Source organism: Lissotriton helveticus, chromosome 6 (genome assembly GCF_964261635.1).
Source record: "Lissotriton helveticus chromosome 6, aLisHel1.1, whole genome shotgun sequence".
NCBI lineage: Eukaryota > Metazoa > Chordata > Amphibia > Caudata > Salamandridae > Lissotriton > Lissotriton helveticus.
This window is the reverse complement of record NC_136067.1, coordinates 696,807,767-696,951,945: the sequence shown is the minus strand read 5'-3', so window position 1 is coordinate 696,951,945 and position 144,179 is coordinate 696,807,767.

The following is a 144,179-nucleotide window of genomic DNA, read 5'->3' as shown; positions in this document are numbered from 1 at the left end:
ACCACAAAAATATCGATTGACAGAATATAGACTACAAAAATATCAAATTTTAGGTAAGTAAGTTAATATTTATTTTTTAATAATATCTAAGTGTTTTTTATGTTAGTATATGTGTTAAAAGTGTACTTTTATTTTATAATTTATTTTACGTAATTAATTTTATGGTATTTAATTTTTGCGTAATATAATTCTGTAGCGGGTTGTGGGTTTATAGGGGAATAGGGTGGGAAGTAATTTAATTATAATTATTTAATTATTTAAATGTAAGTATTGGTATTTATGTTAAATGAATAGTTAATTAATGTTTAATTGGTAATTAATTAAAATATAATTGGTAAATAATTTTTATTAATTGATTAATTGATAATATGTTAATTTTATTAATTTATTTTCTGTAGCGGGTTGTGGGTTTATAGGGGAATAGGGTGGAAGTAATTTAATTATAATTAATTAAATATTTTAATTCATTTATTGTTTTTTTTAATTAATTGTTAAATAATTTTTAATTGGTAATTAAATAAAATATAATTGGTAATTAATTTTTATTAATTGATTGATAATAATGTTAATTTTATTTATTTATTTTCTGTAGCGGGCTGTGAGTTTATAGGGGAATTGGGTTGGAAGTAATTTAATTGTAATTATTTAAATTATTTAATTTATTAATTGGTATTTATTTTGAATGAATTGTTAATTATTTTTCAATTGTTAATTAATTAATTGTTAATTGCTAATTCATTTGTATTAATAGGTAATTCTTTTTTAGTAATTAATTTTTTTAAATTATTTTTAATTGATTAATTAGTATAATATATTAAATTGGTAATTAATTTTAATTAATTTCTAATTGGTATTAATATTTAATTTATTTTTAATCATATATGAAGTATTTACTTTCCCTACTGTTGCCCTCCTTGGAGTGAGAATAGTAATTTTTACCCTCCCGCTATCTAATGCTTTCCCTACTGTTGCCCTCCCTGGAGTGGGAATGGTAAGTTTCACCCCTATGCTATCCAACGCTTTCCCTACTGTTGCACTCACTGGAGTGGGAATAGTAATTTTTACCCCTACACTATCCAACGCTTTCCCTACTGTTGCACTCTTTGGAGTGGGAATGGTAATTTGTACCCTCCAGCTATCAAATGCTTTCCCTACTGTTGTCCTCCTTGGAGTGGGAATAGTAATTTTTACCCCTACGCTATCCAACGCTTTCCCTACTGCTGCACTAACTGGAGTGGGAATAGTAATTTTTACCCCTACGCTATCCAACGCTTACCCTACTGTTGCACTCCCTGGAGTGGGAATAGTAATTTTTACTCCAACGCTATCCAACACTTTCCCTACTGTTGCACTCTCTGGAGTGGGAATAGTAATTGTTACCCCTACGCTATCCAACGCTTTCCCTACTGTTGCACTCTTTGGAGTGCGAATAGTAATTTTTACCCTCCCGCTATCCAATGCTTTCCCTACTTTTGTACTCCTTGGAGTGGGAATAGTAATTTTTACCCTTATGCTATCCAACGCTTTCCCTACTGTTGCACTCACTGGAGTGGGAATAGTAATTTTTACCCCTACGCTATCCAACGCTTACCCTATTGTTGCACTCCCTGGAGTGGGAATAGTAATTTTTACCCCTACACTATCCAACGCTTTCCCTACTGTTGCACTCCCTGGAGTGGGAATAGTAATTTTTACCTCTAAGCTATCCAACGCTTTCCCTATCGTTGCACTCTCTGGAGTGGGAATAGTAATTTTTACCCTCCCGCTATCCAACGCTTTCCATACTGTTGCACTCTCTGGAGTGGGAAAAGTAATTTTTACCCCTATGCTATCCAATCCTTTCTGTACTGTTGCACTCTCTGGAGTGGGAATAGTAATTTTTACCTCCTCGCTATCTAACGCTTTCCCTACTGTTGCACTTACTGGAGTGGGAATAGTAATTTTCACCCCTACGCTATCCAACCCTTTCCCTAGCGTTGCAGTGTTTGGAGTGGGAATAGTAATTTTTACACTCCCGCTATCCAACGCTTACTCTACTGTTGCCCTCCCTGGAGTGGGAATATTAATTTTTACCCCTACGCTATGCAATGCTTTCCCTACTGTTGCACTCACTGGAGTGGGAATAGTAATTGTTACCCCTACGCTATCCAACGCTTTCCCTACTGTTGCACTCTCTGGAGTGGGAATAGTAATTTTACCCTCCCCCTATCCAACGCTTTACCTACTGTTGCACTCACTGGAGTGGGAATAGTCATTTTTATCCCTATGCTATCCAACGTTTTCCCTACTGTTGCACTCTTTGGAGTGGTAATAGTAATTTTTACCTTCCCGCTATCCAACGCTTTCCCTACTGTTGCCCTCCCTGGAGTGGGAATAGTGATGTTTACCCCTACTCTATCCAACGTTTTCCCTACTGTAGCACTCTCTGGAGTGGGAATAGTAATTTTTACAGCTACGCTATCCAACGCTTTCTTTACTGTTGCACCCTCTGGAGTGGCAATAGTAATTTTTACCCCTATGCTATCCAACTCTTTCCTTACTGTTGCACTTTCTGGAGTGGGAATAGTAATTGTTACCCTCCCGCTATCCAACGCTTTCCCTACTGTTGCACTCACTGTAGTGGGAATAGTAATTTTTACCCCTACGCTATCCAACGCTTTCTCTACTTTTGCACTCAGTGGAATGGTAATAGTAAATTTTACCCTCACGCTAACCTACGGTAAAAATATTGTATATTTTTTATTAATATTATGTTTATATATATGTATGCATTTAAACATTATGGGCCAGATGTAGCTCGCCAAATTCCGGTCGGTAACGGCCGATTTCGGCCGTTACCGACCGGTATTTGGCTTTTGAGATGTAGGTGGGTCTGAATTTACAGAATCGGTATATTTACCGATTGGGTAAATTTACCACTTCGGTATTTTACCGAATCGGTAAATATACCGATTCTGTAAATCCATATGTAGGTGACACTCCTAAGAGTGCCACAGGCCCTTAAGAGTCGGTATTTTACCACCCAATCCTATTGGGTGGTAAAATACCGAATTCAGGTGTGCATGCACATCTGTGCATGCACACCTGTGCCATGTGACACACAGACATGCCCTGTGCCATGTGACACACAGACATGTCTGTGTGCCACATGGCACACATGCCTGTACTTGGGGTGCTAGAGGGTGTCAAAGTGACACCCCCTGCACCCTTGCAGGATTCGGTATTTACCAAATCTGTAAATACCAAATCGGTATTTCACATTGATTCCTATGGGCTTCAAGGCCCATAGGAATCAATGTGAAATACCGAATCGGTATTTACAGATTTGGTAAATACCGACTCTTACAGAATCGGTAATTTTTTACCTACATCTGCCTCCTTCCTATTTACCGACTCTTAAATACCGATTCGGTATGAGTCGGTATTTAAGAGTCGGTAAATAGGAATTACCTACATCTGGCCCTAAATTGTATGTTTATTTATTTTTAACTTAAATTAATTATTTATTAATTTTAAGGTTATTTAAGTATTTTAAGTATGTTTAAGTTAATTATATTTAATATTTTAATATTATTTAATTACTTTTAAGATATTTTAAAATTTTGATATTTTGACTATCTATATTTTTTACAACAATATTTTTGATTCAATATTTTTGTACTTACCTGTTTGGAGATAGGAGTTCGATATTTTTGTATTCTATATTTTTTACTCGATATGTTGCTACATCGATATTTATGTTATCGATATTATGTCAGTGATCTGGTGCCAGGGTACCTGCATTACAGACAGGATTGTTTTTGTACAGGAAGGGGCACCTGTCTGCCCAAACACAATCCTCAGAGGATTTTTCCTCTTTCTAAGTGTGGTGCAGAATGCAGCACACTTAGAAAGAGAAATAATAGAGGAGATGTAAAGATATTTCTCCTCCTTGAACCTCTGCTGGGAAGGCATAGCATTTTGTTGCATTACCAGGTTTACTAGTGTTAGTGAATATGAGACTGTGCCAAAATACATGGGTGGATGATTAGGACTGCCCACTCTCCACCCATGTCGCGCCTTCCCAGCATAGAGTAACGTAAGGCAGCGACTTGTGCTCCCTTGCATTACTCCAAATTTACCAAGCAGGCAGGGCCCTACAAGGTAGCTTTGCATTGCTTGGCAAATCTCAGTTGAGGGCTTGCATCGCCTTGCGGTTGAAAGGCAATGCAAGAGCTGTAAAATTCCTGCAAAGAAGTCCCCAGCCGGCTATAAGAAAGGTATATTGCTAGAAAGAGTCACAAAATTACCAAAATGTGCAAAAAATTTTTACATTCTCCTATTACTACTGATCGCCAAGCACACAAGCCTTTACTGTCCCAGGAAGCTCATGCAAAAGAGCAACAATCTAACTGACAAGATGCAATGACAAAACATTCCAGGTAAAAGTGGACTTTATTTAACAATGATGTAACACATTTGTCAACTGTATACTATTGGCATCAATTATCAGTATGTAGTTTAAACAGCTTGTCAATTATGTAATGCAGCTAATTGATTTGAGTAATAGTCACTACAAAAAGTAGGTCTAGTCTTTAGTATGAGTGAAGGGTATAAGTTGTCACAGAATATTATCTAATTTAATGGAACCTTTAATAAATAGATCACCAAACACAACTTTTTGCAATTCATAGTATGCATGAGATCAAATCAGGGGGCTTTTTAGAAATGGGGTCACTAGTTGATAGTAGTCTGCACCCTGTCCAAATAGGGACCCTCACTCTAGTCAGTGTAAGGAAGTCACACAGCTAAGATAACCTCTGCTCACCCCCTTGGTAGCTTGGCACGAGCAGTCAGTATTATTTCAGATGCAGTGTGTAAAGTATTTGTATATACACACAAAGTAAAACAGCGAAACCACTACAAAATGAGTCCATGGGAGTTTAGAAACATAGTTAATATTTATCTGAACAAAACAAGACCAAAACAACACAAATTCAACATACACATGTAAATATATTACTTTTCAAAAGTTAAGAAAAATGTAGCCCCTAGAAATCTATGGATGTTACTTTTGGCACAAAGTACCTTGGATGCGTGAAAATTCAAAGATGGTGGGAGGCACTAGAAAAAGCATGCATCGGTTCATTACTCCCAGGGGAGGGGATGCGTTGGTTCCTTACTGGTAGAGGTGGTGATGCGTCGGTTCCTGAGTGCTATGCAGGGAAGGTGATGTATCAGTTCCTTACTGTCAGGGGAAGTGATGCGTTTCATCTGCTTAATGGAAGGGGCGGTGATGCATCAACTTTCGGACACATAGCCTCGGTTCCTCACCGCTGGCCAACTTTGATGATAAAATTGGCACCAAGGGTTGATGCGTAGAAAATCCAAATGCAGTGCTTCGATTCCACAGCGATGGAACAGTGCATCACAGACTTCGGTGATGCGGTACTCAAAACTCATTCTGCGCGGTTCTTCTGACACACTGTGATGGAAAGCTTGGGCCTACCGTGAAAGCCGTTATCGATGCGCCAATCGGTAACCACGCTCCAGTGCTGGCAGCAGCAATGCATTGAAGTTTGTAGTGATGCATCAATAAAAACTGGCACTGAGATTCGAATAATTTTCTCCTTCAGTTCACCAGAATCCACATCCGAGGGCCCAAGGACTGAATTTGGCACCACTTGGAAAGTCAGCAGATGAGCCCAGGCACTGGTAGATAAAGTCTTTGATGGCCCTAAGACATCTTAACAGGAGGCATGCACACACAAGCCCTTGGAGAACCTTGAAAGCAAGATATAGAAAGTCCAGTGCTTTCACTACCAGTACAGAAGCAGCAAGCAGCAGGTCAGCACAACAAAACAACAGTCGGAGTGCTAGATCTTCCTACAACATTCAACTATTCTTCGTGGCAGAATGTCATTTAGCTCAGAAGTGTTCTGATTTGAGTGTCAGAGGTCTAATACAGATTCCCCCATCGGCTTTTGAAGTAGGCAAACCTCAAAGGAAAGTCTTTGTAGTGCATAAGACCCTGCCTCTCCCTAACCTAGCTCCAGACACACTACAGGAAGGTGGCCACAGCTTTGTGTGAGGACAAACACAGCCGTGTTCAGGTGTCAGTGACAACTCCGTCTACCACTTTAGCTCAGGAAGGCTCATTAGACTGGTGATGGCCCATTAGGGTATGCAAGGCACACCTCAGCTCCCTTTGTGTGACAGTCTTGAGTGAATGCACAATTGCCCAAGTATCATCCTCAACTAGACGTGGATTCTACAGACAGGCAGAGGCACAGAAAGGTTAAGCAAGAAAATGCCCACTTTCTAAAAGTGCAATTTTCAAACAAGCAATTTAAAAACCAACTTTTACAAAAGATATACTTTTTTTTTTTTTATATATATATTTTTTATTAATTATAACACAAGAGTGGAAATATACACATCGGGCATCATTTGGTGGAACATATCGTAAAGGTGAACGGGCAAATCAATTAAGAAAATACACAACTATTATAGGCATCTGAAAGACATCAATACCAGCTTGGAGCTGAGGTAAAACAATACTGTACAGATAACCTTAAGCAAACATCATCGGATCCCGCCCATCCAGAATACAGGATATGAAATCGGACACTCGATATGAAGAATAAAAGATCAGGAGAATATGCCACATCTCTTGCGAAGAAGGGAAAAGGGAAAAAGAAAGGTCATAGAACAAAATAAAGGAAAAAAAAAAAACTCAACCCCCCACCCTGTACCCTTGCGGATGGCTACGACCTAACCCCACTAGCAGCGTGCCTGTCGCCCACTAAACTAACCCCAAGGAAGGGAAAAAGATGGAGGAGGGAATGTCGTAAAGGCAAATATACCCCGGTCTCCCGTACCCCCCCGCCAGCAGCGACCACCCCGAGATATAATCAAACCAACATATAGCGGAATATACAAACCAATCGGGGGAGTATAGCAAAGCACCACTCAACTCCCATCACGTTACACGTGACAATTCCGGCATTGAATCAAGCTATTTTATCAAACCCAAGCCCTCAAGTTCAACCCTGGCCGGTACGGTATTTCGTGAGAGTCTTTTTCACTCGAACCACCATCTCAAGGGAAAAGGCAGAACGTTCGTTAAAGTCCGCGTCAGTGTTGCAGGATCGACAACCGGAAAGAAGTTCACGATATCCACGAAACGAGCAAGGGAAAGTGTCCAGAAATAACAAATCTCTCCAACAGTCACTGAGGAACTGGTTACAGCACAGAAGACTGGCCATATCTGTACTAGGCGGCAGCAGGATCGAGCAGGGAACGCTAGCGACAATCACGGGCTCGCTGGCTGTGAATTGGGGGCCGACAAAGCACATTAAATCCGGGTTCTGCTCGGGGACCTCGGTCTCAGGCGTACATTGCACCGCTGGCACCACAGATAGATGAGGACTTAACGGAGAGTCGTGCACCGGTCCCAAGATACCGTCCACTTGCACGATCAGTGTCCGGAATACAGCGGAGGATTGTGAATGGAGCGCCTCAATGGCGGCCATGACGGCCTGTAGCGATGGCGTGCCTTCCGTCCGCCTCATCTCCTCTCACGAAGAGGCAGAGCAGGATACGAACCCCGGAGGCCGGCTTCTCCCGGGTGACAGGCCACGCAAATCTGATGACAACAATGGGCGCTCTCCTCGTGCAAGATCGACACCTTCGCCGGCAGCGAGGGCCCCGGCCCGTCGACCCCGGGAAGGTACCAGGGTCTCCGGGCGTCAGACCCCCGAACACGGCAACCGGTGCAGTACGCTGTTGTCTCCACCGTGTAGACCGTTCACGGTGTCAGCATTCAAAACAAACAGTTTACGGGGGACCGAGCTCAGTCCAGGTTCAGCGGCCGATGTTGATCAACTCCAACCCGGATAAGCTAGAAATCGAGGCCCCGGCTTCCACATGATGTTAGGCCGAGAATGGGAACACGGCGTATCTTCGGCATCCGACAAGATAAAAAGCTCGGGATCACACCTTTAGAAGCAGAAATACTTCATGAACCCGGGAGTCAGGTGTGAGTTCAGGATTGATAGCAGGATATACGAGCTGCTGGCGGAGGTCGGCGGAGCGGGGAGCTTACGCGGCCATCTTGGTTCCTAGCGTAGCTCCTCCAAAAGATATACTTTTTAATTGGGAGTTCAGAGACCCCAATCTCCAAATCTCACTCATCTCTGAATGGGAAATTACACTTAAAAATGAGTTCAAAGCAATCGCTATGTTACCCTATAGGAGAAATAGTCCTTGCAATAATGAAAATCTAAATAAGCAGTATTTCACTATTAGGACATGTAAAAGACACCAGTACATGCCCCACCTTTTAAGAACACTGAACCATGTCGATGGGGCTGCTGTAGACCTACCTTAGGGGTGACGTATTTGCAGTAAAATGGAAGGTTTGATTGCCAAGTCAAAATGGCACTTTACAACTGCACTTACAGACACTGCAGTGGCAGGTTTGAGACATTTCCAGGGCTACTCATACAGGTGGCACAATCAGTGCTATAGGCCCACTAGTAGCATTTGATTTAAAGGTCCTGGACACACCTGGTGCACTTTACTAGGGACTTAATTGTAAATCAAATGTGCCACTCATGGATAAACTAATCACCAATACAATTTAGACAGAGAGTACATGTCCTTTAGCATTGGTTACGCAGTGGTAAAGTGCCCAGAGTCCTGAGAGCCAGCAAACACATGTCAGAAAAAGTAAGAGGAAGAAGGAAAAAAGTTTGGGGATAACCCTGCAAAAGGAGTCAGGTCCAACAGGCCATATATACGAAAATGTGTTTTTGCGATTCAGAAGTAGGTATTTTTAGTGAATCGCTATTTTTAATTTGCAAAATGTGATGTACTGTGTGTTCCAGTTACTAAATAGTAATTCCTTTGTATTCTCAATTTTTTTTTAAATTCCCTATTTGCTGTTCCTAATAATTGCATAAAGGGAATTGCATTTAAAAATATATATATATATAGTGTGAACTACACCCAAAGGTATTGGAGTGCTTTAAATGAGCACTAGTTACTTTACACAAGGGTACATTCACTTTTTATTAGGCGCATGGAGTTTATGTGATTTGCCCAGAATCATAGGATGTTGAGCTGACACCGAGACTCGAACCTGGTTACCCATTCTCAATGTTGGCAGCTCTGGCCGTTACACCACATCCTCTAATTTGCGCATGTTGCCGTATTTGCAAACAATCACATAACAGATTCAGGAATTTTTCCCAAATCATTTATTTAGAGTGTGGGAGGGGAGCAGATCCAATGATTCCAAAATATTTCAAAGAGCTGAAAATGTCCTCACATGAGCCACAAGAGAAAGTCAGCAGAAAAAGTAAGAGAACATTTAATGACAAGGATTTAAAAATCCTTTTTGACAAGTGTGTTAAGGAGAATGAAAGGTTGCTTGGGAAGTCTTCCCTTACAGTCCCCGAGTCTACAAAAAACAGAACAGGAGAAGAATCCATACCAAGATAAATTGCTCTTTGGGGGGACAAAGGAAGTGTGGAAGAGATTTGGAAAAAGTGGTATGACATTGGTTCGAGAACAAAGGAAAAAATATCCATCAGGAGATAGAAGGCAGATGCAACAGGTAGATAACTGATCTCAGAGGAAACACCATAAACTTTGGAGCAATTATTCATGACAACTCTCCTACCTGAAGTAGTATTAGGAGTTTATAATATTGACTTCTCTGCAAAAAGGTATTTACATTTTAAAACCTTATTATTATTAAAAAAATGTATATTTCAATGCTGAAATGACATAACTATTTATAAAAATAGTTTTACAAAAAATTAAAAAAAAAATATATTAGACTATACAAAGGACTTTAACACAGAACAAGGAGTAATATAGTCCAAAAATTGCTGATACCTGAAATAAAACGCGCATAGGAAAAAAAGCATTTTTGAATATGAACTTAAAATTTAATTCAATTCAATATTATGATGTTAAAAAGAACAGATCATGCAGACAAAAATAGTATAAGGAACATATGACATAGAAAATCTAGAAATTCCTAAACATATGAATACAGAAACCTCTCCCACCACCAGAGATGATGAATATATAGAGGAAATTGACACTATTTTGCCAACTAATAATGAGCCTGTAATACGTGTGAATGATACATCTAATGATGACAGTGAATCCTTTATTGAAAGTGCTACATTTACATCTAGACTCCAGTCTGTACTCAAACAAGGTGTGGCTTCTATGCAAGCAGGGTTTTCATTGGGAGAAAACATACTGGTAGAGACACCAAGAGCATATCTATTTCATGCCCTTTTAACATTAATGATAACAGTTCAGAAAAAAAGCATTGTGCAAATTGTGTGCTTATTACTAATAAAATGAACAAGCCATGTCTGAGTGTAATACTATAATCTTATCTGGTATGTCAATTAGCACTCAGGCTGTGAGGGAAGTGTATCATGCAATAACATCTGAGGTACACATAAACAAGTGTAGACAAATACATATTGATATATGCTACAGGCCTTAAGTCCGTCAGTAGAACATTTGCCATCAGCAACAATGACAATATCTAGACTCACCTCTAATACAGAATTGGAAATTGTATGTTAGAGCAGTGATATAGTCAAAAGTGGGGTTTTTTCAGATGTAGTCAGAAGAGTGGCACAAATGACACATACCCCGAAGAAATATTTTTGCATCTAGTGGCATATTTATGAAGGCTTTTAATCGCCATTGCGCCAAGTAAGGGGGCGCAAGGGAAATGCAAAACCTAATTTTGAATTTATCAAGCCATGTAAGGCCACCTTGCATGGCCCTGCATTGCTTGATAAATTCAGAGTTTCACAATGCAGTGCAAACCGCTGTGTTACTCTGCCCCGGGGAGGTGTTCCATAGGTGGAGCATGCATGTTCCCAGGCATCCAGCCAGGGGAGGTGTAACGAGGAAAAATATCTTTATTTGTCTTAATTTTTTCCTCTTTCTATGTGTGCTACATTCAGCAGCACACACAAAAAGAAGAAAATGCCTCAGGGGATTTTTTTTGTGCAGGAAGGTGTCATTGGCGCTAGACAGCAAAAAGTGCACCAGTGGTAGGAGAGAGCTTAATTGTGTCATTTCTTAGTAAATATAGAGCAGTTCAGTACTCTCCTTTTCACGCAACACAGCGCATGAACGTCCATTTGCCACAGCGTTGCGTGAAGGCTTACTAAAGACGCCTCCTCTTTTTAGGGCTACTCATTTAGTGGGAATGTTTGGGAATAGGGATTACCAGCACTTCACTCATAGTACCAGGAAGGCAGTCCCATTCACAAGTTGTGGCATAAAGCCAAAGCAGTTATGGTTGCCATTCACATGGTAAAATGCTGTGGAAATCCCATCTGTATCAAGGATCTTTCCACTGAAAAGTTGCAATAGTTCCTCTTTAATTCACCATCCGTGAAGGGTGTTCCAGGCTTTCAGCAGCCTTTACTGACACTCTTCTCAAATTCAATGTGGCCAAGTAAGCTACTAGCTCCTTACAGATGCCTTAGTTTATGAAATAAAGACCCCCAATAATAATTTTTAAAAGGCAGTAATAATGTCTGATTGATCCTGCACGGTACGCTCTGAAGGGAAACAGACCTGAGTAATGGGTGTAGCTGTGTTAATCAGTCCGATCAATCATGCCTGTAGGCATCCTGTCCTCTCAGCCTCTGCATGTGTTAGGACAATGTAGGCCCTATAATCAAGGAATCTACATTTTTCCAACAATAGAGCATATCTTTTCCTTACGTCTAACAGTTCCTGTTTCTTCTGAGGTGGTAAAATTATTTCTAATTCGACTTTTTAGAGTGCTTTATCCATGTCCAAAAGTGTTTTGTACATCCTCTGATTTTCTCTCAGTGTTGTGGCAATACAGTGAATTTTAACAAACGTCTTAAATGCCACCCATTTTAATAAAATGTCACATGCCATCTACTGGTTCTCTGCAAAGTAATTTGTAATTGGCTCACCTAGAGAGGTCAGAATGAGTCCTCTAGTGTGGCATATTGGAGTCTCCATACTAGTAATGGGACAAGCATTTTGCCCCATCTAAATTTCATTAGCAAAATATTGTGATCAGAGAGAGTCTTACCCAAACATTCTGTGTGGTATACCAATGTAGGCACATCAAAAGACCCAAAAAATCAATCTATCAAGGTGCTCATGGTAGTTGTGCACTGGGTAATACAAGCAGTATTCCCTATGAGCCTCATGCATCTGCCTCTAGAGATCAATTATGCCCCAGTTAGTGAGCCATTTTGCAAAGTTCAGCACTAATCTGGCCATCTGAATATTGGATAGTGGTGGCAGAGATCTAGTTAACTCAACATGCAACACACAGTTAGTATCATAGCATAGTTCAGACTCTAGCGAAGTGACCTATAAGCTTACGCCTCTTCATCTTGTCTGCACCCCAGGGGGCCATATGTATACGCAAAGCAGGAAACCAGACAGATTACCATTATATTTCAGTACACTGAAATCAATTATTAAAAACTCTAACTACAACAAACTCCCATTTCTGTATACCCAGAAATGGTGCTCTGTCCAACCATTTGAATGAACAAAGGTCAAACATAAGTTTCTTTTAGTTGATATACCACAGAAAAGAAACAAGGAGAGCTTGTCCTGCAACCCCATTCTCACAATGACCGAACAACAGTGACAGCACATCATTAACAAGAATACAATGCGTAACCTCCTCGAGCACCTTCCACCCCTAATCACCCAATCAATAATCAATGACTTTGAAGGAGAATCAGCAAGTTCAAAAAACAAAATTTGACGTTGTTGAGACAGATCATTGTTTCTAAATTGTCAGCAGTCCAGGACGGAAGTTCTGGAAAGTCCATCTTCTGAGCTTCTGAGGCTTCCAAGCCAGTGTTGCTTCCAAATGGAAAAGGATTTTGGGCACCTGGTGTGTAAGTTATTTGCATTGTTTTGTTGATAGTTGGTGCTAATTGGTAAATCCTCCTGAGTGAGAGAACGAGTTAAATGCTTAATTTACATAACTCCCTGCATGGGAGGACATCTCCAATTGAACTCTTTTGAATGTTCAATAATTTAATTACTCTTCAAAATTGTATTTCACATGAATTGTTTATTCATCGTTGATCATTTCTGTCATATAACTTTATTCAATAATATAATGTTGTATTCTATTGATTATTTTTTAAGATTTCTCATGACCAATGCATTTCAGGGGCCTATTTTCTGCAAACATAGAGGACATTTTTGGTATAATACTATGTACATACATTTTTGTCAAAAATATATTATATTGTGTCATAGCTCTGTTGTGCTTACACAGTGTATACCCATGACTAAATTGTTAGCTTGTATGTTGGTATGATTGATTCAATGAATGCAAACCAGTTTATGGTGACTTTCAGTGAACAATAAAAAAAATAAGTTTAATAGGGGTGATGTATCAATGGTATATAAAGTGAATGTGCACAAACATGTTGTCATAACGAGTTATGCTGACTGCAAAAAGTAAACATACATCGGTTAGTAGTTTAATCAGTTGTGCTTATGTGGACATCAGCAAACATGGGTACGCTGTGATGACTCACTGTAATGACTGCAAGTGAAAACGTGCGTCGGTCAAGAGAATTTCATAATTATTGACCCAGTGAATTAGTGCGCATGCTTAAAAGAATTTGCGTGTGAGGTTTAGAAAACCCACCTTAATGACGTTTGTTTGCGCAAACCGTCACCTTTCGTACGTTGAATCAAACTCTGTTGGTTTTGCAAAGATAAACACTCTGTCAGTTTGCTTTCAAAATATTCGTACGAAAATATAATCCATTGCAAGGTCAATGTCTCACCTTATTTTTTCAAAAAGTACATGGGAACGGTTATTCCATCTCCCGGTGTGCGATCGGTTTCCCGGAAAGAGGCATGTTTGAATAACATGACTTCATTTTAATACGTTAACCAGGATATACAAACGTGATGGCAGAAATAGAAGACGGGCTTGTAAAACGAATTCGCGTGATGGTTACAAACACAAAAGACAGACGATCATCGAGTGTTTACATCGGTCATCATTAACAATGGTATGTGGAAAATAAAAATGGGTAAAGCAGTGAAACTGTTACCCTGGCGATATTGAGATCGAATTTGCGTGAAGGTTACCAAAACGAAAGACAAACGATCATCGAGTGTTTACATCAGTCGTCATTGGAAAAATGAAAAATGAAAACGGGTAAAGCTGTGGAAGTGTTAACCCGGCGATATTGAGATCCATCAAAATTTATTGTTAACGTGTGAATCTCTGTGAGAAATAAAATGCACAAAGCTTTGTTGTGACTTCATGGGTGCATGGAATGTGTAACCAGGTGTATTCTGTGTATGATAGGTGACTGGTTGTAAGTGACGCATATCATGAATCATGTCCGATAACATCAGTAACAATAAAACAATGTTCTAAATTTTAAAAAGTGCATTTAAATGAAGCAATTTAAGTCCAGTCTCTCGTTCAACCCTTTGGGATTAACAGTATTAAGGTGATTTATCCAAAAGACTTCTCTTTGTGGAAGGTATTGCGTGTTGTCTCTCCCTTGTAGAATTGGTACCTGCTCCAATACAGTGAATCTGAGTTGGCTTACATTGTGATTCATAGAATTAAAATGTGCAGCAACCGAGGATTTAGGATTTTTTGTTTGAATGTTACTTTTATGTTCAGTTATGCGGATTTTGATTTTACGTTCCGTTTTTCCTACTGATGCATAACCGTAAGGACATTTCAGTATATATACCACATTCATACTATCTCATGTAGCTGTTACTCTTAATTTTACTTGCGATCCTTTTGCGGGGTGAAGTATGTGGGTTCCTTTAATGACAGCATTACAATTGCCACAGTTCATACAAGGTAGCGTACCTTTGTGAATGATGTTTAGTTTTTCGGATTTTCTGTTTAATATTTCTTTGAGGTAGCGAGTTCTTAAATATGCAAATCTCAGTGGTAAATTGAAAATGCCTTTGAAATCTTCTTCTAGTCTCAAAATAGACCAATGTTTCATTACAGACTTCTTTATGCTCATGCTTCTTGTAGAAAATGTTGATATGAATACCATTCTTTGTGCTCCAGTTTTGTTCGATTTACCCAAAAGTAAATGGTCTCTTTTTGCTTCATCTACCTTTTTTTATTGCGTCTTCCAAGATGTTCTCTGTATAACCTCTTTTTCTGAATTTTTCAACTGTGTTGATCTTACTTATGATATATCCTTCCACTCATGAGGAAATTCTTTTTATTCGTAGTAGTTGTGAAAATGGCAAATCATTTTTAAGTGCAGGTTGGTGAAATCTTCCGTAATGTAAAAGATTGTTCCTGTTTGTTGTCTTAGTATAAACACTGGTAAATAATTGACCTTGTTTGTTCTGTACCAATATATCCAAAAATGTGATTTGTATTTTTTGAATGTTGAAAGTGAAGCTGATTCTCTCATTCACATCTTCAAGTTCCGTAATTATTTCAATAAGTTCTCTTTCCGAGCGTTTCCATTCAATGAAAATATCATCTATGTATTGTTTATATAAAACTAGATTTGAAATCTATTTTCGGTTATTGAGTATGTGATCGAATTTGCACCGATACATAAAGATGTTAGCATATGTGGGCGCAGCACAATTTCCCATAGAAGTGCCTGAGGATTGAATAAAAAACTCATTTTGCCACTGGAAGTAGCTGTTGTAAAGGGTAAAGTGAAGTAGTTCCATAAGAAATACCTTTAAATCTTCATCTTTGTCTGTTGTTATCAAGAATGATTCTACTTGCCTCCCATGTAATTTTTCAAAAAATAAGGTGAGATATTAACCTTGCAACTGATTATATTTTCTTACAAATATTTCGAAAGCAAACTGATGGAGTTTTTATCTTTGCAAAACCAACAGAGTTTCATTCAACATATGAAAGGCAACGCTTTGCGCAAACGAGCGCCATTAAGGTCGGTTTTCTATAACACACGCAAAATCTTTTAAGCATGCGCACTAATTCACCGGGTCAATAATTATGCATGTCTCTTGACCGATGCACGTTTTTACTTCATGCAGTCTTTACAATGTGTTATCGCAGCATACCTGTGTGTGCTGATACCCACATAAGCACAAATAATTAAACTACTAACCGATGTACGTTTACTTTTTGCAGTCAGCATAACTCGTTATCACAACATGTTTGTGCTCATTCACTTTACATAACATTAATACATCACCCCTATTAAACATCTTTTTTTGTTGTTCACTGAAAGTCACCATAAACAGTTTGCATTCAATGAAGCAATCATACTAACATACAAGCTAACAATTTAGTCATGGGTATACACTGTATAAGTAAGCACAACAGAGATATGACCCAATATAATATATTTCTGACGAAAATGTACGTACATAGTATTATACCAAAAATGTCCTCTATGTTTGCAGAAAATAAGCCCTTGATAAAGGGCAGGGCCCGAAATGCATTGGGCATGAGAAATCTAAAAAAATAATCAATAGAATACAATGGTATATTGAAAGTTATATGACAGAAATGATCAACGATGAATAAAAAATTCATCTGAATTACAAATTAGGAAGAGTGATTAAATTACTAAAAATTCAAAAGAGTGCAATTGGAGACATCCTCCCATCCAGAGAGTTTCGCAAATCAAGCTTCCAAGCCAGTGCCATCCCTACGGCATGGCTTGTGGATGAGATCACATTTGGTGGGGTCTCCACCTTCTGGATCAGCTGTACCAGAGACTGGCTCTCAACATCATCCTGCTGTTTTGTGGGGTATTTGGGTGTTGTAGCTTCTAGTTGCTGTCATCATCTCGTTCTTCTTGTCTCCATAGGATGTTGCCATATTTCACCATTCTTACCATCATTATGTTTTTCCAGCTAGTCCCAAGTCTCTAATGGTTACTATAGGAAATTAGCCTTTTGTGCATGGTCACCACAGATTTTATTTTTTTCGCCTTTTGCTGGACCCTATTTTATTGCTGGATTTTAGACTCTGCACAATTGGGCACTGCTTGCCAGTTCCTAGTGTATACGCTCTGGCCGCTAAAACATACAAAAATTGGCTAATCCCTGATTGTTGTGTTTAACTTTTCTATAAATTTCAAAACAACAAGGGGACCCAATAAAGTCAACCAGGGACCTTGGGGGCAATTACTTTTGAACAACAGTGGTCCATTGGAAGAAAGGGAGTAGAGAACAATAAATACAGATTCAATCGTAACTATATTTGTTTTGACATTTCCAGCCGGACAGAGGTCTGATATTTACTTGTAAAACAATTACGTAGGTATTGTACAGTCATACACAAGGTGGGGGACAAGCCTGTGTCCTCCTAATCACATAGATACATACAGACAAAGGAGAACAGGGGGCTTTTAGGCAAAAGCTTAAGGTTCATTGCACTGGGAAATTGAACGATGTCACAGCACAACAAGAGTTAACCACAACACGTTTACACTTTTAGTACACATAAAGTTAGCTTGTATAAGGTGTTTCAAGAGTGTCGACGGCGTTTCGATCCGCTTCAACAGATATGCGGATCATCATCAGGACATAAATACTATGCCTAAAGGTAGCAAACCTCAATTGCCTAGGGGAAGGAAGGGAGGGAAAATACAGACATTTCGGGGATTAGGAATTTCCACAGTAAGTACAATAAGCATAGAAGGTGAGAAAACGCTGCATGCATAGGAGAGCCTAGTGCATAAGGTGTTGAGACTCATTAATCAGCAATTTGTTGCCCGAAGAAAGACCCCTGTTCCAGTTCTTCTGTATGTATCTATGTGATTAGTAGGACACAGGCTTGTGTCCCACCTTGTGTATTACTGTATAATTCCTCCGTAATTGTTTTACAAGTAAATATCAGACCTCTGTCCGGCTGGATATGTCAAAACAAACATAGTTACAGTTGAGTCTATATTTGTTGTTCTCTACTCCCTTTCTTCCAAGGGACCACTGTTGATCAAAAGTAACTTTTCTATAAGGCCACAATATATGGTGCAGAAATACAGCCATGGCTTGAAAAGTTCACCGTCACATGTGGATTGCCACACTCATTGTACAATCCACTAGTGTGACAAAAGAAAACATGGCTTCAGGCCTAAGATTGGAGCCTGGCTTTTGCAGAGTAAAAGTCACAGGGTGACATGGTAAAATAACCCTTTTCAAAGGCAAACATTCTACTTTTTAAATATGAATAAGTCACCCATATGAAGGCCTTGGAGCCCACAAGGCAGGGTGTATGGTATTTAAAAGTGGGGCATGTGGAAAATCAATGGTATCATGCCCCTACTGCAAGAAGGCCCAAAAAGCTTTTTTCACTGTTGCACGTCTATCAATCCTATGTAGAAAACCAGAGTAAAGATTAAAATACTATTACTGTATCATTGGGTGGGATCAGTTAGAAAAAGAACTAAACCACTATTTGTAATAGTTATTAAAAATTCTATTCAAAGGAGAAGTCAGATTTTTAATATATATTAAGAAAAAGTAACTTTTAGAAAGTTACCTTTTACCTACTTGAATTGTCAGAAGGCTAATTAGCATAAGTCTCTCCTGGCTCTCAGCCTGCGCTCAGCCTTGAATAAGTGTTAACAAGGTTAACAAGGTATGAAAGGTCTTCCAGTGGAACATAATAGACTGATCTGAATCGGCAGAGATGACTTCTCGAACTTCCACAAAATATTCAGGTTGGGAGCTGTGGGCAACCGTTGACACAATGGTAAATCCTGCTTGACAAGTCTGTTGTGCCTGATGTAACATTTTACAGCACATGTGAAAGTAAGAAAACAGGATGCCAAATCAATTCTTGTGGCTCCCTTGCCTGCTTACTTAAGGACCCTGATTTTGCCCAACTAGACTTCTGTTCTTGGGTTTGCTATGGGGATAGTACCTGCTTCAAACTGGATTTTATTGTTAAATTGGTGACACTGCTGATTTCCTTATGAGACTCCTACACACACATGCCAAACGTACAGTCCAAGTTTAGTCTGGTCTTTCGCTATCTTAGTAGTGAGAAGTTCAATTTTACCAGTGATGCACCCTTGGCAGACTGACTGGCAGGTCGGTCCTGGTCCTACGCCAGTTGTCTTGAAGAAAGGTTGCAAGAAAGTTTCTAAGTCTCAGTACTTGGGGGTCTGGACCCACTCCACAGAAGCCATCAGCAGGGTCCAGGGTAGGTCCAGTTAGAAATGATCAGCCACGCACTTCCTGGAAGGTGGGCTTCCTGAAGCTGTTGTGTCCCTGTAGCTTAAAATGGAGGTCATCCAACTAATCCTTGGAGTTTACCTTTTTGTCATGGGTTCAATTGGGGGCAGGTCCAGACCTTGCAGTTCTCCTCACAGGTCTCAACAGCAGGTGTAGTCCTTCTTCTTTCTTCCACGGGTCCAGTAGTGTTCTGAAGAGGGTGTCCAGGGATGCCACATTTGTGCCTGGCTCTAGCCTAAGGATGGGGTTGATTTCTGTCTCCTCCCTAAACAATAGAGAAAAGCTCTGATGAGTAACCCTACCCACTTTCGCAGCAGTTCCTGCATGTTGGGCAGCAACCAATCGCACACAGCACTTCTCTACCAAAAAAAACCACATGGCAAAATCTTTTTTCCTTTGTGTAGAGCTCCTAGTGCCCACGCAAATGTGTTTTTATGGTAATGGGCAAACACTCTCTCATGCCACTCTAAACCTGTTCTGGGAGAGCTCCTCTTCCCACGGGGTTCGGAGTGAGCCTGACTAGGAAGACAAAAATTAACCAGGCCTAGGTGCAAGCTACATTTGCCAGTGAAACGGTAGGCATACTTTGAAGCCCAGGAAGGGGTCAGGCACAGCCCCCAGGCCATCCTGTTCAAGGAAGAAAGATATCTCCCGCACCCAAAGCCCTTTGTCCACTGTCTGAGAGCAATCCACATCTCACTCTAGCAGAGCCATCAGGGGTCAGGTGACAATTGGACACCACAAGGAAAGTGTTTTGGTGTTGGGCAAAAGTGATAATTTGATAATAATATTATAAATTCTGACTTTACCATTGAATTGGAAGTTAAGTTACTATTAAAATTAATTCTTTAACAATTTTTTCTAGCTGTTTCCAGAAATGAATTTAGCACTTGTTACATATAATAGTGTAAACCAGTGTTAGACTATGAGAGAGCCAGCCTTGCTGCAGTGAAGAATGATGTTGGAGGTTGTTTACTGTCAGGGCACTAAAACATTTAATATATGTCAGAAATTGGGTTTCTGGTTGGCAGAGATATCCACCCTGTCTAAGCAGGTACCACCACTCTGTTTAGGCTAAGATAGATACATGCTAAAAGATTACCTGTGCTCACCCTCTGGTAGGTTGGCAGAGCTGTCAAGCTTATCAAGCTTATCTAAAGAGGCAATGTGTAAAGTATTTATGCAACACACAGACAGTAACACAATAAAAGGTCCACAAAATTACTCCACACTGGGTTGAAGGAAGTCATTGGTGTCCCTGAGACTTCAGAACAGGGGGAAATGCAGCAAGCCTTTGGACTCACTCTGGGTTCAAGTGAGATGGGTCCAGTATTTGTCCTCATATGATATTGTACAACTTATGTTTTTGGGTTCCTATGTTGGTGGGACAGTTTAATAGATCTGCCACTTCTATACAGTTTTCTCATTGGCCATTACCCTAAGTAGATGATCGATGACACCAATGGGGGCAATCCCACATGGTCCATACAGTCAACCAAGTGCCAAGGTAGGGTGGGCAGTGTACTGTCACATATTATATATCTTCAGGCCAACATCCATAACATGGTGTGCCTCATTATTACCACAAATGCATTTATCAGCATGCTTCCCAATTCACGGTGTGCAAAGTGCAAATAAAAGTGCAAGTGTCAAATGTCTCTCGTTTTCAACCCACCTGTCAGAACCTATGGGAGAATGTTGTTCACGGTCACCACAAGAGCACTGTCCAAGTTGCAAAGTCTCAAGTTGAGACTCCTAGCTGTGGCTTCTTTTAAAGATTCATAACTGGCAGTCCTCCACTTAGGCTGCAGTACAGTTTTTATAAGGAGTGGCCAGCTGACCACCTTAAGTGTTTGCTGAACTGCAACTCCTTATCTGCACCGGCTTACAGGAGCAGCCACCAGTTTGACTTGAGGCAGCGGCACCAATACTCCGCTTCAGCAATCAGCAGTATAGTGCAGTGTTGCTTCTATAATGCAGGGAGAGTATTTTCTGCCACTGTAGGTCAGTGGTCATCCGTACTGACCCAGTTTAGGGCCTCCCAGGTGCCAATCTGTTTGCCTTTGTCCTGGTTCGGCAGTAGCGCTCCTCTGTGCAGCTACCTATGCCATAGCAGTTAGGTTCCAGCCCAGGGTTGTTTGACCAAGATACCTCACTCCCTTGGCACCAATGCAGGCTGAGGAGCTCAAGTCAAATATAAACCAGTATTATTAGAAGACTCACTTGCCTCCAAGTTGACCAAAAGACAGGACCATCACTATTCAATTCAAGAATACTTTATTTCGGCTTGTAAAACCATAAACGCAAATCATACAACCTTTTGAAGAGAACAATACATAATACTACATTTTCACCTGAAATAACATGTAAATGATCAAATACCGGCAAAAAAGGTAAAGTGCAATTGTGGTGTAAAACCTAAGGCAATCACAGACCGTTCGCAAGTACAGCCCCTGAGGTTATTCTTCACATTCCTTGATCACTGTATATAAGCTATTGTTAATACGTCTCATTAGTCGATGCAAGGGTAGTGCATGTTATCAGATAGCAGCAAAACAGGAGAAGATTATACAGTTATAGAATGCAACCTAGTGCACGCATGTTAAACCTAGATTGCATACCTGAGCTAATTCTTTAAATTCTTTAGGTATTTTATTCATTCTAATTCTCCATGCCCAACAAAAATACCCAGAGACTGCAAACGCGGTCTGCTCCCTTTTATCACATCTAAATGTATCGGCTTCCCAAATGTGAGTCATGCCCATAAGTTTGCAGACTGCCACCAACCACCTTCTTCATGGAAGAACATAAGCAGGACAAAAGAACAAAATACATGCTCCTGCATCTCTCGATAAAGGGGGCAAAAGAGATTCTGAGTTGATGGTCTTGTTTTATCCCTTAGCACCAGGCAGCCAGCCTTGAATTGAATACATATGTTTTTGGCTTACGTGGTCTTATCATATCCATATTTGGCTTAAAATAGGGAATGCATTTAAGCAAAAAAAAATTTGAGTCAGGCTTCCTAATTTCTGATCCTCCCAAATCTCATAGAATGTGATAGTCCAAAATGTTTTATTTAAGTTGGTTAACAAATGCTTTTTTTCATTTTGTTTGGGTAGAGCCACACTTCCTCCATTTTCATAAATGCACACAGATATTTAATCTTCTTGAAGCAAGGAGTATGCACGCTTTTATCAATGGTAACTAGCCCCATAAGGCCCTCTCTATATGGCATCAATTCAGGCAACGTCCAGAGACGCACCCAATTGAGTAAAAGCTTTCAGAGAACCACAAGGTGTATTTTATTAAAACCTAATTCAAAGCATAAAGGGATAAGTGGAAAGCTGGGGGTGAGGGGGGGTAAGCTAAACAAGGACTTAATACATTTGTTCTCAGCTTGTGTAAGTTGAGACATGTTTTCACATCCCCTTAATTCCTCCCCGTACATAAACGCCGCCCATGCCATGATCTTATATACTTCGTTATACAAGGAAAATGGACCAGCAAGGGACTTTATTCAAGTATTATTTATCAGCGTGCTAGGACTCTGTTGTAATAAATCTGAGTACCTAATTGTGATTAATCAATCGCTGTACTAAGTTAATAACTTCAGATCATAATCAATACATACAATGTTACCACACTAACAAGGTAAATAATGCAAAAACCAGGGTTTTATATTGTCTGAATATTATTATTTTTTCTTTTTCAAGACAAAAGGTATAATTTTTATACAAAAGAAGCAAACAAATTCTTACAAAATAGGGTACATACACAAAATGTTATCATCAAATATACACAGTACAAGTTATTTAGTCCTTTAGTATATCTGAGAAAGTCTGGACTTTCTCAGATATACTAAAGGACTAAATAACTTGTACTGTGTATATTTGATGATATACACAGTATATGCTGGTCCATTTTCCTTGTATAACAAGTATTGCCCGAACCCGCAAGGGTAGATTGGGTTGCTCACCTCAATATTGTATCTTATATACTTCGAGCGCTGGTGATACTGCCTCTCTCCAGGTTTACTTATGTGTTCTAGCTGTTATAGCTGGTCTATATGACAAAATGACTCTACTTTTCTCAATCTTGGGAGCCCACGAAAGATTATCAGCCAGCCTTATGCCAAGATAATAAAAACGTTTCATCTGCTCCAAGGATACCCCTGCATATGCAGTTCCTAATTGGGGGGAGGAGGAGGAGAGGAGTTCAGGTGTCAAGGGTAGGAGGAACGATAGGGGAGATGCTTCTTTATAAGAAAGTGCCCTCAAACACTCCAAGGGGTGTCATGCTTCATCATCGTGCAGCTGCTCATTGGGCAGACGCTGCAATGCCCAAAAGGCCCTACAAGTGGGGCTCTTTGCCAGAAGTATTTTCCTTTTGCCAATGTGAAATGGAAGGGGTGGAGGGGCATGTGGTTAGAAGAGGATTGAGTAGAGGTGAGGAAAAAAGGTGTGTGCAAGAGAAACATAGCTACAGGGATCCCACAGGGTTCTTTATTAGCTGGGTTCCTATGCTATGGTTAAAATAGGAGACTAAAGAGTCATAGCAATGGGAGGTTATTCTGGGTCTCTCAAGCTCAAATTAGTGTGTGTGAAGTGAGAGGGGTCAACATGTTTCATGCCTATCATAGTGCGAGGGATCTTGGCATTTCATCAGGATCGGTAGATCCTTATCTACTCATGTAGGGACGGTGAAAGTGCGTGTCTATGTGGTACCGTGCCCTAAGAAATTGGATTTGCAGTATTATATAATCTATATAGATTATACAGTATACCTTCTGGATGCACCTAGGACCCTACACCACGTCCTACCATACGGAGGTTCACCTACTGCTCTGAGGTACGCCAGTGCTTGAGTGTCCCAGCCATAATGACAGGGGCCATTCACCCACCCCATTAGTTGCATCCAGACGGTATACTGCATGTCTATATAAATTATACAACACTACAAATTCAATATCTCAGCTCCCACAGACATGCACTTTCACCATCCCTACATGAATGGACAAGAATCTCCCAGTCCTGATGAAATGCCAAGATTCCTCTGACTATGATTAGCATGAAATATGTTGACCACTCTCATTTCAGTATGACACCCCTTGAGGTGTGTGAGGGCCCTTGCTTCTAAAGGAGCAATCCCCCTATTTCTACTCTTGACTGATGTATCACAAAAATAACATAAGGAGCTATACCTACCAATAGCTCCTATATAGTTTACCAAAATAATCAGTAAGTTGCCAGTGAAGAAAAAACAATCGTTTATTAAACAAAATACTCTATAGAGGAGCCTCTCCGTCGTCACCCAGCCGGTGCACAGAGAAGACTGCCAGTTCATAGTCAATACATGGCATATATACCTTTATCGTGAAACATGTGATTACCGTACATGGAAAGAAACTGATTGGCACTGAAGCTAGAAGGAAAGACCATATATGGCACACAAGGCTTGTTTGAAAGTCTGCTTCTACTATTATTGGGGAGTGTCAGGAGGGGTGACTCCCTTTCGTCTCGGTGCCTGGGAGAGCAGGCATGGTGCCTTCATGAATGCTCTTATCGCCTCTGAAGCCAGATGAGACCTTGGGTCTCAGGACAAAGAAAGAATAGTGTGCATTCAGTTGCTCCTTATAACTCAACTAGCAAGGGCCTACTGACTACTGAAGGGGAGCACGTGACCGCAGCTGAATCTAATGTGTATACAAACAAAATGGCGTTTGTCTGGCTTTCAGTTCGTATTTAAGACATAAAGAAAGACAACAGGTAGAGGCTACTTTACTAATAAAATTAAACGATAACTAATAATGGAGGTTACACATACAAATAGATACATCATGCTAATAAATGTTTACTGGGGTTACGGGAACATTGATTCTATCCCTCATGACGCCTGGACTTCAGTCCTCCCCCCCCATTAGGAACTACATACACTTGTTTTTTCCAATTGACACATAGGGGCACGTGTGCTGCACCTGTGTCAAGTCCCAGTCCCCCTCTTCATTGTTTGTACCAAGGATATCCCCTCCATCCACAGCTTCTAAAGGACCAATGGGAATTTAGAGGCATAAGCATGGACTTAGAGGGTAGTGATCTATAGGCTCCTAGCAGTGCAGAACATACCAAACCCATCCAGGAGGAATTTATAGTCTTGTGGGGTTCTACAGAGCAAGAGTGTGTCATCTGCGAACATGGCAAGAAATATGATGTATCCTGCCAATTTCGGGACATCATGCTTGCCAGCTACTCCACTGCTCCATTGGTATACAAGTTGAAGAGTGTGGGGGCAAGGACACACCCTTACCTCACTCCCCGATTAATGGGTATACTCTCTGTCAAATCCCCTCCCAAGTTCCATCTGACCTGCAAAAAAGTATTCCTGTGTAGTAATTTCAAATTTTGTAGAAGATCCTTGGGGATACCATATTTTTTGATTACCCTCCAAAGATTGTCCCTGGGCACCAGATCAAAAGTGGCCCTCAAATCTATGAAGTCCACATATAAATGGCCCCGCATCAGGGATATATATTTCTAGCATATCTTCCTGAAATGGAACATCTGGTCCAGGCTACGGACCTTAGATTTAAAGCCTGCTTGATTGTCAGAAAGAATACTGTGTTCCATCACTATTCACTTGGCCAGACCACCACCGTCACACACTTCATTGAGTGAATCTGCATTTTTGCAGTTCTAATTAAAAATATGTATAATCTCAAAATATTCGTTATTCTGCTGAAACACCTGATGCTGAGGCTGTGAGGCTGACTGCAAGGAGATGGGTTATGCCTGGAGTCAACTTCAAAGAAAAGCCCAGGACAGAGGTGGCTGAAGATTCCTGGTTGACGTCCTATACTCCAGGAGGGGTAGTAGGCATAAATAATTGAGTTAGTACCCAGATAACCCACTCAATCTACTGTTACTCACACACTCACTTGCCCTGTTACCTGCCAGAACAATACTCATGGGTGGCAATATGCTCACTGGGATTTGCATTATGTGTGCCCGGTGTGTGGAGGGAGATTTTTCCTTGCTCTGCTTGCTCAGTATTGGTCTCTGCAAGTTCTCACCTGCTAAGCGACATGTTCCATAGGCATTGCAGAGTGCTGGATGCATGAGGTGGTTGGAAAAGTATAAAGGAATGAGGGATGTCTAATATACGGTTCTTCCTTTCCTGTCTCATCAGGGAAACACAGTTCTCCAGAAAGAGTAATAATAACTAGCCTTATACACCTATTCAAGATGGTCATCTCTTCAGTGTTTGCTACCTGAAGTTCCCAATCCAATATGCTGTCAGCCTTTTTCCTGTGATTTAATTTCCAAACCAAATGATGTTTAAGGAGGTTTGGGTTGGAGAAGGATGGATCACAACTCATTCTTTCCCCTGATTTTTTGTCATGTTCATCTCTCATTCACTTACTGGTTTCTGATTTTTGACTCTTTTTTCTGAGGTAAGGTTCTTTCAGATTCTCTGTTCTGTAAGACTTAATGCTGTGCTCTTAATTGGCTTTGACTTTCAAATTCTACATCATCTACCTACTGTAATCATGAATAATCAACATTTCCAAGGTTGATTTTCTGATCTTTCTGGCTCTTTCATCCTAAATGGGACAGTCCTCAGGAGATGCTTGAAGACCTTTCACTTGCGTATTACTGTGCAGGTTGGCACTGTAGCTACTGGTAGAAGCCACCCTTTCTGTGGCAATCAAGAAGAAAACAAGAGAGACATTCAATGCTTCCAGTCCTTGACAAATTGTGATGCCAAAATTTCCATTGGCCGTTCATGAATGTATCCTGTTTAGGATTTGGTCCATGAATAGAAACTACTTTGTCTTGAGAATTTGGCCTTAAAACACTTACAGTCCACTGATATCATCGAAGTCCCTGCAGACAGCCCACTTTTTATGAGTATCATGTTAAATTAACGTTATTTTTAGATTCCTCATTGGTGCATTTTACTTTGTGCCCTTCACATTTTATGTAAGATCAAGCAAATGTGGGAACCGTTAGTTGCCTTACTGAGTTAGTTTGAGCTTGGACTATGCCCCTTGTCATGACTTCAGATTCTTAATTGCATATATTACAGTTTCCAATTTGCTTTGAAGAAGATCTTCAAATGTCCTGATGTCGAGCTGAGGAAACTCTATGTAACATTCAGCAAGCTAGAATGGATATATTGACTTATGTGATTAATTTGTGTCAAATGGCAGGTGAAACTACTTGGGATAAAAGGACTGAAAGGACATTATATCATCAATAAGTGAAGAAGGAAATCAAGAGTGAGTTAGTGAGAAATCTTCAGAGGCTTAAGAAAAGAAAAAGTCTCCAATGGGGTTGCCTAGTTTTATTAAAATCATTTTCTTTGCAGATCAGTAAATCATGTGATTCTTCTTCCCACAAAGAACCTTTGGAAATAGGAAGAGGCATACTGTTGTAATCTTGTTATGCTTCCCGTTGGTACCTTCCTCCCACCTTTCCTCTTCCCTCACTAGTAGTATGCCCGGGAGATCATGTTAGAATGTTGGCATTCTTCGCAGTTGCTGAGAGTGGATGACCAAGAATAAATCTTTCTTACCTTGGCTCGTTCCTGCCTGGTCTTACTTTTATCTTTTGAAGATATTACACTGGTGATGGAACTGCGCAGGGGGCAGTTGGCCATCTCCCCTTTGTATGCTCTCTCAGGAAATTAATGAAGATCTGGTTGGTGCCCCAAGAAATTTATTTGAGTGGTCCTCTTGCGTGGGATATCTGCTTCCAGACGTTGGACTGTGCCGTTAATGACATACTCCTGGTCCTGCGGAAGTGCCTCATCTTCAGCGTTGGTCGTTAGAGCAGGAGGCCTGGAGCGGGGGCAATCGAGGATATTTCCTGTCAGCCCTGTATGTGGAACATTGGTTCTTGGCTCAGAGGAGGTACTGTTGTGCCACGTTCAGCTTCCGTGGTGCCTGCTCCAGCCTGTAATCACAGAGCTGCCGCCAAACACCGGGTGAGCTGAGGGGACTCTGGGTACCTTCTCCGAGCTGATTTCCTCAGTGCGCGTCAGTATCCAGCTGCTGGCTCCCCTGCCCCCCTTCCCCTCAGAGCTGCCATTCTCCTGGTGTGTGCTCTGGTCCTGCTCCGTGGCAGTGTTGTCTGGTGTTGGGAGTTTTGAGCCAGGAGTCTCCGATCCTGTACTGCTCCGCTCTCTGGCTCCTCATGGACGCGGCGTGCTTTGGGCCCACTCTGGAGTTTTCGTATGCGGGGGCGTTCCTCTGATGTCTGGAGGCCTCTACAGCTTCTGTGTCGACTGCTTCCTCTGGCGCCCGGCCTCCTTCTCCTGACGTGGATCCTGGGCGACCCCTACACGCCCCCACAGCAAGGACCTCCCACAACGGTGCTTCAGCTCCTCAAGTACGGTGAGGTGATCAAGACTTGTGCAGTCCTCCCAGGCTACGGTAGAACTCAATCTTCAGGAATTATTCTTTCACGCTGGGAGGCACCTGTTGTGACATTATCCACCCATTAAACTTCTCCACACCAGCCTGTTTAGATCTTCCCAGATCTCTCAAGTACTCCCGCACATTCTTTTGCCTCAGTACATGTTTTTACCTGCACTCCCTTGCAAATGTGACCTTTATGTTTTTGCTACTGTGCTATCAGGTGTATATCTATATCTTATTTAATTATTTATTTAGTCTTCTTGGTAGCAACATTCATCAAGCCATTATCACCTGAATTTTGTCTGCTGTTTATTATTGGGCAGTCTAGTGTATGGTATTGTATGGTCTTCCAAGAGAGGCCCCATGTCATCCTCCTCCACCCCTTTTGGTACATTTAATATTAGGGGAGGGAACGGGTAAATGGGGGGGGGGAATAAGCATATTTCTGGTTCTGTTATCTTGTTATCTATTCCCAGCCCTCCTCACCCTCAGGTCCTCCACGTGGTTCACTTTCAGCCTTGTGTACCCTACCAGTGTTGTTCTCTTTCAGGATCTTTCCTTTGTATTGCTAGGTCAAATATGGGTACACCGGGTATTTGCCAGCCACCTAATTTTTAAATGAATGTGGGGAACCTGGGATCCACTGGAAAGAATGGACCAAACTATTTGGATCTTACTTAATTGCTATGGGGGTTGAGAGGTTTTCTGCAGTGCGTTAACAGCACATTCTTTTACACAATCTGTGAGTGTATGGCCATAAAGTATATAAAACCCTACCTGAACCAGAGTTAGAAGAGGATGAGGAACTTGACGTTTATGAAATTACCTTACTTAAACGAGGCAGCCATTTCGGAGATAAAATAAATGTGGTACTTGACCGTCACAAGTTCTTCAACCGTGCTCAAGGAAAGAATGAATCTGTTAAGAGTTATATAGCAGTGTTAAGAGGTCTCACCCAGCGTTGTGACTTTGGTGAACTCAATGACTCTCTAATTCGTGATCAATTAGTTCAATGTACCAGTAACAGCAGAATACAAGAAAAGCTATTGACTAAGAATCCAACATTGGAAGAAGCTATTTCCATTGCCCAATCAATCGAATACACTGCTAAGTGCATGAAAGAAATAAAAGTAACGGAGGAAGTAGTGGCCACAGTACAGGTTGATGAAACTAACAACAATGTATCGAAAGTTAAAAATAAAGGAGAACCACCCATCAAACCCATGAAGGAACATGCTGGCCTCAGATGCTTCAGATGCGGGAGCAGCAATCATTTAGCTCACAGTCTGTTCTGCACCGCACGCAATGCTCTGTGCAAGAAGTGCAATAGAAGAGGTCATTTAGCCAGAGCTTGCAGGGACAAAGACAGCAGCCAAGTGAAGGCAGTTGTAGCCGAGAATGATGATCAGCTAAAATTAATCTTCCAAGTGAAAGGCACAAGTGATTCTTCAGTTCCTGATTACCCGAAATGTAAAATATTAATCAATGACATGTATATTGAGATGTTTGCGGACTCATGTTCCCCCTTCTCTCTATTGAATATAGAAGACTTTAAGGAAGTTCGAGCAGAGAGGAACATAACAATTGATAAACCAGATATCTCACCCCAAACTGATCTAAAGACCCTATCCCCCTGGTGGGCATGTTTGAAGCTCAAATATTCTTCGGCGGTGGAAACATCAGAAAGAACTGGGCATCATACTCAACCCCAACAAAAAGGAACAAGTCACCCTAGTGGAAATGTCTGACCCATATAAGATGCTCTGTGATGATTTCCCTCACCTTTTTTGGACAAGTTAGGTCTTTTGAGAAGATTTCAGCATAAAATAAGGTGAGGCAGGGAGCCAAACCTATTGTCCATAAGACCCGCCAGGTTCCACTACTTTTAAGACAACCTCTAAAAGATAAACTTGATAAACTGTGCCAACTAGGTGTCATACAACCCATCGATTCCTCAGAATGGCTAGCCCCTATCGTCATCACGTCAAAAGCTAATGGGGATGGCATTCGCCTTTGCATAGACCTGCGCAGCCTCAATGAAAATATTTGGGTTGAGAGATTTCCACTCCCCAACATTAACGAAATGTTAAGTACTATGGGAAAAGCAAAATTCTTCTCAGTTATTGACCTTTCGATGGCATATTATCAAGTAGAACTCCACCTGGAATCCTGTCCATTAACTGCATTTTCAACTCCATTTGGCACATACATGTTCAGAAGAATGCCTTGCATCCTCGTCTCGGCTGCCGCAGTCTTCCAAAAGATGATGCAGAGAGTACTCGAAGGTATTCCCAACAGTATGTGTTTCCAGGATGACGTCTTAGTTTATGGAGCCACTGAAGAAGAGCATGACATGGTGTTCAGGAGAGTATGCGCCAGATTATCTGAGGCTGGGTTGACAGTAAAGCGGGATAAGTGTAAAATAAAAGTGATGGAGGTGGATTACTTAGGACATAAAATCACGCAGGAAGGGATTCAGCCTGAACACAGCTTAATCCAGGCAGTGAAAGACGCACCATTTCCCACCTGCAAGGAAGAACTCAAGTAATTTTTAAGCCTAATTGAATACATGTCAAAGTTCATCCCATCATTTTCAGAGAAATGTGAGTGCTTACGAGAACTCCTTAAGGCCAAGCAAGAATTTAAATGGGAAGAAAGACACAGCGAAACCGTAAACAGACTTAAACATGAAATCATACAGTCACCTGCACTCGGCCCATTTGACTGCAAAAAGAAGACCATCTTAAGCATTGATCCATCTAACAAAGGGTTGGTAGCAACGTTGTCACAAAAAGGAGTTGACGGAGAAACAATCATAGCATTTGCTTCCCGCACCCTCAGTCAATCTGAACGGAATTATTCCGAAATCGAAAGAGAAGCCCTGGCATGCTACTGGGCCCCCAATCATTTTATTTTTTTTCTTTGGGGAATAAAATTCACGGTCCGAACGGACCACAAACCCCTCACTTCCATTTTTTCAGCTAAACAATCTCACCGCGAGTCTCCCAGATTTGCTAAATGGGTCCTCGGTTTAGAGAAATTTCGTTTCAAGATCGAATACTTGCCAGGACATGAAAACGTGGTGGCAGATTACTTATCTAGATCTCCCCATATAAATGACCACCAAGAAGATATGTTGGATACTCCTATCTTATCTATCCAACTCCCTTCGATCACAAAGGAATGAAGAATGATACTAAAATCAACTCACTAAAAAATCTAGGGCCAGATGTAGGTCGGTCGGTAACGGCCGAAAATCGGTATTTTCGGCCGTTACCGACCGGTATTTCAGAAATGGTATGTAGGGCCCTTAATTTTACAGAATCGGTAAATTTACCGATCGGTAAATTTACCGATTCTGTAAAATACCGAATCGGTATTTTTACCGATTCGGTAAATTTGAGATGTAGGTGGGACTCTTCTGAGTCCCACAAGCCTTACAAAATCGGTATTTTACCATCAAATCCAATTTGATGGTAAAATACCGATTCCGGTGTGCATGCACATGTGTGCATGCACACCTCTGCCATATGACAGGCAGACCTGCCCTTGGGGCATGTATGCCTGCCACATGGCACCCGACCCTGTTTTGGGGAGGCCAGAGGGTGTCAAAGTGACACCCCCTGCACCCTTGCTAAAATCGGTATTTACCGATTCTGTAATTACAGAATCGGTATTGCCCATTCATTCCTATGGGCTTCACAGCCCATAGGAATCAATAGGAAATACCGATTCAGTATTTCCAGATTCGGTAAATACCGAATCTTAAAGATTCGGTATTTACACATCTGGAAATACCTACATCTCCCCCCTTCATATTTACCACTTCTTAAATACCGAATCGGTAAAATTCGGTATTTAACCACTTGGATGCTAAGGATCCTGCGCCGCTTCAATGTAATTTCCATTGAAATCAATGGAAACTCCATGACGAGTTACCCTTGTCATTAGCACTGAAGGGGTTAAGAAGTGGTAAATAAGAATTACCTACATCGGGCCCCTAATTATCAATGGTTGGCCAGAGAGATGCAGTGAGATGCTGGACGAGCTAAAGGAATTTTGGGAAGTAAGACATGAACTTACTATCATTGATGACATAATATACCGCAACAAGAAAGCAGTCCCACCTACCTCAATCAGGAGGAAAATAATAGACTTGGCCCATGAGGGACACTTAGGCAGGAGTATCATAAAAGCCAAAGTCAGGAATAGTTTCTGGTTCCCCAAACTTGATTCGATGGTAGAAGCTATAGTCAAAGATTGTGTCAGTTGTGCCAGAAGCGACAAATTTAAAGTCTTGCGTAAAGTTCCTTTGTCTCCAATTGAAGTACCTGAAGTGCCATGGATGAAACTCCCCATGGACATAATTGGCCCCATGGAAATGTTAGGACCCCAAATACCTCGCATTGGGTGAATGTAAGATTCACATCTTCTACTACCACCAACAACCTCATTATGTTCTTGAAATGTTTTTCTCCTTCAAGGCATACCAGCGGTCCTCGTAACTGACAACGTGGTGCAGTTTACCTCTGAAGAAATGAAGACATTCCTCAAAGACTTAAACATCAAGCATGAAAAAACCGCACTTTACTGCCCCAAAGCCAATGGCTTAGCGGAAAGAACAAACCGCATGATAAAGGATCATATCCAACTGGCGCTCACCAATCTCATCAGTGGTATCTCACCTTTTGTGGCCCTTAGAGGAAGAGAGCCGGGCACAAAGTTGAACCCCCACTGGTTAGGTGGAGGAAAGGCTGTGGCGATCGACAGCAAAGGGAGTCACCGGAAAATTCTTGAACATCAAGCCTGTTACAAAAAATGGTACGATGGGAAACATGGAGTGAAAGATCTTAACATCAAAGTAAATGACTCAGCCGCAGTGAAGAAACCCACTCACGTACAAGTTGGAAAGAGTAAATTTTCCGCTCTCCAAATTGTAAAAAGAACTGGGAAAAATGTAGTGCAGCTAGAGTCCACTTGGAGTGGGGACAGAATAGTTACAACAATTTAACTGCACTGTATCTTGATCATGTTGTTTTCTTATTCCTCTCCGTTTACCTTGCTTGTAACCACACTAGTTATCTGCAACCGTTTCTTAAAATTATTTGTTCTCTTTCCTCCTCATCCCCTTGTTCTCTCCCAGGGTAAGGAGATGTGTTGTTATCTTGTTATGCTTCCCGTTGGTACCTTCCTCCCACCCCTCCTCTTCCCTCACTAGCAGAATGCCCGGGAGCTCATGTTAGAATGTTGGCATTCTTCGCAGTTGCTGAGAGTGGATGACCAAGAATAAATCTTTCTTACCTTGACTCGTGCCTGCCTGGTCTTACTTTTATCTTTTGAAGATATTACATATACATTCGCTAAAAAGGGACAAGAAGGAATATGAGCAAATGGCTGACGTTGTGATTCTAGACACATGACCAATGCCAGTACTAATGGTTCTGAGAAAGAGAAAAGAGTAGGTGTCAGATGGCTTTTTCACATTTTACGTTCTATGAGTGGCACCAGCAGTCGTTTGTTTCTCCTATAAATTGATTGAAGATGTTGCATTAATAATAGTCCATCTCTGTTGTAGAAATTAGTATGTTGAATGTTTTTGACCGTGATTAGTCCCTAACAAAGAATATTAATAGGAAAGCGAAGGGGATGCCTGACATAGTCCAAACAGTTGAGGGTTCACCTTTGTGTTCTGGACCATTAAAGGAGTCTTCTTTACTGTTGCATATCTTTTGGAGATCATACAGAAGTGCTTTCTTGTGATTTACTAGTTTCTCCTAATTACATATGTTTTATTATTGGAATATCTTGATTAAAGATGCAAAAACTAAATGTCAATTTGGGCTACAATAATTTTATCATGTCATTTGTGATGCCTCTGCAGGTTATTGATCATCTATTGAAATGAAAAGTTCCACTAAAATTTTCATTACAATTGTTCTATTTTTCTGTGACCGTTCAGTACAATGAATATGTTACAGATTTTGGTAAACATAAGGTATGCTTGCTTCCCCCTCATAGGGAATATGATTGTGCCGTACCAATTTAACCCGGTGTTGTGGTACCACATGATATATGTATTACCTGTCACAAAATGAGAATGAGATACTTAAGGCCAACTTACAGGGTTGCCTACAAAATGGATTAATTACGTGATCATCTTCTCAAGTTGTGATACTTTTTTTGTTGTCTGGAAGAAAGATCAAGCTCTTAGACACTGGATTGATTACAGAGGGTTACATGGAATTAGAAGGATCAGCATCTTTTGCTTGTTATTAAAGATATTGTAGAATTAGTAGTAGTAGTAATGTATTCACTAAACTTAATTTGTAAGGTGCTCACCATGCTTGAGTAGATGGGAAGGAGACAAATTGAAGCTGGCCTTCTGTACTCCTTTTGGGTTTTTCTGTGTAAATCCATTCTGGTTGTGTAATTCTCCTGCTATTTTCTAACATTGTTTAGCCATCAAAGCTTGAAACGTGAATAGCGGTATTAAAGGAACCCAAAGTTTACTTGATTTTGCAAAGTTTTTGTCATCTGTTCATTAAAGATATTGAATATTTATCCAGTGACATTACTTGTTTTTTAAATAAAGACAAAAAGCCTAAAAGTAGGTTTTCATTGAGGTACTCAAACTAAATGGAAATTCAATGTGCTCGAAAAGATTTTAACACACCTTTCAATTCTGTGTCATCCAAGTAACTCTAAAAATGCATTATAAAGGCAAATGCTATGTTATTGCAATTAAAGGAAAGTGATGGTCAAAAACATGCAGCCATTTTTGGATAAAGTAAAAGTGATTGGCGGGGGAGCAGTGATCAAAGAAGATGGATAACTGTGTGCTCCTAGGTTCACAGATACTATCCCTTAGTCACAACAGTTAAAGAAGAAGGTGAGGATAAAGGTTACTAACATCCTACATATCTCCCTACTATACTGTGATCTACATGTTTCAGACATTTCCTAGATTTCTTCTGGACCTAGAAGATCCCTGAAAAATCTTTCAATTTGCCTGACCTAATCCTATCTCTTTATGATATTGTGTGTGTATAAGCAGATGAAAGATGGAGACCTGTGACCGAGGAGACTGAAAAAAACAATGAAATAACTCCAAAGGCTATACTCCAAAAGTGCCTTTTGGTCCATTAAATTCCACAGCAAAATTAGCTTCAGAGCCAATCTTGAACTTTGGAAAAATCGGCTAAAAGATTTACTTTATTTCCTTAAATTTATGAACCTAAAGATACATCCTCTTTAGTAGACTCTACACCTTTCCTTACTGTGTAGCACAGCACTGTGGCTACTCAAAGGAGTCACTATTTCTTTGTGCAGTTTAGAACCAAAGTAGAGAGATCATCACAGCGACCAGCCCTTGATGCACTCACTCACTCCACTCACTCTCTTACAAACACATACACTCACACTCAATCTCACAGACACACATTCACCCCAGAAAGCCATGTTTAATGCTAATCAAAAACTGATGTACCCATGTTTTAACAACAGACGTCTATCATTGATGTTCTAACTATGTTTCTGACCACTAATTCGTCTAGACTGGATGTGAGAGTGAATTGGTGTGAGTGAATACGTTAATATGAGTACATGTGTGAATACTAGTGGGAATGCCAGGGTAAGTGTGTTTGTGATTGTATGTGTGGCTGTGTGTATGCATACGCATCTCTGTGTCTCTGTATCCTTAGACAGGTGATAAGGATGAAAAGATTGAGGACAGGGTGGCAACAGGCTCCTTATGGAAGGAGATAATCATAGGTAAAAACTGTTGGTAAAATACTGGCAGAGTAAATAAGGTGAAAGCAGTGAGCTTCTGACGGTTAAGTAGATGATGGGCAGAAGTGCAGATATTTTTATTCTCTCAAGTATATATTTGCAGTAGACATTTGCACACCATTGATCCCTATCTATAATAATGTAACATAGGTTTACTTTTTTGATATATTCACATTAGTTCTTTATTTCTTTGATGTCTTTGAATCATATTTGATGACAGCAAATGACACTATTACAAATCAAGTTCAACCAATCAGAAGCTAAGCTTTATACATTGGAAAATTAAAACAATGTTTACAATATTCACAAAGTGTATAAAAAGTCTCATGCATCTCAGTTTCTTTCTGGAAAAATCTGTCCAGCGGGGTTCAAGAAAAAGGGGGAGCCCAAAAAGCATTTTCCCCATTCTGTAGGAAAATTGAACAGTGATACCGCAAAAACAGCTACACAGATTTGCACCAAATTTGGTGGAAAGCTACATTTTGATCTAGAAATCTGCTTTAAGTGATTTCATGTAAGTTTGTTTGGTAATTTTTTTTAAATGATCTAATTATTCATTTTTTGCAGAAAAAAAATAAACAAAATAACATATCGTTACAACTTTCGAAGGCAGGTGAGTAAGGTTCAGTAGCTTTTGAGTAATCCAGGCTCTTAATTTATGTATATTTCTTGCCACGGTTCCACTGTGGACCACTGTGGTTGATCAACAAATCTGAGAAACCAAGCACCTATTATGATTGGCTAACCGCAACATGAAGGAAAAGTTGTGTCCACTATCTTGGTGCTCGGTCCCGAATCCTAAAAAAATTAAATAAAATATGAGATAAAGGGGCAGGGTAGGGGTACCCAGACCCCCGGGCAATGTGGGGAGCTCCCAGAGGAAACCCACGTGGACCAAATGGAAAATATTTTTTAGGGATGTTCCATGGATCCAGCGTGAACCCCAATGCACCCCCCCGCCCCCCTTAAGTACTGAGATGGGTCTGTGACACATCAAAATAAAAAAAAAAAGGGGGTTGAGTGCAGGGCCTGACCATAGGCCAGGCCATGCACCCAACTCCACACTATGCTCTCCTGCTCCTGCTCCTGCTCTCCTGAAGGCACCCAACCTCCTGCTGAAGGCTGTGCACGGCGAAGTTTGGGTATCTATGGGGGATTGGGTGCAGTGCCTGGATGAAGGCAATGCACAACAGGGGATGGTGCTGGGCAGGACCTGTGCCCAACCCCACACCATGCGCAGTGGTGGTTTGGGTGCCCCCTGGGATTGGGTGCAGGGCCTGGCTGAAGGGCATGCACTGTAGGGGAGTTGGCACCGGCCAGGCCCTGCGACTAACACCACACTGTGCACAGGGATGGACATCTTTACGAGAAAAAAACCCAGAGAAATTCACTGAAAAACCAAGGATAAGGTGAAATTGTAATAACATGTTACTTTACTTTAAAAAAACAGGAGCAATTCACTGAATAAAACAAAGGTTAAAGAGATATTATTGCATGCATGTTATATTTTAAATTACTGAACACAATATTAACAAACCTGCAAAAAGCAAAAAGTCAAGCCGAGTGTGATCTGCCTTTGAAATTTGATGAACTTTAGTACAGCCATTACATGCTGCAGTGAGTAAGCAGAATATTTACCCATGGAAGTTTGAATTAGAAAGCCCAGTTTTGGCAAACTTTACCAAACATTGCATAGAGATGCCTAATATTTAAAACTATGCATGTTTTCCCCAGGAGGCTTCAAAAGCCCTGCATTAAATCTCTGACGTGGGAAAAACACAAGGGGTTTGTTTACTAATCGTTCATGCAAAGCAGGGCCGCAAGAGGAGTTGCTGCACTGCGCTGCATGAAAGGGGTGAAGCAGAAATGTTCCATAATTACAAAGATATGGCACACTTTTCCCCTCTCCTTGTGATGGCACACTGTGTGCTACCTAGTGCCAATGCAGGCCCCCTTGCACTATAGTGTAAAGGTGCCCATGTTACAGGAAGGATTTTTTTTGTGCCGGAAGGGACAGCATCCTGTACTAAAACAATTCTTAGAGGCACTTTCCTCTTTCTATGTGTGCAGCAAAATGCAGCACACATGGAAAGAGGAAATAATGAGGAGAAATAAAAATATTTCTCCTTGTCACAGCACAGTGGGGAAGGTATAGAATTTTGACACATTCCCAGGTTTAGTAGCCTAGGTATCTCTGGGAATGTGCCAAAATGGATGCATGGGAGCAGCCATGCTCCATCCATGGATCACTTCCTAGCTTGAAATGTAACGTAGCACAGAGCAAGCAGCTACATTGAAGTACATTTCTTTACAAAGTCACGCATGGCAGAGCAGATCGCCCCTTGTGTGGCTTTGTAATGATGACAGAAAACCCTTTTAGTTGTCTTTGCATCATCTTTTGTGTCGAAAGGATAATGCAAAGGCCTAAATTGCTAACTTTTGTTGGGTATATTCTCCAAACTATAGGTGTAAACTTTCGGCACATGGGTAATCCGCTATGATAAAATGAATGGAATAACCAGATTTTGTTTATCTATACTATTTATTCATGTTGTAATTTATTTAATGCTGCCTGCCGGAGCATTGGCCATGATGTTTACTAAACGCTTATTCACATTTCATAGTCATCATCACTTTACAAGCCTAATCCCTTTGGTGTCTGGCGAGGCCAGTTGCCTGGCCGGAAAAGCTCAGCCAGACAAAGGATTTAGGAATGGGTGGCCTTATTCCAACACCTCCAGGTCATAAGTGCCTGTGAAAAGAAACACATAGGAAAAGCATGGAAGGAAGAGTAGATGGGTCCAGGGAGATTTACTCTGACGTTTAATGAAATTACATGCTATGTCCTGGGAGCAACTTACTGAGAGGGAGTGAAAAATCAGCTATTGCCTTGATTTGGTGCCCTGAAAGGGGCTATGGGATGGCTCTTATCATTCATCTTCCCTGTTAGACCTGGCACCATTGGCGTGGGTCTCCCTTCCATTTCTTTTGCTGTTGCCTTCTGTGTTTTGCCATGTTTTTACTGGTTAGATGCTTTGGGCACTTTGCCACTGCTATTCAGTGCCAACGTGCAAGTGCTCCCTATTGTGAATTGTTGTAATGGATTAGTGACTCCTTGATTGGCTTATTTGATTTACTTGTCAGACCCTAGTACAGTGCAATATGTGTGCCCAGGGCCTGTAAATCAAATGCTGCTTGTGGGCTTGCAGCACTGGTTGTGCCACCCACAGAAGCAGCTTGTAAAATATGGCTTAGGCCTGCCATTGCAAAGCCTATGTGCAGTCTGGGACTGCCATGTAGACTTGGCAAGTGCCCCCACTTGCCAGTCCCTAAACCTTCCTTTTTCTACCTGTTAGTCATCCCTAAGGTAGGCCCAAGGATAGGGTACATTATATGTAAAAGGTAGGACGTGCCCTGATGTGTGTGGCATGTCCTGATAGTGAATTACAGCCAATTTCTTTTATCACTATTGCAAGGCTACCTGTTCCCATAGGCCAGAATGGGCAGTTTGTTTATAACATCTTATAATCCTAACTGACCCAGGGAACAAGGTAGAAATTCAAGTTTAGTACGCCTGAACTCTGAATGTTAAAATACATCTTTTAGTGAGGGTGATTTTTACATTCTGTGTTTGAAAATACCACTTTTAGAAAGTATTTTTTTGCCTAACCATCCAGTTGTGTTAAAGATTGCAGGGATTTGTTAGCATGAGCTGAAAGCCATTTTGTATCTGGCAGCCATTTTAGGTAGCCATGTGCTCGCCATGTGCTGTTTCCCTCTTCAGAGCCTTGCACATGCTCAGAAGGGCCTAGCTAGTAGAATGCACCTGCTCCTCTTGTATAACTGTCAGGCTATTTTTGATGGTGTATGGAGAAGTAACTCTCCTCCCACTTTTGTTGAGCAAGCAGATCTTGCATGCCCATATTAGGCATTTTGCATGCTTACATGTGCCACTACCTCCTCTTGGTCTTATGCTGAGTATGTAACCCTAAGCATATATAAGGCCCGTGTTTTCTGTACTCCTTAGACTGCCTCATACAGTTGCTAAGGGTTCTGTGTCTCCCTCATCTGAGGTTAATAAATGCATTCTTTTTATATTTCAGCTTCTGTGCCAATTTCTTCTTTGTTGGTTTAAAAGGACCAGGTATCAGTGAGACCCCTGAGAAGGTTTCTATGTTCTTCAGTTGTCTCTGCTAGGTTTGTGTATTCCATGTCTGGTTTGTGAGCGACAGGGGGCTGGAGAGACCCTTGGGTCCAGCAGTCTGATGGGTCAGGGCTGGGCTGAATAGGACCTGCATTGAGTAGAGAGTAGGGGGAGGAGATTTCCTTTCACTACACTGAGCCCTTATAGAATAGAGAGTAGGGGGCAGAGATTTCCTTTTACTGATCTGAGCCCTCATAGAATAGAGAGTAGGGGGAGGAGGTTTCCTTTCAGCCACCTGGGCCAGGTCGGCTCTCAAACAATGCTGTCTCCACCTCCTGCCAGGAAGCTGCACCCAGGAGGACAGAACTGGGTTTGACTAGGTACAGACACTCTCTCTGTCTTCAGAGAACAAAGGATTTTGCAGTATAAATATTGGGGCCCAAACCCCAGAACTTTAGATCACTTCTGGGAATCAAGACGAGCCTTTACCAAGGAGAAGAACTGGAGAAGCTAAAGGAAGATTAATGCCCCTGTGTGGTTTGCTGTTCTGGTTGGCCTGCAGTGGTTACTTTATTACCAAGGAAAGGAGAAAAGGACTCTGTTGTGTTTACTTTATCATCTTGAGGAAGATCTCCAAGGGCTTGTGCGTCCTGTTCTGAAGTCTCAGGAACACAAAAACTTCACCACTAGCTCCCCCTGAATTCCCTTGCTGGGAATTCTACCTGCAGTGAGGTACCTGCTGTTGCTTGGGCCCTCTGAGAGACTGTGCAACGAGGGAAGCGCGTCGCCGCCGCAGCAGTTGCTGTTGCATCGCCAAAGAAGCGTGTCGATGCTGCAGCAGTTGCTGTCGCATCGGCGAGGAAGCGTGTCGCATCACCGGAGAAGCGTGCCGCCGCCGCAGAGGTCGCCATCGCATCACTGGAGAAGTGTGTTGCAGGGCCTGTTGTGGCTCCAAAGTTCATCGATTTTGACGCACGGCCGTTGGGGTGCACGCATCGCATCCACGTTGTTGCATCGCATCAAAGACGCCATTTTGTCGCATCGCACCGGATCACCGCATCGCGGCGCCATCTTGTCACATCGCACCGGATCACAGTAAGAACCTGACGCATAATCTCCTCTCTGGTAAGGAATCGAAGTAACACATCTCCTCCCCCGAAGCAAGAATTCGACGCATCACCTTTCGTTTGTTTTGCCTGACGCATCCAAGGTACTTTGAGAGTAAAGTGTTGCATTTACCATCTACATTGAACTAAGCTAATTCTACCATTTTAAAGTCCTGTTTTTTATTACTGTATAGTGGATTTTTGTTGTTTGGTCTTGTGTTAAGTCTAGTAAAGATTACATATTTTTCTAAACTGGTGTGGTGTCCATTTGTAGTGTTTTTACTGTATTACTGTATGTGTTCACAAATGCTTTACACACTGCCTCTGAGATAAGCCTGTCTGCTCGTGCCAAGCTACCAAGAGGGTGAGCAGGGGTTATTTTAGAAGTGTAGCCCCTTACCGTGACTAGAAGGAAGGGTCCCTATTTGGACAACGGTGTATACCATTGCCAACTAGAGACCCCCATTTCAAACATTCCCCTATTTTTTTTGTGGCTGGTAGAAGTACAGTGTATACATCGTGTAGCAAAACGAAATATAAGCAACAACATTCAACTTCCACCACTTAACTTGCCACAGTCTCATTTGCAGATATATACCCACATTGCTCTACTGGGGAATGTGAGGACAGGAGCAGTGGATTCCAGTAATCTATCTGGAATTGGCCTGCATAGGAGAAAATATCATGTGTCATAGATCCTTCTGTTATACATTGTCACAGGTCAGACTTGGGTCTTATAGGGGTATCACTGTTCGGGAAAGGGTTGCGGCATTATGCCAGGAAATGTAGTACGGAACAAAATGAGTTGTTTGGTCTGTCCCTAGACAGAAGAGTCATCAAGTGTTTCCTGAGCTGTGAAAGCTTCAAGTAGTGTTTCCCATTCCATAGCGATGGGCAGCTTTTGTAACCCTCTGTATTCTTCCCTGTGCAAGGCACCACTTCCAGCCATGCCCCATTGTTTGACCTCCTCACGCCATTGTGGCACCATGGGTGTGACTTTGGACTTCCAGTGTCTCGTAAGGAGGTGCTTTGTTAGTAATGATGCTAAATTTGCGACGCCTGTGAGTTCCTTGGAGGCCTTGGACCTGGGATACAATCCAAGTATACAATGTTACGCTGTGTACCAGTATTTTAAGTCAGTCAGTTCTAATAAGGCAGCCCTGATATTCACCCAGTAAGAGGATAGTGAGGGCAGGCCCATTGCATATGCAGGAAACACATGTCCAGAAAAATTGTGTGAAGTCTATGTGGTGTAAGGTAGTCCTGGTACAAAATAGAAAACTGAATACGATTAAAGTGGGAATTACAGGAGACCTTGCCTGGGTACTCTAAAAAAAGGTCCATTCCTTATCCTGAGGAACTCTTGTGAGGTGATATCCTCATTTGGCCCAAAGGGAGCTTAGGGGTGTCAGTAAATGAGTATGCAAGCCTCTATAGAGCCAGCGAATAGGGTGTCTGCCGTCTCCCATAATATGCATTGTTTGTATAAAGTCATGAGTAAGTGGTTCAATACTGTCTAGTGCCCAATGACACTGAATATAACTGATGATACTGGTGTCAAAAATAGCAATTACGGTAGACCATGGGCGTGAGAGAAATCCGTATGGGACATTTGGGTGCCACCCTTAAAGAGCACTCCAACTGTTGTCAGTCCCCCCTGCTACCAGGGGCAAGGGCTGTTTTACATCAAGATACCTGAGAATATAGGGAGATCTCTCAAATTAATATTCAGGGCATACAGTACACACGGGGCAGTATAGCAGAGGGCAATCTTCCAGTAAGCGAGGGCTATGCTCAGGAGAACGGGACAAGACAGGGGCGTTGTGTAACCAGAGCAGCACAAGCTATGTAGTCTATTGTGGTAAAGCATGGCATTTGTGTATTCTATCTCTGCCAGGTTGTGGCCTGCTAACGAGTAGGCCAACCACTGCAATTGACGTGCCAAGCAGTAGGCTTTAAAATCTGGAGAACCCATTCCTCCTCTGTCGGTGGGTAGAAGCAACTTTTCCAAGATGATCATGCGTCGTCCACTGCCCTACGTCAAATCAATTAATAATGTGTTCAGTGTTTTAAATATTTGGGCAGGCACAAGTACTGGTAAATTCACAAATTGATAACCTGGTCGGGCCGTATAAACATTTTAGTGAGAGTCAGTCGTTGATGTTGGAGGCGTGACACAAATCCCCCATTTTCGTGCCTCTGGCTGAATCTGTTGTGCCAGCAGTTCCAGTGCTAGGACACATAATTGCAGGGAAAGGGGACAACCCTGCCTCATGCAACAGATCACTGGATAAGGGTAGGAAATATGGGAGCCTGCTGTAGCTCATGCAATAGGACAAGTGTACAATAATTTAAACCAGCCCAGCTAATTGGGGTAGATACCAAAATGTGTTAAACTAGTAAATATGAAGTCCCAACCCAAGGTATTGAAGGCCTGCCTAAGATCCAGTGAGAGATAATCGCCCATCGCATATTGATCACAGGATGCATCCATTACCTGCAAAAAGTGGCATATTTTGAGTAAGGTGTTAGGATGTGAAACAAATACACACTGACTAGAGTGTATTAGTTCAGGGAGCAGGGGAAGCTGTAGAATAAAAGGCTTTTTTAGGGGCTCACTGATGCACCGGTCCTAAAACCAACAAAGAAGAGATTGGCACGGAAGCTGTAATATCAAGAGAATAAATTTATTAACCTCACATGAGGGAGACTGCGTCAATACGGTACCCTCAGGCCACTGTATGTGGCAGTCCAAGGAGTACAGAAACCATGGGCCTTCTATGGCCAGTTTATTGCTGAGTTAGCCTGAAGACTCAATAAGAGGCTGTATAAGTATACACAATAATAGTAATTACACATATATGGACTAACAGAAAATACTTAGTCAACAAAGTAGGAGGAGTAACATAGTTGCTGACAGTTAAAATAGCCTGACAGTTATTCTAAGAGCAGGTGCATTCTGGCAGCTACAGGCCTTTCTAAGCATGTGCAGTGCTTTGGCTCAATGCTGAAGGAGTTAACTGTAACTGATGACTCAAGCAGAATACAAGGGAAGGCAACAGTGAAGAGGGAGAAGCACATGGTGAGCACATGGCTGACTAAAATGGCTGCTAAAAACAAAATGGCTTCAGCTGATGCTAACAGCGATTTCAGCTAGTTTCCACAGATGGCCGTTTTAGCATTACACTTAGGACCATGCTCTCATGTTATAGGCACAGCGGGAAAATCTAAATACTGCCAATTTAACAGGGATTCTTATTACATAAATAACTATCAAAACCTCAACATAGTGGGTACATGAATTTCTCCAGCAGAACCTATTGTGGCAAACAAACTCCTATAAAGCAATATTTTCCTTCAAGATGTTTTCTGAGGATCACACGGGCATCTTTCCTAACATTGAGAACCCTAGTGTATTTTCAGGATCTGGAATATGTAACATCATTTTTAAGGGAAACAAAATATTCACCAGCTCTAATAAGGGCTGTCAGCTTAATTATACAGACTAACTAATAAGAGACTAGTAATGCCTATGCAAAACTGTATAAGCAGGAGAATAACGTAAACAATAATGGTGTTATCACCTGCGAATTTTAGAACAAAAACCACCAACATATGATTCCCCTTAACGGTCAAATAAGGGAACATCAATCTAGACTACTCATCCTTTCATAATTTCATCAGACAGGACGGGCAGTAACATGGCATATTTGTTCTATTCATTTAATTCATCTTAACAATTTTAAAACAGTATTACTGAATAGCCAATTAGATGTCTCATGGCCGTTCCTAGACAGCTCAGACAGGCTCAGGAGTGAGTGAGAAAAAGAGAGAGAGAGAGAGAGAGAGCACATGAATCAAGAAAAATTACAATGTGTTACTTAATTTTGCTTACCCTTAATTTGCCGACGTGCTAATCTCCCTAATCTCCTCTCACATTCGACAGTAGGTAACCGAAACAGGTGACCTCCTGTCAACAATATTTACCCTCCTTTTTGGCAGCTCGGCACGAGCTGTGTAACATAATAGCACATTAAGGCAAACTTTGTTTCATAGCCTTTTGACCTGGCCCTAGCACAACAACTTTGAGTGAAAGACAGTATTTCTGTATGCATGGCAGAGCTATTCTCTGCATATGGCCTACAGACGCAGCTACCCCCTGATAATGTTATTTAATAGGATAAACCCCACCTGCATATCTCCTATACTTGTATTATTTCTCAAGAAAACAGTGATATCCCCATGTGCTCCTAACAGAATGAGCAATATTTTCTTTAGCTAATGTTACCTAAAACAGATCTGTGGTGTCCAATCTTGTTCAGGAAGGCTTAATCAAGGCCATAACTTTATTGAAACAACTAAGTATATTCTTCCATTTCTTAAATGTGGTTAGATTACTAATGGCGATATCCTAAATATTATTAACATGAATTGAGATTTAATTTTGACCCTAATTTCCCTAGGCACATTATAGCCTCAGACATCATTAGAGCAAAATGTATACTACCTGTAGTGTTTTACCCTACAATGTTAGAATCAAGAAATTTAATTAATACAAAGAAATCAGTTGATTAAACTACTTGATTAAACTACTTTTCAACATTACAAGCTTTCATAGTGTAATGAAGAAATCAGACACTGACAGTGGCTCCCTGCATGGATATTTCACGTTCAGTAGTACTAGTCAGTTCCAAATACAGAACTTGGCCTCTGACCCTTAAACCTGTTGTCCCCTGTCTGAGAAAGGCTATTCCATGCAGTCTTTTACAATTCAAAGTAACTCTGGAGAAGCACAGCTGAAAAGCAGGCCTGTGTGCTGATATATTTAAAGGTAGAATGCACTTTTTGATGTCTTATTTTTGTTTTTGGGAAATGTGTGTTCTAGCACCTAAAGAACTTGATCAAAAACTTCAGCCTTCAACGGCCCCGAAAGCGCTAGGATGCCTGGCCTCACCTTGGAGGTGCCCAGTAAAGGGGCATCTCACAGGGAAATCCAGGAAGGGTTCCACAGCGGTATACAGCGCCAAGATACCTTTCAGGTGATAGTGCGCTTTACAAGTATACACACATTACATTACATTCTGAATGCCGTAGTGCGCCCAGAATTCTTGTGCATAAAAGTAAAAGATTGCATAAAGGCTTGCAATGTAATTCTCATGTCTGTACAGCTACCCATTGCATAACTTTGTAAGTGCCCTAAGATTCAGTAATATTGTCATTGCTAGAGAAACTAATATTCACCTCTTTAATTTTGACGCACAATATATTTTAACCATTTAGACAGTGAAATCTTGTTACACACTTTGCACAGGTAATTTTCTGTATTGCTAATTATTATTGAATTTTCACAATAGTGGCATTACACATTATGAAAATCCTAATAGTGCAAACATGATTTTAATACAATGATTTTTAACAATTTTTCCATGTAGCAATATTTTTTTGAATAATGATCACTAACCCTTTTGATGTTTCCGTATATAAAAAGCAAACCTTATTCCATTCATTTTGCCTTTAAATGCTTTATTTTGTAACACTAAGCACAGAAGCTTTACTGAAACAAAAAGTTTGTGTCACTTTTAAAAGGGCAGTAATTATTTACCATCCGATCCATATATGTGTTTATTTGGAAAAGCAACAAGAAAGAAAGTCCTTACTTTTAATCCTTTCTCTTTTGTTTTTTTTTTTGTTTGTTTTTTTTCAAAACCTTTATTGCACGTAGCATATTACACAGCGGATCGCCTACAACCCCACGGGCCGGCCGCTATATCGTGTAAGTTAGACATGATTTAAGTTTGCAATGTAATAAAGAAAGCAACAGTGTTTTCAAGTGTCCAGTAGAGCATATTACACAGTAAAAGTGCATTCGAGACAGCATTATCAACGTTAGAAGTGGTTTTGATGGTATTTTGTCTTTTTTGAAAAACAACAAACTCTAAACCTAAAACAGTAGAAATGATAGTACGATCAGACATAGGTCAACGCATTTCCTCTCGGGAGAGGCTTATTCCCTCCCCTTGCTCCAGTGTGCTAGTGCCCCAGTCCACCCCCCATTCCCATCCACCCTCCTCCCCCATTCAGCAGGTCGAAAGAGGGGACGCATGCAATAGCCCCGATCGCTCTCCTGCCCATCCACTTCAACCCGGGTCACCCCTCCTCTCCCTCTTCGTCAGAGTCCTCTTGTTCGTCGTCTTCTAAAGGATCACAAATGTCCCCCCTGTACCCATTCCATTGCAACCACACTTTGTTCCATTTCCTCGGGCAGGCTCGACCGGAGTACACCGCCCTCTCGGTCACCATCACCGCATCCATGTGTAGACACCATTGGGATTTGGACGGGAGGTCTGCCACCCCCCATCGCTGTGCTATGTCTCGCTTTGCCATCATTAACCCCACCGTGACCCAGAGTTGTTCATACCTAGACAGGTCAGTGGGTTCCCAAATGTTAAGTATGCACCTCCGCGGGTCGGGCAGTAGGGACCGATTCAGTGTTTGGGAGATCGTACGTAGTATTTGTTTCCAATATTCCTGTATCTTGGGACACTCCCATATAGTGTGGAAAAAAGTGCCCTCCTCCCCACACCCACGGAGGCAATATGGATGTGGCGCCCTATGTATGCGGTGTAGCATATACCTTGTGTAATAAACCCTGTGTAGTACCTTGAACTGCACTAGGCGCATACGCGCTGAGATGCCCACCTCTTTGGGGGATCCAAGAGCTGCATTCCATTCATGTTCATCCATGTCCCCTACGTCCTCTTCCCATTTCCCTTTGAGTTGGAGTGTTGGATCCCGGGAGTTATTAAGCAATTTACGGTACGTGAGTGACGTCGCCCTTTCTAGCATGTAGTCAGTGGGAAGGCGATCCTCCAGAGGCGAGGATTCGGGCAAAGATGTGTCGGGGGGTAGGGCCGCGAGCAATGCATGTCGTATTTGAATGTATCTATAAAGCTCCCTGTCACCCAAACCATACAATTCTTTTAAGCGGTCGAAGGGTATCACAGCATTCCTCTCCCATAAGTCACCCACCGTGGAAATACCTATCGTGTCCCAGTGCTCAAAACCCTTAGTGTTCCTCATATTACCTAGTGCCCGCGAGTCCCATAGCGGAGTCAACCTGGTGAGCCTCCCCTTCCAACCCAGTGCCGCTGTCGCCGTGTGCCATAATTGAACAGTTAATTTAGTGGGGCCCACTAAGGCCCGTACCTTACGGCGGTCGTACAACGGACCCAGCAAGGTATCCATGCCCAACTGAGCCCTATCCAACTGGAAGGCTGGTTCGGTATGTGGGGCGTGAATCCATTGGTTTATTGGCTTCAGGTGTGCAGCCCAGTAGTACAACTTAAGATTTGGCAGTGCAATACCTCCATCGTACCAATCCCTATGCAGCTTCGATTGCGCCACGCGCGCAGGGAGGTTACCCCATAGAAGGTTCGAGACTAGAGCAGCTACTTTCTGGAAGAATCGTGGTGTCACGGGATAGGGTGTATTTTCGAGGACATACAAGAAACGCGGCAGTGCCATCATCTTGTAGAGCGCTGCCCTGCCCAAGAGTGTCAGCGGCAGGTCAGACCAGAATTTGACATCTCGTTTCAGCCTGTCCAGGTGGGGTTTCAAGTTTTTATCTACAAATTCAACCGGATCTCTGGTGATGTGGATACCTAGGTATTTAAAGGAAGAACCCGCCTGCTTCAGCGGGCACGTGTCGGCCAGAATCGGGGCCGGGCCCCGCAAGACGTACAGCTCAGATTTGGTCCAATCCAACGCATAGCCAGAAACGCTGCCATACGTATCACAGATATTTAGCAACGCCGGCACCCCGTCCACAGGTTCTGTCAGGTAAAGCAGCATATCATCTGCGTATAATGACAGACGGTCTTCCCATCCCCCCCTCCACCTTATGCCCTTGAGAAGCGGTGAGGTCCTCAGAAGGGTCGCAAGAGGTTCCAAAGAGATTGCAAACAGCAGGGGCGATAGAGGGCACCCCTGTCGTGTGCCCCTCCCCAACAGAAATGTACGTGATATATGGCCGTTAGCCACCACCTGCGCCACCGGGTCGGTGTACAGTAGTTTGACCCATGCAATGAAGCGAGGGCCGAATCCCAAACGGCTCAATGTCTCAAACAGGTATTCCCACTCCACCAGATCAAAAGCCATTTTGGCGTCCAGGGCCAAAATCACTGCTGGCGTGTCGATAGTGTCCGCCCTAGCCAATATCCCGTGTAACCGCCGTAGATTTAGTGATGTGTTTCTATGTGGCATAAAACCGGACTGGTCCGGATGTATAATTGACGACAGATGGGGCAGGAGCCTTTGTGCCAGGAGTTTAGCCAATATCTTCGCTTCGGCGTTAAGTAAGGAGATAGGCCGATAGGAGGAGCACTCATCCGGCGGTTTGCCGGGCTTGCGGATGGTCACGATGGTCGCTGCCCGCTGGTCTGGCGGGAGGAGACCCCCCTCCAGACAATCCGCATACATCCCTAACAGATGTACACTGAGGGTCCCAGGCATCGCTTGGTACCATTCAGTGGGTATGCCGTTTGGGCCCATTGCTTTTCCCGGATGTAGAGCCTTAATTGCCATCTGGATTTCATCGACAGTAATGTCTGCCTCCAGCTCATCTGAGGCCTCTTGCGACAACGTCTGGACCTCTATCACACTCCGGGGTGTATACTCGCTCAAAATGGGTCGCCAGCAACTCTGTGATTTGCCGCGGATCCGTATGTATCACCCCTCTCTCATCTTTCAGACTTTGGATCCCCCTAAAGCTGCCCTCCCGCTTATCAAGCCACGCCAGCATTTTTCCAGCTTTTTCTCCCACCTCATAAATTCTATTACGAGTGTCGGCTAAGTGTCCCTTCACCAGCTGACGCAAGTGATCAGCATATAATTGTTGCTGGAGGGTGAGGGCGTGAAGGCCGGCGGGAGAGGGGTTATTCTCATGAGTTTCGGTTTGTTCCAGCAGTGCCACCTCCAGATCGTCCAGCTCCCGCGACAGCTGCCTTCTATGCCCCGTGATGGAGTTAATCGCTTGCCCTCTTAGAACCGTTTTGTAGGCTTCCCAGAGTACCGCCGGGGAGCGCACCGAATGTATGTTTTCAAGGAAGTACTGCTTCGTTGTGTTTCTAAGAGCCTTACGGACCTGTGGGACCTTGAGGTATGTAGCACTAATGGGGTAGATGCGTTTTCGTGCACTAGTCTGTGAGGAGAGTGACAATGTGAGTGGTGAGTGGTCGGAAATCCCCCTCGGGTGAATCACCATTGCATCAACATAGTGGAGGCCCTCCCCCAGCGATAGGAAGTAGTCAATGCGCGACAGGCTGCCATGCACCGTAGAGTGGAAAGTGTATTGTTGCTCGCTGGGGTGTAAGTGTCTCCAGATGTCAGTCAAACCCATGGATGCCGCGAAGCGCCGGAAGTAGGAGTCCACCCCCTGTGGAGCAGGCGCAGGGTGTTTGTCCAATTGCGCGTCCATGACAGCATTAAAATCTCCCCCTAGAATGATCTCACCCTCGGGGAGAGTCAAAAGGAATTCTCCCAGGTTCGGGAGGTGGACCGACTGCAAAGCTGGGGGAATATATACAGACACCACATTGAAGAGCCTCCCCTCCCATTGCCCATGCAAGGCTGCGAAGCATCCTTGATCATCAGTCTTAGTCGACAAGGGAAGGAATCGGGAGTTTTTTTGTACCAGTATACCAGACCCCCTGGATCCTGACGTAAACTCAGAGTGGACCCACATTTTATAGCCGCGTCTGTCCAGGGCTTTCACTGCCCCCCCCCACCAAATGGGTCTCTTGCAGCAGGGCCAAGGCAGGTCGCTGGCGCTTAATTGCAGTCAGTACCAACCCCCGTTTAACCTTGTCTCCCAAGCCTCTCACATTCCAGGACATTAAACGGAAGGGAGGGCAATGTGAGTCAGTGGATTCCACGTCTACTACCGGGCCATTGTTATCAGCCATCAGTGTTTAGAGTGTTCGGGGTGTATCGGTTGAAAGGCTGAATTGCATTCATGGCCGTGCCCTTGCACAGCGAAGAAGTAGGGAACATTACGGGGGCATAGTATCGCTGTCTTTCCCCAGCAACATGCACTGGCGCACACAAGGGTTAAAGCAGTGACCCCGACCGCTTGCACACATTCCTAACAGTAACAAAAACAGTTCAGAACAAACCCCCCTCCCTGCCCCCCTGCCAAACGGACTTCGAACTGCCCGCCACCCCAACCAAGCAGAGTGCTTTACCCTTCCCATAACCAGAGTACTTGCGTGTAGGGGGGAGAGTGTCTCCCCGGGCTGGCGGCCTCCCTGTAGGCTGTCGGGGCGGCCATGCCAGAGTCTACGTGCAGCAGTTCAAACAGCAATTCACATCGGGAGTCAGTAATCTTTAGTGATGCAGAGTTCGGGGTAGGAGTCATTCGGCCCCACCTCCTCCTTCAAATCCATGGGACGGAGACCGCTCCAGTCTTTCTCCTCGACCAGACGTCTGGGAGTCCGCTCTGCTGCCACCCCTACGATTGTGATCCGGCCTATGCGTCTTGCGTTGTCTCCCAACAGTGTGCCAGCCCTCCAGCCAGTCCCGGGCCGTTTCAGGGTTATCGAAAAACCACACCTTTTTGTCTGCGACCACTCGAAGTTTAGCCGGGAATAACATGGAGTACGGCAGTTCCTTCTCTCTCAGGGTCTTTTTCACTTCTAGGAACGTTCTCCTCCTTTTGGCCACTTCCGCCGTGTAGTCCGGAAATAAAGCAATCCTTGAGTTTTGGATTTATATGGCCGGCGCCACCCTTGCGGCCTGCAGAATGGCGTCCCGGTCGCGGAAATTGAACAACCTGGCCAGTATCGGACGCGGCGTGCCTCCCGTCTTGGGCTTTCCTCCCGGAACTCGATGGGCCCTTTCAACCGAAAAGAAGTTCGAGAGCCCCTTAGGTTGTAGCCGAGTCTTGACTAAGTCCTCCACATAGAGGTCTAGTGCCCCCGTGTCTTCCGATTCCGGCACACCTAAAATACGGACATTGTTACGTCTGGAACGGCCTTCCTGGTCATCCAACTTGTCTTTAAGCAGCTTGTTATCCGCCTGCAGTCGTTCCATCGCCGTCTGTAATTCGGACACATCCTCGACCAGCGACTTGGTGACCACTTCAACCTGTTTGACCCTTTCGTTCATCTTTTGGAGATCCGCCCGTATCAGGGTGACTTCAGTCGCCGTGGCACCCACCGTCGCCTGCACCTGGGCCAGCGCCGCCAGGACGTCATCAAGCGTGGCTTTCTTTGCCCCATCCGTCTCCGCCACTTTACCAGCCGATATGCGTTGCTCCTGGGGCGGTGACTGTCTGTTGTACGCAAACTTGTCCAGTTTGGCTTGGGCGGAGGCGTTTTTAGGGCCCCTGTGTGCCATGGCGTAGGCTGTTCCCGCCAAAAAAAGGGGGGAGGGGGGGGGTGTCTTCGGTCGCGCCGGTCCGCGCAGGTGGACACACAATGAAGTCGAGGACGTCCCCTCGCAAGTACACACCAGGGGGGGGGGTTGTCGCCCCTGCCGACGCCACTCCTCGGCTATTTGCCGGTTTTGCTCCGAATCTGCACCCCAGCTGCGAGCCCGACGGGGAACTCCGGATTATGTCCTCATGGTGTGCCTCGTGGATCGCCCCGCCTCAGTGCCTCTGTTGTGCAATGGCGTCCGATCCCCCGCCCTGTCAATGGATCTGTTAGCAGGCGACCTCCGGCGCCCTCGATGAAGTGCCTGCACCCGTTACAATTGATCCCCTCTCTGCTGGCACCGCCATGATTAACCGGCCGGTACCCGGCCCTGTCGCATCTAGTTGGGGCAGCGGGAAAGTGATGCCTCCGATGCGCTGTCTGCACCTCCGGGTGAATCGCGCGGGCCCGGAAAGGACAAAGGCTGCAGTCGAGCGTCCCCAGGGCCCGACGGCACTGGAAGGGGCTCCGTGGGCGCTCGGATCGACTCACCCGGCGCACCGGCACTTCCGGCCTCCCCTCCTCCGGCTCCAGGCCACTTCCGGTCGGTTGCTGGCGTTCTGTGGCTCCGCGGCTGTAGTGCTGAAGGCAGGCCCAGCTCCTCCTCTACCTGCAATCGGCGATTCCGCTCCCGGCGAAGCCTCCGCCGCTCCCAAAATTTCGGCAATGGTAGCCGCACGGTCTCTGGGTCTGGTCCGCCCCACCCAGCTGGTGAGGGAAGGATATGTGATGCGGATTGATGCGGGAAGCCGCTTCTTCCCGGGAGCCTCCCTAAGCAGCGGCCGCCATCATCGGCTGCTAGCCACGCCCCCAATCCTTTCTCTTTTATCCAAAATAAGAAAGCTGCATTTCTATCTTTTCAAAATCAGTAGTATTTTAACTGATGTGCCTTCAAATCATGCTGTACAAATTTAAAACCTGGTACCCAAAGCTTGATCTGTAGCTAGTGGCCGGGCATAGCCATGTGTTGTTCACTCAGCTGTGCTTTACGACCAGCAGGCGTCAACTTCTTGAGCTTTTTCAGGAGAAAAATGCCTTGCTGCATTGTAATGTCTGCACAGAAACCCCAAAAAGATGATAACCCATCCGTTACCTCTCTTTATTCTGACAGATTGCTTTGAACAGCTTTTTAAAAGCTCTTTTTCCTAGCGCCGGAAATTTAGCACATTTCAATCTATTTAAAACCCAGGCATTCCAAGCCAGTACAAATCTATCGTGTTGTATGGCTTTATAAAGCCCTCCGAGAACTCACGCACAAACTCTTAATGACTTTACGCACCACTTGGGAGGATGAAATTGGGCGTCCACTACATGAGAAAGAATGGGCCAGGGCCCTCGAATACCCCAAAAAGGTATCCATAAACGCACGCTTTAAAAACATACAATTTTACATACTCCTCAGAGCGTATCTAACACCGGCACACCTGCAAAAATTCTACTCCGACACACAGTTCCTTTGCCCCAGATGCCAATCGCAGGAAGCAGACTTTCATCATATGCTTTGGAGTTGCCCCACAAACTGATCCTTCTGGCAAACTATCCAGGACACCCTGGGAGACCTCACAGGGCTTACATACCTCAACACTTGGGATGCTAGCGCACTAGGCATATTTCGCACACAGAAACATCACAAAGTGCACCTTCGCTTTACTTTGCTAGCCGTTTAACTAGCTAAGAGGAGCATAACCATGCACTGGCGATCCCCTACAGGCCCCCCGCTTGTGGCATGGGTGGGAGCAATGAATAAATGGGCAGCTGCAGAGGAGGAGGCATTGCGCGAGGAAGAAGTAAAGGGGATACGTAAACACCCCATCTCCATGGAGTGGGCCCTATTGTTACATCGCTTCAAGCAATCATCACCCAATGATGATCTGGACGCCGGCACGCCCATCCCAGCAGACCCCCAACTACCTGCGCAAACCACATCCTAAAACGTTGGACTTTCCCGACGGCATATTCGTGATGCTGCCAGTTGCACCGCACACTACATCACACTAGGCGGTCGGACTCTGAAATCGGTTCGAACGTAATCCTCCCCACGATACTATAGTATACCGCTGCATTGATTTGTGAGACTCACGACACCCAGACACTACATCTGATACCTATACCCAGTGATTCCATGAACCTTCTCCCAGTTCTTATACCCCTGTTCTTTATGGCATTTACACAGCCCCAACTATCATCGTTGACACATTGCCTACCGATCAGCTTCAAATATAGCTGATGATATCCTCAGCTGTAACTGATGACGTATATCACTTAACTGTATATATGTGTATTGCAAATTGTCTTGATAAACTATAAATGGCAATAAAAATATGTTTAAAGAAAAAATCTATTGTGTTGTAATGTGAAAAAGAGGCACTTTTATTTTAGGAGCAACTAATTACTAAGATAATGTGAATACCTTTTAATATTAATATAATGTATCTAAAGATAATGCTGAAACATTTTATATTGAGTCCTAGGCGTGTAAAGCACATAAATGTGTTTTTTGTTTTCTTTCTATGAGGCCTATTTTTTTCCTATTGAGTGTTAATCCTAACATTTCTTTATCATTGTGGCAATATTCACACATCTATACGTTGTTACTGTTTTACTTTTAATGGTAGCGTGCAGCTATTTAGCATATGTTACATAATTCAGTCCTTGAATTTTAAAATGTAATGACATTTGCAGTACAGAATAGCGACAACAAACCAAATTGAGCTCATTCCAGACATTTTCAAGAAGGAGGCGACACACTCAGAACACACACAACATTGCTTGTTAAGGCAAGCCTTTCTCACACAAAAACATAGTCACTACTCACTGAAACAAGTACTTCACAAGCGTCACCACTGGTGTCAGTCCACAAACCATATAGACACTCAAGAAAAACAATTAACCCACAAATCAACACTTAGGACAAAAGCAAGAGACAGCCCACAGACATTTGTAAAGACCAATTGTAAATCATATTTGCAAACGAAAGGACTCTCAAAAAATAGTACAAAGATTACACCAAGACAAATAGACAGCCAAAAGACTACCACGTTAAAAAAGACAGGCTCAAGCCTCAGACCTTTTCCAAAATATACCAAATTACAAGTTGGGCTAGCAGAACACTCAAAAGCGCTCCATATCACCATTTATTAATTTTACTAAGTGCGCAGATCAGGATCCTTTTTTTATATATATTTGTTCCACAGTGTACTACACATTATGGAAGAAATAACATATTTAACGTACATAAACCTATTTAGGTATCCCCTATAGGGGAATCAGCTGAGTACTTTCTAAATCCATATTGATACCTCCAAGACAGCAACACTTTCCACGAAGTGTGCTAAGAGCAGGCATGTTAAAAATATTACAATGCAATGGAATATATTCAAAGGGTATTTCCCGAGAATTATCCAAAAGTAGAGAAAAATCTCCTCATTACCTCCCTTTATTTGCTGCAGCAAATAAACAAACACACCAAAATCTTGGCCAAGCTATACAAAAGTGTTGCATCGCGACCTTACCAAACAAAAGTCTCCAGCTTCCAACTGCTAAGTTCTGGATGACCTAACGGTCGATTTGAAATACTCATGCCAAAGAAGATCTCAGTCGGGACCGGCCATCACCTAAAGGGTCAATCGGGAAAACCGGAGAACACATTGGTATGCAAAGACAAAGGGTCTCCTCATGCAGGGGTGCCTTCCTCAGTGGATTCCTGCCTTACGTCACGACCACACTCTTGGATGGCCAAGTCTCCGATGAGTCTCTCGTTCGGGCACAAATTTGTTGAATAAAAAGCCTTTTTAGGGGCTCACTGATGCACCGGTCCTTAAACCAACATAGAAGAGATTGGCAGAGAAGCTGTAATATCAAGAGAATACATTTATTAACCTCACCTGAGGGAGACTGCGTCAATACGGTACCCTTCCGCCACTGTATGAGGCAGTCCAAGGAGTACAGAAACCATGGGCCTTTTATGCCAGTTTATTGTTGAGTTAGCATGAAGACTCAAAAAGAGGCGGTACAAGTATACACACGAATAGTTATTACACATATATGGACTAACAGAAAATACTTAGTCAACAAAGTAGGAGGAGTAACAGAGTTGCTGACATTAGTTGAAATAGCCTGAGAGCAGGTGCATTCTGGCAGCTACAGGCATTTCTGAGCATGTGCAGTGCTTTGGCTCAATGCAGAAGAAGTTAACTGTAAATGATTACTCAAGCAGAATACAACAAGGGCAGGCAAAAGTGAAGAGGAAGAAGCACATGGTGAGCACATGGTTAACTAAAATGGCTGCCAAAAACAAAATGGCTTCAGCTGATGTTAACAGCGATTTCAGCTAGTTGCCACAAAGCAACCGGCAGGCCAGCACCTTGCTCACAATTTTGTATTCAGTGTTGAGAGGAGCAGGGGTCTGTGGAGGACATGTTTTCTGGGGGCTTACCTAGTGTTATACCTGACATCCTTGGCGTGGTTTCCCCCTATCTTTTTGCCTCTACCTCCTGTATTTTTGATTCTGTGCTGGATTCCGTTTTCGCTGGTTTAGATGCTTTGGACACTCTGCCACTGCTGATCAGTGTCAGAGTGTAAGTTCTCCCTGTAGAAATTGTTATTGTAATTGGATATACCTCATTGGCATATTTTTTTCTCCCAAACGTCCCTCGTAAAGTGCACTGAGTGTGCCAGGGCTGGTGATGTCAAATGCTACTAGTGGGCCTAAAGCACTGATTGTACCACCCACATGAGTAGCCTTAAAATGGTGTCTTGGGCCTGCCACCGCAGTGCCTGTGTGCAGTCTGTGAACTGCCATGTCCTCCAGGTCACTGTCCCCACTGACCAGGCCTAACCCTTCCCTTTCTGTGCACTTTGATTACCCCTATGGAAGGCCCAAGGTACCCCATTGGACAGGGTGCAGTGTATGTGAAAGGTAGGGCATGTACTTGGGCAAGTGACATGCTCTGGTAGTGAATTACAGCCATTTTCGTTTTTCACTGCTGTAAGGCTATCTTGCTCCATAGGCTAACATGGGGGATGCTGGCTACATTGGCTACCAGCATATCTTCCCATACAAGATAGGACATAAAAGTCTGGTATCCCTGAACTCAGAATTTAATAACACAACTTTTAGGAAAGGTTGTTTTTAAATCCTGTGTTTGAGAACAGCACTTTTAGAAAGTAGCTGTTCTCTTGTCTGACCTTTCTGTGTGCCTTGGCCTGTTTGTGAATTGACTGTCTGGTTTGAGAGTGACAGGGGCTGGGGAGCCCCAGGAGGCTGACTGGGTCAGCCATAGGCTGAATGACTGCATTTGCAACTTGAGTGGTGGGAGGAGATAGCACCTGGGCCTGAATAGGGCTGTGTCTGCCTTCCACAATGCTGGCTCCAACTCCTGCTGGGTGGCTGACGACCTTGCCCCTTACTCTGAAAGGAAAGGAGAAGCCAGGAAAACTAGGTGCTCAAGGAACACCCAGAACTGGTTCAGACCGAGCTCAGGGCCCACTTGCACGAAGAGAACAAAGACCTTTAGGGGTATAAGTACAGGACCCCTGACAACCGAAAATTAGATCGTCCTGGAATCAAGAAGAAACCTCTGCCAAGGAGAAAGCTGAAACTGATGAAGGAAGACTGTCCTGCTGTTGCTCTGCGGGACTGACCTGCTGTTGCTTTGCTGCCAAGGAGAGGGGAAGGACTTTGCTTTGTGCTGTGTCCCCTTGCTTGAAGGAATCTCCAAGGGCCTGAGAAGAGCTGGCTCCCTGTTAAGAAGTCCCAGGAACAAAAAGACTTTACCCCCAGCTTCCCTGAACTCTGCTGAGAGAGTTCTGTCCTTCCTAGAGTGCTAGGGCCAGTTGTGGTGCCTCAGGAAATTGTACCTGTGTTGGGAAGCTGGAAACCAAGCTTTTAAAGACTTTCTGCAAGTTTTGTTGCATCGCTCGCTTGCGGAGCGCATCCCCGACAGAGCGAGGAAATTCCCGCCGCTCTGAAGGTCGAGAACGTCGCAGCGCCTGTTGCCGCTGCCAGAGCCGTTGCATCCTTTGCGGGATACACCAGACCGGTGCAAAAAGATTACCATCGCTGCGAGTGTCGTCGCAGAGCCTGTCAGCGCTGGGTGAGATCGCTGCACTGCTTGCTTGCGAACCGCATCATGTCGCTGCGAGTGTCGTCGCAGAAGCCATCGCATCGAGGAGCTACGAGAGAGAGATCACCCCTGGTCCGCGCATCATCGCCCCGGAGATCGTTGCAACTCCAAAGATCTTAGCATCGTGCCTTTGCAAGAGAAACCTTCCTACGGAACCTACGCACCGGAATCCATACAAGTCTGCCTTCTTCCCCATACAGACCGGATTCGTCGCAACACGTCCGCTCCTGCAGCGGGGTTGTCGCATCACCTCCCCAGGGTCTCAGGAGCAACGCATCGCTTGTTTTCGACCGCACCAGCTTCTGCTTTGGAACTTTGTCGCTTTTAAAAGGTGCTGTTGGCAAAACGTGACGCAACTGTGAACTTTCCACGCAACTGTGGATTATTTTATCGCAACCTTAAGAACTCTTTTGCAACCATATATTTGAACTCTGTATGTTGGATTTTTGTCATTTTGGTCTTGTGTAGTTTAGATTAAATACTTTTATTTTTCTAAACTGTTGTGGAGTCAGTTTGTGGTGTTTTCACTGTGAGTGTTGGTACAAATACTTTACACATTGCTTTTGGATAAACCTGACTGCTTGTGTCAAGCTAACAAGGGGGTGAGCAGAGGTTATCTAAAGAGTGTTTCCTCCTTAACCTGACTAGAAGCAAGGTTCCCTATTTGGACAGTGGTACCTACCTCTGCCAACTAGAGACCCCAGTTCTAACACCTAGTTTAAATAATGAGGTAACAAAGGCTTTTCTGGTAGTGGGATATATTGCTTCTTCCTCCAGGGACGTTTTGTATAGTTTTTCCAACTGAGGCACTAATTGTGTTGGAAAGGTATCATAAAGTCCAACATGGATGCCATCTGAACTCAAATGTTTCATTGTGGGCAAGCTCTTTGATGGCAACACTGAGCTCACCAGGAGCAATAGGGGCAGCTAGTGCTTCCCTAACCTCCACCTGCACTTTGGTCAGAGTTGATCAATCTAGAAAGGAATGCATTCCGCATTGGGGTCTGCCAGTGGGCAGGGGACTCTATAAATGGCGGTGTACAAATCCCAAAATGCACTAATATCGATTTGGGTCAACACAGTATCATGTTGTGGTGTGTGTACGGGAAGGATAGGTGTGGGTGAGGGGGTTGGTCTAGCAGCACACTGGATTTTTCGGCCTTAGTGTGTTTTTTTTGTATATAGGCTCCAGTAGTCAACAGACGGTGGAATAGGATTTATGTATTTAATTAATTTTCCCTATTCTGTCATCTGTTGACTTCCCCCCTCCTGCCCCGCCCCGTCCCACCACCCCACTGTGCTTACCTGCACAGACCGCCCCTGATAGGCTTCATGGTCTAAGACTCTCAGTCACTCAAGAAATGTTGCATAGTTGATTCTGTAACTTGTAACTGTGGAGCCATGTATTCATTCTCTGCTACTGCCAAAGTGTCCCCGACGAGTGTAAGCTCATGTAGAACTGTTTTGCGTGCTGCCTCTACTGCATTAATGTCTGCCCTTTGCACCACAACCGTAAACACTTCCCACTCCACAACTTGTTAGGAAGCTGTGTCGGTGTTCTCCACAAAGTATGTATGAATGGTGGTTGCTATTGCATCCCAGGATGCTGCACACTCCAGAACTTACAGGTTCCTGCACTAGATGGGGATGAGGTGGGTATAGAACAAAGTGAGTTCTAGAGGATTGTGGTCTTAGCTAGGCATGCAGAATGAGTAATTTGTGTTGGGAGAGAATTGGTACACAGAATCCTATACAGGTGTGTGTGTAATTGATGTGGGGGTGAGTAAAAGGAGTACTTACGTATGCCTTGATTTTGTTGATGCCAATAGTGAAATAGGGACCACCCTTCAACCCACTGTTGTAATGCTTGGTGTGCAGGATCGATCCTGTCTCAGGTAGAGAAGGGTGGGGGCGATCTAGATGGTATCTTAAAATGGCATTAAAGTTCCCATCCATTATTCGAGGCCATTGTGCCCAGTCCATGAGGACAGTAGATAGGTATGTTTAAAAGGCATCCTGCTACTTATTGGGTGCATAAATACTCCCATGATTATCAACAGCCCATCCAGGGTACCTCTGGTGAGAACATCAATTATGGTGTCCAGGGCTTGGAAAGGGAATCCCCGGTCTCAGCCAAATCACCACCCTCCCCCTGCAAAGGCAGAGTAAGAAGTATTAAACAGTTTACCTTGCCATTTTTTACAAAGTTTCAGGGCTTTAGAGGCAGTTTGGGTTTCCTGCAAAGAAACTATTTCTGATATACGGCGAAGTAATCGTGCGGATACCTCATACCTTTTTGCACTTATCCAATCCCCTTTATGTTCCAAGTTATAATATTATATTTACTTTTAGCTGATAGCATTGTGTAATACAACTAGATATTTGTGTGCGCACTGCCCTCAGCGCATACTAATATTTAGTATGCAAGCAGTATGTGATGAGGATGTTTAACCTAAAATAAACCCCCAATACAAGGTCCAGCGATGAACATTCGCTAGACCAAACTGTAAAAAAAACATGAACACATAAGAACAAAATGTGCAATCGCTACTGGGGTGTGACATTCTTCCTTCTATTAAGCCGATAAAAGTACAGAAAGATCACTTAATCACTAGCATGTCCTTGACCAGGTACCCCAGAACCCAGAAGATCAGAAGTATTATAATCACCATTGCAGAGTTGTAAAAGGGAGCATAGTTAGGCACAGAATCATCCCTGGTGTAGTGCCCAAGGTTTTACCAATAGTTCCCAAAAAGCTGTGTGGACCAGTCTAACAGTGGTCGGAGGAAAAGGTACATAGCTTGACATTCCATGGGTGGTGGGAGGGCCCTGCCTGCCAAGCACATGATATCAGTTCAAAGGAGAGGGGGGGGGGGTTAGGCTGCACATTATACAAGAAAATAGTAATCTCCAAACAATAGTACTCACTACATATCAAGTAAACTCAAGAGAGAGTACCCCACTATCACCAGGGAACAGGGTACAGTGACAACTTAGTCAAAGGGAAATCCCTGGGTGTACGTTATGGCAAATGCGTGTTGCGTTACTCTATAAATTCTATTCAGTCATGCACATTATTCGTCTACACAAATCAAGAAAAAGGTATATAAAAAATAAAAGTAGAAATAGATTTCCACACTAAAAATGAACGTTCACAGTCTTTTTATTATTATTCTAGAACGTGAAGACTCCTCTTCACACAAGCATATGTTAAAATTTCAAAGAAGAATCTTTGAACAAATACTTTAAAACAAAACTTTATGAGTCAAATACCACAAAGTTACATCGACAGTTAATAACAAATCATGACATACTTTATAAAAAATAACAATAACAGTATCACATTCATTAGAATTATATGACACAAAATGAAAGATAAAAAGAGCAGATAATCAATACAAGTACAATACAAAATACTATTGAATCCTTTTCGCAAACCCCCTACCACTGTGGCCTTAAGATTCTCCCGCCACTGTTTATCTAGATCCAAAGGTCTTTCTTTTATATTGGTGGTGCAGAAAACAGTAACAATAATATATGGATATCTGTTGCTTCCTTGACCTTGTTTGGATTCTAAAACACTAAAAATGCGTCGACGCGTTTCGGTGTTATATTACTTGATGTTGTAACACCTTCATCAGAACATGCCGTCTCTTTGGGGTCACCGGCTTCTAGACTTATTGTTTAAAATCTCTGTATTGGATACATAGGGAGAGAAACAATATCACTATTACGGGGATATTTTATCAATTATTCAATGTACAATATACTCTTTCTTGCCCCCAATCAGTACAATCCAGCTTATCCATACTCCCCTATTTTTAGATATTTTATTTGCGCCATTATACGCCATTAGATCTGTCATTTTTGCAACTTCGCTAAAACATATATCCAAGGATGCGTATATGGATAAAAGACATCATCATCATACTACAATCAATGTTACTATATGCATGTTTCACATTCCCATTTGTCTCCTTTCCCTCTAAGGAACAATTCACTGTTGCTGTTAATAGCTTAACCCTCCGTTTTCTTTTTAGTGTGGAAACAGTAAGGACACTTCATGGTTCATTCATAGTAGCATTCATTCCTCTTTCTTCTAATATCCTTCTTACCCTGTGGGTATTATAAGAGTCTCCCATGGAAAGCTGCCATCGGGGACACCTCCTCCAGACGATCACTGTTGTTCTAGGTTTTGATATACCTATGGGATGACAATTGAATTTCATTGATTTCTGTGGAACACTATATCTGGACTACTTAAAACCTGTGTGGTTTCATCTCTTTACCTCACAGTACACAAGGTCTCTCCCTTGTCTTATAGTCTGGTAGACGTAGATCCACTTCTCTCTTTGTATAACTATCTGTATGGGTAAGGGGATCACAGTTAGCAGATTTTTTTACTCTATGAACCACTAGATTTAATAGTCAGTCATTTTTAGCCTCCTCCACTCACCTTTATGGAAATTAAAATGTTCTCATGAACGGGCATATATCTGTATCTCTTGGCTTGGAAACTGGATATGTTCTGCAAGTAAAAGAAGGATCTGTCATTTTCCCCGTATTCCTATTCCTTTATTTTGGCTATCTCACTATATTTGTATTAATCCAGTCTTCTACTGTAGTTTAGGGTCTTGTATTGTATCTAATAAGAGTTGAACCACAGCCAAGCTACAGAAAAGACTCCTGTTTGTACCAAAAAGGGGTAACCCTGTGTCCCTCAGAACCTGGGTATGTATGGTTAAAGACAAAAATGGTTCCGTCGGGTGAATCAATTGCTTTTACGTGAAGGCTAGGTTAGCTCATAACAGAAGATAACAAATTTTAAGAGAAAACCTCTCTGACAACAAATAAAATTCAAAGTATTTTTATGAAAGAACAAAGTCACATTAAAACACCGGAATTACTTCATTCCATTTCAATTTCAATTATAAGTGAAAAAGTGACTATTGGTGAACAAGGTGAATAGTGCAACAGTTTCAGTGACACTTATTTACAAATATTTACAAAGTTTATACAAGGAAGAATGGGCGAGGGGAAAGATTTTTGGCGGTCAGAGTTCTGAGTTAATACTCCAAGGAGACAGATGGTGACTGTGCCTGTTCCCGGAGGGTTCTTGACCAGTACTGTGCGTCGACGTTTCGATCCTAATGTGCCCCGGTTGGTGGTCACGCGGATCTTTATCAAGACAAGGGGGGGGGTGGTCTGGAAAGAGAGGTAAGTATTGTGTCAGAGAGGTAAATAACAGTTATTTCTAGTGATGCAGTGTGGCGAGTGCATCATACTCACACAGGGGGAAGGGGGGGTGACTTGGTTGTATTGATTTCCGGATACACAGGAGGCGACAGTCACACGCTGTGCGTAGGCCAATAGGTCAATCTGGGAAAAGAATAACTGAATTCAGTCCATTTACAATTATAGCCGAGTCAGTCACTTCGTGAAAACATGCAGTGCTTGCATGCAGGAAGTACACACACCAGGAAGATGTCCTGACCCTCAAAGTGTGGTTTATATCTATAACAGGGGGCGGTACTTAGAATTACCATTCAACAGCACTCAGGGCAAACTGTAAGGGTGGCATGGTATACAGACACCCGGCAGGCACGGTGATTGATTTACTCGCACTCTGGGTATTCAAGACTAGACGTGAATCTATTTATGGAACATTTATAATTATATTCGAGTCGGTCACTTCGTGAAAACATGCAGTGCTTGCATACAGGATGTGCACCAGGAAAATGTCCTGACCCTCAAAGTGTGGTTTGTATCAATAAGAGGGGGCGGCACTTATAATTACCAATTCGACAGAAACCGTGCGGTCGGCAAACTGTAAGAAGGGCACAGTAAACAGACACCCGACATACACGGAGAATAATTTACTCGCGCTCAGGGTTTTCAAGTCCTGGCATGCACAGGAAACCAGTGACACTGGGGCAGGGTTCGTGAGGACAAAACCGAGTGCACCACAAGCTTGTGTTCCCATGTGAACACTTTTCATGCATTTTAGGTAGCTTACCTCACATGGAGAAACACTTTCCAATAGAGCAGGGAACCGGCTTTCATTTCTCGCGGTCGCTCGATCAGGCGAAGTGCTGGGCGCGAGGACGTTAAGCACGTCTGTAGCCTAGCAACGCCGTGACGTCAACATGGCGCGTCATAGAACCGGCTTTGTGTTAGGCTTGGATTGGATAGGGGTGGCAGGCCCCTGGATCACTAAGCAACGCGAATGTTGTTTAACTATCGCGTTTAGGTAATGTTACAAAAGACGGATTGTGATAAAGAATGGATCGTGTGGTTTTAGGGAAGCGAACCTAGTATTTCTATAGTTCAGCGCGTGATCAGTAATACTGCTGCACTGTGTGGTTGAAATCATATTATAAAACACTGCAAGTACGGACAATGTTGTATTAAAAAGAAAAAACATTCAATAATAAATCAAATCTTCACTATGTGATTGAAACCACATTATAGGCACATTGCAAGTAAACATAGTATGTACAACGTTGCATTTGACTGAAACTGAAGAAATACTCAAGACATGGGACCACATGCAAGTTAGTTGCAGCATATCATAAAAGAGCAAGCAGTTCAGAGTTGGTAAATAGGCTCATACTCATAATAGTCCCATTTGTTTAGAAATCTCCTCATGTTCATTTAACCCCTGACTTACAGAGTTCAGAACATGGATCCATTTACACTCCTTTCTATTGAGGGCTGAGGTGGTGGAACCACCGCGTGGGTTCACATTGATTTTTTCAAGTATGCGCCAGCGTATGCTGTCTGGGTCATGATTCTGGCTAACAAAGTGTTCGACCATGGGGGCCCCCTGGACTTTACAGCGGATTCTGCTCATGTGCTGCAATATGCGAGTCTTTACCTTCTGTGTTGTTTGACCCACATAAGGTTTGTTGCATGGACAAAGAACGATGTAAATAACGTTCGAGGTATTGCAATTTGTCAAGGCGGGCAATGTGTATGTTTTGTTTTGGTGTGAAAAAGATGGTCCATCAATGCATAGCGGACATGCTTTGCATGTGCTGCATTTGAAGTGTCCTTTCACTGCAGGCAAGCCCAGTTGATCCCTCAAGGTTGCCGGTTTTGGGGGTTCCAGAAATGCTTTTACCACGTTGTCCTTTATATTCCGGCCTCTTTTGAAGGCAAATAACGGGTCTTCATTGGTATTGATCTCTGATGCAACCAGGTTCCAGTATTTCTTTATTGTTTTTTTCATGATGTTACTCCTGGAATGGAATGTAGTGACACAAACTAGATTCGGGGAGCCGGCTTCCTTCTCTTTCGGGACAAGCAATTCTTCTCTCGGATAGTACCAAGCTCTTTTTTTGGCACGTTTGAGTAGTCCCAAGGGGTAGCCTCTCTCGCGTAGGCGATTGGTAAGCGTCTCACACTCTTTGAAGAAGTCTGTTCTTTTCGTGCAGTTGCGTCTCATACGCAAGTATTGCCCAAACGGCAGGTTGTCACGTAAATTACGTGGGTGGTTAGAGTCATACTTCAACAGGGTGTTTCTCTCTGTAGGTTTTCTGTATAGGTCACAGATGATCAATCCATCCTCAACCTTAAACATGAGATCCAGAAAGGCAATGCTCTTTTCATTGTAGTTCATCGTGAACTGGATATCGTTGCATCTGGTGTTCAGCCAGGTGAAGAAGTCTTTTAGATCAGCTTCAGTTCCAGTCCATATCATGATCACGTCATCAATATATCTTTTCCATATTGATATTGAGTTGACGTATGGATTGCTTGCTGTATATAGATGTTGCTCCTCATATTGGTCCATAAATAGATTCGCTAGGCTGGGTGCATAGGTCGCGCCCATAGCCACTCCCTTGCATTGGATATAGAATTGTTGCTGAAAAACAAAATAATTGCGTTTCATTGCAATTTCCAAGAGATTAGTAAGGAAATCCGTTGGTATCCATTGCGGTGCCGGCCGTTTATCCAGGGCATCACGTATGGTATTGATTGCTTCATTCTGGGGTATGGATGTATATAATGAGGCAACATCCAATGTCACCATGAGTTGGGTGGCTTCATCATAGGGTTGGCCTTCCAGCATTTGGATGATGTGCATTGAGTCTCTTACATAAGATTTGGTTTCCGCTACCAATGGTTGGAGAAAATGATCTATAAATTGATTCACAGGTTCCAGAATGGATCCACAGCCGGAGATGATCGGTCTACCTGGTGGATCATTCATCCTTTTGTGTACCTTTGGCAAAGTATAGATGGTAGGGATGCGGGGTTCCTTTTTCATTAGGAAGTCTCTTTCAGGCTGACTCAGGAAGCCATTTCTGACACCATCGTCCACCAAAGTCTCAATCAAAATTCTAATACTTGATGTCGGATCTCTCTTGGTTGGTTGGTAGCTTTCTTTTACGTCGAGTTGACGTTTGATTTCGGCCACATAATCATTGGTGTTTTGTAGTACCACTGCTCCTCCCTTGTCCGCAGCCTTGATGATAATAGAGGTGTTGCTGCTAAGGCCTTTCAATGCAAGGTTTTCCTCCTTCGTGATATTATATTTGATGTAATGCCTTTCCTCTAAACTCATCATTACTTCTTGCATGACTATTTGTTCAAAGGCCAGTATTCGTTGGCTCATACAGTGGGCGCCAGGAGTGAAGGTAGACTGTGGTTTGAACGGAGTGGCTGCTGTTTTCGGAGTGTAGTCATGCTTGGCAAAGTGGTATTTGAGCCTAATCTTTCGAAAGAATTTTTGTAGTTCCAATTTGGTTGTAAAGGCATCTGGTCTGCTGGTAGGAACAAATGATAGTCCCTTACTCAGAACACTTCTTTCAGCCTCTGAGATGCAGTGGTTAGACAAGTTAATGATGGGATCTGTAGGGGGAACATTGGATTGGACAGAGTCTTGCACCACAGCGTGTTGTTTAACAACCGTTAGTATAGGTTCTCTTCTAAATGTTGTTATGATTTCCTCTGAAGTATTCACAACATCTATTTCCCCAGCTGGTGTTTCTGCCATCAGAATGTTGGTAGTATATTCTTCTCTGGTTTGGGTCAACATATGAAGGTTCATTTCTTGGTGGAGAAGTCTTTCCCCCGTAGGCATATGTCCCATCACTGTAATGGCGGTAGTTTCCCCTCTGATTTGAGTTACCACCTGTAGGTTTGTTTCCTGGTGGAAATTTCGCCATGTACTTCCGGTTGGTAGAACCGTACTCTCGTGTTCCCTCTCGCCGCTCCTCTTGACCTGTTCCATGGTCTTCTCGGCGTCCAACCTTGATGGGCAGTGCCGCCTCGGTTGGGTTGGCGGTAGCCTTGGTCTAAAAAATGCTCTGGGGCCTGAGGTGGTTGCCTACTCGTGGAAGCTCCCTCTTGTTCGGATTCCGAGCCACTCCCTGCTGACGAGTTAGAGAAAGTTGTAAACCTTCTGGGTCCTTGTCTGTTTCTGTTTGTAAAGAAACCTTGGTCGTCTTGCTGGTAATATTCGTCAGCTAGGTAGGGATAGGTGATTTTTTTGTCGTAATTACGGATATCCTTTGTAAGTTTATCCAATTTTCTGTTTAATGTCACAGTGTTAAACTCAGCCAGAGTTTTTTCAGCTTTTTCCAATGCCTCTTTGGCGTTTGTAAGCGCCCCGTCTTCAAGTATCTCTTTCTTTAGATCCGCAATTTCTTGTGTTAGTTTTTTCACGTAGTCGATGGCTGTCTCCACCCCTAGCACCATCCAGTGCCTGGAGCAGTTATTAGCCACAAAACTGAATCCTTCCCTGAATTTAGGCACGTCGATGAAGATGCCGGGCTCGTTTCTGACTTGTAAGCCCTTGGGAATTATATTGGATGCCAGATACTTGGTGAGGACGTGCCCATGCAGACGAGAGCGGATTAACTTCTTTTCCAATCTTTCTATTTTCAACAATTTTTCATTTAGTGTTACATCAGTGGTTGATCTGTCAGACCCTAAGAGGAAGCTAGAGGAACTTTGCTCTTGTATTAGCTTCGCTATGTATTCCTCACTGTAAGCAAGAGTTTCTTTGTCAGACATTATACAATCTTAAGTAATTGTACATTGAGAAATTATTACATGAAACAATTGAATAAACAACAAATGAAAAACAAAAGACCCTCGCAAGTCAGCACTTGCAAAAGAATGTTTGTACCAAAAAGGGGTAACCCTGTGTCCCTCAGAACCTGGGTATGTATGGTTAAAGACAAAAATGGTTCCGTCGGGTGAATCAATTGCTTTTACGTGAAGGCTAGGTTAGCTCATAACAGAAGATAACAAATTTTAAGAGAAAACCTCTCTGACAACAAATAAAATTCAAAGTATTTTTATGAAAGAACACACGTACGCACGTACGCACAGTACTGGTCAAGAACCCTCCGGGAACAGGCACAGTCACCATCTGTCTCCTTGGAGTATTAACTCAGAACTCTGACCGCCAAAAATCTTTCCCCTCGCCCATTCTTCCTTGTATAAACTTTGTAAATATTTGTAAATAAGTGTCACTGAAACTGTTGCACTATTCACCTTGTTCACCAATAGTCACTTTTTCACTTATAATTGAAATTGAAATGGAATGAAGTAATTCCGGTGTTTTAATGTGACTTTGTTCTTTCATAAAAATACTTTGAATTTTATTTGTTGTCAGAGAGGTTTTCTCTTAAAATTTGTTATCTTCTGTTATGAGCTAACCTAGCCTTCACGTAAAAGCAATTGATTCACCCGACGGAACCATTTTTGTCTTTAACCATACATACCCAGGTTCTGAGGGACACAGGGTTACCCCTTTTTGGTACAAACATTCTTTTGCAAGTGCTGACTTGCGAGGGTCTTTTGTTTTTCATTTGTTGTTTATTCAATTGTTTCATGTAATAATTTCTCAATGTACAATTACTTAAGATTGTATAATGTCTGACAAAGAAACTCTTGCTTACAGTGAGGAATACATAGCGAAGCTAATACAAGAGCAAAGTTCCTCTAGCTTCCTCTTAGGGTCTGACAGATCAACCACTGATGTAACACTAAATGAAAAATTGTTGAAAATAGAAAGATTGGAAAAGAAGTTAATCCGCTCTCGTCTGCATGGGCACGTCCTCACCAAGTATCTGGCATCCAATATAATTCCCAAGGGCTTACAAGTCAGAAACGAGCCCGGCATCTTCATCGACGTGCCTAAATTCAGGGAAGGATTCAGTTTTGTGGCTAATAACTGCTCCAGGCACTGGATGGTGCTAGGGGTGGAGACAGCCATCGACTACGTGAAAAAACTAACACAAGAAATTGCGGATCTAAAGAAAGAGATACTTGAAGACGGGGCGCTTACAAACGCCAAAGAGGCATTGGAAAAAGCTGAAAAAACTCTGGCTGAGTTTAACACTGTGACATTAAACAGAAAATTGGATAAACTTACAAAGGATATCCGTAATTACGACAAAAAAATCACCTATCCCTACCTAGCTGACGAATATTACCAGCAAGACGACCAAGGTTTCTTTACAAACAGAAACAGACAAGGACCCAGAAGGTTTACAACTTTCTCTAACTCGTCAGCAGGGAGTGGCTCGGAATCCGAACAAGAGGGAGCTTCCACGAGTAGGCAACCACCTCAGGCCCCAGAGCATTTTTTAGACCAAGGCTACCGCCAACCCAACCGAGGCGGCACTGCCCATCAAGGTTGGACGCCGAGAAGACCATGGAACAGGTCAAGAGGAGCGGCGAGAGGGAACACGAGAGTACGGTTCTACCAACCGGAAGTACATGGCGAAATTTCCACCAGGAAACAAACCTACAGGTGGTAACTCAAATCAGAGGGGAAACTACCGCCATTACAGTGATGGGACATATGCCTACGGGGGAAAGACTTCTCCACCAAGAAATGAACCTTCATATGTTGACCCAAACCAGAGAAGAATATACTACCAACATTCTGATGGCAGAAACACCAGCTGGGGAAATAGATGTTGTGAATACTTCAGAGGAAATCATAACAACATTTAGAAGAGAACCTATACTAACGGTTGTTAAACAACACGCTGTGGTGCAAGACTCTGTCCAATCCAATGTTCCCCCTACAGATCCCATCATTAACTTGTCTAACCACTGCATCTCAGAGGCTGAAAGAAGTGTTCTGAGTAAGGGACTATCATTTGTTCCTACCAGCAGACCAGATGCCTTTACAACCAAATTGGAACTACAAAAATTCTTTCGAAAGATTAGGCTCAAATACCACTTTGCCAAGCATGACTACACTCCGAAAACAGCAGCCACTCCGTTCAAACCACAGTCTACCTTCACTCCTGGCGCCCACTGTATGAGCCAACGAATACTGGCCTTTGAACAAATAGTCATGCAAGAAGTAATGATGAGTTTAGAGGAAAGGCATTACATCAAATATAATATCACGAAGGAGGAAAACCTTGCATTGAAAGGCCTTAGCAGCAACACCTCTATTATCATCAAGGCTGCGGACAAGGGAGGAGCAGTGGTACTACAAAACACCAATGATTATGTGGCCGAAATCAAACGTCAACTCGACGTAAAAGAAAGCTACCAACCAACCAAGAGAGATCCGACATCAAGTATTAGAATTTTGATTGAGACTTTGGTGGACGATGGTGTCAGAAATGGCTTCCTGAGTCAGCCTGAAAGAGACTTCCTAATGAAAAAGGAACCCCGCATCCCTACCATCTATACTTTGCCAAAGGTACACAAAAGGATGAATGATCCACCAGGTAGACCGATCATCTCCGGCTGTGGATCCATTCTGGAACCTGTGAATCAATTTATAGATCATTTTCTCCAACCATTGGTAGCGGAAACCAAATCTTATGTAAGAGACTCAATGCACATCATCCAAATGCTGGAAGGCCAACCCTATGATGAAGCCACCCAACTCATGGTGACATTGGATGTTGCCTCATTATATACATCCATACCCCAGAATGAAGCAATCAATACCATACGTGATGCCCTGGATAAACGGCCGGCACCGCAATGGATACCAACGGATTTCCTTACTAATCTCTTGGAAATTGCAATGAAACGCAATTATTTTGTTTTTCAGCAACAATTCTATATCCAATGCAAGGGAGTGGCTATGGGCGCGACCTATGCACCCAGCCTAGCGAATCTATTTATGGACCAATATGAGGAGCAACATCTATATACAGCAAGCAATCCATACGTCAACTCAATATCAATATGGAAAAGATATATTGATGACGTGATCATGATATGGACTGGAACTGAAGCTGATCTAAAAGACTTCTTCACCTGGCTGAACACCAGATGCAACGATATCCAGTTCACGATGAACTACAATGAAAAGAGCATTGCCTTTCTGGATCTCATGTTTAAGGTTGAGGATGGATTGATCATCTGTGACCTATACAGAAAACCTACAGAGAGAAACACCCTGTTGAAGTATGACTCTAACCACCCACGTAATTTACGTGACAACCTGCCGTTTGGGCAATACTTGCGTATGAGACGCAACTGCACGAAAAGAACAGACTTCTTCAAAGAGTGTGAGACGCTTACCAATCGCCTACGCGAGAGAGGCTACCCCTTGGGACTACTCAAACGTGCCAAAAAAAGAGCTTGGTACTATCCGAGAGAAGAATTGCTTGTCCCGAAAGAGAAGGAAGCCGGCTCCCCGAATCTAGTTTGTGTCACTACATTCCATTCCAGGAGTAACATCATGAAAAAAACAATAAAGAAATACTGGAACCTGGTTGCATCAGAGATCAATACCAATGAAGACCCGTTATTTGCCTTCAAAAGAGGCCGGAATATAAAGGACAACGTGGTAAAAGCATTTCTGGAACCCCCAAAACCGGCAACCTTGAGGGATCAACTGGGCTTGCCTGCAGTGAAAGGACACTTCAAATGCAGCACATGCAAAGCATGTCCGCTATGCATTGATGGACCATCTTTTTCACACCAAAACAAAACATACACATTGCCCGCCTTGACAAATTGCAATACCTCGAACGTTATTTACATCGTTCTTTGTCCATGCAACAAACCTTATGTGGGTCAAACAACACAGAAGGTAAAGACTCGCATATTGCAGCACATGAGCAGAATCCGCTGTAAAGTCCAGGGGGCCCCCATGGTCGAACACTTTGTTAGCCAGAATCATGACCCAGACAGCATACGCTGGCGCATACTTGAAAAAATCAATGTGAACCCACGCGGTGGTTCCACCACCTCAGCCCTCAATAGAAAGGAGTGTAAATGGATCCATGTTCTGAACTCTGTAAGTCAGGGGTTAAATGAACATGAGGAGATTTCTAAACAAATGGGACTATTATGAGTATGAGCCTATTTACCAACTCTGAACTGCTTGCTCTTTTATGATATGCTGCAACTAACTTGCATGTGGTCCCATGTCTTGAGTATTTCTTCAGTTTCAGTCAAATGCAACGTTGTACATACTATGTTTACTTGCAATGTGCCTATAATGTGGTTTCAATCACATAGTGAAGATTTGATTTATTATTGAATGTTTTTTCTTTTTAATACAACATTGTCCGTACTTGCAGTGTTTTATAATATGATTTCAACCACACAGTGCAGCAGTATTACTGATCACGCGCTGAACTATAGAAATACTAGGTTCGCTTCCCTAAAACCACACGATCCATTCTTTATCACAATCCGTCTTTTGTAACATTACCTAAACGCGATAGTTAAACAACATTCGCGTTGCTTAGTGATCCAGGGGCCTGCCACCCCTATCCAATCCAAGCCTAACACAAAGCCGGTTCTATGACGCGCCATGTTGACGTCACGGCGTTGCTAGGCTACAGACGTGCTTAACGTCCTCGCGCCCAGCACTTCGCCTGATCGAGCGACCGCGAGAAATGAAAGCCGGTTCCCTGCTCTATTGGAAAGTGTTTCTCCATGTGAGGTAAGCTACCTAAAATGCATGAAAAGTGTTCACATGGGAACACAAGCTTGTGGTGCACTCGGTTTTGTCCTCACGAACCCTGCCCCAGTGTCACTGGTTTCCTGTGCATGCCAGGACTTGAAAACCCTGAGCGCGAGTAAATTATTCTCCGTGTATGTCAGGTGTCTGTTTACTGTGCCCTTCTTACAGTTTGCCGACCGCACGGTTTCTGTCGAATTGGTAATTATAAGTGCCGCCCCCTCTTATTGATACAAACCACACTTTGAGGGTCAGGACATTTTCCTGGTGCACATCCTGTATGCAAGCACTGCATGTTTTCACGAAGTGACCGACTCGAAAATAATTATAAATGTTCCATAAATAGATTCACGTCTAGTCTTGAATACCCAGAGTGCGAGTAAATCAATCACCGTGCCTGCCGGGTGTCTGTATACCATGCCACCCTTACAGTTTGCCCTGAGTGCTGTTGAATGGTAATTCTAAGTACCGCCCCCTGTTATAGATATAAACCACACTTTGAGGGTCAGGACATCTTCCTGGTGTGTGTACTTCCTGCATGCAAGCACTGCATGTTTTCACGAAGTGACTGACTCGGCTATAATTGTAAATGGACTGAATTCAGTTATTCTTTTCCCAGATTGACCTATTGGCCTACGCACAGCGTGTGACTGTCGCCTCCTGTGTATCCGGAAATCAATACAACCAAGTCACCCCCCCCCCTTCCCCCTGTGTGAGTATGATGCACTCGCCACACTGCATCACTAGAAATAACTGTTATTTACCTCTCTGACACAATACTTACCTCTCTTTCCAGACCACCCCCCCCCTTGTCTTGATAAAGATCCGCGTGACCACCAACCGGGGCACATTAGGATCGAAACGTCGACGCACAGTACTGGTCAAGAACCCTCCGGGAACAGGCACAGTCACCATCTGTCTCCTTGGAGTATTAACTCAGAACTCTGACCGCCAAAAATCTTTCCCCTCGCCCATTCTTCCTTGTATAAACTTTGTAAATATTTGTAAATAAGTGTCACTGAAACTGTTGCACTATTCACCTTGTTCACCAATAGTCACTTTTTCACTTATAATTGAAATTGAAATGGAATGAAGTAATTCCGGTGTTTTAATGTGACTTTGTTCTTTCATAAAAATACTTTGAATTTTATTTGTTGTCAGAGAGGTTTTCTCTTAAAATTTGTTATCTTCTGTTATGAGCTAACCTAGCCTTCACGTAAAAGCAATTGATTCACCCGACGGAACCATTTTTGTCTTTAACCATACATACCCAGGTTCTGAGGGACACAGGGTTACCCCTTTTTGGTACAAACATTCTTTTGCAAGTGCTGACTTGCGAGGGTCTTTTGTTTTTCTTTTGTTTTTCATTTGTTGTATATTCAATTGTTTCATGTAATAATTTCTCAATGTACAATTACTTAAGATTGTATAATGTCTGACAAAGAAACTCTTGCTTACAGTGAGGAATACATAGCGAAGCTAATACAAGAGCAAAGTTCCTCTAGCTTCCTCTTAGGGTCTGACAGATCAACCACTGATGTAACACTAAATGAAAAATTGTTGAAAATAGAAAGATTGGAAAAGAAGTTAATCCGCTCTCGTCTGCATGGGCACGTCCTCACCAAGTATCTGGCATCCAATATAATTCCCAAGGGCTTACAAGTCAGAAACGAGCCCGGCATCTTCATCGACGTGCCTAAATTCAGGGAAGGATTCAGTTTTGTGGCTAATAACTGCTCCAGGCACTGGATGGTGCTAGGGGTGGAGACAGCCATCGACTACGTGAAAAAACTAACACAAGAAATTGCGGATCTAAAGAAAGAGATACTTGAAGACGGGGCGCTTACAAACGCCAAAGAGGCATTGGAAAAAGCTGAAAAAACTCTGGCTGAGTTTAACACTGTGACATTAAACAGAAAATTGGATAAACTTACAAAGGATATCCGTAATTACGACAAAAAAATCACCTATCCCTACCTAGCTGACGAATATTACCAGCAAGACGACCAAGGTTTCTTTACAAACAGAAACAGACAAGGACCCAGAAGGTTTACAACTTTCTCTAACTCGTCAGCAGGGAGTGGCTCGGAATCCGAACAAGAGGGAGCTTCCACGAGTAGGCAACCACCTCAGGCCCCAGAGCATTTTTTAGACCAAGGCTACCGCCAACCCAACCGAGGCGGCACTGCCCATCAAGGTTGGACGCCGAGAAGACCATGGAACAGGTCAAGAGGAGCGGCGAGAGGGAACACGAGAGTACGGTTCTACCAACCGGAAGTACATGGCGAAATTTCCACCAGGAAACAAACCTACAGGTGGTAACTCAAATCAGAGGGGAAACTACCGCCATTACAGTGATGGGACATATGCCTACGGGGGAAAGACTTCTCCACCAAGAAATGAACCTTCATATGTTGACCCAAACCAGAGAAGAATATACTACCAACATTCTGATGGCAGAAACACCAGCTGGGGAAATAGATGTTGTGAATACTTCAGAGGAAATCATAACAACATTTAGAAGAGAACCTATACTAACAGTTGTTAAACAACACGCTGTGGTGCAAGACTCTGTCCAATCCAATGTTCCCCCTACAGATCCCATCATTAACTTGTCTAACCACTGCATCTCAGAGGCTGAAAGAAGTGTTCTGAGTAAGGGACTATCATTTGTTCCTACCAGCAGACCAGATGCCTTTACAACCAAATTGGAACTACAAAAATTCTTTCGAAAGATTAGGCTCAAATACCACTTTGCCAAGCATGACTACACTCCGAAAACAGCAGCCACTCCGTTCAAACCACAGTCTACCTTCACTCCTGGCGCCCACTGTATGAGCCAACGAATACTGGCCTTTGAACAAATAGTCATGCAAGAAGTAATGATGAGTTTAGAGGAAAGGCATTACATCAAATATAATATCACGAAGGAGGAAAACCTTGCATTGAAAGGCCTTAGCAGCAACACCTCTATTATCATCAAGGCTGCGGACAAGGGAGGAGCAGTGGTACTACAAAACACCAATGATTATGTGGCCGAAATCAAACGTCAACTCGACGTAAAAGAAAGCTACCAACCAACCAAGAGAGATCCGACATCAAGTATTAGAATTTTGATTGAGACTTTGGTGGACGATGGTGTCAGAAATGGCTTCCTGAGTCAGCCTGAAAGAGACTTCCTAATGAAAAAGGAACCCCGCATCCCTACCATCTATACTTTGCCAAAGGTACACAAAAGGATGAATGATCCACCAGGTAGACCGATCATCTCCGGCTGTGGATCCATTCTGGAACCTGTGAATCAATTTATAGATCATTTTCTCCAACCATTGGTAGCGGAAACCAAATCTTATGTAAGAGACTCAATGCACATCATCCAAATGCTGGAAGGCCAACCCTATGATGAAGCCACCCAACTCATGGTGACATTGGATGTTGCCTCATTATATACATCCATACCCCAGAATGAAGCAATCAATACCATACGTGATGCCCTGGATAAACGGCCGGCACCGCAATGGATACCAACGGATTTCCTTACTAATCTCTTGGAAATTGCAATGAAACGCAATTATTTTGTTTTTCAGCAACAATTCTATATCCAATGCAAGGGAGTGGCTATGGGCGCGACCTATGCACCCAGCCTAGCGAATCTATTTATGGACCAATATGAGGAGCAACATCTATATACAGCAAGCAATCCATACGTCAACTCAATATCAATATGGAAAAGATATATTGATGACGTGATCATGATATGGACTGGAACTGAAGCTGATCTAAAAGACTTCTTCACCTGGCTGAACACCAGATGCAACGATATCCAGTTCACGATGAACTACAATGAAAAGAGCATTGCCTTTCTGGATCTCATGTTTAAGGTTGAGGATGGATTGATCATCTGTGACCTATACAGAAAACCTACAGAGAGAAACACCCTGTTGAAGTATGACTCTAACCACCCACGTAATTTACGTGACAACCTGCCGTTTGGGCAATACTTGCGTATGAGACGCAACTGCACGAAAAGAACAGACTTCTTCAAAGAGTGTGAGACGCTTACCAATCGCCTACGCGAGAGAGGCTACCCCTTGGGACTACTCAAACGTGCCAAAAAAAGAGCTTGGTACTATCCGAGAGAAGAATTGCTTGTCCCGAAAGAGAAGGAAGCCGGCTCCCCGAATCTAGTTTGTGTCACTACATTCCATTCCAGGAGTAACATCATGAAAAAAACAATAAAGAAATACTGGAACCTGGTTGCATCAGAGATCAATACCAATGAAGACCCGTTATTTGCCTTCAAAAGAGGCCGGAATATAAAGGACAACGTGGTAAAAGCATTTCTGGAACCCCCAAAACCGGCAACCTTGAGGGATCAACTGGGCTTGCCTGCAGTGAAAGGACACTTCAAATGCAGCACATGCAAAGCATGTCCGCTATGCATTGATGGACCATCTTTTTCACACCAAAACAAAACATACACATTGCCCGCCTTGACAAATTGCAATACCTCGAACGTTATTTACATCGTTCTTTGTCCATGCAACAAACCTTATGTGGGTCAAACAACACAGAAGGTAAAGACTCGCATATTGCAGCACATGAGCAGAATCCGCTGTAAAGTCCAGGGGGCCCCCATGGTCGAACACTTTGTTAGCCAGAATCATGACCCAGACAGCATACGCTGGCGCATACTTGAAAAAATCAATGTGAACCCACGCGGTGGTTCCACCACCTCAGCCCTCAATAGAAAGGAGTGTAAATGGATCCATGTTCTGAACTCTGTAAGTCAGGGGTTAAATGAACATGAGGAGATTTCTAAACAAATGGGACTATTATGAGTATGAGCCTATTTACCAACTCTGAACTGCTTGCTCTTTTATGATATGCTGCAACTAACTTGCATGTGGTCCCATGTCTTGAGTATTTCTTCAGTTTCAGTCAAATGCAACGTTGTACATACTATGTTTACTTGCAATGTGCCTATAATGTGGTTTCAATCACATAGTGAAGATTTGATTTATTATTGAATGTTTTTTCTTTTTAATACAACATTGTCCGTACTTGCAGTGTTTTATAATATGATTTCAACCACACAGTGCAGCAGTATTACTGATCACGCGCTGAACTATAGAAATACTAGGTTCGCTTCCCTAAAACCACACGATCCATTCTTTATCACAATCCGTCTTTTGTAACATTACCTAAACGCGATAGTTAAACAACATTCGCGTTGCTTAGTGATCCAGGGGCCTGCCACCCCTATCCAATCCAAGCCTAACACAAAGCCGGTTCTATGACGCGCCATGTTGACGTCACGGCGTTGCTAGGCTACAGACGTGCTTAACGTCCTCGCGCCCAGCACTTCGCCTGATCGAGCGACCGCGAGAAATGAAAGCCGGTTCCCTGCTCTATTGGAAAGTGTTTCTCCATGTGAGGTAAGCTACCTAAAATGCATGAAAAGTGTTCACATGGGAACACAAGCTTGTGGTGCACTCGGTTTTGTCCTCACGAACCCTGCCCCAGTGTCACTGGTTTCCTGTGCATGCCAGGACTTGAAAACCCTGAGCGCGAGTAAATTATTCTCCGTGTATGTCGGGTGTCTGTTTACTGTGCCCTTCTTACAGTTTGCCGACCGCACGGTTTCTGTCGAATTGGTAATTATAAGTGCCGCCCCCTCTTATTGATACAAACCACACTTTGAGGGTCAGGACATTTTCCTGGTGCACATCCTGTATGCAAGCACTGCATGTTTTCACGAAGTGACCGACTCGAATATAATTATAAATGTTCCATAAATAGATTCACGTCTAGTCTTGAATACCCAGAGTGCGAGTAAATCAATCACCGTGCCTGCCGGGTGTCTGTATACCATGCCACCCTTACAGTTTGCCCTGAGTGCTGTTGAATGGTAATTCTAAGTACCGCCCCCTGTTATAGATATAAACCACACTTTGAGGGTCAGGACATCTTCCTGGTGTGTGTACTTCCTGCATGCAAGCACTGCATGTTTTCACGAAGTGACTGACTCGGCTATAATTGTAAATGGACTGAATTCAGTTATTCTTTTCCCAGATTGACCTATTGGCCTACGCACAGCGTGTGACTGTCGCCTCCTGTGTATCCGGAAATCAATACAACCAAGTCACCCCCCCCCCCTTCCCCCTGTGTGAGTATGATGCACTCGCCACACTGCATCACTAGAAATAACTGTTATTTACCTCTCTGACACAATACTTACCTCTCTTTCCAGACCCCCCCCCCCCTTGTCTTGATAAAGATCCGCGTGACCACCAACCGGGGCACATTAGGATCGAAACGTCGACGCACAGTACTGGTCAAGAACCCTCCGGGAACAGGCACAGTCACCATCTGTCTCCTTGGAGTATTAACTCAGAACTCTGACCGCCAAAAATCTTTCCCCTCGCCCATTCTTCCTTGTATAAACTTTGTAAATATTTGTAAATAAGTGTCACTGAAACTGTTGCACTATTCACCTTGTTCACCAATAGTCACTTTTTCACTTATAATTGAAATTGAAATGGAATGAAGTAATTCCGGTGTTTTAATGTGACTTTGTTCTTTCATAAAAATACTTTGAATTTTATTTGTTGTCAGAGAGGTTTTCTCTTAAAATTTGTTATCTTCTGTTATGAGCTAACCTAGCCTTCACGTAAAAGCAATTGATTCACCCGACGGAACCATTTTTGTCTTTAAACAGAAAAGACTCCAGCGCATCCAGAACGCCTCCGCCCGACTCATCCTGGATGTCCCCCGACGCAGCCACATCTCCAGCCACCTGAAGAACCTGCACTGGCTCCCCGTCGACAAGAGGATCACGTTCCGGCTCCTCACCCACGCACACAAGTCTCTCCACGACCTGGGCCCCAAGTACCTCAATGACCACCTGACCTTCTACACGCCCACCCGCCAGCTACGGTCCACCAGCCTCGCCCTCGCAGCCGTACCACGCATCCAAAGAGCCACCGCCGGAGGAAGATCTTTCTCTTACCTGGCTGCCAAGACTTGGAACTCCCTCCCCATCCACGTTCGGCTGACCCAGGACCATCTCGCCTTCAGGAAACAACTCAAAACCTGGCTGTTCGAGCAGTAGCATACCCCTCCCCCCAAGCGCCTTGAGACCCTCCCGGGTAAGTAGTGCGCTATACAAATGGCATGATTGATTGATTGATTGATTGAAACATGCTCATCCCTCTAAATCCTCCACCTGCTCTTGGAAAACGACACCTTTTTTTTACGGAGTCGAGCAACTGTGGTCATCTGTTCAATCTGCCAGGGAAGGAAAGAGCCATTTTAATGGATCTGACTCTATCATCCGATTTACAATGATAATCTTTAAGAAGACTGAGATCAGCATTGATAGCAAAAATTCTCTATTCTGTGGCCTCTTTGGAGTCCCGGATTTCCTTTACTATAACATCAAGCTTATACAAGGGGAGTGCGGCCAAAGTGGGGATTATATAGTCTGTAGGTGCCAATGTGAAAGAACATTCTGATGTGGTGGATTGGGAGCGGGTGATCCCAGGAGGCTCCTCTGTTTGCTTTCTGGTGCTCCTCCTGTCAACAGCTGTGCAACGCTAGTGCATACAAAGAAGGAAGTAGAGGAGAGTTATATATGGAACACAATGTTTTGGACTATACTACTAGTATCGCAGGGGACACACACACTGAGCCCAGTCTATGCAGTGCCTCGCAGCTGCCTAGTTCCAACCCATAATCTTAGAAGGGTGTCCGCCTCAGTGTTGATAGGCAAGGCTGCTTCAGATTTTGCACTTCCCCAATGAGGCATATGATGGCGGGTGGTGGTATTGTGTGGGGTGGCTCTGTATCCCGGCGCTGATAAGGTGGAAAGCGAGTGGGGCCCCAGAGTAGAAGTGGAGGAGTGTCCCTGCAGGGTATGCAGTTAGTGCTTTTATCCCCAGCCGGGGACAGAGGGAGTAGGGTATGTCACCGCCAGTTCCCAGCTACACAAAATATGCCATTAGAAGAGGTCTCAACAGCTCACCTCAGGCAGCCAGGACAGGAGGCCCACAGTTCATTCCTGATCGACTGGAGGGCAGGGGCATATCGCTGGCTAGGCCGCAAAGAGGTGTTGTTATGTCCCCCACGGGAGGGAGGCAAGGAAAGTTGGGCTACTTTACAGCAACCACAGTGATCGAAGGGACTCCAGCACTGAGTGTTATGGCGGTAGCAGGAGCTCAGCAGCCGTGCACCATGTTGTGCCATGGCCGCCGTCTAAGGTAAGATCTAAGGCCAATTCCCACCTCTGATATTCAGCGGCACTGGGTCTCAGTGTCCAGCTTGGCCCGCTGCAATTGGGGCTTACATGATCAGTGCTGCAGTCTGCCTTCCCTCAATGTATGTGCTGTATGGTTTGCTCGGGCTCATGGATGTATGTCGTAACTAAGTATGGGCGAAATTTGCAAATTTTGCCGTACGCGAATTCGCGCGAAAGCAAATTCGCGTTCCGCATAATCCGCAAATTTGTGCGAATTTGCGGAATTTTTTTTGCGTGTTCGCGGGATGCTTTGCGTGTTCGTGGGCCGCTCGCAGCGCGCCGACTACGGAGTTACCCATGCCGTCGTACATGGGGGCGGCCATCTTGTTTGCTTTGCGTATTTCCGTTTCCGGGCGCTAGTTGCATGCTCGTGTTGTGCGCGGGGCGCGATTACGTGGTCGAGAGCGTTTTTGCGTGCTCTCGGGGGAAATATCGCGCAAACTTACCCACGGGTTTCTCAATGGGCACGGCCATCTTGTTTTTCATTCATTGCTATGGATCTGGGTTCAATCCTCCCCTAATCTTTGCAATCCTTTTTTCTCTAAACTTTTTTTGATCTTTGTTACTCATTATCTATACCTCTCTTTTTCTACATCTATATTTTGTGTTTTTTTCTACTTTTGGTTACTTTAAAACTACTTTTTTATCTCTTTTCTTTTATTTACTTTTTACCTATTCTCTTTCTATTATTTCCATTCCTATCCAGGACCATGGCAAAGGGAGCCGGGAAGAATAAGGGGAAGGGTCCCGCACCCCGTACCCGGCTCCCTTGCGGGCGATTAAGGGGGAGGATGTATTGACCCGGGAGATTTTCAGCGCGGTGGAGGTGGTCGCACTTATCTTTTCTGTTCAGTGCCGCCTCCCGAAGACCGTCGCAGCAGCCGGTGCAGGGTATGGCCTCCGGGAGCTCTCTGGGGTAAGGTGTGCCTGGCCATGTGTAGGGAGTCGGGGGTCCGACGCACCTACCAACAGGTGACGCACCGGTGGGCGGACCTCCTTGACCGGGAGCAGGACCTGCTCGACCTGCTAGGCGTGGAGATCCCTGGGCTTGGTGAGTAGCTATTTAATAACTACTTTGTTTTCTTCTGCTCTGTGATATTATATTGCTGATATATGTTTTTACCCGAAGAGCAAGAATGCTGCCGATTCGATTACATTGCAGGTAAATTAATGTTTATAGCTTCTTTGATTGCAGCCTGGTGCTCGCCCGCGCAGTGGCGTTGCTACTATGCTTACTTGTTTGCAACTTTGTGCCCATTTGGCCTGATTATGTATGAGTGTAGTACTTTACAGAACTGCGTAATGCTAGAGAGACTAGAGACTCAAGTCTAGTCCTTCCTTTGTACTCCTGCTGCCACTAAGAAGAAGAGATAGTGGTGGATTGATATGTTGAGTATATTATGACTTGTTATTAGTAGTAGGACATTTTTTAGTGGTCTGCAATCATGATGATGGACTGTGTCTGTCACGTCGCCTGCTGCTGAGTGCTGGCAGTCGTAGTAGAACCTTTTTGTTGTTGGTTTAGTTAGTGATTTACATAACTTTCCAAGTAGACGGTCTGCAAATCCAGCAATACTGTACTATCCTCCTAGTTGACCAGATCAGATAGGTCAATACATGTAGTGCAATTGTTGGTAATTTGTTTCCCCGAGATAATTTTAGATTGTGGTCAAAAAAATCAAATATTTCAAAAAAACAATCATTCATGTTTGTGTTTATTTCATGATCATCAGCAACTCCCAGGGGCAAGAGGACGACAGCGACGCCGGCGGAACAATGTGTGCAGGATCGGTCCTCCGAGATCTCTTCTGCTGGCCCCAGTAAGTTGTTCTGTTGTAATGTTAATATTAATATTAATAATGATACTTCCCTAGCTTTTACAGCGCCTATTCATTCCAAACTGTTTCCTAATTCTATTTTTTGCAAAATAGTCTTTGATCTTCTTGTAGACTGTTTCTACATTCTTATCCTGCCTCTACTATCACTCTCTGTGCTATTACTATTTACTATTATTATGATTCGGTCTGTGTAGGTATCTAAGCTTGCCCAGTCGGCAAACTGTGTTAAACAAAACTCTGATCCAGCAATAGCTCTAGGCACTGAGTGCAGTCCTCTGGGTTGCCCTTGCTGTCTATTCCAGTCTTTTTAATGTAAGTGCTTTGACAATTTCCAACAACAAAATGTCAATGTGTCCACCAAGAATAAGCTAGTAGTTGGCTTCTTTGATTTGATAGGAGCACATACCATACCGCTAGTGTTTCAGGGACTATTCTGCACATACAGAAGTATGGACAAGAGAATTAGGACATTGTTGATGATAGGTGCAGTTTGACTTTCCACATACCTCAATCCGAATAGAAGTTGAACCCCCAATCCCCTGACCGACTATCCAGTGTGTCTGACCAATGATTATACGACCCAGAAGAACAGAAGAAGACTACCGCCGAGTCCCGGCCTATCAGAGTAACGGAAGCATGCCTGCAAAGTGCAGTAGTGCAAACCCTTCCGCTCACTCACTCGTGAACAAAAACCACACAGTGTTTTTTAGTTTTAAAGTTTTATTTTCAAATAAGAAATAAAAAAACAATTTCTTTATCTTTTTAGTAGCGCAGTATTCCGAGCGAGCAGTGGTTATAGATGATGTTAAAGTTTAAACACCCTTCCCTAGAATCAATATACTTCAACTTAACACATCTAATTATTAGAATAACTGAGCGAGAGCCCACACCTTGTTTGAACTTCAAGTACTGGTGGTGATGAGGAGTAGGTGGTGAATTGAAAAGCTCTTGTTGGCAGAAGGGCAATGGAATCTTCTGTCTGTAATTAGAAAAATGGTGCAAGTTAAAAAGCAAGCATTCATCAGTTGTGCCAAAAAGTGTAGCATTTAATGGCTAAGCATATAAAACACCCTCCCAACCCCGTCACTTTTTTTCATTCCCAATAATAAAAAATTGGTTATGTATTAACATTTTCTTCCATTAGAAGACGAAATAGGGGGTGGTGTAGGGCATCTAAAAATATGACATGTTTTTTCTAGGCGTCATCACAACATCTGATGCGGTACCTCCTACCACCAGTGCCGGGGCCAGCAGCGCGGAGGCGTCCACTACTCCAGGGGCTGATGCGGCGGCGCCACAAGTGCCACCAGGAGGAGCTGAGAGGGATTGGCTCAGCAGTGGCGGACAGTGGTAAGTTATTATACTCCTTACTTATTGACATTTTAGAGTAGGCTCGCAAAGGAGTGTATGATGTACTGTACAGTAGACAGTACACAAGTACAAGTACACTGTACTGTTAAGAACAGTTACTAATTTAGAACTACATTTTTGCCAATCACAGAGAAGACAGTCACCCTTGACTTAGCAATAGCATTAGCGGCGTTAGTTCTCGAGTAAGCAATGGCCCCCCTCTATTTGACTTCAACTCAGCTGGGAAACTTTTATCGTGAAGCCAAGTCATATTAGATGAACTTGAGGGATGTGATGAACGAACAGGGAAAGAAGGATGAAAGGAAGGACAAGCGAGTCATAACATTTATGACTGTAAAGAATGATACGTGTTTTTGAATGCAGGCAGAGGTGGCTGATAGGAAGGAATCAGATGCATGGCTGCTTGAAGCACGGATGGGTGGAGGAGAAAGAAAAGATGACTGCCTGTGTGGGTGAATCAGAAAATGCATGTGTGGTGTACATTGCAATATATCATTTGGGTGAATTCAAATGCAAGTCAAGACGGTGGTTTACCAAATAAAATAATAAGGGTGTTAGTTGGTTGTTGAGAAAAAGTAAAGTTGGTACAGTTGAGACATTAAGAAGAATGATAGACGTTTACTTTGGAAGCCTGGGTGGTATCTTCTTCCTCATAGATAGCAGAGGTGTATGTAGAGCAGACGCTCAGTGGATGAAGAGTGTTACTTCGAACAGCATGTCCGTGTCAGAGTAGCAAAGCAGAGGAAATCCAAATACTAGAAGTTGTGATTGTTCAGATATACTCCCTTGACTAACAGTACATTAGTTTACTTTGCAAGCACAGCATATATTGTGTATGTATTGTATAGTTCACATTATATCAAGTCACGTCCCTTCCTCCGGCAATTATGGGTATCACACTCACTTCCTATGTTAATAATTTTCTTTCTGCTGTGTCAATCATGGGTGGACTATCGTTGTTGTTCACTCAATCTATCAAAACAAAGCACCTAAAGTCATCCATCATATAAGCAAAGATCATGTGATCGGCTGGATATATGATCAGAAAAGAATAATCTTCATTTTCCTTTTGTAGTAGTGAAGGCCCGGGGGGCAGTGCGAAATATAAATTACATTGAGCAGTAGCCCTTGATGTAACCGAGTATGACCAGTGCCACCCCTATAGAAAAGTAAGAGCTTCCCTATCCCCACCTGCATGTACTGCTTAAAGTAATGCGAGTCTGCGTCATCATGGCTTGTGTCTGCTTTTCTTGGGTGCAAGCTGACTGAGCTGGTATTATGCCGGCTACCACAAGTTCAAGTACAAGTAATTTCTTTCGCAAAACAAGAGAAAAAAAGAAGAAGACTGGTGTACTCTCTTAGTCTCTGACTATGTAGTGAGTCCATAGTGCTGCTAGTAGCATTCCTGAAACTCCCACTAATGTTACAGGCCTACAAAGACGGTGGGAAGATACATGCCAAATTGTTATACTGTGCTTGCAAGTTGCTAGTGTCACTGTGCTGTGAGACAACTTTCTGTTGAATTATTTTGTGTTAATGTTAAAGAGTATTGGTTACAGTATTTTTCTTTCTTTCTTCATAGATGCTCCACAAAAGCTCACCTGAAAGGAGATGGCTGTTTGGGCCAAGGCCTGGAAACTGGAGGCCATTTGTGCCGAATATAGGCGGCTGGTGGCTCGGGAGTAGGAGGAGGAGACGGCAACAGCTGCATCCCTCTCCAGTGCCCCCGGGTCCACCAGCCAGCAGCCTCCAGCGGTACGGCGCAGTGGCCCGACAGCCTCCCGCCACCACCGCGGAGCAGCTAAGAAGACACCAGCAGCTGCCCCCTCCGGAGACTAGATGGCACGTCAGCGCCGCCTCCGCCGGAGAGTGGACTCCCTGGAGCGCGTAGTCGATAAGCTCCAGCGCCAGCTCCGGGACCTCCGCAAAGAGATGCGGGACCACCTGTCCACAGGACACCACCGGAAGTAGTGACTGTCCCTTGCCCCTTTTTTAAAGACTGATGGGGGTGTGGGAATTGGGCATTGGGGATTCATAGGGAGTTTTGAAGGACATTTGGACATTGGCTGGGGTTAGGGAGGGGGGTGAGTTGGGTCTTTTCAATTGTTTATTTTTGATAGGGAAAATATATTTATTTATTTTACATACTTTAACATAGTATACGCGTTCATATTATTTTGTGTGGTGGTGGGCGGGGGTTACTGTACGTTTGGTTTCCTCAAACTTACCAGCATGAATTATCTAAACGTCCAAAAATGTACAAAAGTGCCACTAACAGAGTTAGTGAATTCAATTGCCCTACTAGTGCTTTACTAGTACTACTGTCAGTCTCTCCTCTCCTCCGAGTCCTAGCCCCTTATTCTACCTCCCCAAAATGCTTATCTTACCTGTGATTCGTGTTTGAGAATAGGGCAAGGCACAGGGCTGGCTGCATGGCAAATGGCGATTAAGGTTGGGTATGGAATCCTGGACGGATGAAATGTCATCGTTGTGCTGGTAGTAGTAGTGGTACACACTGGCAGTAGCAGCATATGAAAAAAAAGGAAATGAAACATTGAGTGGCCTGAGCGTAGCATTAGAACAGTACGATAGATAGTACGGTAGAGAACAGTGCCATAAATTGCAGCCTAAGCAGTGCTAAAGCATTAAAAATATCAGTACTAGTTGCGTGGCGTATGGCTACTATAAGAAATAGTATTGAAGGTGAAGGCCACAGCAGCGTAAAAGCATTAAGCATTCGATTCGTCACGTGTAGGAGGAGGATGTTGTTGATGATCAATCCACGATGGCGCACATGAAATTTTGATTTGAATGATTTTTCTGTTGCTTTGACCTTATCCTCCCCAGCAAGTGTGTGGAATTATTGTTGTCATTTAGGGCCATATGTAGGTGGCCAAATACCGGTCGATTTCAGATGTAGGGGGCCAGAAAATTACCGATTCTGTAAATTTACCGAATCGGTAAATTTACCGAATCTGTAAATTACCGAATCGGTAAATGAACAGAATCGGTAATATGGGATGTAGGTGGCACTGGAAACAGTGCAACAGGCCCTTAGGAATTCATTATTTATCATGAAATATTATTGCATGGTAAATAACGAATTCCTTGTACATGTACACCTGTGCCCTTAGGGCATGTATGTGTGCCACATGGCACACAAGCCAGAATCAGGGGTACAACAGGGTGTCAAAGTGACACCCTGTCCCCCTTGACAATTCGCTAAATTTACTGAATCAGTATTTACTGATTCGGTAATTGAATTAATGGCAATTACCGAAACGGTAAATACCGATTCGGTAATTACCGAATCATAACGATTCGGTAATTGATACCGAATAATTACCTACATGGCATTTACCGATTTGTAAATACCGAATCGGTAAAATTCGGTATTTACGATTCGGTAAATGCCATTTACCTACATATGGCCCTTAGTCACACCTCAATGAAACCCCACAGCCCGGGGGAAGAGGGTTAGGGTTTGAAAATTGGATGGTAATGGGGGTTTTTGGGAAAGTTTTATGGAGAGAGGAAAAAAAACACAGCATGGACAAACAACAAATGAAGATAAACAAATCTTTGGATACGAAGATATCCATAAATCGTTTAAGGGACATAAAGGAAGTGCATGCACTACTGCATGCATGAAGTTGTTTGCTAAATGGATGGTTAGATTACTAAAAACTAACTAGTAGTTTCTACAACTTACTAACTATGAAGAAACAATGTGACAGTACAGGGCTGCAGTAATTACGCAATTTCACTTACCTATCTGCCCTCAGAGAGAATAAACACTTACAGCCAGATTCATCAAAGTCAAAATCTGCGATTTCTAAATTGCGAGAAAAAGCGAATTGCAATTTAGAAATCGCAGAATGGCATTCATGATAATTAGTGAGAAAAAAAGCGAATCGCAATCGGCCGCAATCACCGATTCCGAGTTCCCAAAAATCGATAAAAATTCGCAGAATCGGCCGATACCCGTGTTGAAATTGCGATCTCGCAATTACCGAAATCGCAAATTGCAATCTCGCTAATTGCGAGATCGCAAAAACGGGAAGTCGCATTCTGAGCACAGTGATGACATCACAACCAGGAAGTAGGCAGGTTCCACCCTCATTCAGCAGTGACAGCCTGAAGTGGAAGCAGCATTGCCAGAGCTCCCCTCCAGAGTGCCTACAGGTGAATACCAGGAGACACCCAAGTGCACAGCATGTCACAGGAAGCTGCAGGAGAAACTTCCACTGGAAGAAAACGGAAAATTAAATTTTCCGAGCAAGAGCTCGAATATTTGATAGAGGGAGTCTGCAAGGACCACAATCGCCTCTTTGGTAAAGACTCCAGAGGGTGCCTGAGGCCGATAAAAGGCGGATTTGGGTGCGCATCCGCGCAAAAGTGAACTCTGTGGGGGTGACCCAGCGCACAGTGGATGAGATCAAAAAACGTTGGTACGACCTCAGAGGGCGGGCAAAGCAGAAGATTGCAGAGAGGCTGGGGGAGAGTGTTGCGACAGGTGGAGGGGATCCCACTGTCCCACCAAACACACCACTCAAGGACCGAGTAGAAGATACCATTAACCCGCAGGCAAGCGTGGGGGTGATACAGCTGGACTCCTACCGACCCACCCAAGATACACAAGGTAAGTGCCATGTGACTGCGGCCCCCTGTCCCCTAACAATGTCCATGACTCCAGATCATCCCATTTCAAACCCCAGTCATGCAGCCAAAGCACACCACAAAAGCGCTATTGCATTGTGGGAGATGTAGTCTGGCCACAATTACCATCTAGCCCCATAAAGCCAGACCTGTTTAGTGAGAGTCCAACAGTGAGTCAGGGAATGGTAGCCTGCATGCATGTAGGAAGATTAAATGTGGAAGAAACATGTCACTAATCAACGTCCACTTTACATCACAGGTGGCGCAGAAGTCCCCAGTTCAGACAGCGATGCCCTGCAAATTGAGGATATCACAGAGGACACTGAGGGAGACTTACATCTATCCCCACAGCCAGGATCATCAGGGCAAGCTGCCGCACCAGCAGTCATTCCACCACCTGCCCTTGTGGACAGTGCCACCTCTGCGCCAACAGGCGCAGCAGTACCACAGCGCGTCACTCAACCACCAGTGGTGCTGACAACACCAGCAGCAGCACGCCGACAGACCCGCCGCCCTGCGGCTGTGAGGAGCCAGTCAAGCGGACTGGTGAGGGAGCAGCGCAATAACACATCCCGCGCTGGCAGGGGAGCAAACGTGCGGCCAGGTGGGCTCTCTATTGAGCGCCGTATGCTCCATGTCCATCAAACACAAGCCTGTCTTCTCACGGCTATACACCTCCAACTAAACAAGACCGCCAGGAATGTTGGTCAGATGTCTGACCGCATGGAGAGGATGACAGTTGCTATGGAGGCTAACACCCAGGCCATGTACAGCCAGCGGAACCTCAACCGGCGCAGACACCGGCAGCTGCTGACCCGCCTGTCAGCATACACGCGGTCCAATTACATTATTGGCAATGCGACCTCCCAGCTCTCGCGACGCTCCTTGGCCATGCAGGTCCAAATGGTCCAGTGCTGTCAGGACGTCGCGAGAGCTCTGGAGCTGGTGACAACAGCAGTACAGGGCATGCAGGCAACTGGCCATGGCCAGGCGGGGGGGTGACGACACTAGTGAGGCTACTTCCAGCCATAGTAGCCAGTCCGTGCCACCGGTGGTAGCACCCCGCCGCAGCAGCAGGCCCTCTGCTGCTTCACGGCCGAATCAGGAGGAGGATGTGAAAAGGAGGTTGGGAGCATCTGCCCGGAGGCGGCATTGAACAATTGAACATTACCATGAGGGGCCATGCTGCTGCTACAAGCATGCCCTCCTCAAGAACATGGGACATATGACGAAATATGTCAATCATGTAACAGTTTGGGGAATCCCCACTTTATTGTGCTGTAACAATAACAAAGATTCTGTCTAACTTAATCTGACTCATGTCATTAATACTATTGTCATGCATGAGTGAAGTGTGGGGAGTGGATGCACTAGAAATAGTTCATGCAGATTTGGTTACGGCGCCTGTGTCCTTCTGCAGGATTCTCCCCGCGTGCGTGAGGCACATGTGCAGGTGGTCGGTTGTCCCCTTCCGACTCACTGCCAGAGATGTCTACAGGTATCCTGCGCTAGGTAGCAATGTTGTGGAGGATTGCACACACGGCCACGATGCGGCAGCAGACCTCTGGCTCGTATTTGATGGCCCCACCAGTCTTGTGCAGTATGCGGAATCTGCTCTTCAAAATGCCAAATGTCCTCTCAATGCAATTTCTTGTGCGTATGTGTGCAGCATTGTAACGCCGTTGCTGAGGTGTTGCAGGGTTGAGGTATGGGTTGAGGAGGTACTCACGGAGAGCGTAGCTGCTGTCACCTGTATGATAGGAGCAGAGGGTGAGTGCCTGTTCTGCGCAGCTACATTATCACAGTGTACTATTGTGGGTCATGTGTACTTACCTAGTAGGTGTCCTTCCCCAAAGTCTCCCCTGGCCAGTCATGTATGAATGCCGCTGTGCCGGAATATGAAGGAGTCATGTGTGCTCCCCGGGTACTGTGCCACTATGTCCGTGATGATTGTCTTAGCATTGCACACCATCTGGATATTGAGAGAGTGGTAGGACTTGGGGTTGCGATACATGTAGTCCGTTTGTGCTGGTGGGCAGATGTGGATGTGGGTACAGTCAATGCATCCTATTATATGTGGAAATTGTGCTACGTTGTAAAATTGTAGCTTGGTGTCATTCAAGTCCTGTTGGCTGGTGGGGAATGAGATGTAGTGGTGTAGCCGGGTCAGCATTGCATCCAGGAAACTCCTTAGGCAGCGGGACATGGTGGGCTGGGATATCCCCCCTGCAACAGCGACTATCCCCAGGAAGCTTCCGGAGGCCAGAAGGTGCAGGCTGCACAATACCTGGACATGTGTGGGCACGGCATTGGTCCTCCTTGTTGGGTGCTGCATCAGGGGGTCTAGGTCCCGGATCAGCTTGATGATCATTGCCCCATTCAGGCGGTACTTAGCGTAAATTTTGCTCCCTGGTTTGGCCCAGAAGGGTGACCCGCTGGCGGAATATCCGCTCTTGGATCCTACGTCTGTTCCGTGCTGCTGTCTGTAGCCTTCGCCACCTGACCACCATGTAGAGTGCTGGCACTGTGAGAGTCCTCATGCTCCAGCTGCATATCCTTAAGTGTGTTTGGTCAGGCCTGAACCTGTTGGTAGTTTGTTAACGTTTTTTTGAATAATATTTTTTTTCCTTACTGGTTACCACCTGGTTTGGGTTCTCCTTAAATTGCGCGTCGCAAATAGCAATTTTGGGGTTTTTCGCATTTAGCGATTTTCCATGAATAGCGATTGCGATTATTTTGCGAGTTCGCAAATGAATTCGCAGAATCCATGGTTTCTCGCAATTTCAGAATCGCAAATGGCCTTCTTCCAGGAATCTGCGAATTTATTTGCGAACTCGCAATTTTTCTTTAGCGAATTCGCTTTTTTGGTAATTTCACTATCATGAATTCCTTTTATTCAAATTGCGATAGCAATTGCTAAATCGCAGCTATTGCGATCGCAATTTGGCTTCATGAATCTAGCTGTTGGTACATTAAATTAGTTTTAAAAATAGCAAAGAAAAAGCTAAACAAAGGCTGGAGGGATGAATTTGAAGCAGAGAGCAAACAAATGCACAGAGTCACACTCATAGAAGTTCATAACAAAAACATTATTTAAAAGATAAGGAGAAGTGAAGAGGATACTGTAACTGTATGTTGTAGTTGTCCTGTTCAATTTGGGAAGTTGCATGCATCCAGCCATTCCTCTTATTCGCGGTACTCCTCCATTCCATCTGACGCTCCGTCGATCAATCTTGGTGACCAGACACACTGTCCAATGCCTGCCTGGCGGATGCGGAATTGCGGATCGCTACTGGTAAGCCTGAGTTAATCGTTTTTCCCATCGCACAGGGTAAAAGTCGACCTGTAATTGTTGATGGAAAAACAGGAAGTGATATTAAAACACCACGGAGAAAAAAATATAAGGTACGCTGTAAAGTGCAAAAATAACACTTTCAGTTTCAGAGGCGACAGTATGACATACAAGCATCATTTCTAAAGTGCGTACTCTGAGTCTCCTTTTCAAGGATAGTAATTAGCACACAGCAGGCCAGGGCCATGCAGACGGTCAAGGCAGGCACCACTGAGTGAAGCAACCTGATGTAGCATACCTCTTTGACACAGAAAGACAAAGCATATCTAATTGTATGCAGCAAGCCACATAGCCGTAATTTTACATGAACTGCTGTCTGGACTCTGGCATAACAACACTACACTGGCTCGACCACTCCATACCACGACTAGACAGGCATGAAGTTCTGCTGTAGTAGTTGTTGTTGACTGGTTTACCTGTTTGCCACTCACGAATTGGCCATAGTTCTTCCGTAAACCGACAATGATGATCCATCCATTCCAGTGAGTGACTGTAAAGAAAAAAGATATATTATTTAACTTTGATCATCAACACTCATCATCATCATGGTATATTGGTAAACAGTGAGTCCAAGGACATATTCCATATTGGAAAATGCAACGTAGTGGCACCTGCAGTTGAAGTACAATTTGAATTAAACAAGGTAAAAAAAAGCAGAGTAGACTTGAGTTACAATTAGTGTGTAAAAGATTAAATAATAACAGAAGACATATGATTCACTTCATGCACAACAAACAAACAGCAATTGCTTTCATCAGAGCCAGACAGCCATTGCTGTCCACTGAATACCATGCCATCTTCTCATTTGTCATTACCTGTTCCACTTTTTGTCCACATCTTGTTCTTAAAGGGCCACAGGGCAGCCTCTCCTGTCAATTTCAGAAGTAACTGTCAGCAATCAGCATGTAGTCAGTAATTCCAGTCCCACTTGAGGGGACTCGTCTACGAAGCCAAAGTTTCTTGATTCTGCGTTATCCAGCCATCTGCCTTGAGGGAAATGGATAGGGGGAGTCTGGAGGAGGAGGATAGAGGAGCATGACTGAATTGTGAACTTGTGAACCTCAGGAATGCAGACAGTGGCACCTTCAAATCAATAAGGAAATAATAAGATGAAGACAGTGCTGCTGATGGGTTTGTTGTGATTAGGTGATTAGAGTGTTGTTGTGGTAAAAGTTGCAAAACAAAGAAAGACACACAGGAATAAAAGTGAATAAGGACGAAAAAAAAGGAAGTAATTTTCAGGCCTCTGTGTCAGGGAAGTAGAGCTCGTCCTCAGACTCTGTGAATTGAGACGGGAGTAGGTCAGCTAACAGAGAAGAACTTCCGTCACCTAAGTCGGTGTCCTCTTCTTCCTCCGTGCATTCACGTATTTTGTAATCTGGTGGTATGAAGTGCTGATTCATCTTGATCTTTGTTAACCTCTCCACATTTTTGGGTGAGAGGCGGATCCTTTTTGAAGTTACAATGGCACCAGCAGCACTGAAAACACGTTCAGAAGACACACTTGCGAGTGGGCAAGACAAATAATTTACAGCCAGGTTGTTGATCAGTGGCCATTGACCCTTTTTCCCATACCAATACAGCAATGGGTTCTGATTTAAGAAGACCTCTGTTGGGTCATCCAGATAGGCCTGCACCATCCCCTCAAGGTTCTCCAGGGGTGCTCCACTTTGTGTACCATCTGTGGCCTTTGCATCAACGCTGGAACGAGCAAACCCTTGAGTTAGCCAATCCGCTTCCGACAATATTATGGCTGGGCCTGGTGCAAGTGAGGATGATGATACAGTTGCTGGTGTCGGTAACGGCTGTGAGGGGAAGTGACTGCCTTCGGCCAGAGAAGTGGACCTCGACGCCGGATGGCCTGCTGTTTCAGTAGTACTTCTGCCGGTTCCTTCAATTTCCTGATGCTCTTTTTCGAACCGAGTGGATGCCAGAGCTAGCCAATGTTTGTACTTTGAAACATCTGCTTCATTAAAAGGAATGAATGCTTTGCTAGCCACTGCCTTTTTGTACCGTGGATTCAGAATAGTGGCACAAATGTAATGTTGTTCTGTATGTATTTTTTTAAGCCTTTCATTGTCAAGTAGGCGGGTTAATAAGCTCTCCACCAACTGATATGCGTCTTGCTAGTCAGTATCATCTTTGAACGTTGAAGATACCGCCTTCAGTTGGTGCTCTAGCATGCGAAACAATGGGATAACTTTGCCCAAAGTACAGTCCTCCCTGCTACCTTCACGCGTGAAGACCTCAAAAGGACGAAGCATGTCTGTCAGGCTTTTAACTAGCTTCCATTCCTCCGACTCTAGTCTCATGTCTTTCATAGTAGAACCCTGTTGTAAGACAAAGTCATTGATTACTATGCACTGCTCAAACAGACGCTCTAGCATGTAGAAGGTTGAGTTCCAACGTGTTACCACCTCCTAGATGAGTCCTCTGACTGGCACTCTACATTCATGTTGAATGTTCCTCAGCTGCTTCCGGGCCTTAAAAGAATGGCTGAAATGTGTGCAGATTCTTCGGCAGGTGGTCAGTAACTTGCTGACTTTGTTTTCTTTTTTCAAGAAATGTTGAACAACTAGGTTAATACAGGGCGCCAAAAACAGCATTCTGAAATAGCCACCATCATGCATGGCCCTAACTACATTATTGCCATTATCCATGGAAACATAACCAATCATGCGGTTTCTTGGAGGCAGCCATTGCAAGACCTTACTGTCAAACTCCTCCAAAATGTTTAATGCTGTATGAGAGTTCTCCATGGTAAACATGGCTACTGTTGCATATTTCCGAGTAGCTTGAAAAATTGTGGCTGTGTCAACACCTGCAGATATCTTGTCTCTAACCCCTGCAAAAGAGACCCAGTGTGCAGTGATGCACATGTAATCAAGGGCTTGGCAACTGGTCCACATGACTGTTGTCAGGTGGATAGTGTGAACAGCACTCTTCTGCAAAGCTGCCCCAATCACCTCCAGCACATCTTGATGTAGTGCTGGAACCGCAACTCTGGCAAAATAGGACCGGCTAGGAACCTTCCATTTAGGGCAGACTGTTGCCACAAATTGTAGAAAACCCACTCCTTCTACGAAAGAAAAAAGGAGACGGTCCAGCGCTAACATTTTAGCCAGCATTGCATTATAAAGACGTGCCTTTGGGTGGTTGCGTTCAAATGGCACCTCCGACCAAAACATGCTTTTAATGGTGGTCTGGACCGGTTTACGTGATAATGATGATCCAGACTTCTTCAACCCAGTTAGGCTCATTGATGTACTTTTTTGCATTGGTGTCTCTCCCAGACTTTTAGTGTGCCTCATAGATGTTGCTGGGGTAGAGGGTGTGGGCGCTACCACTGCAGTGCTGCTGCCAGGGGTACTGTGTGTACCAGAAAAAATGTCTGTCGCTTCTTCACCTCCCCCCTGCACGATCAGCCCCTCGTCATCATCAGATGCAATATCAATGGTTACATTTGGATTTCTTGTACTTTTGGCTTCCTGGATCTTACTTAGGTACACCTCCCAAGGGATAGTGTGGTGTTTTTAGAGATGACCTCTCTGGCCTCCGGTACCATAGTTGGTACCATGCTTACCCTGACTAACTACAGCTTTACAAATCAAACAAATGACTAGGTTTTCTGCCTTTTTACTAACACTAAAGGAGTCCCAAACTGGGGAGTTGAGATTTCTGGTGGTGGTGGAGGTGCTACTTTCAATGCCAGATGAAGTGGAGGATGGGCGTGGCCGAATTTGACCCTGATGTGCACTTAAGTTACAGCACCACTACTTGAGGTAACGGAGGTCGAGCTGGATGGAGGTCCCTGCTGGCCCTTATGAAGAGAAAATATGGCAGCTGTAGGTCGTGTTGGTATAGTGGTTACCTGTGTTGGTGGTGGGGCCAGTGCCACGCTGCCCACATCAAGCTCAGCAGCAATTCGGGATAGGGTCAAAATGTCTGTCTGCTGCATGCCTGCTAGAGCTGGAGTGCCGACTGTGATGACTGGGTCGTCGTCAGACTGTTTATCAGCAGCAGAATACACTTCTTGTTCGTCATCATCAGTATCACCCATAAGTGAAAGCCTTGCGGGAACCTTCCTTTTATGCTTACCTACCTTAGTCAGCTCATGGCGTGCCTCACTCTCAGACTGAATTGGTGGGTTCCAATCAACATCAAGATCCTCAGAAGGAAGGGGGCTTGAAGAAGAACTTGTAGTAGCCCTCCTTGACCTTTTTCTTTCTGGGGATCTGGAAGACAATGGATCATCATCAGGAGGAGTGGCTTCCTCGGATGATACCTCCGCTTGAATCTCGATTTCCTGATATGCCCCTACTTCTGGAGGAACAAGCATTGTGGGCAGTTGTGCCGCTCCATGCGCCTCTAATTTGCGCCTCTCCATGCGCCTCTCTTAGCGCCACTCCATGCACCTCTCCATGCGCCTCTTCTTTGCGCCTCTACTTGCACCTCTACTTGCGCCTCCACTTGCGCCTCTCCTTGCGCCTCTCCTTGCACATGTACTTGCGCTTGTACTAGTTGCACCTGTGGTTGTCGTTGCGGCTGTGGTTGTTGAACACTCGTCAGATGAGTTACACCCTGCGTTGATTGGATGCAACTTTCTTGCGATGAGCCAACATCACTGGTCGATGGTGATTGAGCAATTAATGTGGCTGCCTCTACAGCACTCATGGCCTTGGACCTAACATGGCGTGGTGGCACTGAGCCCAATGAAGTGGAGGCGCTGTTCCCAGCTTGGTCCCCGGCGGACCCAGCTGCTGCAGGCATAGTTTTTTTTCCCCACAAAAGTGTCTGTGGGCACACCAGTCTCCTTGGTAAGTGGCGCCACTTGCTTCTTCTGCTCCTTTTTACTGGCAGTGTCACTGGCAACTTTCTTGGTAGATGAGCTACGGCCACCTTTCTTTGGGCCCATCTTCTTCAGATGTCAGAACAGCAGGCTGCAGTTGCACGAGTTGCCTGTGGCCACACATGACGTTACGTGACATTGTGTTGCACACACCGAAGAAGGAATTCTTCCTAGCACTGATGATGAACGATGACTGATTTGTGGTTCTCTTGTGCACCTAAAAGCAAAGGAAGCCAGAGGAACATCAGTTAAATAAATGTTGCATATGTTGTGCTTCAATTAATATTTGCAACTAGGTATTTATTTTTACAACACACCCAAAAACGGAAAGACCCAAAATAAAAATTGCAATTCTAATCAAAAATGGATGTTTACATAAATAGAAGAGAGACCACACAGAGAAAGTTGTTTCATGCACCACTGAGTACCCCTGGGCATAATGAATGAAAGCAAGGCAAACTGGGTGAGGGCCTGAGCAGCACACTGCCTGGCTTCAAAATGGCCCCTTGACCCCCACCCACATGGCCAGGCCCTGCCTGTACCAGGCCTCAAAATGGCCCCCACCCACATGGCCAGGCCCCAACAACACCCCGAAAAGTCGAAAAACACACAAAAATCACCACAATCGAATGCCATCCATGCCCTCAATGATGTTTAAATTCAAGACACCCCACAGAAAGACTTGGTCCATGCACCACTGAGTACCCCTGGGCATAATTGATGAAAGCAAGGCAAACTGGGTGCAGGCCTGAGCAGCACACTGCCTGGCTTCATAATGGCCCCTTGACCCCCACCCACATGGCCAGGCCCTGCCTGTACCAGGCATCAAAATGCCCCCCACCTACATGGCCAGGCCCCAACAACACCCCAAAAAGTCGAAAAACACACAAAAATCACCACAATCCAATGCCATCCATGCCCTCAATGATGTTTAAATTCAAGACACCCCACAGAAAGACTTGGTCCATGCAACACTGAGTACCCCTGAGCATAATGGATGAAAGCAAGGCAAACTGGGTGCAGGCCTTGCCAGCACACTGCCTGTCTTCAAAATGGCCCCTTGACCCCCACCCACATGGCCAGGCCCTACCTGTACCAGGTCTCAAAATGGCCCCCACCCAAATGGCCAGGCCCCAACAACACCCCAAAAAGTCAAAAAACACACAAAAATCACCACAATCCAATGCCATCCATGATGTTTAAATTCAAGACACCCCACAGAAAGACTTGGTCCATGCACCACCCACTACTCCTGGGCCTACTGGCTAGTGTGGCTTTACAGGCACCCCAAAATTAAAAAAGAAATTCCACATATAACAGTGAGCTAAAATTCCATGACATAAATGAGATTTAAGTTCAACAAAACTCACGGAAACAGTTGTATCATGCACCCATGACTAACCCTGGGCCTACTGGATACTGTGGCTACCCACAATATATGTTTTTAAAAGTTGTGAAAAAGTTTTAAAATTGTAGTTGCAGCAACTGCAATGCCCCAAACAAACAACACCAACTTACTTGTAAAATCTCAAATCCAAAAGTGATCCAAAGTCCAAAAAGTCCTCAAATACGAATATTCAGCAGCAGCCACAAAAAGTAATCCTTCCATTTTCAGATCCATATGAAAAGTGACCAGGACATGGACAAAGCACTGGGAGGAGCCTGCTGGACAGGAACAGGAAGTTGGAGACTCTGGGGCACTTCCTTCCTCCCACCCCCCTAAAAATGAACTCCTTGCACAAAAAAGTGCAGCCAAATGTCAATCTGAGGAGTTATTCTAATCAAAACCATCATTTTCAGAAGGTTTATGCTGCCTGCGGTGGATTTCTTGTGCAGAATTGCAATTTTTGCTAGTTCGGGAAAGCGAGCTGTTCAAATCTCTCAAGTCAGCTGTGTGCCGCATCTACGTGTTCGCAATTGTTTACTCCCGCGATGCATGATCGCGGGCCCTTATGACGTACTCGCGTTGTCAAACTTTCGCTGTGCAAGATGGTGGGCCGTGATGAAGTACTCGTGGTCAAAAAACTCTTGCTCGATCACGCAGCAAGATCTAAAATGGCACAGCGCACGCAAACCAGGAGGAAAAACAACTTGGCGAACTCAGAATCACAGTAAGTCAACGCCGCACGCGCAAGATTGTATTTTTGAAGCGCGACCAAGCAAAAAAATCCACCAACTTGCGAATCGCAGATTTTTGGAAAAATGTGCTCGATTCGCGGACCCCGAAATTGCCAAAAATATGCAAATTCCGCGAACGGAACGGATTTTTAGCCCATACTTAGTCGCAACCAAACAACCTGACTCAGCCCTCGGTCAGCAAAGGGTCCCCCATTGCACTAGTAGATCCATGGCAGCACCTGATATGGTCTAGCTAGGCTCCACCATTCCGCCACTCTCAGCCCACGAACCAGGGACAGTATTGTGGGGTTCCCAGTCATACTGCAGAAGGGTGTTGTCAGTGCACAGGCCCAAGAAAGGTGGCAGTCACTCTAGCGACCACAATTAGCTTTTTTTGGGCCATTGTACGAGTCGATCCACAATCCTAGGCTCAACAGCAGGTTCTTTAGGGGATTGCCCAGAGCTGCAGGATAAGGCCAGATTCCGAGGCCTGGTCCAGGAGCCAGGTCAGCAGAGCTGATCTAAAGCCAGAGAACCAGGTCAGCAGAGGTGCTGTAGAGCCAGAGAAACCAGGTCAGTAGAGCTGCTCTAGAGCCAGAGGACCAGGTCAGCAGAGCTGCGGTAGAGCCAGAGAAAACAGGTCAGCAGAGCTGCTTTAGAGGGAGAGAACCAGGTCAGCAGAGCTGCTTTAGAGCCAGAGAACCAGGTCAGCAGAGCTGCTCTAGCTGACACTGACTGACTGACACTGAATGACTGACTGACTGACACTGACTGACACCTACTGACTGACTGACACTGATTGACTGACACTGACTGACTGACACTGACTGACACTGACTGACTGACTCACACTGACTGACTGACACTGACTGACACTGACTGACTGACACTGACTGACTGACTCTGACTGACTGACTGACTGACACTGACTGACACTGTCTGACACTGACTGACTGACTGACTGACAGCGACTGACTGACTGAAACTGACTAACTGACACTGACTGACACTGACTGACTGACACTGACTGACACTGACTGACTGACACTGACTGACTCTGACTGACTGACACTGACTGACTGACACTGACTGACTGAATGACACTGACTGACTGACTGAAACTGACTGACTCTGACTGACTGACTGACTGACACTGACTGACACTGACTGACACTGACTGACAGACTGACTGACACCGACTGACTGACTGACACTGACTAACTGACACTGACTGACACTGACTGACTGACACTGACTGACTAACTGACTGACACTAACTGACTGACACTGACTGACTGACACTGACTGACTCTGACTGACTGACTGACACTGACTGACTGAATGACACTGACTGACTGACTGACTGACTGACTGACTGACACTGACTAACTGACACTGACTGACACTGACTGACTGACACTGACTGACTGACACTGACTGGCACTGACTGACACTGACACTGACTTATGAGGTTATGCGGCTACCATCGCAGGCAGTTAGATATGCCCCCCAAAATGTTTCCTCTATAACAGAAATAGGACTCTTTGTAGAAAATGTTGTATGGAAAAAGCACAAGAACTTTAGTTGAATTTACTCCTAGGTTTATCCTTTCATTCTCAGGTCTGGACCTTTAAACTGACCTGCTGAACACGCCCACACGAATGAGCTGATGGAAGTCCAAATTAGAAAAAAAGACCTGTCCCATTTATCTGGAACAACCCCTATCTGCCTTGAATAAGACTGTGAATAGATTGCCTCTCCATCTTTCTCAGGTATCTCTGAGACTGAAAGGCTGGCTCGAGAGCTCGGCCAACCCTAAATTCTGAGAAGTCGAGGTCCAACCAGCGGAATCTTCTTGCCCTGAGGAACCTCTCCTATAAAGCTGGAAACTGGAGTAGATTTGGAGAAGCTGTGTCTATATACCAACTGCAGCTAAACATTTATCCTGCTTGCCCATGTGAAAGTCTCCTCTGTGCTGGGGAAGAGAAGAAGGCCCTGTGGACAAAGTGACCCATTGCTTTTGGAGAGGAATCCTAGTCACTGGTTGAAACTAGAAATTATACTACCCCCCTGAACCAGGGGCGTAACACAGGCCCCTGCAGCCCACGTGGTGCGGGGGGCCCCGTGCCCCAGGGGGCCCCTCACTCAGTCTCAGCGCAGCCAGCTGCAGCAACCAAGCCTCTTCAAATCTTCATGAGTTTAACGGGCCGCGCATACCACAGCCTTTTCATTTAGTAAATGGTTGGTGCGCATGCGCACGCCCGTGCCCGGCCGGGCCTCTGAGTGTTTTCATAATTAGATGGCAGTTGTCTCCACCGGCGCAGGTCTGTGTAAGAAAGTGTGGCATCTGATGGCCCCTGAATGCATGCATTGATGTGCACAGGCTTTTCCAGCCCCGCAGGTCAGTACTTGAGGAGGCTGAGATTTGGGACACTGACTGTGTGGCTCTCTCTCTCGAGTGTGCCCAGCCTCCTCATACCCTGTGGCTTTGCTCGGAGCCGCGCACCCCCCCACACTTCCCAGAGACTAGAAGGCGGGTGCCTGGGGGCCGTAAGTCACGTAGTTGCCATAGCCCTGTGCAGAGGAATAGGGGCTGCAAATGTTTTACTCTCTTGGGAGCTGCCCTCCTGTGTGGTGCCCGTGCTATTTGTCAAGGGTCACACGTTTTCTTGGCTTGATAGCTGAGATGAGAACTTCGGTGCACTGGTTCCACAGGTGACACCTAATCACGAGACACAGTGCCCTCTCTGCATTAAAAAAATGGCACGGTGCCCCTTCTGAATAGTCTCCAGGTCTCCACATCCCTCTCCTCCCCAACCCCTGTGAGGATGTCTATCACTCGTGCCATGTGATGTCTTTTGTGGTTTGGGTGGGTACAGGTGGGCATTGCGAAGGCCCCTTGGCTACCCCGCCTCCACGCAGCAGCATTGGAGCAGGCAAATGAAGCTACGTTGATGGTCAGGAGGGTGGGCACTGCGCAGACGTCTGGGGGTGCACTTTGGAGAGGCAGCAGGGAGGGGCGTAGCACTTCCATGCACAAGGATCATGTTTGTGCCAGAGGCCAGTCCTGCGCTTGCTTGGTCTGGGGGGTGGTAGGCTTTTCTAGTGGGCCGCAGATCAAACTATGGTCTTCAAGGCACTGGCAGCTCAAACCCTCTGCACGTGCCTCCTTGTGGCCCAGATTAGGGTTTGGTGGGCTGGCTTGGTTTATTTCCCGAGTTATTAAAGCTACAGGACTCATTTTATCCACAGGCAGTGTCCAAAGTGGGCCTCTTGATGCTCGATATTCCATTCAGTACAACCTCGTAGAGCCAGCATAGCCCAGAGGCATAGTGTGCGCACAATGTGACACTCACATCTCTCCACCACTACCACTTCCAACATCCTTCTCACCCCACCTCCCTATCATGCCCATGAAATCTCATAATGCAGTTATATTGTCCAGGGCGTAGATTTTATTACATCAAACAGGTTAATTCCACATAACCACTAAATGAATATAGACATACTACTTGGCAAACGGAAGATATACATGCTTCACACTTGGGTGATATTCATACGTCAAACACAAATAAGGTAAAATATATATTACATTTCAGCATACCATTAAGCTGTCCATCCTCTGGAACACTCAACTGCGCACGTTATACAGGCAGGTCACAACGCGCTAACAGTAACAATTGCATTACCTGATGCAGGGCACCGCCTAACACCTCAGAGGTACCTGACCAATGGCTAAACTTTTGGTCATACACATATGAAATGCACCATGAAATTAGAAATTGCAGTCTCAGGTGACACAGCATCAAGTTGTTCATAGTCTAGAATCCTCTGCTGTGCACATTGTGCCGGCAGGCCACAACGTGGTACAATGAACAGTTATCTTACTTGAAATCCAGGGCATCGCATAACGCACCAGCCCTCTGAAGTACCACCTGAACCCAGGCAGCCTCCCAAGAATCAACTCAGTCCTTCAATGACGTGTTACGGCCGTAGCGTTGAGGACTGCCGGCAGGTCGGTCCCTCTCTCCGCCACTCCACTGCACGCTTCAATCCTACCCTGTCCAGGGGGTCTATCCAATCGTTCAACCTGCCTTGTTGAGCATGCCTCTTTGTTAACTGTCAGTGATCCGCCACCGGGTGAGAAGCTCCCCGGCGCACTCACCCTCCCCCCCAGGCACTGACTGCTCTAGAATAGCCCCCAACATTGTCTGAATGAAAATCTCTACTCCTTTTGCAGACATATGCTTTCCATTGTGCTGGAACAACTCTCGTCTCTCCAGGTGTAATAACTTGTGCTGAATTGTACCCATAGAAGAGCCACGTAATATATTATGTATTGAAGAGTTCAATTTTAGCACGGAGTTATTAATAGCCTTTGCTGATGACCTACCAAGCCACTCCATCCTCGGTATCACCTCTGACCACAATAACAAAGAAGTTGGTAAAAATGGCCTAATCCTAGCCAGGACTGAAAACAAAGCCTCCCGCACACCCTGTCTGCCTAACGGCAGCATGTCATCCCCGCCCACATTTATAACTAAAATGACTGGGCGAGGCACATCTTCGGAAACAATTCCTTTGTGCAATCTGTTCAAAAGATCCTGCAATCGTAGCCCCCGCACCCCAAGCTAGTGATGTGCCAACCCAACAGCCCCTTGTGCTGCCTCCAAACTGGACCCGCGAAACTGCTGCTCCGCACTGCAAATCAAGGAATTCCCACACCAACATATATGCACCGGTTTGCGGGAAACAACTGTAAGAGAAAGAATCTGTATTAAGAGCCTGACTGATAGGTACCTTGGGCAACATTCCTCCCCTCACACGGGACTCGGCCGGACATACCGCTGAAAACATTCAGGCTGCCACGACCCACTTTTTTTATTACATCAGCCGGCAATCCCATTGCTGCTGCTGTTGTGGCTGCCCCGATGAGGAAGGAATGGGAGCTAAACTGGCTACAATACTCCCCTAGATATGTTAATGCCGTCCTACATACCTGGGTAAACTGATACCTAGTCAATGGCACCCCCTCCTTGTGTACTAGAAGCCTTGTTGAGGCCACTGCTGGTCGTACTGCAAGGTATTCCTTCATCAACTGTACGGGACAATATGCTACCTGATGGGCCGCATACAACCTCACCCATGTGCCTCTCCCACACGGGTCCGTTTTTGACCGCCGGATTCTTATATGGACCACCCCCTCACCTAACAAGACATCCGCCAAACCTAATCCACCTTCACCCTGTTTAGAGGCTACTACCAACTCTGAAACACGCAGGGCCCCAAAAAAGGCAAGCAGGTAAGCCAGACTGAATAGCTTTACCTCATATTGACCACGGCACACTAACTGTAGGGCCCCCACCAGCGTACTCAACCTTTCTATATTTATAGGCCGCCTAGTGTCCTGTACTCCCGGTACCAATCGCTCCCACCCTTTGATGGCTTTCTACTCCCTAAAATCTTTGGTGGGATCCCCCACACTATGCAACCCGGCGAAGAAAGCGATGGCAGACAACTGCCCCCGCACCAACGACAGAGACTTTCCCTGATTCCTCTGGGCTACCAGAAAACTCAGCACCCCTTCTGTTGTGAATCTGTTTTGCTCCAAGCCTGCTCCGAACGTCGCACTGTACACCTCCCAAGCCCTGTCTTACATACGTTTCGTCTGGGTTGCCAATGCTGCTGTGATTAGGTCTGCGGCGATGGGGCATCAAGCCTCCATAACTCCTCCGGGAACTCCGCCATCAATTTGTCTGCTTGCGGTCACCGTGCCCTGAACTCTGCCATCTTAAATCGAGGCAAAGCGTCAGCCACTGTATTATCCACACCAGGCACATGTTTGGCAGAAAAATGCACATTATGCAAGAGACACAGGCGAATCAGAGTCTTCAACAACCGCAGCACCAGCGGGCATTTTGCGTTTTGATTGTTAATGGCCAGTACTGCAGACATACTATCCGACCAAAAAATTACTCTTGTGTTCGCCAAGGAGGCCCTCCAAATGTGTAAGGCGACAATGATGGGAAACACTTCCAGAAAGGTGATGTTGCATGTGAGCCCTGACATAACCCAATCCTCTGGCCAATGCCTCAAGCACCACCTAGAGCCCAACACTGCTCCAAAACCAATACTGCCCGCTGTATCTGTATGGAGGGCCAACTCAATATTGTTGCAGGCTGGCTGCTGCCTTAACAGTGTTCCATTGAAGTTATCCAAGACCCCCCGCCATAACTCCAAATCTTCCCTGACTTCTGCAGTCAACCTTGTATGATGGTGTTTAGCCCGTATGCCGGACATTGCTCTTGCTATGTTTTTTTATAGACTCTTCCCATGGGAATCACTCTTAAGGCAAAGTTCAATTGGCCCACCAGGACCTGCAGCTGATGCAAGGTAACCTTCTTGGCCGCAATGCAGGAGTTAACTGACTCTTTGAATGCCATCACCTTCTCCTGTGGCAGTCTACACTCTCCTGACACTGAATCTATCTCAATCCCCAGGAAACATAAACAGGTGGTAGGACCTTCAGTCTTGTCTGCAGCCAGTGGAACTCCCAATGCCTGGTTCAGCTGCCTGAAACCTTGCAGCGCCCTCCCACATGCCTGACCTCCCGGGGTACCCATGAACAAAAAGTCATCCAAGTAATGTACCACATCATCTGATGACACCAAGTCTTTCACAGTCCAATCCAGAAATCTGCTGAATGTTTCGAATACAGAGCACGCTATGGAACAACCCATGGGCATACACAAGTCCACAAAGAACTGTCCCTCAAACATGAAACCCAGCAAGCGCGTATCTTCTGGATGAATGGGAAGAAGGCGGAAAGCGGACTTTATATCTGATTTGGCCATCAATGCCCCTTTTCCCAACCAATTTGTCAATGGCCTCATCAAAAGTGGTGTACCGCACTGTGCACAAAGCTTGATCCAAACCATCATTTACTGATCGGCCCATTGGGTGAGACAGAAAGTGAATCAAACGGAATTTGCCCGGCTCTTTCTTTGATACCAACCCCAGGGGTGAACACACTAAATACTCACACGGGGGAGCATGAAAAGGACCCGCAACCCTACCCACGAACACCTCCCCCATAATCTTGTCCCGGAACAACTCCCGTTTTTGGAGAACTGACTGTTGATTCTTTGGCGGGACCGATGAATGCGGAAACCCATCTTTGAAACCAAAATACAGCATGGAAGCATCCTCTTGATTATTGTATTTACGAGAAGGTGCGTGAGAACATGCATGCGGATTGGCGAAGGACGCACAGGATTAGTGTTTGGGCAGTAAGCTTTTAAAGGGGGTACGCTCTTTCTGCTTGCCTTGTTTTCTGAAACACTTGAACTCGGGATGTCCCTGTCCCCCGCAGAATAAGCAAATGTGTTTAAACTTACATGCTGTCCTCCTGCTACATTCCTTCTTGTTGTACTGCCTGCAGGCCAATTTTGTCTCTCCCAAACTTCTGTTAATCGAAAGGACTGAGTCGATTTCCCAGGCGTGTGAGCCATATTAAACTCTGCATGCCAAATATTGATCTCCCTCTGATCCCATGCTATCTCTGGCCTGACAGCTTTCATCTGCCTAAACTTAGTGTCATACTGCATCCAGGCCGACCCTTGGAACTCAGAGGCCCCCTCGTGTATTAAGGACATGTATCCAAACAACTGCAGCGCTAACACTGGTGTCTTCTCAGTTAATATCGCCGCATAGATACAAAACCCTGTTACCCAATTCCACAATGACCATTCCACCCACACCGTTTTTGGCTTGAACTCGCTCTCTTTAGTTGTTTTGGGACGACTTGGGACCACCCATGCATTGATCAACTCAAAAATGTTCACAAACTAACTCCCCTTTATGAATTTTTTTCCCTAATTTCCAAAGGAACATGCCAAGCAATCGTGGAAGAGGGGGCCAACACCAAGGATGTAGAACCAAAAATTAACGGAGTCACCACCGGGGGTGCTTGGACAACGCTCGCCGTTGCCGCAGGCAGCGTGGTCGCAGGCGGGCCTGTCCCCAGGTTTGGTGTTACTGGAGTAACCCCCGTCTGAGCCCACACTTCGGCTGCCACCGCCCCTTGTGTTCCTGCTGTTGACACTGTTCCCTGTGGTGGTATAATTGCCGTCCCTAACGCCACCAGGGGCTGGTGGGCGACAGACGTTCCAGTCACCTACACCCCCCCTGAAGCTCCTGAAGGCACCCCTGACCCATGTGTTGGCGGAACTAACAAACCTGCCACATTACCCGGGGGCTGCAGGGCCGCAGCGCTACCTGCCGCTTGCGACACTATTGGTGCACCCCCCACTTGTGGAGGCCCCACAGATGCTGCTGTTGTGGAGATTGCCATGATGCTCTGCCCCACCGCACCCACAGTCATATTTAACACAGGCCCCTGTGCTGCATTATCTGTGCTACGTGTCGTCATGTCCTGGCTGGTAGACTCACCCCCCACAGTAGCCACTGCCGCCGGTTGAGTGCACGCCTTGTCCTGTTGCCCCTCTCTATATCGAGCTGGGACTTTCCTTTGCCGCTTTGATGCCCTGACGTCCATCTCTTGTTCTGACCCGCCGGCCAACTTTTGAAGCGCCACTTCCATACCGTGCCGCTTTGCTGCCTTCCAAAGCTCACTCAGGGCTTGAAAATCCTCCTGGTCCATCGGTTTCCGGGAATTGGCTGGAGCGCGTTTAGGCGCCATGCTACCACCTGCTAGCAGAAACAAAAGATTGTTACCATCACAAAACTCACCATAATTCCATCCCCTCACCACCTGGTGGCCGTCCCCATCTTTTACCATCAGCCCCGGGCGATTCAAATGAATCACATGCCCCTGCACACCTGGCGACACCAAAACCTGATAGGTCACCCATGGCAAAATATTTCCTTTCGGACAAAAAGGCCTTCCTTCCTTCAATGTTAAGCGGGCGTCCCTCCACGCTTACCTCTGTACTAGGATGTTGGTTTGGTCGTGCGGGGTAGAACCCTGAAAGTAACGCACGAAAACCTAGTTTTTTTTTAATCTACCCCCTCATGTGGCCCACACTGTCACATGCTTCCTTCCGTACTATGAGAGCTGGCAACACCCCCATTTCATATTCGCGTCGTCTTGCTCCCCTACGTGCCACATGCTCTTGCAAGGAATCCAGAAATACCTCATTCCCGCTCTGTCACACCATTTGGTCACACCCCCAAAATGTGCGCTGTCCAGAATACCACATTGCACTCCCCCTGCGGGCATTTATTGACAATAAAACAGTTGCGCGTGGTGGGCATCGAACCGGCAACCTTCCCACTGTGCTACACCAGCTGTAGGCCGAGATAGACATCAGAGCATTTCTCGCTCCTAACGCCTCCCCTAGCCACGCCCACAAAGCCACGCTGTGTAACCATTCCCATTGTTTGCCCTGAGGACCCCAAGTGCTGGCTCCGCATACATCCGTCCCATGTACCAAACCTCGCGCCGCCTCCTGCAATCAAGGGCACCTCTCGGGAAACACAATACTCCAATTACTGACCCTGCCCTGGCCAAGCCACCCTCCGGCCGCACCCCCGACATTAGGCCGCATATCGCAGCTCGGGCTCTACAGGCTCTACGGGCTCTACAGGCTCGGGACACCCCAATTTTTTTTTTTTTTTTACCACCGTCACTATAAAACATCCCAGTTGCCCGCAGCGGGAACCGAACCGGCAACCCTCGCATCCATACCTCACTTGCGCCACCCCGGAGCTCAATCATCTGGAAATAATTGAACCGGACTGACCCGCGAGCGAACCCTGCCTCGGCTGCCGCAGCCAAGAGACCACATCGCACCAGTGCCCTGAATCGGCACCACAAAACGGATATGCCGACACTGTACCCTGTGCGCGCCCCCCTGGTCCCGTTCCATCATCCTCAGTGGCAGCCCGACAAGCGTGAAGTAACGAAAACGGGCAGTGACCCAGGTGCCCTCAAACACCCCTGGCCTCATACAGGCAGGGCCAGCATCATTAAACTAAACAAATGAAGGCACAACACGATAAATATGTTATGATTATTCTTTTTTTTTAAGAATGCGGGTCTCGAACCCGCTGTGGTGTTTGTTGCTGGGGCCTAACACGTGGTGGGTGCACCAAATAAGGCGACACAGAGTCAGTGTGCTCGTTAGCAGGAAAGATCCCGAGCGGTCTTCCGCATGTTTATTTATACCCCGGGCGCGAGCCCGCCCCGGGGTGCGTGTGCTTGCGTGCGGGAAAAGCAACATTGTATGGGAGAGCCCGAGTGGCTCTCTACATCCCTCCTTCAATTTAGTTCTTTCCTGCAACAGTCTTTACGTTTTCAAATTATGGAGATGCCCAGGCAAAGTCTCTCAGATGCAGGTTGGGTCTCGGGTTGGGTCTCAGACTGTATCGCTGGTTTCTGACGCACGGTGATTCGACAGCCCCAGCCAGGGCTGTCTCTGCATCTTCGCCAGCGCTAGACGCCCTGGGTCGAGGGTGTCCCACGACGAGGCTACGTGGCGTCATCCCGGATGGACTTTCACCACGCGGTCTGACCACTGGTGATCTTGGCCTGTTCTCGTCAGGGTCAACACCTCCATCCCTCTCCATCTCAGAGTATCCTTCCGCTGGGAGCTCTTCATTGGTCTCGATTACTTTCTTGAAACAGGACACATTTCTCGTCACTGTTTGTCCATTCCGTCTTGCAGTTATCATAGTCCCTTGAACCTTGTCCACTCTCCACACTTCCGACTCATATGGTGTCCGGAATTTCCATCCCGGATGACGATCACGCACTATCACCGCGTCTCCCTCCTTCAAAGTGGGTTCCCTTGCACGACGATACTCACTCGCCTTCGTGTTGGTTTTCAGCCTCCGAGCTTGGATGGCTGCCGCGTCTCTTTCTTCCGGTGTCCAGGTCCTGTCGGTTGGGATACTGTCTCTAGGAGCTCGTTTGAATATCACATGGGCCGGAGCACATTTGGTTGTGCTGTGCGGCGTTTGTCTGTACGCCCCTAGAAACTCGTCCAGGGCCACTTCAGGATCTTCCCCATTGTCGACGGCGATCCTCAGTGCTCTATTCAGTGTCCGCATCAGCCTTTCGACTTCCCCATTTGCTTGGGGCCACAGCGGGGTGATTTTCCTATGTTGGATCCGAAGGCTCTCAAGGTATGATTGAAATTCTCTTCCCTGAAAGGGAGGTCCATTATCGGACTTGATCTCCTCTGGGAGTCCCATGGTTGCAAAGACGCGGCTCAGCACTCTTTTGACTTGCGGGAATGCCGTTGACGAAATGATTTCTACTACCGGAAACTTTGAAAAGGAATCAACGAGGACTAACATGTGTCGGCCATCTGGGAAACTACCAAAGTCTATGCTGAGGTGTGTCCACGGTGTCTGCGGTGCTTCCTCCGTGATGACGGGTGCTGGGGCCGGGTCACCGCTCGTGATCGTGCAGGCGTGGCACGCTCGTATCATGGCATCCACTTGGCTATCCATGGCGGGAAACCACACTTTGCTCCGGAGGCGTGCCTTCGTCTTGGCCATGCCCTGGTGGCCCACGTGAGCTAGGTCTAGGGCTCTCCTTTGCAGACTCTCTGGTACGACAATGAGGTGTCCCCGAAGGACAACTCCTTCATCCCCTACGCTCAGCTCACTGCGTATCTGCCACAGCTGTCGTCGCGCATGGCTTACCTCCGGCCGGAGGATGGATGCACCATCAAGGAAATGGGCCCAGCGGTTTCCTTCCAAGGCCTGGCGGACTCTCACCAGCGTCTCATCCGTGGCGGTTGCCTCCCCGATCTCCTTAAGGGACATGTTCTCCGGGCAGGCTGCTTGTGAGATCATATGGACAAATTCTTCAGCCTCTACCCCTTCTTCCTTAGGCGGGTAATGGTTGATGACATCTGGGTGTCGGGACAGATAGTCGGCCGGGTTGTGTGCTCCCGGTCGGAACACAATTTTGAATTGGTAGCCTTGTAGTTGTACCGCCCACCGTTCGATGCGTGGGGGTGCCAGTCTGGACGATTCCGCAAACAATGGCAGCAGGGGCTTGTGATCAGTTACAACAGTAAATTCCTGCCCACACAGATAAAGGTGAAAATGTTGACACGCCCATTTGATGGCCAGTGCTTCGCGTTCAATTTGAGCGTATCTAGTCTCTGTGTCCGACAGCGCCTTGCTTGCATAAGCGACCGGCTTCCACTCTTCAGGTCCATACTCTTGCAGGAGCACGGCTCCTAGGCCCACCGGACTGGCATCGACAATCAGTTCAGTTCTGCGCCGGGGCTGGAAGTACGCCATGACGGTGTCATCTAGTAGACTGTCCTTGATGGTATGGAAAGCTTTGTTGGCGGTTCCTGTCCAGTCCCATTTGTGATCTGTTCTGGTGAGGGCTCTGAGGGGCTCTGCGATTGATGCCAGATTGGGTATGAACCGACCACAGTACGTGGCCATGCCCAGGAAGCTGCGTACCTCGGTTGGGTTTCGGGGAGTGCTGGCTGCTTTGATCGCCTCAGCCTTCTTGGGATCCACCTTTAAGCCTTCCCTCGTGAATATGTAGCCAAAGAAATCAATCGACTCTTGATAAAAGGAACATTTTTCACGGTGTAGGGTCAGTCCATTGTCTGCAATCCTTTGGAGTGCGGCCCGCAGCTGTGCATGATGTTCTTCTAGGGTTGCGGAGTACACTAGGATGTCGTCGCTGAGGTTAATGACCCCGCTCAGCCCAGAGAGTACTTCCCGTATTGCATTCTGGAAAACTTCCGCCGCGGAGGAGACTCCAAAGCTTAACCGTTTGTAGCGTCGCAGGCCCACGTGGGTCGAGAATGTGGTGATGTACCTGCTGGCTGGCTCCAACTCCAGCTGATGGTATCCTGAGTTGAGGTCCAGCTTTGAAAACCAATTTGCCCCATTTAAATCGGCCACTATATCATCCATGGTTGGAGTGATGTGTCGTTCACGTTTGACTGCACCGTTGGGCAACCGCATGTCCACACATAGTCGGATTGCTCCTGGTTGCTTCGGCTTAGGGGCCACTACTAGAGGAGAAACCCAGGGTGTCGGGCCCGACACTTTCTCGATGACGTCGAGATCTTCTAGTTTTCTAAGCTCTTCTTCAACTTGTGGTCTTAGATTAAACGGCACCCTTCTGTGTCGTAGTGCAACCGGCTTAACTGATGTGTCAATATGTAGCTTGAATTTTCGTCCTTTTAGCTTTCCTAGGCCTTGAAACAGTTCTGGAAAGTCTTTTAGCATGACGTCAGCGTGCGCTTGATGCACCTGATTAGCAAAGAACACCAGGCCTAGGTCTTCTGCCGTGTTGCAGCTTAACAGTGTGTCCCCTTTTTCCTTCGGTGATGTGAAACTTTGTGTCTGTGGAGTACTCGCCGTTAACCACTGTCGCTTGGATCACCCCTCTGAGCGGCAGGGGCTCAGTGCCTCCGTAGGTGTAAATTCTTGCCGTGGACGGGGTTAGCGGAGGTTTCGGAGACATCCTCTCATACTGGTCAGAATCCATGACATTTACGGATGCCCCCGTGTCTATCAGGGCATTGACTTCAGTGCCTTCAACCGCTATGGAACACATGGGCGGTGGTCTTTTCCTTGCGGACGCCCTGCTTACGTATGAGATAACGTACACCTCACCGTCTTCGTCATCGTCGTATCTCGGTCGCCTCTCTTGGGCTTGGTGGTCTGAAGGGGGTGATTCTTGGTTGAGAGACATTTGTTGGATGCGCTGCGTCACGGCCCTGGCTCGCGGACCGACTGATCTGGATTTTCCTCCTCTACAGACGGCGGCAAAATGATTTAGGCGCCCGCATTTGAGGCACGTCTTCCCTTTCGCGTTACAGGTAGCGCTGGCGGGGTGGTCGTTCCCGCAGTAACCGCACTGCTGCTCCTTGGGTTGCACATTTCGAGGGCGAGTCGTCTGAAATCTTCTTTGGATCGCATCAACCCTTTCTTCTTTGATTGGCACGGACCTCGCCGTGGCCTGGGTGATCACCGGTGTGCGTAGCGCTGTTTCCATCTCTTCCGCTCTTGAATCTGATAATTCGTGTGAACGGGCTAGGGTCAATATCTCGTCAAGTGATATATTGGGTTGGCGGAGGATCAGCTTTCTCAGCAACTTCGACTTGCACCCTACTATTATCTGGTCTCGGATTTCCTCCCGTGGATTGGTGAAAGGGCACGTGCTTGCGAGCCGGCGGAGCCGAGCGTAATACATATCAACGGATTCAGAGTCTGTCTGCCACGCCCTCTTAAACTTGAATTTCTCAAAGTCGTTGTTGATTTGGGGGTCAAAGTGCGCATTCAGGGCTGTGACAGCCGCGTCGTAGTCGTTCTCGGGCCCTGTGTTCGGGAGTGATTCGAATAGTTCATAGATCTCCGGCCCTCCGTACAAAATGAGGAGCGACCTCCGAACTGTGCCATCTGTTTCCCTCGTGCCTTTGAAGTAGAGGTTGAGTCTCCCTACCCACGCCTTCCACCTCTGTGCCGCTGTCGCTGGATCTGCCGTCTCGCTGAACGGAGGGACGGGCGCTGCGCCAGCGTGAAGGTGGGTGTGCATCGCCTGCACAGGGACCCCTGCCTGGGCCTGCACTTGTGGCGGTGGTGGCGGTGGTGGAGCTGGTGGAGCTGGCGGAGCTGGGGCTTGGTTCGAACCTGCCCCCCCTTGGCCCACTCCAGGCGCGGTTTGCGACATCACAAAGTCTCAGGCGCTCCCCCTTAGGGCCTTCCGGCGTTGCGGGCTTGTGAATCACAGGGTTCGCGTTGCTTTGCAGGAGCCCCTGGTGCAGCAAAACCTGTTGGATAGGCCTCTTCCCCTTGAAGTAGCCAGGATCTGTTGGTGCGGGTGGTGACTGGGCTCACTGCGCTGTACAAACTACACTTTTCCAGGCTGTGGGTGCAGCAGGCAGGGTGCTCTGTGTGCTGGTGTAGCCTTGGGGTCTGTTGCATTAGCCAATGCTTGATGAGGCTTGGCAGCGTGTGTGGGCCGGCGCTGAATATCACACACCCCCCCGCCTTATCCTGAGCCGCTGGATGTACGTTGGGGCTGGGGGAGGTCTGCCGCTGCTGTGGGAACAGGGCCGCTGGAGGCCTCGCCGGGTCACGTGGTGCGGCGGCTGAGGGAGAGCCGCTCCACTTCAGCGCCGAGATGCGCTGACACTTGGGCCGGCAGGGGGACACGCTGGCGGGGCAGAATGCACACTTACCCGCTGGAACAGCTGGTCAACCCTCCTGCATGCCGCGAGTCCCGCCGGCTGAAGGCGCTCCCCCAGGGAGACGCGTGGGCGGGCCTCGGGACCGGGCACGGACGGGGCCGCAGCGCGGGTTGGCCGCGCAGCAGAAGCTGGGGACAGACAGCGCCACCGACACCTCGTGCGGCACGCGTGTAAGTAGGACCCCTCGTCGCCAATGTGGTGTTTGTTGCTGGGGCCTAACACGTGGTGGGTGCACCAAATAAGGGGACACAGAGTCAGTGTGCTCGTTAGCAGGAAAGACCCCGAGCGGTCTTCCGCATGTTTATTTATAGCCCGGGCGCGAGCCCGCCCCGGGGTGCGTGTGCTTGCGTGTGGGAAAAGCAACATTGTATGGGAGAGCCCGAGTGGCTCTCTACACCCGCCACCTCTCGCATGCTAAATGAAAACGCTACCACATGAGCTAATTCCTCTGACCTCAATGCCTATAATAAATAGTAGTAATAATGATAATAATTATGCACACTACGCCGCCCCCCTTGAACCCACCGCATAGGCCCTCCGTCGGGCTTTGTCGACCGGATCCTGATGACAGCCCTCTCGCTGTTTTCCGGCGCTCTGCGGCTAAGTCCAAGGAGAGAAAAGAGGGCGATCCCCTGGAGACCCTGCCTTAAATACCCCCTACATTAGGAATCGGTTTTGTTTCTTCTTTCTCCGATCCCACAGCTGCATGTCATTAGCCAGCCCCCTCCTCGACCAGCCTCCCATCATGATGTCCGGTCCGATGGCGCAACTAAGGCCGCCCCTCCTCTAATCGCAGGGGCGGCTGCTCAGAAGGTTTAAGGAAGGAAGGTAATTTAAGGGAAAGACATTTCACCGAAGAAATGAAAAGGGGGGGCTTTAAATAAGAGAGGCGCTATAGGAAAGGGGTATTTAATAGAAATCCAGTTTAAAGATGAGTGGCACTTAAAAAAGAGGTGATGTAAGATAGGTCTCTGCTTGGAAGAGAGGACGTGATATAACGGAAAGATGCTGGGCGAATGGAATAATGCAGTTTTTCAAATAAGACGTGTGCCTTAAAGTAGAACGGTGGCGCTATGCTGGACAGAAAGGCTTTTCATGAGAGGCAACTTGAGGATGGGCCAGGTCATGAACACCAGATTCAGAACACCATGCCCTCTGGTCAGAGCCCTCCCACATAGTAAGGCCTTGAGGGGATCCAGGCCTGGGTGGGAGTATATTACAACAAACACAAGCAAGAAACGCATCCAACAAGCAAAAAAAATAAATTAAAGTCAAGAAACATGGCTAGAAACAAAAACCGTCTGGTTTTGCTAAAACTCCAATTTTAATTAAAAGGCATTTGTATGAAATTACATCCTTTGTAATCCCTGTTCTAGATGGTTTATTGTCTGTACCCAGGCCCGAAAGTCTGTTGAACAAGCATCAACAATCTGCTGCAGGACAAAGCCCTCCCTTGGAGAAGGAGGTGCCTTTTCCTTGATGGAACTGCTCTTTTTTTAAGGCTCAAAGCTCTTTGATTGCATTAAGACATGTGTTGAACACTATGTGAAAGGGGTGGTCCATTGATAGGTGAATCTCCACCCTCCTAGTCGAACACAGGGAAGTGCTGTAGACATATGGATTGCATGGGGTAATCTGTCCCAGTACAAATATTTTCCCTTCATTGATCCTTCAGACATGCGATTTCTCAGGTTGTCAGCAATGGAGCATAAATAAGGGAACTAGCTGTCAGGAGCACCTCACTGAGTCCTTTCCTTAAGCTCAGAATTTTGATTTTAAATACAACCACCGGAGAGAGATTACTTTCTTGCCTCTGGATTAACACAAGTCGTTCAATGAGATTTGGTTTGCCATTCGAGGTCTCTGTATTTTCCAAATGGTAAGGCTATACCATTTAGAATATGAGTTGACCTTATCGGGCCCCAGTGCAGCCTTAGTTTCGGAAATTGGCATACCCTTAGAATATCCCTCTGCATATATTTGTAGTGAAATTGAGGATTCTTATGTAGAAAATTTCCAAATTACGACCACAATGTACTACAATTCAAATGGACCACGTTTTGCTGCCTGCAAGAGACCCACTTCAACAGGGCTGGACTGGCTGTACCGGACATTGGGTGTTTCCCCAGGAGTCTGAAAGGATGGGGGTCGGTTATTCAGAGGAGGGGGCTGGTTTTGTTACTGGGGGCCGGTTTTGCAGCAGTGCTGCAATATCAGCCCACAGCAACAAAAGCGGTAAGCAAGCATTTCCAGCCTCCTGGAGCCAGGCAGTGCTTCCCCAAGGACTGGTCCTAGAAAATTGCCAGAGCTGCTTGGGTTCCCAGTCCGCACCTGCACTTCGATTTATCAGGGATGTCACACCCTATAAAAGTATATCGCCTTTTCCCAAGTGCTACAATTTACAAAAGCACAATTTCCCACATTCCTTTTGTAAAACCAAAGCACAGATTCTTAGGATCATTCAATTCCCAGACTTCACCTGCATACTGGCCATCAGCAAAGGTATGTGTTTGTTGATTTCAGAAATTACATCATTTTGATCTTTGGCTGGTTGGAATATGCGATTTTATCAATCAACTGTAGAGCTGTGATATAAATGTACGTTGAAACTTCATGGCTGTTGTCCATCTCACAAAGGGGAGTATGTAGTTTGCATATGTGGTGTTTACTAGAGGTTCTGCGATACCTGCTGTGTGTCACTTTTACTTTATTTCACCACACTGAGTTTAAAGCTGGACGTTCTACCTCAAGGCACCCAGCTGACCCCTCTGCAGACCCCTTACATCTGTAGCACTACATCAGTCACCTGCCACCTGTATGATGCTTCTTCTACAACACAATCAATAACCAATTTGTCATCTCTAATGCAGACAAAGAGGCCCAACAGAAAAATACTCTTATTATATTTAAACAGTGGTCCCATCCAAATGCCGATCCTATTTTCTCCCTCTAAATGGAACGAGCCACCTCATTCTTCCATTATGTGACTGGAAAGGTACTGCAAAGCAGATCAAAATTATGGGATAATCAATGGTGTGAAGTGTTTAAGGTCTTAGTAAATGAAAGACATCTGATGGAATCTGTCAAACTTGCCATTGTTTACTTTCAGCAGACTTTGAATAGTGGGTTGTTCAGAAAGGAAGGTGCTTGACACCAAACAGGCAGAAGCACCACCCACAAATAGTTGGAACCCCTTTAGATCCACTCTGAGTCCAGGAATGGGTATATAGCTGCTCTTGGAGTAATCCTAGGGTTTAATATTTGTCTACAAAAGTTAATTGCAGAGATTGACCATGATTGGATAGAAGTATTTCCCAAACATCAGACAATTCACTATATCAAATCCATCGCCTGTCCAGTGACTGGTCTGTATCTTTGGTGATATCGAATATGACATATTCAGCTTGCATTTCACATTGAAGGAAGGAAATATGAGGAAGATCAGAATCCGTAGGAAAATCCACAATTAGCAAACAATACTCTGGCACCAGAGATAACACTAATATGGGCAAAACCAGTACTGGATTGCTTGTATTCCAGTTCAGGGAGGACCGAGCCTGGCAGTTCGGACTGGACTGTTACCACTGGATTAGGGTCAATACTGATTCGCATATGGTTAGCTCCAAACTGAGGTGGCATGGTGTACAAACAAATGATGGACGATGGACTGAGATACAACGCCAAGCAATTAGCAGTGGCAGAGATTAGTTCAACCATTCTATACATCAGTGTTTTTGTATGTTTTCATGTGATGCCATATGTAGGACAGGTATGCTCAGACAATTGTGGAATTTTAGTTCGTGAACTGAACATCATCTGCGCCATCTTGCCCATTCCTCAGACTCACGTATGAACATACACGACAGCCATTTTAGGTACCATGGTCTCCCTGTTCACGATCGATCATCAGCGTACTTCCCTGACCCTGCAAGCATCCCCCATGCACCCTGGCTGCCCCCGCTCTCACATGCACAAGTCATGAACCCTCCCCTTCCGCATGACTCTGTCTCTGGGAATCACACCCCGCGCCTGACCAACACCTCCTTTCCTTCCATGAATACCCTCTTTTGATAAACCCTTCCTCTACGCTCGATTGTCCACACCGATCCTTCCTTTCATGAATATCTCTCCTTTGATGACCCCTTCCTCTGAGCCCGATTGTCTGCACGGACCGCTGGTCATCCCTTAGCCTGAGGATACAGTTTATTGCCCACTACTGTATGCACTCGCCCCTCTTCAAAGGAGCTACTATTGATCATGACCTCCCCACCCCCTGAGATTCAATCAGGCGCACACATTCCAAAGGAATCAGCGGAACACTCAGCTGCGTGATAGCCCCCTCCTATTGTATGGGGGGTGAGGACCTCTACTGTAGCCACGTGTTGGAATGAGCCGGAACTGGGGGGTACCGGGGATGTCTTTTTTTCATTACTTCACAATGTCTTTATTGTAATGAAGAGCGGTCCCATGTCGTAAACCAGTGTATAAAAGGCCAGGCCTCAGAGAGGCTGTTAGAGAGCACCTCGAGACGATACCTTGTTGTCCGATCTGATGTGTTCTGCTCCGTCGGAATAAAACTTGTTTCCTGTCTTCCTGTCTCCAGCGCCTGCCTCTTTATTTGATAAACTTCGTATGGTATTAGAGGCGTTTAACGCCGGGCAAAATTACTGACCATTTTTCTGATTTTCCTCAATTGGCGTCCCAAGCGTGGGGCCCATCAGCGACACATGGATCCAGTGGGAGAGGTCCCGACGACAGAGTGAACGACTGCAACGATCGGGAGGCTCCTGTCCGATAGACCCTCGTCTGACAGCCGATCATCCGAACTTCACTGGTTCCGAGCAGACCTCTCCCGAGTGATCTACGGTCCTGACTGGGAACCATCAGGAGTGCCGCGGTAGCAACAGAGAGTAGAGGACGATCGGGCGCTGGAAGCGGAAGACGAGAAACTGTCCATGCGGTCAGGGTAAGGTCGTGACACACGACGAATTGCGAATTGATTAATTGTTTGATTGATTGAAATACTAGTATTTGCTTTGTCGCTCTTTGAGATATTCGCTGCCTGCAAACGGGGAGGAATAGGAATATTCTATCTACCTTTGCGGATAGTGAAGGGTAGGTAACGCGGACTTTTGTCCCCCATTGTTATCTGCCGTACCTATTTTTCTCCCCACTGATTGATTGTCCGAACATAGATTGTTTTGGAGTATAGTTCTTTTGAGGTTCTCTGCTTGCAAATAACGTAGAATAGCAATATTCTGTCTAAGTCTTTGCAAATAGTGAAAGATAGGTAGTGCGGACCTTTGTCCCCCGTTGTAATCTGTCATGCCTGTCTTCTCCCCACTGATTGGTAGTTGGTACAACCCGGACCGCTTATTAGAGATGAACCATCCAGCTCCATTGGAAGGCACCCCTAATAAGGACATGTTCACTAAACAAGGACTAGTCGCTATAGCTTATAGTAAGTTATGGCATAAATATACAAAAAAGAACCCCGAAAGTCAGTGGCCACTGATAGGTTCCTTTGATGATCATAAAATAAAAACGTTAGAAGCAGCTGTTAGAACAAATAAGGCAACGCCCACCATGCTCGATAGTATCTGCATGTGGCGCAAAGAAGCAGAGCAACGAAGGAAAAGAGAAGAAGCAAAAATAGGGAAAGAGTTACGAAAGGCAGCCCACCTGGCCGCTAAGGAACTAGATGAAGAAATAAGAAGGAGAGAGGAAGTTAGACAAACGCAAGAATCAGGGTCGGCAGGCCAATGCCCTGTTTGGACCCCCTCTACGCTCTACCCGGAGATGCACTCCAAACAACGGGCAAACGACGAGTTACTGCTAGGTCCTCCGATTATCTACATGCCCCCTCCTTATGCCCCCTGCCAGCCTCTAGCACAGCACCTACCAGTTCTGAGTGCGGGCGAGGGTGACCCTAGCGCTAGTGCCCCGGCTCTTACGGCCTTCGCACCGGCCACATTGGTAACAACATCAGATGAACTCGAGACTAGCAAGCAGCCAACAGCCAGACCAAATAGGTTGAGCAAAGACGAGCGGGATGGGATTGACAAGATAGCAAAGACACTGGTAGAACGGAAGGAGAGCGAAGAATATACGATGGATATGCACAATTCACATGCCGGTAGCCACAGACGGCATTTCATTTTACGGTTCAGCTACCACACCCTGAACGCATATGAGGATAGGTATCAAAATAAGGGTCCTGCTAAGCTGACGGCTCTATATAGAAAGGTCGATGTTGGAGATGGGACTGAGCACGATGTGACGGACCTCTTCATGCAAACGCTTGAAGTCTTCCGCCACCTCACGGAACAGAAACCAGAGGTTAAGATCACAGTCCCTGAAACGGCTGAGTCCCCATTAGAAGTAGCCAACACTATGATGCCTATCAGAGAAGCCGCCCCCTACTGGGTTCCCCCAAGAGGTCAGGGAACAAACGACGATATCAACCACGCAGATGCAAAAGGGAGGGTTGTGTACAATTGGGTTTACCAACCATGGGATCGACAAGATATTTTAACCTTTAGGCAAACCCTGCCTGATTTAAGGAAGAACCCGACAGCATTTTACACCGAATTAGGCACAGCCTTGGGCTCAACGATAATGACTCTAGCAGACATTGATTTGTTTTTCGGGTTATGTCTGCCGGCTGACGTGTGGAAGCAAATCCGGAAAGCCGATCACACAGATCTGTTCGGACATACCTGGAATCAACTCAGTGAGCTAGATAGACGACGAGAGCCCGGAAGGAAACCAATAAAAGACATACTGGAACTTCCGGACAAAATAGTTCAGAAGCTAAAAACCTTGATCCCAGAGAAAAAGGTAGATTGGTCAATAGTCACAGCTTGCCGTCAGAAACCCCAGGAAGACGTATCAGAATACTTCTCCCGATTTGAAACGGTGTTCTCCGACTACAGTGGCCAAGACATGACCACCGCAACCGGACCACACCTATTTGTGCAAAACTACGTAAAGGGTCTGTCACGAGAGGTTTCCCAAAAGTTACAAACGAGCGAGAGTAGTTGGGGGGCCTCCAAACCCGCCGCTATCCTCCAAATGGCTCAGTACTACGAACACCAAAAGAATGAGAATGATAGGGCAATCGAGAGAAAGAAGAAAGATTTGAAAGAAAGGGTGATGATAGCCCAGATACAAGGGGTGGCAGTCGGGAAAGAACTACACAGGGGGAGCTACCAATCAATCGCCCCTAGAAATCCACCCCCGAAGGACCGCACACCCACTCCCTACTCTGGACGTAGGGACATAGAAGATAATCAGTGTGCATTTTGCAAAGGATTCGGGCATTGGAAGTCTCAATGTCCGGTTCTTCTGGAACTAATTAAAAATAAAGAAACGAGGGACATGACGAATGGCCCCAGGACTAGAGGGCAGGGGCGGGGGTACACAAACGACACCAACAGCGACAGACCAGGAAGATCAAACACATTTGACCGTCCCCGACAGAACCAGTACCAACTATCTGACAGTGAGAACACTCCCGACTTCGCATAGGACTGCCAGGGGCAAGGGAGGGATCCAGTCGAGCTCTGTGTTGACCAGCAAGGTCCTTACGTCACCGCTAAGGTCCTGGGTACAAAGTCTCCATTCTTGGTAGACACTGGAGCGACACGTAGTGTATTATCAAAGCGACTGATTCCAAGGGCACCCTTGTCTGGCTCACACATTACATCGATAGGTTTCGATGGAACGCCCTCCACTAATCCCCTGTTTGTACCTATCTCCTTTGACCTAGGAAACAACCCCACTGACACAACATTTCTGCTCTCCTCCAACTCCCCTGACGCCATTATGGGTATTGATTTACTAAAACATTTCCGAGCTACTATTAGGTGTTCCCCAGATGGAGTCCGAGTCATCCTGTACGACAACCCGAGCATGTCCAGATCCCGCCCCGCATGACATATGTACTCTATAATTGATGCTGACCCATCCTTGCTCGACACCCTACCCCTGTACCTATGGGCCAGAAACGACTCGGATGTAGGACGAATGATGATCGACCCGGTGCACATAACTGTTCGAGCAGACGCAATACTCCCGAAACTCCCACAGTACCGGATATCGCCCGAAGGCGAGAAGGCATTGGTAGCGATTATTCAGTCCCTGGTAGATGCAGGAGTGGTAGAGGAAGTGGTTAGTAATGTCTGCAACAGCCCTATCCTACCCATTGTTAAGAAGCAAGGTGAGGGAGATGAGAAAGCGTACCGCTTCATCATCGACCTGCGAGAAGTCAACAAAGTGGTGGTGCCACAGTACCCCGTAGTCTCAGACATCACCACCATTCTGACCCTCATCCCATCCACTGCCACCACCTTCACCGTTATTGATCTCAAGAATGCATTTTTCTCTATCCCCATCCATCCAGACAGCCGTTATCTCTTCGGCTTCACCTTAAAAAACCGTTCCGATTTTGTAGAGCTCCCCAGGGCTACACTGAAAGTCCCAGCATTTACAGCCAGGCCCTCAAAAGACAGCTGGACGCCGTCCAGCTACCAGATGGAGTGGTGTTGATCCAATATGTCGATGATATCCTTTTGGTGGCCGACACCACTCCACTTGCAATCACGGCCACTATCCAACTCTTGCACTTTCTTGCGGAGAATGGCCACAAAGTCTCCAAAAAGAAACTGCAGTTCTGCCAGCCTCAAGTGATATACCTAGGCCATCTCCTGTCCAAAGAAGGGAGGAAACTTACGCCCGACCGAATCCAAACCATCCTAGACACCCCCATCCCAAAAACACAGAAGCAAGTCCGTTCATTGGTGGGCCTTACCTCTTTTTGCCGACAATGGTTACCAAATTTCAGTCTCATTATAAAGCCCCTACTTTCCCTGTTGGCCAAAGATGTTCCCTTCCCACTCCCTTGGACCCCCGAATGCCAAGCGTCCTTTAAGGAGTTGCGGGATGCCCTTTGCTCGGCACCCGTCCTAGGAACACCAGATTACTCCAAGCCCTTCTCCCTCTTCACTCACGAAAGGGAGGGATGCGCATTGTCTGTTCTAACTCAGCCCATCGGCTCCAAACAACGCCCTTGTGCCTACTTCTCTGCCACTCTTGACCCAGTCGCCAGAGCTTTACGTGCCTGCCTTCGAGCAGTAGCCGCCGCTGCTGTCTCTATCCGTCAGAGTGAGGGAATTGTACTTTCGAACTCTCTCACGGTGTTAGTACCCCACGCAGTTGACACCCTTTTGAACCAGACCAAGACTCAACACCTGACTAGTGCACGACTGATGGGGTACGAATTGACTCTACTTGCACCCCACATCACTCTGAAGAGATGCACAACTTTGAATCCTGCTACACTGTTGCCCTTGCCTGAAAATGACCCCGATGTGTCCCCTATACACGACTGTGTGACCCTCACGGACGAACAGACCAGGAGTAGAATTGACCTCCGAGACATTGCTTTTACAGACCCTGATGGAGAATTATGGGTAGACGGCTCTTGTATCAAACTCCCAGACGGCACCACCTCAGCTGCCTATGCGGTGACGACAGCCCGAACAGTAGTTGAAACAGCCCGCATCACGCAACGATCCGCACAGGCGGCAGAGCTAATTGCCCTCACACGAGCATGTATCATAGCAGCAGGAACCACGGCGAACATTTACACGGACAGCCAGTATGCCTTCGGGGTGGTTCATCATTTTGGGCTCTTGTGGAGGGAAAGGGGATTCCGGACGTCCCACGGCACGCCCATCCTTCACGGAGATCTAGTCTCCGCCCTGATTGAAGCAGTTCTCCTCCCCAAACGATTAGCAGTGATCAAATGCCAGGCACACAAGAAGGTGACGGACTTAGTTGGACAGGGAAATGCACTGGCCGACATCACTGCACGAACCACAGCTGAGAATAGGACGACGACACGCATATATGTGACCAGGTCACAAGCAGAAAAATGGACTGACGCTAGGGAAACGATTAGGGACATCCAGTCGGCCAGCACACCTCACGAACTGACTGAGTGGGCACGGGTGGGTCTAAAGGACGATGAAGGCTGCTGGCGGACAAAAGACACAAACAAATGGTTGCTGCCTGACTCATACTTGATTCCCATACTGACTATGGCACACTCCCCTGCACACATAGGTTCTGCCCCCATGATTGAACTCATTTCCAAAGTCTGGCACAACAACAAAATCCCCGACTCAGCCAAACGCCTGGTCCAGCAGTGCCTTATCTGCCTACAACACAACCCCGGGAAAGGAACTGTGGTACCCCGGGTAGGGTTTGGAATCCCCGACCACCCCTTTGAGGTCCTCCAGATGGATTACATCCAGCTGGAGAGATGCCAAGGCTTGAAGTACGTATTAGTCATTGTATGCGCCTTCAGCAAATGGGTGGAAGCCTATCCAACCCGTGATAACACTGCCATGACTACTGCCAAAGTACTACTGAAAGAGTTTTTCCCTCGCTACGGCCTTTGTCGAATTTTATGGAGCGACAATGGCCCCCACTTCATAGCTGAAGTTATCCAACTAATCTTGAAGGGGCTGGGGGTAAAGCAGAGGTTTCATGCGGTCTTCCACCCCCAATCCGCTGGCCTAGTTGAGCGACACAATGATACACTGAAACTGAAACTCTCAAAAATAGTGGCCACCACAGGACTTAAGTGGCCAGATGCCCTCCCACTGGCATTGCTATCGATGCGCTCCACTCCCACTAAGCACCACTTGACCCCCTACGAGGTTGTGTTTGGGTGACCAATGAACCTCTGGACTGCCCCCAAACCGACCTCCATTCACGACGTCCCCGACGTCCTGCTGTCAGATTATTTATACAAATTAACTAAAACGTTGTCTGTCATTCATCAACAGGTGCAGCAGGCCATCCCCGATGCTTCCAGGGGTCCCGGTCACGATATCCAACCGGGAGATTATGTTTTAGTCCGGAATTTTCAACGGGCAAAGAGTCTGGAACCCCGGTGGACGGGCCCCTGGCAAGTACTGATCACCACTCGGACGGCTCTTCGAGTAGAGGGGAAAAGGCACTGGCTGCACGCACACCACTGCAAGAAGGTCTCCTCGACCCTGGCCACGACAGAAAACGTCGACACCCAAGAAGAGCTCCTGAACAAAGACCGGCCATCACTGAACTGCTATCCTGATACCGAGGCACTTGAACTTGCAAAATTCTCTGATCCCACTGTGCCATCCCGGGAAGGGTATTTCCTGCGTCAAAAAGGAGGGAGCTTCGGCTAAGTAGACCACGGACTAAGTTAAAATCTCAGAACGGTGGCCTAAAACAACCAAGGGTTACCCGGAGAGAAGCTAAACAAAGTCTGTGGTTCTGCCCATTACCGAGCACCTTGAAGATGATGGAAGCGCCAGATAAGAAGATGATGGAAGCGCCAGATAAGAAGATGATGGAAGCAACCGGAAATACCCACTACAGGAACCCTAAGGCTGACAATTTGCACAAATCAAAGACAATCGCATTCTTCATTCTCTTCCTCCTTTGCCTCCTCCTCATGACTTCCTTCTGGATCTTGGAGGAAAGCACACCCGCTCATCAGATATTGCCGACCACTGCACAGCCAACCACCATGAAAGAGCATCACCTGATCTCCCTTTCGCCTCAGCTCCGAGAAAGGCGTAAGGAGTTCTGGAACAATTCCTTCGTGCAACTATTGCACCAGCACAACCTTGCTGCAAATGCCACGAACTGCTGGGTCTGCGGGTTGCTCCCGCATGCCACTGGACACTCCATCCCCTTCATCCCTTCTCCTTTCTCAGTTCACGGCTCCTGCCTCGCCTGGTTGATCCTCTTGCAGGAAAGCCACAAGGACAACGCCACTTCTGGTCAAACAGTGTCACACTTCTACTATGGGTTCTGGCTGAACAAAACAGGAAGGACGTCTGCCCCCTTTTGTCCTGTGACCTCAGGTTCCGCCTTCCATATGAACATCCCTGCCAAAGAACGAGTTGAAATGCAAGTGCTCCACAATCCAGCTAGACCCACCTTCTCCTACCTGCGGAAGCGAACGGCTGCCACTCTGACTGTGGCCCTGTCTGTCATCAATGTGACAGGTCTTGTGTGCCTCGAAGGCCAGGGAACACAGCTGGTGGGTCACAGTTCCTGCCACATCACCAGAACATTGGTCTCAGTTGATCCCCCCTCCTTTGTTGCTTCTCCGAATATGTACTTTGTTTGTGGCATCAAAGCTTACACTTGGCTCCTGAAAGGTTGGAGGGGTACGTGCTACATCGCCTTCATTCTTCCCCCCACGTATGTGGCCCCAGCCTACCATCACCGGCAAAAGCGCGCCGGAGACATTGGACAAGCCGACTCCACCGGAGCACAGTTCCTGGATGCGGTGAAGGGACTTGTTCCTCTGTGGGGCCCAATGGCAAATAGCCGCGCTATCCGACACCTGACTCAGGCAGTAGAAACAACCATTAACATCACGGCTGGCATCCTCGCTAACAACACGGCTGAGCTTCAGGCAGTCCGCCTGGTGGCTCTTCAAAACCGCCTTGTTCTAGATGTGGTTCTGGCCGACCGTGGAGGAGCATGCCGCATCATCGGCTCCAGCTGTTGCACCTATGTGCCAGATAACTCGCCTTCAGTCTACAAAGCAATCGAACACCTCCACAGACTATCCTCAGAGGTTCACCAGGAGCAAGAAGGATGGTCGCTTGGAAGCTGGTTTTGGGACACTTTGAAGGACTGGGGATGGAGGTTGTTTACATTTATACTGATACCAGTCGTGGTACTGTGTGGGTGTTGCTTAGGTATTCAATGTTTGCCACCTTTGTGTTCACTCATTTCTAACTGTATGTGCCCTAAGACTTTGGACTTTAGAACTGAGCACATGAGTCCCCTCTATGAGATAGAAATACGTGATCTTATGGGGATAGATCCGAATTGACAAGCTGGCGAGACATGTTAAAAGGGAGGACTGTGGAATTTTAGTTCGTGAACTGAACATCATCTGCGCCATCTTGCCCATTCCTCAGACTCACGTATGAACATACACGACAGCCATTTTAGGTACCATGGTCTCCCTGTTCACGATCGATCATCAGCGCACTTCCCTGACCCTGCAAGCATCCCACATGCACCCTGGCTGCCCCCGCTCTCACATGCACAAGTCATGAACCCTCCCCTTCCGCATGACTCTGTCTCTGGGAATCACACCCCGCGCCTGACCAACACCTCCTTTCCTTCCATGAATACCCTCTTTTGATAAACCCTTCCTCTACGCTCGATTGTCCACACCGATCCTTCCTTTCATGAATATCTCTCCTTTGATGACCCCTTCCTCTGAGCCTGATTGTCTGCACGGACCGCTGGTCATCCCTTAGCCTGAGGATACAGTTTATTGCCCACTACTGTATGCACTCGCCCCTCTTCAAAGGAGCTACTATTGATCATGACCTCCCCACCCCCTGAGATTCGATCAGGCACACACATTCCAAAGGAATCAGCGGAACACTCAGCTGCGTGATATCCCCCTCCTATTGTATGGGGGGTGAGGACCTCTACTGTAGCCACGTGTTGGAATGAGCCGGAACTGGGGGGTACCGGGGATGTCTTTTTTCATTACTTCACAATGTCTTTATTGTAATGAAGAGCGGTCACATGTCGTAAACCAATGTATAAAAGGCCAGGCCTCAGAGAGGCTGTTAGAGAGCACCTCGAGACAATACCTTGTTGTCCGATCTGATGTGTTCTGCTCCGTCGGAATAAAACTTGTTTCCTGTCTTCCTGTCTCCAGCGCCTGCCTCTTTATTTGATAAACTTCGTATGGTATTAGAGGCGTTTAACGCCGGGCAAAATTACTTAAGAAACATCGACTAAATTGCCTGACCATTTTTCTGATTTTCCTCACAATGGTCCCGTGAACAATGTGTACCAGAACTAGCTAAAATGAGTCCTAATAAGGATGAAAATGGTCCTGGGATTCGGCCTCAAGTAATTACCAGCGGTTGAGATTAATTCAAGCATTCCACTCATCATTTTCTGTATACATCAGACACAACTGTACCATCAAGAGGCAGTGTAAATGGAAAATGCACTGTGCTGTAAAGTAATGCAGTTTCATGTAGCACGAAATAATCAAACAACTATTAGCCTCTGTACACCGTAAGCTCTTATTGGTTTAAATAGACACCACATGATTGGCTGGGTATTCCTTCCTCCCTCCACCCCCTCTTCAGCGAACCACCCATGGTCATTTCTTTTACTAGGAGCCAAGAAGGAAAGATGCTAGCATTTTAATATGCTGACTGCATAGGGCTGTGAGTATTCATAATAGGACTTTCCAGTAAGGCGTATGAGTGCAGGAATGCACTGAATAGGCCAGTATCAGGCCAGTCCATCTAGCCATCAATTAGAAACCTCTGCTATGTTTTACAGACAAGTGGTTAATGGTAGGTTCATTCAGAGCAGTCCCTCACTTATACTGCAAACCTGGAAACCATAGAAAATGTACCTGATTCAATATTTCTACAGTGCCTCATCCCTCTGAAAAAATAGTCATAGGCTCTATTGTTGGCACAGGTACTCAAAGATTTCCAGCTTCTGAATATAACTAACCACCAACTCAATCAAATAAAGTTTATATTGCAAATTCTTCCACAGAATGGAACTGCGTAACCTAATATTTTCTCTCAAAGCTGAATAATTTTTAATTTTAAGATTTCAATAACTAGCAGAATGGATATTTCGGTGTGAATAGTACTGGGAAACAGTTTTTCATAAGCATCCAGATTAAAGGCCCCAGGAAAATTGTGGGATCTGGATAATTCCATTTTCTTTACATTTTTTAATTGGTGAAAAATCAACCTCAATATACAAAGTACAGCATTTTGTTACATCCCGGAGACAAAAGGCCATCTCTAGTAATGTAGACAGCTGAAATTAATATACCTGCCACCCTACGTGCGATGACAGGGGCCATGGCATATAAAATGGCTAATGGACCCAGTGAGCACCAGGCGTTCTTCCTGTGTGTCTGGTGTAGACCAGGAAAATGCACCACATAATCAATCAATCAATCATGCCATTTGTATAGCGCACTACGCACCCGGGAGGGTCTCAAGGCGCTTGGGGGGAGGGGTATGCTACTGCTCGAACAGCCAGGTCTTGAGTTGTTTCCTGAAGGCGAGATGGTCCTGGGTCAGCCGAAGGTGGATGGGGAGGGAGTTCCAAGTCTTGGCAGCCAGGTAAGAGAAGGATCTTCCTCCGGCGGTGGTTCTTCGGATGCGTGGTACGGCTGCGAGGGCGAGGCTGGTGGACCGTAGCTGGCGGGTGGGCGTGTAGAAGGTCAGGCGGTCGTTGAGGTACTTGAGGCCCAGGTCGTGGAGAGACTTGTGTGCGTGGGTGAGGAGCCGGAACGTGATCCTCTTGTCGACGGGGAGCCAGTGCAGGTTCCTCAGGTGGCTGGAGATGTGGCTGCGTCGGGGGACATCCAGGATGAGTCGGGCGGAGGCGTTCTGGATGCGCTGGAGTCTTTTCTGTAGCTTGGCTGTGGTTCCAGCGTAGAGGGCGTTTCCGTAGTCCAGTCGGCTGGTGACGAGTGCTTGGGTGACAGTCTTCCTGGTCTCGGTCGGGATCCAGCGGAAGATCTTGTGAAGCATACGCAGGGTGTTGAAGCACGATGAGGAGACGGCGTTGACTTGTCTGGTCATCGAGAGGGAGGGGTCCAGGATGAAGCCCAGGTTGCGTGCGTGGTCGGTTGGTTTGGGTGCGGTACCCAGGGCTGGGGGCCACCAGGAGTCGTCCTAGGCGGAGGGGGAAGATCCCAGGATGAGGACTTCCGTCTTGTCCGAGTTCAGTTTCAGGCGGCTGTCCTTCATCCACTCGGTGACGTCTTTCATCCCTTCGTGTAGGCAGGTTCTGGCGGTGTCGGGGTCTCTGGTGAGGGAGAGGATCAGCTGGGTGTCGTCGGCGTAAGAGATGATGTTGAGGTTGTGCTGGCGTGCGATGGAAGCAAGAGGTTTCATGTAGATGTTGAAGAGGGTGGGGCTGAGTGAAGATCCTTGCGGGACGCCGCAGATGACTTCGGTGGCCTCGGAGCGAAATGGGGGGAGGCGGACTCTTTGTGTTCTTCCGGCGAGGAACGAGATGATCCACTCCAGTGCCTTCTCTTGGATACCGATGTTGCTGAGGCGCTGGACTAGGGTGTGGTGGCAGACCGTGTCGAACGCAGCGGAGAGGTCCAGGAGGATGAGGGCCACTGTTTCTCCCTTGTCGAGCAGGGTCCGGATGTCGTCGGTGGCTGCGATGAGGGCGGTCTCGGTGCTGTGGTTGGCTCTGAAGCCGGACTGCGAGGGGTCGAGGGATCCGTTCGTCTCGAGGAAGGCGGTCAGCTGTCTGTTGACGATCTTCTCGATGACTTTAGCAGGAAAAGGGAGGAGCGAGATGGGGCGGAAGTTTTTGAGATCGGTGGGGTCCGCTGTAGGTTTCTTCAGGAGGGCGCTGATCTCGGCGTGGTTCCAGCTCTCCGGGAAGGTGGCGGTGTTGAAGGAGGCGTTGATGATGTTCTGGAGTTGGGGTGCGATGGTGGAGTCGGCCTTGTTGAAGACGTGGTGTGGGCAGGGGTCGGTCGGTGATCCGGAGTGGATGGTGTTCATCGTGCGGGCTGTGTCTTCGGTGGTCACCGTGGTCCAGGTGCGAAGGGTGGCGGTGGGGGGCGTTGGTTCGACGGTTGGGTGCGTGGGTGGGGCGCCGAAGCTGTTGTGGATGTCGGCGATCTTGCGGTGGAAGAACGAGGCGAGGGAGTCGCAGAGGTCTTGTGACAGAGTGATGTCGTTGGTGCCGGTGCTGGGGTTGGAGAACTCCTTGACGATAGTGAAGAGCTCTTTGCTGTCGTGGGCGTTGTTGTCCAGTCGTTCCTTCAGGGATTTCTTCTTGGTGGTGCGGATGAGCTGGTGGTGCTTGCGGGTAGCGTGTTTGAGGGCGGTCATGTTGTCGGTGGTCCGGTCGAGGAGCCAGGCTTTCTCGAGGGTGCGGCAGGTCTTCTTGCAGTCCTTGAAGTTGTCGGTGAACCAGGATGCCTTCTTGCTTCTGGGTCTGCTGGGAGGGTTCTTTAGTGGCGCGAGGTCATCGGCGCAGGCGGTCAGCCACTGTGTGAAGTTGCGGGCTGCTTCGTTGGGGTCCGTTGTGTTGGCGGGTGGGCTCTGGCTGAGGGAGGTGGTGAGCTGGTCTGCGGTGATCTTGCTCCAATTCCTGTGAGGTACCTGTTGCGGGTGGTGGTGTGTCGTGGATCTTTTGAAGCTGAAGCGGACGCAGCTGTGGTCGGTCCAGTGGAGTCCGGTGGCGTGGCTGAAGGTGATGTACTTGCTGGAAGAGAAGACGGGATCAAGCGTGTGGCCGGCGTAGTGGGTGGGGGTGTTGACCAGTTGCTTGAGTCTGAGGTTGGCGAGGTTTTCCAGCAGGGCGGTGGTGTTGCGGTCCTTGTTGTTCTCCAGGTGGAAGTTGAGGTCCCCGAGGAGGATGTAGTCGGTGGAGGGGAGGGCGTGCGGGCTGATGAAGTCAGTGATGTCTTCGCTGAATTGTGTGCGTGGTCCCGGGGGTCTGTAGATGAGGGTGCCTCTGAGGGTCGTCTTAGGGTCGGTGTGAATCTGGAAGTGGAGGTGTTCGGCTGCGGCGAAGGAGTCGTTGGCGTCGGTCGTGATGCGGATGGTGTTCCTGTGGACGATGGCGATGCCACCTCCGGTCTGGTTGATGCGGTCCCTCCTGATGATCTTGTACCCGTCCGGGATGGCGATGGCGATGTCGGGTGCAGAGTAGGCCTTCATCCAGGTTTCCGTGAGGAAGGCGACGTCCGGTGATGTAGCATCGAGGAGGTTCCAGAGTTCCACGGCGTGTCTGTGGACGGAGCGGGTGTTGATCAGGATGCACTTGAGGTGGTTGCTGCTGGTGTTTGTCTTGGCGGGTGCGGGCAGGTTCGGAGGCAGGTGAACTTGCAGGTGCAGCAGGTGAAGGGTCCGTGGGTGCGTCTCGGGGTGGCTCGGCAGCAGGCGTGGGTCCGGCCGGCATTGAGTGCGTTGAGAGTGGCGGCGTCGTAGGTCAGTCGGGTCGTCTTGCCTCGGCGGGGAGGGCCGTGGGTCCTGGCGCTGGGCGCGGGCCAGGCGCGGACGGGCGCAGACGGGCTTACCTTTGGCGCACCTTCGGCGCTCAATCGGTGCTCCCACTGCGCGTCCGCTGCGCGGTCGCTCTAGGGGCGTCATAAGTAAGGAGCCGGGAGGGAGGAGCAGCTAGGTGGCGGGAGCGGGGCGGCGAATGGAATCACAGGGCGGCGGGGCCGCAGGGAGGCAGCGGCGGGAAATTTCAAGAAGCAGCGGGCAGCGGGAAATTCCCAGGAGCAGCGGGAAATTCCCAGGAGCAGCGGGAAATTCCCAGGAGCAGCGGGCAGCGAGCGAAGGAATCTGCAGGCAGGAGGCGGCAAAGGCAGGCAGGAGCGGCAGCAGTGAGTGGGGCGACCAAGCCCTGTGGAGGGCTGAGCGGTCACCTATGCCACTCCAAGCCATATAACAAAAACAAACGTTGGCAAAGCCAATAGGTTTCACCTATGCAAGAGCTATTGGCTTTGCCAATGTTTTTGGCCATCTTGTACAGCAATATGAAGTGGAGTGGCGTAGAGAGGTGTGGCGTGGCATAGAGTGGATTGGCATAAAGTGGAGTGGAATAGATTGGCTTGGAGTGGCATAGAGTAGCTTGGAGTGACGTAGAGTGAAATGGATTAGAGTGGAGTGGTGTAGAGCAGAGTGGAGTGGCATAGAGTGGAGTGGCGTAGAGTGGAGTGCCATTGCGTAAAGTGGAATGGAGTGGACAGGAGTAGAGTGGCATAGAGTAGAGTGGTGTAGAGTGGCATACAGTGGAGTGGGTAGAATAGAGTGTCGTAGAGTGGAGTAGTGCTGAGTAGAGTGCAGCGGTGTAGAGTGCAGCGGCATGGAGTGCTGCAGAGTACAGTAGAGTGACATAGAGGTCAAAGGCATAGAATAGAGTGGTGAACAGGGCAGTGGTGTAGAGTGCAGTGGCACCAAGTAGATTGCAGTGGCATAGAGTGCAGTTGTTTAAAGTGTAGCAGAATATTTTTCAGTGGCATAGAGTAGAGTGGTGCAGAGAAGAGTGGCATAGAGTGCAGCAGCATAGAGTGCAGTGCATAGAGTTGAGTGGTGCTGGGTAGATTGGCAAGCATAAAGTGCAGTAGTCTAAAGTAGAGTTGTGTTGAGTACAGTGGTGTAGAGTGCAGTGGTAAAGAGTAAAGTGCAGTGGTGTAGAGTGCAGTAGGTGTAGAGTAGAGTGGTGCATAGTGGAATACAGTGATGTAGGCAAATAGTGGTGCAGAGTATAGTGCAATGACATTGAGGGCAGTGGCCTAGAGTGCTGTGGTGCAGAGTAGAGTAGAGTGGTGGAAAGAGCTTGGTGTAGAATGCAGTGGCATAGAGTGCAGAGATGTATAGTAAAGTGGTGTGGAGTGGCATAGAGTGTGTAAAGTAGATTGGTGCAGAGTAGAGTGCCATGGAGTGCGGTAGCCTAAAGTGCAGTGGAATAAAATGCAGTGGAGTGGAGTGGTATAGAGCACAATAGAATAAAGTACAGTAGTGAAGAGTAGAGTGTCGCAGAATGCAGTGGTATAAAGTGCAGTGGTGTAGAGTGCAGTGGCATAGAGCATTGAAGAGTAGAGTGCTGTAGCATAGAGTGCATAGCGTAGAGTATAGTGATGTAGAGTATAGTGGCATAAAGTGAAGTGGCATAGAGTGGTGCAGAGTAGAGTGGCATGGGACGTCAAGTGCAGTGGCGTAGAGTAGAATGGTGCAGAGAAGAGCAAAGTGGCATAGAGTGCAGTGGACCAAAGTACATGGTAGGGGGCAGAAGGGAAAAGAAGCAACATGGTAAACATCACTTACAACGAAACTTTTACAACGCACTACCATTACAACGCGGTCATTACAACGCAAACCATTACAACACATTGCGCTGGGGGGCGCTCTAGGATAGGGAATATATTTAATTTACTATCCAACACCTTCCCTACTATCCACGGGGACTGGAGTTGGAATAGTAAATTAAATAAATCACTATCCAGCGCCTAAAAGCACTATGCGTTGTAAAGGTTTGCGATGTAAAAACCGCGTTGTAAAGGCAGGCGTTGTAATAGCCTGCGTTGTAACGTCATACATCCAAGCAACATGGAAGGGGAACTGATGGCAGGGAATAAAAGCTACATGGATGGTGATATGGGAGACAGACTGAAAACACAAGCACTCATACGGAGTGCCTGAGCACAAATTAAAAAGCAGCCCCGTAAACGTAAGCAGTGGATGGACACAAATACTGTGCGGACTGTGCAAACACAAGAAGAAGACATAATGCCTGCATGATGTGACACACATGTACAAAGGAAATGAGAACGACGCTCAGGCTAACAAATGGTAAGCTATGGGGGGGGGGGCGCTGTAAGCCTACTGTGTGAAACAATATATCGTGCAGAGCCAGTGCATGTCCTTCCTAGGTAAAGCCTAAAAAGTGCTCTCTCAGTGCAGGTACAAACTCTTCTCGTGCAGACCAGTCCGCCTGATTCCATCTCTGACTCCGAGAGTGTGCGATTCAACTTATCTCTAGTAAAATGCCTACGGAGTTCCTGGGACAACCGTTTCCCTTTCATAGGATGTCAGGGGTTGTAAATTTGGAGTGCGCCTCTTCATTTGTGGCACATATTCAATGTAGCTACCAGTTTCCATTTTCTGCTGCACCCACATCTATAATATGACAATGGTGAAAAGCAGTGGCACAACAAAGGCCTCTGAAGCCCCCGCAGTGTGGGAGGACTCCGAGCACCGCGGGGGCCCCTCCAGCACTGGCAGGCCTGTGGCCTGAGAGCATCCAACTTGAACAGGAGTGTGGGGGCCCCCTGCATGTACTTTGCAGGGGGGCCCCTTCAAGATTCGTTAAGCTGCTGCCCTGAACTGGAGTTGTGGGGAGCCCTCGTTCAACTTGCACCTGTGGATTGCCACTTCTGAAACGTTCCCTGAAAGTTGGAAATCTATTGGAAACAATGTGCAGAACTTTGAAAAAAATTGTGGAAAAGAATAATATCTGTTGGACCAGCATAAAATGGCAGGATCCCCCAAAAAGATGAGAGATGTTTCATTTTAGCAGTTTGACTTGCTAAGAGCGTGTGACCGCAAAGTTCAAGGCTCCAAGAAAATCATGGGGATCCCTAGTTGGCTACAGCTTTCAGCATTGCCCGATGACTTGCACACATTTTCGTAGTGCAAAGGAGTACTTTTTGACTAGGACAAAGAACCAACTTTGACCCCGCTTCTGTCCATCTCCTGAAACCCTAGCTCACTTTCCTTCATTTTGGTATAATTATTCATATTAAATATATGTTTCATTTGCTTGCTTGGTTTGGAAATGTAAAGTCTTTTAATTTGAAGTGTATTGTTAGTTGTTGTTGCATGTGTAACATGTACATTTTTCGAATTCTCAGAATGAAGACTCTCTGAATGACTCACATACTAAGGGTGAGCCAGATGTTTCTCCCAGAAACCGGTTTTAATAACATGATACATGATCCAGAATTCTTACGGAATAAGAATAACGTGGCATGAAATGTTTGTCTTCAGAAATATCATTTATTTTTCCTTTTCATGATAGTAAAATACCTCAAAATGCAAGTGTTGGCTCGTTTAAAATTTTGTAGAAAAAAACGAAACACACACTAGTTAATACATTTTCCATTAAGTTGTAAATGTTTCCATGACAACAGTAAAGAAAACAAATGAGTCCAGATCACACATTCGGAAGGAACACCACATTCTCGCATATGCCAATTCATCTTACTTCTTCCATCATGAAATTAAACACTCTTTGTCGTGTGTAAGACTTATGCAATGTATTAACATGGATCAAAAATGTTGATCTGACTTTGGGTAGAGGTTAGAAACAGTATACAAAAATACTAGAAAAATGTCTTGCAGCAGTCAATTGTATCCATCCATTAAGTCCTATAAGCAAGTGATTTAGGATCGAGAATGGTTGTTGTCCTTCCCAGTGTCACCAAATCCTTGATTACATTATTAACTGTTTAAACCCAGTTGTGAGTTTTGTGTCCAGGCAATGGTTGTCAACATTTCAAAGCTTGTTTAAGAAGCCCTCTCATGGAGCGTGATGGAGTGAGATTGGAAACAACGGGGTATATTATCAAGGGGTTTTATCTCCGCTTTTTTGGCTTTAAAAGCCAAGAAAGCGGAGATAAAATTATCTCCCTATTACCAAGCTGTCGCTAACACCAGTTAGCGACAGCTAATAGGAGATAGCGACCATCATGGGCCCCACTTTGCATGTCAGTGATATTTATCACTAATGACATGCAAAGTGGGCGTGCCAAGATGTTAGCGACTGGAAACAGTCGCTAACATCGCTATCTCCTATTACCAACTTTTGGAGATATTCGCGCTAAGCGCGAATATCTCCAAAAGCTAACACCTGCCCTGAGCAGTTCTTAGCCATGTTATCCAATGGGAGGTGGATAACATGGCTAAGAGCATTTGCTCGATAATGCATGAATATCGCTGACTTTTCAGCGATATTCATGCATTGCGGCCGTTTTTTATCGCATTTGCGATAAACCTTGCTAATAGCAAGGTTTATCTGCGATAAAAATCGCCGGTTTGCGGCGATAATTTTTGTCTCTAAACAAGTTAGAGACAAAAACTATCGCTAGTTGTTGGTAATATACCCCAACATTTTTTGTATGCCCCTCATGAAATGACTTCTCCATAACAGTAACATGAATTAATCGTGTGATTTTGAAATTAACCAACACAGAATAGAATGCACATACACAAACACACGTGGGATACATTAAGTAATGTTGTCTTGTTTGTTCTGTGTGCATTGGTCATAATCTAACCGAAATTTGCATGAATATGTTTTTTGTCTGTTTAATTGTGGCATAAATGATGGCGAATGGTGAGTAAACTATGCTTATATGTTGCTTATTTTGCTAGGTAATAACTAATTGGGTTACCTTAGAGTGGGGGGAGGTAAACAGAAGGGTTATATTTCCAAAATTAACGTTTATTTGTGTTTGTTTCTATAATAGTTCCCATTGCGGCCTATGTGGCCCATACAAATGGAAGCTGTCTGCGACTCCGAGTTTGTGATGATGTACGCACGCGAGACAGAACTCGAGGAGTGCGCGAGCAGCCTGTGCCTGTGCAGAATGGGTCAAGGACAGTGTGGCCTGACTACCCGAATGAGTGCCAACTTTCTTGAATGTCAGCATCATGAACATGGGAAAATCAACTTGAATTACAATTTAAAGGACACAAGCGGAAGAGGACTGGTATGGACAATAGCAACTTTCTTTTCTAAATTATAACTTTGCAGAAATTGAACAATAGGGTGATGAGGTTATGCTCATCCACCCCTCGACTTGACCAATCCGGACAGTCTAAAACCCCAAAAGTTACAACTTTTAGATAGATAAGTTAGTGAAAAAGGGTATAAAAGATGACGTTTGGAAGTATGAAAAAAGCTTGCGTTTCGATTTTATCTTTGCACTCCCACATGCTGCCGGACTGCTAAAACTTTTTCTATGGTGCAAGGACTTTGAATTTTTCTGAACTTAAACTTTTGAATGGGTGCGGAGTCCTTATAGGTGGTGAACATCGAGAGAGACTAGAGAGGTGGTCTTTGGGAACTATTCTGTTCTTATGCTGATGTCTGTATTCTGAAATCTTGGTATTATGATTTTCCGTTTATTTTCTAAACTATTATGCTAATAAATATAAATGTTTGAATTTAAACACTTTTCTTTTCTAGGTTATTAATGTTTGAATGATTATCGATTAAAGTTAATAAAAAGAGGCCATGCTAGAAGATTTATTCTCTAAATAAAAATTAAATAAATGGAGAATTAAGCTGGTTTTGATGTCCCTTAGTTAACTTTTTGTACCAGATCCATTGACAATTAATGGTGGTGTGTTTAAATGTTTTTCTTAAAATAGAACCATGGTAAGAGAAATAAACTGCAGATGTATATAATGTATAAAGTTTAGTAATAATTTAGACACTCCGCTATAATCCAGCAGCTCTCCTTTGGTCTTCACTGAATCTTCGGAGCAGGATAAATGTGTGTATGTGTAACTCACAGTGTTATGGGCCCCAATGATGAGTAATGTATGATTAGCTCTTTGGGATAAGGTGATGGTTTTACAGAGAATTTCTGGAGCGCCGCTGCATCCAGCGTCATCGCAGGCTTGCATTGTTCTTGCTCTTTTGCAGCACAGATTTATATTTGAAGCATTACTGTGCCCCATGAATATTTAATGGCTTACAATCCAGCACTGCTTCATTCCTCTGATGAGATTAAAAGAAAACAAGGTGTGGATCAGGAATCACAGGAAGCAAAATGTGGCGACATATTTACCACATGAATTACCAGCGGCGGTCTGTGCAGGTAAGCGCGTTGGGTTGGGGCGGCGGAGGGAGGAAGTCAACAGATGGCGGACTAGGGAAAAATAAATAAGTAAATCCTATTTTGTCGTCTGTCAACAACCCTCCTCCCGCGGACCCCTGCTGTGAATTACTACAATGACCGCAAGTAATTGAGACATTAGAAATTGGGTCCGTGAGGCCTGAAATGCCAATGCGAGAGATGAACTGAGAAATATCTGCATGTAATGTCCTCAATGAAAACCAGGAAGCGAGGAAGGATAAACGTATTGTCAAGGATGTAGTGCCATATGTAAAACATCAAATAGGTTATCTGATGTTTGTAAGTAAACTTTGCTATAAAGCACAATATCAACTCAATGCCTAGACTTTTATTGTTTCTATGTACCATGATTTTTTGCTGTGAATAATCAGAAAGGTTCTGTGTTTAGTAACATTTTGAAATTTCTTCAGGCCTTGTAGTTAGGCCTATCTTGTAATCGAACCAGAATAATTCAAAAGACTCCATGTTTAATAAATAGACATATAATAGTGACCCTAGAAAACAGTATAAGTTCAAGTTTCAAATACTTTATGTAGACAATCAAGTCCATTAAAGTGCCTTCTACAATGTACAAGAAGACAGTATACAACACTGATTCATTCTGTTTATTGCATTTCAGTATCTTCTTCAAAGGAGTTTTGGCCTTAAGTCTTTTGGATTTAATTCTTTTTTGGTCACTATATCTGGGGACATTTTCTTCGTGAAGTAAGACTTTTATTTACCAGTATTATTTTGCTGTATGGCTTGTTTGACTCTTTACAAACTCCCATTGCTACACAACTCAGCTGACTACTAAACAGAGAAATATATCCTTTAGGAGTTGCATTTGAGCAATTTGTGAAGTAATGTTTAAAACATACCTAACTACAGTGACCATAATGAAATAAGATATGAGAATTTGGGCTAAAGAAACATTTATCTGTCATGCAACTGTCATACTTTGAAATATACTACTACAAGGTTCAAAATTCAGTGTGAAAGCGGGAAGAGAGGAAGGGTTTTTAACATCATGCTATATGCATCATGCTGTGTTGTTAGGGAGTGACTACCACCTATGTTTTTGGATTCAAAAGTAAACATTTATGTTGTAAACGTTACAGTCTGTGACCTCAGGTATTAAAAAAATACAACATAATGGAAATAGATTTAGGCAGTCAAAAACAGACTATAAGTCATATCTTCATTCGGGGAAATATAAATGTAAAAATACAAGTCTGTAGAAAATGGTTCACAAGGGTTAAAAAATATTTATAAACAGTTGACCCACTATAGTGTTACAATATTGTGAATATATTACATCTTTCGTAGCCTAAATCAATGTTATCCTGCCTTACTCCTTACAAAAAGAATATATGCATTGGTCATAGCTTTAAAAACATAGAAAATAAAATATTTGTCAAAAATATAAAATGTTAGTCGATTGTTTCCAAATACAGCAATATGAATAATACACAAAAACATAATTGTGGAGATATTTCTCCCATAATTATGTTATGATCTTTGAGAGTTTAGTGGCATTTGATCAAGTTCTTAATTTAATAGCAATTTTTCTCTTATAATCATTGGTTATTACTTATTTATAGTTAGGCATATGTTCCAGTTTTTGTAACCTTTTCATGTGATGATGTAAACATCTCTCATTATATCACCTGGTCTGTGCTGTGTTTCTGTAGCACTGTGAAAATAATCCCACTGCAGATAAGTACAAGAGACACCGAGTTCATACAAAATCCAGCCTTAAGATCTCATTCTTTTTGTCTGACTTTGACTGAAATGGTGGAGACAACAATGGAAGGTTGAGATCTACTGACTTATGCGTGTGCTTCAGCTGCACCATATTTCTTTTCATCCTGATATTGTTGCTGAAAGGAATCCGTTGTTTTTCTTTAGACTGCCTTAAACTCCTTACCATAAGTGTTTGTTGGCGGGACATTGGAAAAATTGGTGGTCTTGTGCCTGCCGGTAGGACAGGTGGGATTCCACTTGTCGAATGCTGTGGCATCCCAACCCATGGAATCCTTTTTGTTATGCTGTCTCGAAGGGCAGTTTGCCGAAGCCGAGGCAGAGGGGAAAGCTGCGGAGGCTCAGTAATTGCAAGGCTCGGCCCTTCTTTGTCTTGGTAACGCCAAGTGGGGATCACCATGTTGTCATCCACAGCTTTCAGAAGATCTTTGAAGCGTGTGTCCTCTTCTGGCACATAGGAGTTCCGGGTAAGGGATTTCTTTTCACCTTTACCAGGACATGATGCTACTGATTTCTGAGTTGGTTGGCTGGCTGATAAAGTTGGTTTAATAACAAAAATACTTTTTTCTTTGTCTTGAGAATCTGACTTCTTGACATAGACTTGATCGATGTTACCATCCAAATGCTCAAGTTCATCAGTAGGTGCTTGACGTGTAGGAGTAGCTAACAAGTTCCGTTCATTAGATTTTGGTGGTTCTAGGTGAATACATTCTCTGCCTGCAAACTTTGAACCTGAAAAGAAAAAAGAAACGTTTAATATTATGTTCTACGCAACATTTGCAGGAGAATATCTTGACAGTGCTACATTCCCATCGGGCAGCTATACTGCGAATTGCATTTAGAGTAACAAAACAAAGTGCATACAAACAACATTTGCAAATAGTCATCTAGTGAATGCATATTTTACTGCAGGTTTTAGCTTTCAGCTTGTTATGTGGAGTCCTATTCTTATTTCCTTGTGTGTATCATTCATTTATTCATTTGTTATAATACTTTAATAGTGTTCAAATGTCTTGAGTCTTCTGAATTTTCTTGCAGTCTCCGAAAGTCTTGCACATAATAACAAGTGGTTAAAGAACCTCCTGGGTTCCATAAATCCTAAGCTTATTGTTAAATGTGAGATTGTCACCGAAGGCATTCTACAAATTCCCACCCATTACTTTGTGCAAATTTAAAACAAACTTTATTTTCTATACAGTTTACATTAATATTTATTTTACTTTCAGCAAACATGACAATTGTCCGCAGAATGTGTTTTGCTGAAAAAAAAACAGAGAGAGAAAACATTGAATGGGGTTTTTGTGAACATGCTGCTTTCAGTACCAAAGGAGAACAAGAAGTGAAGAACCAATTTCAACAGAGGATGGACCTATGTGTTATGGAAGGAGTGGTAGAAGAGGGGTAGACAAAACAATAATGCCCAAAAAGCAACCATCCACTTTTGCAAAGGATCATAATTTCATCTTCAAGTATCTGAGATACATTTATTGAAGTTTACAGTATTTGTTAGCCCTTACATGAATTGCCTTGAAGAAAACTGTATTGGTGTAGTACTCCTAAAATTCTCAGCAAAAGAAATAAAACCATGGTCTTTATTGTTGTGAAAATCTACATTTTTTACCAGTAATACTAGTGGTTTTCACAAAGCTGACTAAAATTATTAGTTGGCTGCTTGCTGTGGAATTCACAGGACATTGAAGAGTTAAAGATTTATGTGAAGGTACACAAAGACAATGGTGTGCTGTCATGACAAATCATTGGCTCTCCTGCAAGACCAGTATACATAACAGGAACTTTATTAACTATTTACAGGATGGAGACTATGAGCTAAAACAACATACAAAATGATTATGTGAGTGCCTGAGGCATGCCGTCGTCCTTGTCACTCTTCTTCATATACGATCACCTCTCCCTCAAAGCATGTGCAGAGGAAACCTGTTGTTGCCAATAGTATTTGAATTTGAATTTGAATTTTGAATTTGAATTTAAAAGTACTTTTAGAGCGCACGTATACCAGCGGTTTCTTGGCGCTATAACTAACGGGCTCTGAGGTTA